Below are 144,179 nucleotides of genomic sequence, written 5' to 3' on the forward strand. Positions count from 1 at the left end.
ACCAAGCTCCTCCACTTTTACTATATAAATCCATGGTATGCTCACATCTTGAATACTGCGTGCAGTCCTGATCGCCCCATTTAAAAAAAGATATATTGGAGTTGGAAAAGGTACAGAGAAGGGTTACTAAAATGATTAGGGGTATGGAACAGCTTCCATATGAGGAGAGATTAAAAAGGCTGGGGGACTTTTTGGCTTGGACAAGAGACTACTAAGGGGGGGATATGATAGAGGTCTATAAAATCTTGACTGGTGTGGAGAAAGTGAAAAGCTCCCTCACATAACACAAGAACTAGGGGTCACCCAATGACATTAATAGGCAGCAGATTTAAAACAAACAAAAGGAAGTATTTCTTCACACAACATACAGACAACCTGGGGAACTTTTTTCCAGGGGCTGTTGTGAAGGCCAAAACTAGAACAGGATTAAAAAAATAACTGATAAGTTCATGGAGGATATGTCCATCAATGGCTATTAGCCAGGATGGGCAGGGATGCAATGCCATGCTCTGAGAACCTCTGTTTGCCCGAAGCTGGGAGTGGATAATGGGATGGATCACTCAATAATTGCCCTGTTCTGTTAATTTCCTTTGAAGCACCTAGCATTGGCCACTGTCGGAAGACAGAGTACTGGGTTAGATGGACCATTGGTCTGACCCAATATGGCCATTCTTATGTAAAAATTAATTATAATATAATATAAAAATGTTTAGTATAGAAACTCCCAACACCAGCCGAAACTGATCACTTGGGCAACACAGCTCTGTCTGCTGGATACCTAGGCAGAGTAGGTGAGTTCATGTAAATACAATCTGGTCCTGAAGCCTTCCCCCTTTCCCTGCCTCATCACTAGCTGTCAGGGGAGAGCTCATTCAGACCTTGCTTACAAATCATAATGCGCCAACATTGTTAGAAAAAACAACAGCTGTGTGAGGAAGCTAGTCTTTGTTCATACTTTTCAAACCTATTATACTTTTCCAGGTACAAGTATTTTATCATACATTGTCTATGCTTTTAAAGTGTGTATTAATGTTTCAATTTCAATTCAAATTTCTAACCAATGACAAAATTGGCAACACCGTTGTAACTAGTTGACCACTGGCGGGTGTTGAGGAAATTCAGGGGGGGGTTGTAGCGCCCCCTGGGGGGGTGTAGGGAAGGCCCGGTTTCACTGAATTAAGTCTCCTGTTGCAACACCTCAGTAGGTTACATCAAAGAGGAGCTGCAGTGACTAGGCATTCAGATGCCTAGGCCTTTAAGAACTCAGCCATGGGAAGCCCATACTGAGAGGTACTGTCTGTGGGAGGGGAAATAAAAAAGCCCCTCTGCTCCTCCCACCCTGTTATTTTTGCCAAACACTGGTGTCTCAGTCCACGGGGGTAACTGTTACCACCTCTGCCCTGCTTGTGCTGAGGTTTTGCCCTCTGTCACCCTCTGGCAGCGCCTCACCCCTGGGCTTAACTCCATCTCCTTCCCCCCTCCCATCCCTGATTTTGCCTTCAGCCCCTATCCTAACCCTGCTTCCAGCTGCTTGACCCCCCTGACGAGTCAATTTTCGTCCCCTGCTCAGACCCTGGCCACCCCCCTCCTCCGATTTGCCCTCTTTGCCCCTTTTTAACCCCTGTAAAAAGCAGTTAGCAGAATCTTATGGCTAATAAGGGCAGAGTGAAGGGCAGTGGCTGCAGCAGATGTTCTGAGCATGCTCAGTTTGTGTGAATATGCTCAGTACATCATAAGTAGCACATTCCTACAGGGAGCAATTTCCTGTACTACACTGTGATTGCCAGCTTCAGGAGACCAACTGGGCTAGCTGTGAGCCCTTGAGGGTACATCCACATGGAATAAAAGACCTGCAGTGTGTCTGAGGCTAGGCCAGGTTGGCTGACCTGGGTTCGTGGGGCTCGGACTGTGGGGCTGTAGAATTGCTGTGTAGATGCCTAGCCTGGGCTCTGGGACCCCACTTTGAAGGGAAGGTTCCAGAGGCCAGGCGCTAGCCCAAAACTGACCAGCCACACTGCAGTTTTTATAGCTCCATGAGCCTGTGTCAGCTGACCTGGACCAGCTGTGGCCAGGCCTCAGCTCTTTTTATCACAGTGCTAAAAAAACGAGCATAGGCAGGGCCGGCAGAGGGACTAGAAGCCTGCAGTATAGCCTGTCAGAGTATGTTTATAGTGCAAGGTAAGCTTGGTGTTAGTGGGACTGAATCAGAGGACGTGTTAGAAGATCCTGGGCTTCACCATCTACACTGATTCTTAACCCTATGTTAAGAATTTTCGAACCTAGGCTTGAGCCTGGGGTTCTGGCATCCACACCATAGCAAGCAGACCTGAGTTGAATCAATCATATTTTAGACTTTGTAGCCCCCTTACTCCTGAGGGAATTCTGTGCCAAAAAAATTAAAAATTCTTCATACGATATTTTAAAATTCTGCAAATTTTATTTGTCAATAAATAAATGTGGAGGCTCTAAAATGGCAGTGGGGAGTACAGGCCACTGGGTGCATGGAGGTGGGAGATGGTGCTGCAGCCTCCCCACCCCACCTGGGGACATGAATTCGGCCGTGAGGCTGCACCCAACCCTGACATAGTGCAAGGGCTGGGCCTGCCCCAGAAACACCTCAGGGCCCTGCCCCTCTATGCCAGGTGCACCAGGCATGGGCAGGCAGGCTCAGGCCAGCAGGATTCAAGTGTGTGGGGGATCCGTGTGAGGCAATCTGGGTGCAAGCAGCTCAGCGGGGGGGGGGGGGGGAGATCTGGATGCACATTGGGGGGTTCTGAGAGCAGGGGAAATGGGACTCTGCAGGTGGGTCCAGGTGAAAGTGGTTGGGGCTCGACGGGGGTTCTGGGTGTGGGGTCTGGTGCTGAGGGAGTGGGGCTCATTGGGGTGGGAGGTTTGAGTGTGGGGGGCTCAGTAGGCAGTGTTATAGGTGCAGGGGTCAGAATCCGGATGTAGGGGGGGTGGGGCCCAGCAGGAGGGGTCTGAGTGCTGGGGAGGTTGAGGCTCGGTGCGGGGGTCTGGGTGCAGGGTGGGTCTGGGTGCAGGGGTGTGTGTGTGAGGCTCGGGAGGGTGGACATTCAGGTGGGGGGGGCTTGGTGGGGGAGGGGGTTTGGCTTGGCAGGTAGGTCTGGGTCTGGGGTGTGGGGGTGCAGATGCATGGGGACTAGGTGGACAGGGTAGCAGCTCCCCATATAGTGACCCCTTCCCCCATGGCTGATGAGCAATGGGAGCAGGAAGCAGGGGTGTGTGCAGAGCTTTTTGCAGCCGGGGGAGGTTTTTGGGGGTAGGTCTGACCCAGACCCGGCTGCTCCTTGAAGGGTAAGAGGAAGTTCCATCATCCCCCACCCTGTTGGGACAAGCAGCTGAGCCTAGTACAGGGTAGGAGCCACTGGCCAGGGCATTACCAGCTCCCCCACCTCTGCAGTGATTTACCTCTCTGCTGGCTGCTCCAGGTGCCCGAAATGACATTCCCGTGCTGCTGGGGAGGACTGCATGACTGCTCTTGCGACTTCCCTTTGCGTCCCTGTCAGAAAGTCATTTTTCTGTGGGGAAACAAAGAAATCTGCAAGGGACATTGTCATAACTAAAGGGAAGGGTAACAGCTCTCCTGTGTACAGTACTATAAAATCCCTCCTGGCCAGAGACTCCAAAATCCTTTTACCTGTAAAGGGTTAAGAAGCTCGGGTAACCTGGCTGACACCTGACCCAAAGGACCAATAAGGGGACAAGATACTTTCAAATCTTGGGGGGGAAAGGCTTTTGTTTGTGCTCTTTGTTTTGGTTGTTGTTCGCTCTTGGGACTGAGAGGGACCAGACATCAATCCAGGTTCTCCACATCTTTCTAAACAAGTCTCTCATATTTCAAACTTGTAAGTAAACAGCCAGGCAAGGCGAGTTAGTTTTACTTTGTTTTCTCAACTTGTAAATGTACCTTTTACTAGAGTGTTTATCTCTGTTTGCTGTACTTTGAACCTGAGGCTAGAGGGGGGTCCTCTGAGCTCTTTAAGTTTGATTACCCTGTAAAGTTATTTTCCATCCTGATTTTACAGAGATGATTTTTACCTTTTTCTTTAATTAAAAGCCTTCTTTTTAAGAACCTGATTGATTTTTCCTTGTTTTTAGATCCAAGGGGGTTGGATCTGTATTCACCAGGAGTTGGTGGGAGGAAGAAGGGGGGATGGTTAATTTCTCCTTGTTTTAAGTTCCAAGGGGTTTGGATCTGTATTCACCAGGGAATTGGTGAATGTCTCTCAAGGCTACCCAGGGAAGGGAATCAGCTTTGGGATGGTGGCAGCGGACCAGATCTAAGCTGGTAGTTAAGCTTAGAAGTTTTCATGCAGGCCCTCACATTTGTACCCTAAAGTTCAAAGTGGGGAAGTAGCCTTGACAGACATGAATTCTGCATGGGCGCAGTGGTGCAGAATTCCCCCAGGAGTACTCCCTCCTGAAATGTGGCCACTCTAGTCCTTTGTCCGGGGTGCACTGTGACTAAGCTTTACTGCCCACCCTGCATGTTACAGGAAGTTTGAACAGCCTGCTGAGCAATATGGAGAAGCCCCCTTTCCAAGAAGTTCTTGCTTGCGCTTTCACTCCTGTCTCAGGAAATGGGTAGAGCTTCCATGAGGTGCTGGCGGACATTTTGACGGCATTTTCTGACCCAGCAAAGGCAACCGACAGAGCTCATAATGGAGCAGAAGGAGGAGGAGGCAGTGGCAGAGGAGGAAGAGTAACTTGGCATGGCAAACTTGTACTTGCACGATGCTGCTCTGTATACTCGGTATAGCTGCTGATGTCCCCTACATAGACTGATGTTTCTGGCAGAGAGCCACAAGCTACTGCTCCATGTCTGTTGCCACCCAATTTGGTGTTGGAAAGTTGACTATGGGTAGAATGGTGGCGAGGATTTCTCAGGCAATCCAACATGTTGTTTACCCCAAGGTATAAGGCATGAAAGATACTACTGAAGTAATTGCTTGCTTTGAGAGAATGGGGTTTCCAAACTGCATTGTGGCTGTTGATGAGACTTATGTGGCCATAGTTTGCCCTCAACAAGGAGCACATGAGTACATAAATAACAACCACATTGTTATGCGGGCCCTCGTGGACCACAGAGATCAATTTGTGAATGTCATTGTGGGCTACACTGGAAAAATTCATGATGCCAGGGTCTTTTGCTGATTGGGAGTCTACATTCATAGACAGGCTGGGATGCTATTCCCACCAAATGATGACATAAAATATGGAGTTACTGTCCTCACTGTTATTCTGGGGGACCCCGTGTACCCTCTTTTGCCTTGGTTTATGAAACTGTACTCTGATTTCAGAAGCCTGACAAAAGAAGGTTTAATTATGCTCTCAGCTGGTGTAAAATCGTTGTTGAATGTACTTTTGGCAGTTTGAAATCCTGTTGGAGATGTCTGCAGACCCATTTGGATAACAGTATAATTAATTCTGTTGCATCAGTGTGGCTTGCTGTGCTCTTCACAATCTTTGTGAAGCCAGAGGTGAACCATTTCCCCCCTGAATGGACCTATGACAGAGAGGGGCTGCTGAATCAGTACACTCAGCCAGAAAGTGTACCTACCACAGTTGGGACTGGATTCACCCAGGTGACAGAAGTCAGGGATGCTTTGTGTTCTCACATTATGAACTTGCATGGCCCAATGGAAGAGGAGGAATAGTACTCTAAGAATGTGCTTTTGGAGTGGGGTAGGATCAGTTAAATTGGGGGGTTCAGTGCTTGGGTGGGGTGGGGGCTTGAGTGCCATCCATGCAATGTGCTTATGAAAGACATGATAAATTATGAAATGGCGGGGAGAGGAGTCAGAGTATGGGTTCATATAAGGAAGTGATTGAAGTGTGATTTGCTATACATAACTTTATAGAGCAATAGTGTTTGCTTAGTAATGTCTAATTGCTCCTGATCATGTGTTTAACTTTATTATTTCAAATCAAGATTGTATGATTGTCACACTGTCTGGAGTGACTCACAACCGTCAGTGCCTACCTCAGGGCAGACTGTCAGAAAACAGGGCAGATACCTCAAACTGGTGGTATGTTCTATAATTAGATTTCACTAAGCTAGTGACAAATGTGAATTTCTGGATCACTGTACCAGTCTTACCATGGAGTCACAGACAGTCCCCTTAGACTCTCCAGTCTACCTTATCACCCAGACGAACTGCACTTTGTGATAAAAAGTCACTTAAATCAAAAATCACACCACATCAGGTTGTGCCCTGTCCCAAGAGACTAGTCACCCCAGATGAAATTGGTGCTCTAGATCAGCGGTTCTCAAACTGGTGGTCGGGACCCCAAAGTGGACCACAACCCTGTTTTAATGGGGTCGCCAAGGCTGGCGTTAACTTGCTGGGGCTCAGGCTTCGACCCTGGGCAGCGGGGCTCAGGCTTTGGCTTCAGCCTTGGGTGGTGAGGCTGAAGCCCTTTGGCTTCAGGTCTGGCCTCCGCCCGGAACGGGCTCAGGCTTCACCCGCCCCCTTGGGGTCACGTAGTAATTTTTGTTGTCAGAATGGGGTCACGATGCAATGAAGTTTGAGAACCCCTGCTCTAGATCTTACGCCAAAGACAATGCTGGGAGCCAATTCTATAGTAAACTAACTAAAGTTTTATTAGCTAAGAAAAGGAAATGAGAGTTATTGAGAGGTTAAAGAAGGTAAAATAGACGCACAGGTGAGTCACAGTTTGTAATTCCAAATGGTGGCAGTGATGTAATAAACTTCCAGTTTCCCAAAAGTCAGGGTACCTAGATTGTCTCTGGGATTTCTGGTTTGCATCTGGTACACTTCTCTGTAGGAGTCCAAGCAGTCCAGAGATGAAGGATCTTTCCCTGAATCCATACTTGTAGCTTCTTTTCACAGAAAACAAGCTCATGGTTTCACTACCCACATGGACTTTTCCTTTGATGATGGAGAGTGAGGAATGCATTTTGAGTCTTTGACCTCCAGTCATCATACACAATGACCACTTCCTTTGAAATTAGCATTTTTCTGTTAAAGTTCTTCATTTGCATTTCACAAATCTTGCTTGATGGCTTGTTTGATGACCATGAAGCAGCTTACTTTTCAAAAGGCCTGTTCTGGTTGGTCTCCATTGCAAACACAGAAGGCTTTCTCATGGAGTGTTTGCAGCGCAGTGGTCAGAAGACAATGGAAGGATTAATGTTGATTCACTGAATTATTGCTATGCGCCAAGGGGGCAGGAGGTAGCTTCCATTTTCAGTTGAGTCAGCTGGAAATTTTTGGGCTAGAGAGGACAAAGGAAGTTGGCTGATAGGATTGTGGGATATCTTTGGCAGACTCCTGGGACACATGCCAAGCGGGGCTGTGTCTATACTGCAAAGCAATAGGGCTCAAATCCTGGGTAATGGCTTGACATGGGCTTGGACCCTCCACCCATAGGCTCCTGGGACCCTAGGTTCTGACCCGAGTCTGAGAGATTTGTGTATAGACAGAAGGGAGGTTTGGGCACATGCCTGAGTCTGAGCCTGGGTTTACATTGCAGTGTAGGCAAACTCAAAGGCTTGGTATATCCCCAGCTCCAACTGTGGACATAGCCTTAAGTAAATAAATTGAAGATAGTGAAGGGTTAAAATCCATGTGCATTTTATGTAACAACCTGGTACACCTCTACCTCGATATAACGCTGTCCTCGGGAGCCAAAAAATCTTACCGTGTTATAGGTGAAACCGCGTTATATCGAACTTGCTTTGATCTGCTAGAGTGTGCAGCCCTGCCCCCCCGGAGCACTGCTTTACCGCGTTATATCCGAATTCATGTTATATCGGGCCGCGTTATATCGGGGTAGAGGTGTATATGGATTGTGCCAGCTCTTTTCCAGGCCCAAGGTCCAGAGTATGGTCAAGAGACCAGAGGCCTAGCAAATAGTGATTAGCTAAGAGAAAGCTGGGGTAAACAGATAACATTGCCTTTGCTAAGATAGGCCTGGTCAGCAAAATGCCAGATATTGGAGCAATAACTGAATAATTATGTTTCAAATTGAACAAAGGATCCCTGTTCCTATTGTGTTAGTGTAGGCAAACGTTCTTCCCACAGATCCAACCTTGAGTTTATGAAAAGTTGGCACATGCCAGTATAAAATATGGCATCCTTCCACCTCCCTTCCAAGGGACCAATGCTTGCCTTAAGACATAAAGGAGACAATCTTTATTGCCATATACTTTCACAGTTTTTGTTTTAACCCCTAGGAATGTACCTGTTGAACAATCAAAGGAGTTGCTCCATTCTTATAGACCCCAAATCAGAATTCAACATATATATTTTATACTAATAACTTTTTATCAAAGTATTAATTAAATGTTAACTTGCTAACTTGAGAGTATAGGCGGAGACATTATGTAATCTGTTAACCACTGGCTAATGTGCTATCTTGCCTTGCTTCAAAACCTGTGGAACTGCCTACCCCGTTACTTTCCCCCGCCCATGGAAAATCTATATATTCTATTGTAATCAATTGATTGACAGCGTCTCTGAGCCTAATAAGCAAGGTGACACTCCGCCAGCGCTGTGTGTAATAAACTCCTATGCTTGACCTCTACACGGTGTGGATTTATGTCCTTCAATAGTAAAATCTGAAATCAGTTTGATGCTTTCAGTGAGGTAAATGATTTTTTTGTTAAAGTTGAATTTGTTGGTAGCTTAACAGAAAATGTTTAGGGGGGCATTTCAGATTAGACAGTTTAAAGTAAACAACTTTAGGTAGAAAGTTCAAATTAGTTTTGGGATTAAGGTAACTTTTTTGGAGGGGAATTTAGGTTGTTTGAGTGATTTAACTGATGTGACAAAAAGAGGTGTCAAATTCCAAAAACATACCACTGAAAATAAGATGAATGTAGGCAGAAAAATGGCCAACAAGTTCAGTGGTTTAACTGAAGTGAACAAGTTTAATAAAGAAAAATTTAAATTGACTGGCATTTTAAGGAAAACAAGCATGGAAGAAGACAAGGCTGTTGTGGAGAAGTTAAATGAATTTTTTACATCAGTCTTCACTGCAGAGGATGTGAGGGAGATTGCCACACCTGAGCCATTCTTTTTAGATGACAAATCTGAGGAACTGTCCAAGATTGAGATGTGAATAGAAGAGGTTTAGGAACAAATTGGTAAATTAAACAGTAATAAGTCACCGGGACCAGAGAGTATTCACCCAAGAGTTCTGAAGGAACTCAAATATGAAATTGCAGAACTACTAACTGTGGTATGGAACCTATCGCTTAAATCAGCTTCTATATCAGATGTCTAGAGAATATTTAATATTATGCCAATTTTTAAAAAAGGTTCCAGAGGTGATCCTGATAATTACAGGTTGGTAAGCCTAACTTCAGTATCAAGCAAACTGGTTGAAACTATAGTGAGCAACAGAATTATCAGACATGTAGATGAACATGATTTTGTGACGGGTTGGATCACAGAAACCCCCTTGGGAGCTGCCACCCAATGTGCAAAGACTACCCCTGCTTCTGTTTTCCCTGCCAGCTCAGGATTCCAGCACCCTGTCTTGCTGAGCCAGACACTCCAGTCTGCTCTAACAAAGACTCAGGGTCTGAATTACTAGTCCCAAAGCTGCAAGTTTACCCGAAACCAGCTCACAGGAGTGTGCTTGTCTTTAGCACTCAGATGCCCAACTCCCAATGGGGTCTAAACCCAGATAAATCCGTTTTACCCTGCATAAAGCTTATGCAGAGTAAACTCATAAATTGTTCGCCCTCTATAACACTGATAGAGAGATATGCACAGTTGTTTGCTCCCCCAGGTATTAATACATACTCTGAGTAAATTACTAAATAAAAAGTGATTTTATTAAATACAGACAGTAGGATTTAAGTGGTTCAAAGTAGTAACAGACAGAACAAAGTAAGTCACAAGCAAAATAAAATAAAATGCGCAAATCTATGCCTAATCAAACTAAATACAGATAATCTCACCCTCAGAGATGCTTCAGTAAGTTTTTCTCAGACTGGACACCTTCCAGGCCTGGGCACAATTCTTTCCCCTGGTACAGCTTTTGTTCCAGCTTAGGTGTTATCTAGGGGATTCTCCATGATGGCTCCTCTCCCTCTCTCAGTTCTCTTCCACCCCTTTATATATCTTTTGCATAAGGCGGGAACCCTTTGTTCCTCTGGGTTTCCACCCCCCCCCTCACTGGAAAAGCACCAGGTTAAAGATGGATTTCAGTTCAGGTGACATGATCACATGTCACTGCAAGACTTCATTACTCACTTGCCAGCACACACATATACAGGGAGACTCACAGGTAAACAGCCATCTGCAGACAATGGGAGTCATCAAGATTCCAAACCATCATTAATGGCCCACACTTTACATAATTACAATAGGCCCTCAGAGTTACATTTTATATTTCTAGTTTTAGATACAAGAGTGGTACATTTCTACAAATAGGATGATCACACTCAGTAGCTTATGAGCTTTGTAATGATACCTTACAAGAGACCTTTTGCACAAAGCATATCCCATTTGCATTATAGTCACTTATTATCAATTTTTTTATAAAACTATCCCAGTTACATTATATTCACTTATTATCATGTTTTTATAAAACCATGTAGACTGCACAACGTCACAGATTTGTTGGGGGAAGAGTCGAGGTTGCTTTTGTAAAGGGAAATCATGCCTCAGCAATCTATTCGAATTCTTAGAGGGGGTCAACAAATGCAAACAAGGGTGATCCAGTGGATATAGTGTACTTGGACTTTCAGAAAGCCTTTGACAAAGTCCTACACCAAAGGCTCTTAAGCAAAGTAAATAGTCATGGGATAAGAGGGAAGGTCCTCTCATGGTTTAGTAACAGAAAGACAAGAAAAGACAAGACAGAAAACAAATGGTAGGAATAAATGGTCAATTTTCAGAATGGAGCGAGGTACATAGTGGTGTCTCCCAAGGATCTGTACTGGGGCCAGTTGTGTTCAACATATTCACAAATGATCTGGAAAAAAGGGTGAATCTGAAAATTTTGCCAAAATTACTAAAGCTAGTTAAGTCCCAACCAGACTGCAAAGAGTTATAAAGGCATCTCACAAACCTGGGTGACTGGGCAACAAAATGGCAGATGAAATTCAATGTTAATAAATGCAAAGTAATGCACATTGGAAAACATAATCTCAACGATACATACAAAATGATGGCATCTAAATTAGTTGTTACCACTGAAGAAAAAGTTCTTGGAGTCATTGTGAATAGTTCTCTGAAAGCATCTGCTCAATGTGCAATGACAGTCAAAAAAGTGAACAGAATGTTAGGAACCATTAGGAAAGGGATAGATAATAAGACAGAAAATATGCCACTATATAAATGCCAAGATGTAAATCCATGGTGCACCCACACCTTGAATACTACATGCAGTTCTGGTCACCCCATCTAAAAAAAAATGTTACAATTGGAAAAGGTACAAAGAAGGGTAACAAAAATGATTAAGTTTCAGAGTAGCAGCCGTGTTAGTCTGTATCCGCAAAAATAACAGGAGTACTTGTGGCACCTTAGAGACTAACAAATTTATTAGAGCATAAGCTTTCGTGGGCTACAACCCACTTCTTCGGATGGGTTGTAGCCCACGAAAGCTTATGCTCTAATAAATTTGTTAGTCTCTAAGATATGCATCCGAAGAAGTGGGTTGTAGCCCACGAAAGCTTATGCTCTAATAAATTTGTTAGTCTCTAAGGTGCCACAAGTACTCCTGTTATTTTTGCAAAAATGATTAAGGGTATGGAACAGCTTTTGTATGAGGAAAGATTAAAAAGACTGGGATGTTTTAGCTTGGAAAATAGATAACTAAGAGGGGATATGATAGAGGTCTATAAAGTTGTGACTGGTGTGGAGAAAATGAATAGGAAAGTGTTATTTACACCTTCACATAATGCAAGAACCAGGGATCATCCAATGAAATTAATAGGCAGCAAGTTTAAAATAAACAAAGGAACTAATTCTTCACATAATGCAAGTCAGCCTGTGGAACTCATTGCCAGGGTATGTTGTGAAGGCCAAAACTATAGCAGGATTAAAAAAAAAAAACTAGATAAGTTTATGGAGGATAGGTCCATCAATGGCTATTAGCTAAAATGGTCAGGGGTGCAACGCCATGTTCTGGGTATCTCTAGCCTCTGATTGCCAGAAGCTGTGAGTGAATGACATGGGATGGGTGACTCGATAATAGCCTATTCTGTTAATTCCCTCTGAAGCCACTGTCGGAAGACAGGATACTGGGCTAGGTGGACCATTGGTCTGACCCAGTGTGGCCATTCTTATGTTCTTTACTCTCATCTGGCCCTAAATTCCCTAGTCGAACTGCAGTGAATGATAGAACCCAGCAGGGGAGGTTTTAAGTCCATGTCTAAGGACAAAGACTCCAAAAGGATGGATTTAATGAGCAGAAAGATTTACACTTCTTCCTCCTTGCAAATGCAGATTGTAAACCAGCAGGCATTGCTGTCCATGTATGACTTTGTAAATTGGACAGCTATCAACTATCCTCCTTGCATTGACTCAGAACAACTGGTTTCCTGCTCTGGGCCTTCAGGATGCTTACTTCCATTTGGTGATTCTCCCAAGTCACAGAAGATTTCTCTGGTTTGTAGTGGCAAACTGTCACTTTCAGTACACAGTCCTTCCCTTTGGTCTGTCTCTTGACCCCTGAGTTTTTACTAAATGTATAGTTGGGGTGACAGCATACCTCAGGAAGAAGGGAATCCACATCTTCCCATATCTGTACGACTGGCTACTCAGGGGCACATCCAGGGAAAGAGTCCTTTCTCACGTACTCATTACACTGTGCTTACTCGACTGTCTGGGTCTCATCCTAAACACCAGAAAGTCAGCGCTGGTCCCCACACAGAAAATTGAGTTCACTGGGTTCCTAATAGATTGTATGACTTCATGAGCGTTTCTGCCAACTGACCATTTCCAGACAATTCGCTGCCTTTGTCTCAATCTGCAGTCTCAGCTTTCCATGACCGTTTGTATGTGCCTGAGGCTCTTAGGCCACGTGTCCACATGCACGCAGGTGGTTCAGTTCACAAGGTTGCGCCTTCACCCTCTTCAAATGTGGTTTGGGACTGTTTACTGTCCAATCCTTCATCACCGGGACAGGTTGGTCTGTCTCCTTCCATTGATCCTGGACTTCTTGTAGTGGTGGATGGTTCAGGGAAATGTAGGTCACGACATTTCCTTTGCATGACCCTTACCAACCAGGACTGTTGTCACTCCCTGGTAGGTTGGGGAGTGCATTTGGGGTCACCGAAGGTTCAGGATCTGTGGTTGGAGCAGGAAGCGCCACTGCATATCAATGTCTTGGAGCTTCGGGCCATCTACAATGCCTGTCTCACTTTCCTAGACTTCATCAAGGGTTTGGTAATTCACATGCTATTATGTGAAGAGGCAAGGCTGAGCACACTCCAGGGTGCTTTGCCAAGAGGTGATCAGATTGTGGCAGTCCAGACTCATCTTGTGAACCATCTCAGCAGGAATTTTTCCTTGAACCACAAGTGGTCTCTGAAGTCCAGTCTTTGGAGAGTCATCTTTGCATTGTGGTATGTTCCAGTGGTCAACCTGTTTGCTACAAGGGACAAAAGAAAATGCTATCTGTTCTGCTCTTGAACGACACTTTCCACCTCAGCTGGCAATTGGCTATCCTGTGTGCTTTTCCTCTGATCCTGATTGTTCCACAAATCGTTCTCAAACTGAAAGCAGATTGGGCCAAGCTCACCCTCACCCCAGCATAGCTGAGGTGGTGCTGGTTTTCCGACCTTCTTATCCCTTATGTTCCAGCCTGACTTGCTCATGCAGAATCACGGTCACACGTTGCATCCCATGCTCAGCTCCCTGCATCTCATGGTATGGCTGCTCCAGGGTTGAATGAGGAGGAAGAGCGATGTTTGGAGACAGTTTGATAGGTCCTACTCAGTAATAGAAAGCTCTCTACCAAGATGGACTGTTCAGCAAAGTGAAAGCTTTTTTTCAATGTGGTCCTTGCCCTTCGGAGTTCAGCTTGATACTGGCTAGTATCCAAGACATCATAGAGTATTTGCTGCATCTTCAGTTATCAGCCTTAAGCTTAGCTCATTGAGGATGCATCCAGTGGTGATCTCAGCCTTTCATCCACCCATTCATGGAGGATTGGTGTTTTTCAATGCTGTGATGGTGAGATTCTCCATTCACCCCGGCATGGGAACTGGTGGGACCTTAATATGATGTTAGGAACTCTCATGGGACCTCTGTTTGAGCCTCTAGCATCTTGCCCCTTTCCTCTGTTATGTAAAAAAATCCTGCATTCCTCGTGGCAATAATACCTACGAGGAGAGTGCATGAGTTGCAGGCTTTGATGGCAGAGCCGTGTTACACACCATTCTCCAAAGACAAAGTGATGGTGCAGCTGCACCCAAAATTTGTGTCTAAAGTGGTCTCAATTTCATTCGGTATATTTGCCTGTGTTTTTTCCTAAGCCACATTCATCTCCTGAGGAGCAAGTGTCTTCACCCTTTGGACAGCAGATGATGTTTGGTCTTTTATCTGGACAGCACTAAGTCCTTCCAGTCTTCACCTCATCTGTTTGTGTCATATCCAGACTGTATGAAGGGACAGGCAGTCTCCTCAAAGATGATCTCTAAGTGGATAACTTCCTGAATCAAGACTGCATACGAAACCGCTTCGGCTACACCCCCTTCTATGGGTACAAGCTCATTCTATGAGGGCAAGTCTTCACTACCCGCCGGATCGGCGGGTAGCAATCGATCTATTGGGGATCGACTTATCGCGTCTAGTGAAGACATGATAAAATCGATCCCCGATGGCTCTGCCGTCGACTCCGGAAATCCACTGCGGCAAGAGGCGGAAGCGGAGTCGACGGCGGCGCGGCAGTGGTCGACTCGCTGCCGTCCTCACAGCCAGGTAAGTCGACCTAAAATACGCAACTTCAGCTACGCTATTCACGTAGCTGAAGTTGCGTATCTTAGGTCGATTTCCCCCTCCCCCCCGTAGCGTAGATCTAGCCTGAGAATGCAGACTACGTCAATAACATTCTTAAGTGACGTCACAATATTGGATATTTTCAGGGCTGCCACATGGTCATTGATACATAGGTTTATGAACCATTATGCCATTACTGTGGCATCAAGAGCAGATGCAAACTTTAGGAAGGCAGTCCTGCAGTCCTTGTTTAAATAGACTCCAAGCCCCACCCCCTGTGGGTACTGCTTGTGAGTCACCTAAGAGGAATAAACAGCTGCATCTACTCAAAGAAGAAACGGTAACTTTCTGTAACTGTGTTTTTTCTAGATGTGATACAGATGTGTATTCCATGACCACCCCCTGTCCCTCCATTGGAGTCTAGTCTCTGAGTGTTCAGTGTGAAGGGACTGAGGGGGCTTGGGGTGGCGCCGCCTAATATAGCCAGGGGAGGGGCTATGGCCATGAGGTACAAGCCCCATCCCTCTACGGGTATTACTAGGCAAAATTGTCTGGCTCTGGTGCACTGGGTGTGCACACACCCAAGTAGAATATACATCTGAATCATAGAAGACTAGGCTTGGAAGAGACCTCAGGAGGTCATCTATTCCAACCCCCTGCTCAAAGCAGGACTAACCCGAATTAAATCATCCCAGCCAGGACTTTGTCAAGCTTTGTCACATCTCAAAGAACCACAGTTACAGTAAGTAACCATTTCTTTCTGACTGTATGACACCTTTATGCCTGTGGCTTATAGGGAATGCTGGGGCAAAATTGGTCACTAGTCCTTTCTTGCACCAGAAAATAATGCCCCATGCCTGCTCAAGATTCCACCATGACAGGGGAATACTTGTCTACTGCCCAGTCCTCTTTGTGCTGCTGACTTACCAGGGGTTAAGGATCTGGTCTTATGTCTAATTAGTAGGGCTGCAGGTTTGTCAAAGTGGAGAAAATGTCACGGATACCATGATTTTTCTGTTTGTGTTGGAAGGCTCTAGGTGGGCCACCAGCCCCGTGTGGAGGGCAGATCCCGGGGGGCTGTTTGGAGAGTGAGCCTGCTGTGCACTCATCCTGCAGCGGTGGCTCCTGTGTCCTGCAGGACTTGGGCTTTGCAACTTGGTACACGGGGTTGCGGTGCCTCTCAGGTTTGGCCTGACAAAGGGGTAGGAGGGTGTGACACAGAAGCTCCTAGGAGAAAGGTCCCTTGTTCTTTGCAAATAACTCTTACTTAGACTTGACAAACTCACTACACCAAACATGTCTTACAGGATATTTATCCATAAAGAGTAACATGTAAAATATCTATGAGAAAGCTTGTAACTTGTTAAGATTCATAATCATTATGAGGTGTATATATGGGGTAATATATAAGGAATAATGTATTTATATTAAAAAAAAACAAGGAGGAGTCCGGTGGCACCTTCAAGACTAACAGATTTATTTGGGCATAAGCTTTCGTGGGTAAAAACCCATGCATCTGAAGAAGTGGGTTTTTTACCCGCGAAAGCTTGTGCCCAAATAAATCTGTTACTCTTTAAGGTGCCACCAGACTCCTCGTTGATTTTGTGGATACAGACTAACACGGCTACCCCTCTGATACTTTGTATTTATATTGAAAGTATGCTTTATGGATTTGGAGTAACTCCTGGTCACTAGGGGATAATATGTCTCAGTAATGGTTCATTCAGGCAGGAAGAAATTGTCATCCTGCCCTGTTTTGTTGGTGGTGCAATGCATGGCTCAATTGTTTAGCCTTTTACCCAGTCCTAAGAAGTTCATTGGAAAACCATCAGAGACAACTGCAAACAATCAAAATCTCCTGAAGGTATATATATAAAAAAGGAACATTACAACAAGACAGGGGTTTGCCCTGTCTATGAACAGCAACAAAAGACTATTTAATGAAAACATAAGCTGAGGAGACATCCTGAGGAGCAGGGGTGTTCTAATGAAAAATTGGATCCTGTTTCCTGTGAAGCCAGCCAGCTCTGCAGCATACTGAACTTTTTGGGGAAAACCTACTTTATTAGATAGGAAAGGTACTTATTAATAAGTATAGAGACAGGTTTTCATTTGATAGTTTTGTTGTGTATTTTAGCCATTTGTTTCTACCACACCTTCCTGTTTTTGTAGAATCTCTGTTTTTTCTTTTGTTTTATTGCAAGTGCTGTGTGTTACACAAGAAAGGGGGTTTACGGTAAAACTAGTAAGCTGGGGCACAGTGTTCCTCTGGGGACAGAGGATCTGGGATTTCTGAGAGTATCCAGTGTTAGAGGCTGGATATCCCAGAGGAATGATTCAAAGGGACTCGGTGACAGGGTTGCATCTCTTGTTTAATCTACAAGACAAAGATAGGGCTGGTATAACCCAGAGGAGAGTGCTGAGTATCTGAAAGGCTGGTGTTAGGGCACAGACACCCAGTCAGGCACAGGCAAGATTTCCTCATGCTTCAAGCATGAGGAAAACAAAGTGACCCAAGAACCATCATAGTGGGCCAAACCTGAGTGGCACTGCAACCCTGTGTGCCAGATCACAATGCCTGGGGTGAGTGTTTGTGTGGGGAGCTGGCTCTCAATCTCTGGACCCAGCCTCCTGGGACACAGGAGCCACCACAGTGGGGTGAATGGAGGGTGGGCTCGCTTTCCAGCCCCCTGGCCACATGGGGGGCCTCCTCATTTCCCTGGCCAGGGATTAGGGTTGTGGTGCTGGGGCAGAGGGTGTTACTGCAACTGGTCGCTGCCCCTTTGGCTGTGGTGAGAAGGACACTGACCTACGACTTTAAGAGCTATAGTTGAATTTCATATGTCATGGCATTTTTTATAAAAAATTATGGAGTGTTAACCTGTTACTTTTACTAGATTTACTGTGACTGCTTTGTGATTTGTGATTTCTTAAAAAAAAAAAAAATACTGTGACAAATTTGCAGCACTACTAATTAACCATGTATTTAACTCATGGAAGTGCGTGTTTATTGATGGATGTTTTGAGTTTCTTCCAATTCTTATGTGATGCTGGCAAACTAGGTGGTGCCAACTCATGCCAAGGGCCCATGCCTCACTTGGATATTATCAAATATATAGCTGGAATCAGTCTTGTGCACCTGTATGTTAGTATTGTTAAAATAGATATTAGAGTTATAAAAATGTGCTGAACGTTTACTTTATTGAATGCTTTTAAATTGCTGCGTGCTCTAATCTCTTAGAACATCTGTATCCCATATTTTAAGGTAATATTTGAGTATTTGCATTGTAAGGCTGTATAACTGTGTAAGGTCTGGTCTACACTACAGAGTTAGGTCGATGCAAGGTAGCTTACATCAACCTAATTATGGAAGTGTCTACACTTAAATTTCACTCCTGCCAATGTAAGTGCCCCCCTATGCTGACTTAATAACTCCACCTCCACGAGTGGCGTAGAGCCAAGGTCAGTGTTGTTATGTCAACACAGTATCAGTGTAGACACTGCATTGCTTATGTTGACTGTTACTGGCTTTCTGGAGCTGTCCCACAATGCCCCACACTGGCAGTACAATTGATACAAGTGATCGTGGTGAGGACGCGCACCACTGACATAAGCAGCAAAGTGTAGACACGCACAAGCGATGTAATTTCTGCCATGGGCGTATGCCGATGTAAGTTAGGTTGATTTTATTTTATAATGCAGACATGGCTTAAATCACCAGACAGAAGAGAGACATTAATTAGTGTGAAATGTTGGCCTCCAACAGAAGGTGTTATGTCCTGCCTCACAAGGAAGATCAAGCAACACCAGACAAACTATTGTGGAACATCAAAATGGACTTTCTCCCCTCTCCCCCCCATGAAGAGGAGATGTGCAAGTGAATTCTTCCCATCAGCTGAATTTGCAATTTGAAGCAGAAGGGGGGAAGGGATAAAAACCTCTAACAAGGAGGAACTATATCTTTATGCTGCTTGGACTATGAGGGGCAAGGATTATGAAGCATAAGCAAAAGATCCCCAGTGCTTAGCCTGGGTTAGCCCTAAAGGACACATAGAGGTTGCTTATTTCAAAAACTTTTTTTGAAACTTCAAATTGGAACTCATTTGTGTGTGTATATATGTTTACTTGATTTAATCTTGTAAATAATTCTATTTCTTTTTCCTATATAATAAATCTTTAGATAGTTTATTATAGGATTGGCTACAAGTGTTGTTTTTGGCGTGAAATCTAAGGTGCACTTGACCTAGGGTAAGCGGCCCTTTGGGACTGGGACTAATCTGAATGTTGCTGTGTTCTTCGGCGTAAGGGACCATCTATCACAAAGGCAAGCCTACCTGGGTGGCAAGACAGATTGGAGTATCCAAGGGGACTATCTGTGACTCCATGTTAAGGCTGTTTTAGTGTCCGAGGAGTTTACAGTTGATAATTGGTTGGTAAAATCGAAGTATAGAACTCTCAGCCAATTTGGGTTTTTTTGCTGTTTCCTAACAGTCTGCCCTGAGGTTGGTACCCACACTCTTGAGCCACTGCAGGACAGACTGACATCTTAATTTTGTGGGGAGAACTTATCTTGGTGGGGCTATGTTGCAGAGGCTGCAATATTTGTGAAGCTCATATGGAGCACAGACCATACGGATGCTGTGAAACTGACAGTAAGTGTTGATGGGCAAAGCAAATGAAACTTCTTGTCCAATGGGAGGAGCGGAGCCCACTTGAGATACTCACAGTGGGCTGCATAGATGGATGGTAGATGCAGTGTTGAAGAGAGGGAGTGGGGTATGTCAGTCCAGAATTAGGATCCTAAAGATTAAAAATGATGGGATTTGCTGGCAGATCTTGCAAAGTATCTCAGTGCAAAACCCACAGATTCCTATCTACAGGCACAGTGATTGAAGGTACCATTTGGAATAGGTATACTGAGTGAGTCACCTGTGGTTCCTTTAGAAACTTTTTATATTTTCAGAATTGTTCTTTGAAAATTGGCAGTGCTCAAGACAGCATATGAAACCTTAATGTTAAGGACAACCTTTTCAGACATGATCATTAGACATTCAGACATTAGGTGCCTCCTTTTGTGGGTTCTCAACTTGAGATGCATTGGGCCTAATATTTTAGAGGTGACGAGCATCTTCAACTCCCATTGATTTCATTTGGATTTGTGGTTGCTCAGTGCCTCTGATAATCAGATCCAAGCTATCCCAGGTTTTAAAACTGCCTGAAGGAAATTAAATCCAGCATGTCAGTTCCACTCCAGAACAAGGAGCAATGGTCTCAAGTTGCAGTGGGGGAGGTCTAGGTTGGATATTAGGAAACACTATTTCACTAGGAGGGTGGTGAAGCACTGGAATGCGTTACCTAGGGAGGTGGTGGAGTCTCCTTCCTTGGAGGTTTTTAAGGCCCGGCTTGACAAAGCCCTGGCTGGGATGATTTAGTTGGGAATTGGTCCTGCTTTGAGCAGGGGGTTGGACTAGATGACCTCCTGAGGTCCCTTCCAACCCTGATATTCTATGATTCTATGATTCACTCACTTAATAACTAAGCAGTAAAAGTTGGCTACAGATTTATGCTGGGGAAAAAGCCTCCACATTTTTTGAATAGCCATGAAAGTACTTTAATGTGGCTACCTAAGTTTAGTATTTTTAAATACAGTAGTTCATTTTGTGTGTGCAGTCAGTAATGATAGAAGAACAAGCCTAAACTCTAAGAGGAAGTTTTTTTTTTCTTTCAACAGTCAGCTGTGGTAGCACTAAATTGTTTTCATCTTACACATACACCAAATGTCCCTTTTACTACCACTTTTACTACTCTCAGCAATTAAATTTCCAGTTAGTAGCAAAATGTGCAGAATTATGGGGTTAGGTTCAAGGGAGATCCAGGGTACAGGTCTGATAGGCAAACTTGCTCTAGAATAAAAGTTGTGTGTATAATACTCTTGTCTTCTACTATGAAAGATACAGACATGGATTGGGATGGATTTAATCTTTTTAACATCTGATTTCTCTTGCTTACCTAGGTTGGTATTCTGAAAAAGATGTTTTTAAAACCTTTTACATATCCACTACCCGAAACAAGGTTTCTTCATGCAGGCAGAAGTGTATATAAACTTAAAATCAGATATGGCAACTTCCTCAGGTAAGCAAGTTTCTTATTCCTAGGTATGAACCAAACCCATACTTTCACCCCACAACAGCATGAGGCTACAGTAAAAATGTATTGTACTGCTATCTCAAAATGAGGATTTTGGGAGATTCTTCATTTACTAAGCACTAGCACCACTTCTGAAGGTTCCAAACTGCAACAGTTCTATTTTTGGTCATGTAGGACTGGATATTTCAGCTTCAAAGTTCATTAACACCAGACTGAGCATTGGCCAGAGGGAGTCACCTGAGACTATGAAATGGTCTTCATGCTCTCTCTTCCAGACGAGTTGAGGACACTGCCCTTTTATTATTATTGGTGGAACTCGTACCTATTACTGTAGTTAAAATTGCCTAACACTTTCCATTATAAGGCCTTGTTTTCAGTTGCTTATAATTTTGCTAAACTTTAAATGTTTTGTCTGAAACTTTCCTGTTGAGTATCTGCCTCAGACTTTTTTTGCAATTTTCATCTAAAATAGTTCAGCTATTTACAAGAATGAAGTTAAGGAAAAATATGTTCTTCTTCGAGTGATTGTTCATGTCCATTGCAAGCAGGTGTGTGCGCACTGCGTGCGCGCTGCGTGCACGCCAGCTGGAAGATTTTACTATAGCAGCGTCCGTAGGGTTGGCTTCGGCGCCCCCTGGAGTGGCGCCTTCATGGCGCTGTATATAGGGGCCAGCCGACCCTCCACCCCCTCAGTTCCTTCTTACCGCCGGTGATGGCTAGCTGGAACTTTGCTTGCTCATCAGCAATCGTAGCAGTGTTCCGTCGTTGTTGTAAATAGTTAGTTTGTTGTTAAGAGTTAGCTTAGTTAGTTATTACTTGGGGGGTTTTCCCCAAGTTTTCGTCGCCCCGCTGGGGCATGCCCGGGTCCCCAGGGTTCAAACTCTGCCGGGACTGTAGGAAATTCATGCCGAAGAGTGACCCGCACTCTTCGTGCTTGAGGTGCCTAGGCGAGAGCTACCAAAAAGACAGGTGCAGTATCTGCAGGGCTTTTCGCCCCAGGACTCTCAAAGATAGAGAGCAGAGACTTAAAGTCCTCCTAATGGAGGCGGCCCTGCGGCCACAATCAGATCCTGGGCCTACTGAGAAGGAACCGAGCACTTCATCCTCAGTGCGCAGTGCTCCGGCACCGGAGATGAATCGTGAGGCCAAGGCCACCAAACCCCGGCACCGGAGAGAGTCGGCGCACAAGAAACCATCCTCTATGAGACACCGTTCCCCATCGCCAGTGCCGGTTAAAAAGAACAGGCCGGTGAGGGATCGTTCTCCACACCGGGACTCTAAAGGGCCGGCGCCGTCCACGTCTACTACAGGACAATTCGCGCCACAGACCCATCCGGCCATCCCGTTGACTCCCGCCCCGGAGAGGGTATGGTCGAGTCCGGAAAAGCCTAGATCCCCGGACACGATGGAGGAAGTGCGCCTCCCATCGACGCCGGAGGCGTTCGAGGCCGCCTCAGACCTCTTGAACCTCCCGGTGCCGGCGTCGCTGCACCGGTGCAGAGAACCTCCGGCTACCGCTCGGCCCCATTATCAATCTAGGGGTAAACCGGCATTGCTCTCGCCGCGCTTCCCGCGCCGCGCCACTCTAGCGGCACCGGTGCAGACAGCACCCTCTACGGCGACAGTGGGTACCGTGCCTCCTATGTCCTCCTACTCGGAAACTTCGGACTCGGAGGCGGACTCGTACCGCTCTAACAGATCGAGAAGTAGGCAATCGTCCTCGCGTACGAGTGCCCAGCCATACCCACCACAGTGGCAGCAGCAGCAGTGGCAACCGCCCCCCCAGTGGCCGTTCTGGACGCCGTGGGCCTACCACCAGTCAGTGGGTCAGGCGTACAGACCCCGCTCATGAGCTGTATCTGTCTCTTCGACGTCCGCGGTACCGCCGCTAATGCCACCACCACCGGCACCGCTGTCTGACAGGAGTGTGCCACAAAGGGACACGGCACTGCCTAGCCAGACAACGGCACCAACGGGGACCTTGCTCCCAACACCGCAGGCACCGCCCAGCACGCCTTGTCGCTCGGTGTCGACCCCGGTACCGGCCGCGGTGCCGCATCCCAAGTCTGCACCGGCCGCGCAGCCTGAGTACCGTGTGCCGCAGGCCCTCGTAGAGGGAGAGGGGGTAGATGAAGGCCCTCTTCAAGGGATCTCTTCCTCCTCATCTCCGGACGAGGCAGTAGGGGAACTTCAGCGGCACCGGCCCTGGAGGACAATAGGATCCTCCAACAACTGCTTACTCGAGCAGCCCAAAGCCTCTCGATCCAGACTGAGGAGATCGAGGTGGACACAGATCCGGTGTTTGATATCCTGACCCCGTCAGGCCCATCCAGGGTAGCCCTACCTCTCATAAAGACCATTACGGACACAACCCGCACCTTGTGGCAAACCCCTGCCTCATTGGCCCCTACGGCCAAAAGGACTGAGAGGCGATATTTCGTTCCAACCAAGGGCTATGAACATCTTTATACACACCCTCCCCCGGACTCCCTAGTGGTGGATGCCGCCAACCAGAGGGAACGCCAGGGTTTTCAGGGGGCTACGCCTAAAAATAGAGAGGCCAAAAAGTTGGACCTGTTCGGGCGCAAGGTTTATTCAACGGGGGGCCTGCAGTTGCGCATTGCCAATCAGCAAGCCATAGTGAGCCGGTATGGACACAACACATGCTCGGCTTTGTCTAGGTTCACGGACCTCCTTCCGCAGGAGTCGCGAACTGAGTTTTCAGCCCTGGTTGAGGAGGGAAGGTTGATTACCCGGGCTTCCCTACAGGCGGCCCTGGACGTGGCCGATTCAGCTTCACGCACGTTGGTGACTGGTCTGGTCATGAGGCGTGGAGCCTGGCTTCAAGTGTCCGGCCTCCCTCACGAGGTCCAACAAACGATCCAGGACCTCCCTTTCGAAGGGCCCACGCTCTTCTCAGAGAAAACCGATAAGAGGCTTCATAGCCTAAAGGACTCACGGACCACTCTCCGTTCACTAGGCCTCCACACCCCTGTCACTCAGCGTAGACAGTTTAGGCCACCGCAGGCCCCTCGGCCGTACCAACCTCAAAATCGAGGGGATGCCTTGCACAGAAGGCCAAGGACGGGCAGGAGGAGGCAACAACAGCAGCCCTTCGGCCAGTCTTCTACCCAACCAAGGCCTACACAGGGGCCTAGACCACCATTTTGATGGCCCGGTCGAGGACGACCTACCGGTCAGAACTCTGGATCCTACCAACCTTACCTTTTCGTCACGTCTGTCCCCCTTCTATCGTGCCTGGGCCCGGATCACGTCTGACGCTTGGGTGCTTCGCACGGTAAAGGAGGGATATTCTATCCAGTTTTCCTCCCTCCCGCCCCACCAGCCCCCCTCCCCGTCCCTCTTCAGGGACCCTTCTCACAAGCAACTTCTACTTCATGAAGTTCAGTCCCTCCTCGCATCAGGGGCAGTAGAGGAGGTTCCTCAGGAGCTACGGGGCAAGGGCTTCTATTCTCGATATTTCCTAATACCGAAAGCGAAAGGGGGCCTCAGACCCATTCTAGACTTGCGCGGTCTCAACAAGTTTGTGAAGAAGCTCAAGTTCCGCATGCTCTCCCTGTCCTTCATCATTCCTTCCATGGATCCAGGAGACTGGTATGCCGCCCTCGACTTAAAGGTCGCATACTTTCATATTGCGATAATCCCTCGGCACAGGCGTTACCTCAGGTTTCTCGTGGGCAACGCTCATCTACAATTTACGGTTCTGCCCTTTGGTCTGTCAGCAGCCCCAAGGGTCTTCACGAAGTGCATGGCAGTTGTGGCTGCCTTCCTACGCAGGCACGGGATCCAGGTGTTTCCCTACCTGGACGATTGGCTCATCAAGGGCAGGTCCAGTGCGCAAGTGGAGGCTCAGGTGGTCTTTGCCAGGCAAACCTTCCTCGAGCTCGGCCTCTTACTCAACGAGGCCAAGTCCACACTATCTCCAACCCAAAAAATCGAATTCATAGGAGCGGTTCTGGACTCGACACACGCCAGAGCATATCTCCCAGAGGCCAGATTCCGGACTATATCCAACATTATTCTTGGCCTCCAACGTTACCCCACCACCACAGCAAGAAGCTGCCTCAAATTACTAGGGCACATGGCAGCATGTACCTACGTGGTGAGACACACCAGACTCAGACTGCGCCCACTCCAGTCTTGGTTGGCATGGGTTTATCGGCCAGTCAGGGACTCCCTAGAATCGGTGGTGACGTTACCTCGGCCAGTGCTGGACTCCCTTCAATGGTGGCTCGACCCGCGGGTGGTCTGCACAGGAGTTCCTTTCCTCGACCCCGAGCCCTCCCTCTCCCTGGTAATGGACGCATTGGATCGGGGATGGGGTGCACATCTGGGCGACCTCAGAACCCAAGGCCTTTGGTCACGAGAGGATCTTTCGCTCCACATCAATGTCAGGGAATTACGAGCTGTGCACCTCGCATGCATAGCCTTCAAATCCCAGCTGGCAGGCAGGTGCGTTTCTGTCCTCACGGACAATGCTCCAACGATGTTCTATATCAACAAACAGGGTGGTGCTCGCTCCTCTCCCCTTTGCCGGGAAGCCCTCGCATTATGGGACTTTTGCGTACAGAACGTAATTCACCTGACAGCATCCTACCTCCCGGGGGCACAAAACAGGCTCGTGGACGCACTCAGCCGCTCATTCCAGGGTCACGAGTGGTCTATCCGCTGGGATATAGTTCTCTCAATTTTCCGGCTCTGGGGTCATCCCCATGTGGATCTGTTTGCCTCCACCGAGAACAGGAAGTGTCACCAATTCTGCTCCCTCAGGGGACGCAGTCCGGGGTCCCTAACAGACGCCTTTCTCCTCTCTTGGACAGATGGGCTATTTTACGCCTTTCCCCCGATTCCCATGATTCACAGAGTAATCCTCAAGGCCCGCAGAGATCACGCTCGGCTCATCCTGATAGCGCCGGCGTGGCCGCGCCAGCACTGGTACACGTCTCTCCTGCACATGTCTATGCGGGTGCCACTCAGGTTGCCCCTACTGCTGGACTTGATCACACAGGATCGCGGTCGCCTGCTTCACCCGAACCTGGAGTCGCTCCACCTTACAGCCTGGATGCTCCATGGCTAAACCCGGTGGAGTTGCAATGCTCTCATCAGGTCAGGCAGGTCCTTCTGGGTAGCAGGAAGCCCTCTACAAGGACCACGTACTTGGCCAAGTGGAAGCGCTTCTTCCTCTGGGCCACACAACGGGGCCAGGCTCCCTCGCTCACCCCGGTCCCCCTCATATTGGACTATTTGCTGCATCTGAGGCACCTGGGACTGACTCTGTCGTCAGTTCGAGTATACCTTGCTGCAATCTTGGCGTTCCACCCGGGAGAGGGGGGTACCTCAGTGTTTGCGAACCCACTCGTTACGCGGTTCCTTAAGGGCCTTGACAGACTGTTCCCACACATCCTGTCCCCGCTTGGGACCTCAATTTGGTCCTGTCCGTCCTCACAGGGCCCCCCTTCGAGCCGCTGGCTTCGTGCTCGCTGTTATATCTTTCATATAAGGTCGCGTTCTTGGTGGCTATCACATCAGCCCGGAGGGTGTCAGAACTCAGAGCTCTAACATCTGAACCCCCGTACACCGTCTTCCACAAGGACAAGGTCCAACTCAGGCCGCACCCAGCGTTCCTGCCTAAGGTGGTTTCCCCATTTCACATGGGTCAAGACATTTTTCTCCCGGTCTTTTATCCGAAACCACACTCCTCTGCGAGGGAGCGTAGGCTGCATTCCCTCGACGTTCGCAGGGCTCTCGCTTTCTATATCGAAAGGACAAGGTCCTTCAGGAAGTCAACCCAACTTTTCGTTGCGGTGGCCGACAGGATAAAAGGGCTCCCGATCACGTCACAGCAAATTTCGGCCCGGATCAGAACCTGCATCCGGGAGTGCTACTGTCGGGCCAATATACTAGCCCCGCCTATCACGGCCCACTCCACAAGAGCGCAGGCCTCTTCCGCTGCATTCCTGGCCCAGGTCCCGACATAGGAAATTTGTAGAGCGGCCACCTGGTCCTCAATCCACACCTTTACGGCGCACTACGCCATCACACACCAGGCCAGAGATGATGCTGCCTTTGGCCGCGCAGTCCTCCAGTCTGCAGTAACCTCCGACCCCACCGCCTAGATTCGGGCTTGTGAGTCACCTGCTTGGAATGGACATGAACAATCACTCGAAAAAACGGTTACTCACCTTCTCGTAACTGTTGTTCTTTGAGATGTGTTGTTCATGTCCATTCCAATACCCACCCTCCTACCCCTCTGTCGGAGTATCGGCAAGAAGGAACTGAGGGGGTGGAGGGTCGGCTGGCCCCTATATACAGCGCCATGAAGGCGCCACTCCAGGGGGCGCCGAAGCCGACCCTACGGACGCTGCTATAGTAAAATCTTCCGGCTGGCGTGCACACGGCGCGCACACACCTGCTTGGAATGGACATGAACAACACATCTCGAAGAACAACAGTTACGAGAAGGTGAGTAACCGTTTTTTAATTCATGTTAAAATATTCTTACAAATGTTTAACTGAAAAGCTCTAGTGCCTCCATGGTTTGGAGCAGGGATTTGATAGGTTGCCCTAGTGTTAAGGATGTGCCTTTTGCTATCTCTAGATAAGTTACAAGCCTCTGAAAATCTATTGGTACATGCTTAGTAGAGGTTTGCTTGCTATATTGTGAGCCTTATTCCACAGGAGGTTCCATTTGCACTGCATGTGCTCCATCTCCTCACAGCACTATAGAGCTCCCCATAGAGCAACAGCATGCCTCATTCTGGGGCTGCAGGGGCCAAGAAGGACTTTTTCTGTAATTGCTCCTCTCCACTGACAGATGTTGTTGTGGTGTCAGGCACTGGAACTGAGAACAATGAGACTGGCTCTTGGACTCTCAGTGCTTCCTCTGCTGTCACCTAAGCAGCAAGGAGGAGAAATCAGTATATTTTCTTTTAGGGCCTGATCCACAGTACACTCAGGTTAATATGTCTTTCCATTTATGTCAAAGGGCTTGGGATCCGACCCTTTCTAAATTGGGATTTTAAAAATGTATTATACTTGTTATGTATTATTTATTTATTTATATCTACATTCACTTCCCTTCTAAACCAGGTTGTTTTTTTAGCCAGCAGGGCATTCTTCCTCAGTTGTGAGTATATAGCTTTTTGGGCATCCAGTAAGGTGTTCTTAAATGATTTGCAATTATCATTCAAATTTTTATGATTAAATTCTTCCTCCCACCTGATTTGGCTCATAATTGTTTTCAGCTTTGTGAAATTGGTCTTATTAAAGCACTAAGTATATGTATTACTGGTATGGACTTTATTCTGATTGCACATGATAAATGTGATCAAGTCATGATCACTTGTACCTAAGCTACTATTAATTTTTAGTTCTCTGATCAGTTCCTCTTTGTCTGTTAGGATGAGGTCTAATAAAGAATTCACTTGTGTTGGCTGCAACATGTTTTGAGTTAGGAAATTATCTATAATGTTTAGAAATTCCAAGGATGTTTTTAGTACTGGCAACATGAGACCTCCAGCATATGTCACTCAAGCTGAAGTTCCCCCATTATCACACTGCTTCCCCCACCTAAAACTACATATAGGTGCATAATGAGGTAGTTATCCTATTCCCTAGTGTGATTTGGTGGTTTATAGCAGACACCAACTAATGGCCTATCTTGTGCTTTATCTGTTAGGATATTAATCTATAAGCATTTTAAGATAATTTTCATCTGAGTTATCAATCAACTTCATGATCACCTAAGAACATTAGTGAAAATATGACTCAGACTTTTCGGACCTATGATCTCATGCACCTATGTGATGCTGTTTGGCTTTTTTCTCCTGTGTTCTATGGAAAGGTGGTTGAAATCAGTGTATCTACCCAGCAAGCAGCACATGGACATGTTGGTCACGGTCCCACAAAAAGTCCTGACCTCATTAAACTGATGGAAAGACCCTCTTAAAGTGCGCACCTCTTCCTACCAACATTCTGGTGACGGATACCTCCAGTCAGGGATCAGGGCTTATCTAGATTACCTTCAAATTCAGGGCCTATGGTTCTCTGAAGAGGCTTGCCTCCCCATAAAGGTCATAGTGCTCAGAGCCATCTGCCTGACATGCAAAAGATTCCTGCCTCTTCTCCAGCAATCCGCAGCACATGTGCTGACAGACAACACCACAGCTAGCAAGGTCATCTCCATTCTCTCAGGAAGCCATGTGACTATTGAATTGGTGCATTCCAAAGCAAATCATACCAGTTGCTTTGCACCTTCTCTTCCTTATAAACACCTAAGCTGATCAACTCACCAGGCACTTCTTAGTCAACCAGGAGTGGTCTATCAAACAATCAAACCTTCAGAACATCTTTTGCAAGTGAGGATGCCCAGAAATAGACTTGTACCACAGACCAGAACAAGAAGTGTCAACATTCTGTTCCTGAGAGAGTGCAAGCCCAGGCTTCCTGATAAATGCCTTTTTCATTCCTTGGATATCAGGGTTGGTGTATGCCTTTCCACTGATCTCCATGATGCCGAGGGTTCTGAGGAAATAGAGATAAGATGCAGGATAGGCGATTATGATAACCACAATATAGGCCAACCAGTTCTGGTATTGGGATCTGAAAAACCTTTCAGCACAGCCCTCCATCACCCTACTAGTTCTGCCTGACAGTCTCCCAGAACAACAGTTGGATCTTGCATCAGGACCCAGCTTCCTTACAACTGAAAGACTGGATACTGTCTGGATGACATAAACTAAAAGAAGCTGTTCAGATTAAGTTTGGAACATTCTGCTCCAAAACAAGAAACCCTGAACCAGACTGACTTATAAAGCTAAGCTGGAAGAGGTATTCTATTTAAGCATTTCAATACTTTCCCTTGACATCAAACAATCTCCCTTTGAGACCTTAGCAACATGTTCCCTAATCATCTGTCTATACCACCTATCAATGAATAATGCTTTTTAGTAGCCATTGCATCAGCTAGAATGATAGGGCAGATGCAGGCCCTCATAGCCCTTTATACAGCGTTTTGTAAAGACAGGGTTACTCTCAGGACACATTCCAAAGTTGTTTTAACATTTCAAATGAACTAATCCATCAATCTCCCAGTTTTCTCCCCAAAACTCACTCAACAGCAAGGGAAACTAAACTTCGTACACTTGATTTAGTAAGGGCATTGTCAGACAACTTTATCAGGCCAAAATCATTCAGGAACACACCTAGATTTTTCATGGCCTTTGCTGATAGAGCGAAGGGTCAAGCAGTATTATCTCAGAGGTTATCAAAGAGGGTCTCTACCTGTATAAGAACATGCTACAAGCTAGTCAGAATAGATCCGGTTAGCCACATTAGAGCTCATTCCACTAGAGCACAGGTAGCCTCTGTTGCCTGTTTGAAAAATGCCCATGTCTGAAATCTGCTGGGTAGCTACATGTATTTCAGTCCATACCTTTACAAGACAATGTTCCTTGGCAGAAGCTTCCAGATTGGATGCCTCCTTTGGTATGACTGTCCTGCAGGCATTGTTTAAGTAGGACTCCTAGAACCCACCTGCAAGCAAACAGATAACTGTTAGACAACAAGAGTGGAATCCACGTGGATGGACATTCACTTGAAGAAGAACAAACAGTTACTTATCCTTCAGTAACTGTGGTTCTTTGATATATGTTGATATATGATATATGGGTTCCACGACACCCCTCTCCTTCTCTGCTACTTCGGAGTCCTACTTCTCTCAGATTCTGTGTTGGCAAAGGAACTGAGGGATGGTTGGACCCACCCTGAATTTTTTCCCCTCAGTTGGGGAGGGGTTGCGGTCCCAGTTGACATTAGTGGCCAAAAAAAAGCCGACCTTGTGTGCATTGGGTGCAGTCACGCCAAGAGTGAAATCCTTGAGAACAACGCATTTTGAAGAACCAGAGTTACTGTGAGGTAAATAACTGTTCTTTCACCTTTTAAGAATTCATTTGTATCTGCTTAGTATTTTCCATGTGAAATCAGATTCCTCTGAGACATTTTATCAGTATGGAAATAATTAGTGCTTGAAGCTCCATCTTGTCTTTCATTTTGTGAGGCTAAATATATTTTTTGTTTGTTTCACGGCAGTGATGATATAGACAATAATGAAAGTACTGCCAAGGAACTAGAGGTAGGTTATCTAAATTTTACACTGGGTGCTCCTCTCAATAAATATTTTGTTCATTACGGGGTAATAGTATTCTGACAAATGAAATATTCCCAGAGAAAAACACTTTTTTGATCTGCAGATTGAGGTTGACAACAAATATATTACCAGTTAAGAAACTTAAGATACTGTAGTTTTCATCCAAACCACAAATGTGAGCCTGTAAATGCAAAGTTTTAAGGTTCCACCTTAAATATAGAAATACACCTAAAAAATACATCTAAAAAATAGAAATTGTCATGTTCATGGAGCTAGCTGCACCTCTCTTCCCTTTCTGGTCTTTCTCAGTGAACCCACCTCAGATTCTGGGCCTCTTTTGGGGTGGAATCTCAGTTGTTTTACTCTTTGATCAGGAACTGGTTGCGCTATTCTGTGTATATCAGCTGCTTATCATCCTGCAGGTCTGATGGGCTTTTGGGCATCTTCAGGAACCTGTGACCAGTAATATTTACCAACAGACTCGTAAAACAAAAATGTCCCCACACTGTTAAAATTACGTCAACAGTAGAAAGTTGCATATACTGTTAATATTTAATATTTCTCCCTAATTTTTTTAATCTTTCAGGAAGCCATTCGAGTAATCATTGGAAATCTTGATAATTTACATCCATTTGCTACAGAACGCTTGACTATATTTCCATGTATCCTTTGCTCAGTGTCAAAAATAAATAAATTCAGTGAGCCAATCTGTGGGAAATTGTTTATATTATCGCTATGTGGAATTTATGGGCCAGATCCTAAGCTGGCATAAATGAATGTTGAAGTCAATGGATCTATGCAGTTTACATCAGCTGAAGATCTGTCCCTATGTTTGTCTTCAGTTGCAGAATTATTATTTGAGTGCACACAGTGCTTTTCAATCTTTTTCTAGGGTGGTGGCCCCTTATTTGAAATCAATAATTTTTATAACTCTTTACATTTTAAAGTAAAAACATACCATGTAACAGTAAGCTTGTATAATGCAACCTTTACTAATACATTTGACCTCACAAACTTTTAAGGTTTTGGCCACCTAAAGTTATTCTCAAAATTTTATTTTCTTTGTTTTAGAATTATAATGAAAACTTCCATTACCTTTTGTGATCTCACTGGGGGGAGAGGATGTCAGGCCATGACCCCAATGATTGAGAAACACTGGAATGCACAAAAGTAAATATTAGCAACACCTGAAATTGCAGTGTTCTTTGAGTATTTATCCATATGGTTTCTGCTTCTGTTGTGCCTCTGCTCCATGCATGTGAGGTTGAATTTTCTTGACCAGCAGCTTTGGTTGAGGCCTCACCTGTGCTTTGCACTACCTTGTACCTTTCTTTGGAGGGCGTAAAAGGCAGAGCAACCCTCAGTTTCTTCTTACCACCCATGGCAGGGAGATGGAATTTCTATAGTTTCATAGAGTTTAGGGCCAGAAGGGATCATCAAATCATCTAATCTGACCTGCATATCATTGGGTGGAATTTAATGCCCTAACACTCTTATGCGGAGCCCAATGTCTTTAGTTTAACTAAAGCATTTCGGTCCTCAGGTAGTGCCATATGCCAGATGTTCTGCCTTGGCCTGGTTTGAGGACTCAAATCTGGGCCCCACCTACCTCCAGCTGCAAAAACAAAACAAAACAAAAACTTATACTCACATAGAAATTTGCATATACTGTTAATATTTTAATATCCCTCCCTATTTTTTTAAATCTTTTAGAAAGCCATTCGAATAATTATTGGAAATCTTGATAATTTACATCTGTTTGCTACAGAACACTTTACTATATTTCCTTTGCTTGGTGTCAAAATAAATTCAGTGAGCCCATGTATGGGAGCTTGTTTAATTTATATTATTGGTATGTGGAATTTATGGGCCAGATTCTCAGCTGGCATAAATCAATATTGAAGTCAAGAGAGCTATGCAGCTTACATCAGCTGAGGATCTCTCCCTATGTTTGGCTTCTGTTGCAGAATTTTTATTTGAGAATTTAATCTTATAAAGAGACTTTCCTAGCGGGGAGTGGTTCCTCTGCGCCCCCTGTTACTTGCTGCGGCCCTCCCCGGGGCCACCCCACCTCACCTCCGTTCCGCCTCCTCCCACGAGTGCGCCGCAGCTCCGCTTCTCCCCCCTCCCTCCCAGGCTTGCCGCGGACTGGCGCGGCAAGCCTGGGAGGGAGGAGAAGCGGAGCTGAGCGGCGTGCTTGTGGGAGGAGGAGGAGGCGGCGGAGCGGAGGTGAGCTGGGGTGGGGAGCGGTTCCTCTGTGCGCCCCCCCTTACTTGCCAAACAGCTGATTGGCGCAGCAAGCCTGGGAGGGAGAAGCGGAGCTGCGGCATGCTTGTGGGAGGAGACGGAGCGGAGGTGAGCTGGGGCAGGGGGGCCCCGGGGAGGGCCACAGCAAGTAATGGGCGGGCGCAGAGGAACCGCTTGCGGTAACACGAATTCGGATATAACGAGGTAAAGCAGCCCCGTCCCCCGGAGCGCTGCTTTACCGCGTTATATCTGAATTCGCGTTATATCGGACCGCATTATATCGGGGTAGAGGTGTACCAATACAAGATTCTACTGTTTGGACTTTTCATGGACCAAGAATGTTTACCAAATATCTAGCATAATGTGGCAGCTCATCTAAGAAGAAAAGGACAGTACATTTATCCATATCACAATGATTGGCTGACCCCAGGCAAATCTCTTCGACAAATAACTGACTGAATAAACAAAATTCTTGACCTACTTACCACCCAGGGACGCAAAGTAAACTGTGAAAAATCCTGTTTTACCCCGGCTCATACAGTGGAGTTAATAGGGGCTGTTGTGTGTTCAGATTTAATAAGTCATGATGTCAAACAACTAACTCAGTTAAAGTTTTGTTTAAGTAAAACAGTTAAGCAAAACTTAATAGAGAAAATAAACATACATACCAACTCTGTAACTGGAGAAATAATGGAAGTTTTACTTTAGTTCACTTCTGACTAACTTCCTTTATCTCACCTCTTATATGTTAGTTTAGAAAAAAGAAAAAATCCTTTCTCATGCTTGATCTTATTTTGAATCAATAAACCAATAATATTTATAACTAATTTATCCCTACTGGGACAGTGCATGAGCACAATTAGATCTTAATGCTTAGACATTAATCTATATATTAATGTTTTGCTGTTACATTGATTACAGAACACACCTCCTAAACCACATGTTCCTTGTCCATAAATATTTGTAATTGATAAAATTAGTAATTGACAAAATGAACAACCTTTATGAATTTTATCCATGACAACATGCATCTATAATAACAGGCATCCCTTTATATGCTATATGTGTTTACAGATAAGAGTTAAAAATGATCTATTGACCATGAAACTCTTTTCATGATATCTGGTTTACATAATAAGCTAAAAGCATTTTTTGATAGCTTATCTTATTAATCACAGAAAAAACCTGCCCCATATCAGTTACAAGTGGTCCCTATTTGGGCTAGGTCAGCTAAGACAGAGTAAAAGCAAAATGGTTAATTAAGTACAGTCTTACTGATTGATTACAGACATTATTTTCCTGATCATTAGTTTAACACAAAACACTATGATCAGCTAACATTCATCTTATATACAAAGAATTATAAACACAGGACATTTGGGACTTTGGCTTACCTACAAAGGATTATGATAGTTTGGTTCATAGAATCATAGAATATCAGGGTTGGAAGGGACCTCAGGAGGTCATCTAGTCCAACCCCCTGCTCAAAGCAGGACCAATCCCCAGACAGATTTTTGCCCCAGATCCCTAAATGGCCCCATCAAGGATTGAACTCACAACCCTGGGTTTAGCAGGCCAATGCTCAAACCACTGGGCATTCTTGAACTGAAAATCAGTGAAAGCATAACATCCATAGGATTGATTCTGAAATATGGTGGACCTCATCATAAAATTACAGTCACCTGAGGACTTCAGCAAGAGAGTGTCTCAGGTTTCTAGAGCATGTTACCTCCCATATTTCTGTGACTATACATCCCAGACTTTACATTCACCCTTTTTAGGGATGATTCAAGTCAGTTTATTAACCCAGCAAGCACGATCTGGACTTGTAGGTGTCAGTTCCTCAGGAAATTCTATCCTTGCTACACTGGTGGATGGACCCAGAGCAAGTTTGCAAAGGGATAGCTTTCTTCACTCTTTCCTACCAAAATCTTGGTGAGGGTTGTGTCCAAGCAAGGTTGTGGGGCTCACTTAGAGCACGTTCAGACACAAGACATTTGGTGCTCATGAGACTATTCCTTTCAAGTAAATGTTCTGGAGATCAAAGGCCATCTGCTGAGCATGCAAAGTATTCCTGTTTCTTCAAGGATCAACTGTTCAAATCATGACAGACGATACTACTGCCATGTGTTATATCAATAGGCAAGGAGGAGTAAGATCATCCCCGCTCTGTCAGGAGGTGATTAATCTGTGGAATTGGTGCATACAGTATTCATTTACTCCCATAGCTCTACATCTGCCAGGAACTCAGAATAGCTTAGTATACCATCTCAGCAGGAAGTACTTGAACAATCATGAATAGTCTCGCAAAGATTCAGTCTTCTAAAGAATTGTCCTCAAGTATAGTATCCCTGACATAGGCTTCTTTGTCACCAACTTGAATAAAAAGTAGCAATTGTTTTGTTTAGAGGATGTCTCACCAGGGTTCTCTACTGGATACATTTCTGATGTGAGGGCTGATGTAAGCATTTCCACCAGTTCCATTAATTCCCAAAGTTCTCAGGAAACTAAAATAGGATAAGGCCGCATTAATAATATAGAACTACCATGGGCCAGGCAGTTTTGGTATTCAGACCTAGTATCCTTGTTGATGCAATCTCCAATTGCCCTACCAAACCTGATGGACATCATCTCTCAGAATTGAGGCCAGATCCTGCACCCTGAATCTCCATTTCTGTATCTGACACCCAGAATGTTGGCTGGTTGAATGTTACTGACAGAAGCTGCTCATCTCAAGTGCAGGACACTTTGATACAAAGCAGAAAAGTGTCTATGAGTCAACTTTTATAAATCTAAGAGGCAAAGGTCCTCTATTTGGGCCATTCACTATCACCTCCTATCTCTCAAATTTTAAATTACTTATTCTTCTGGAAGCAATCTATTCTCTCCATTAGCTCGATTAGAGTCCACTTAGCTGTAATATCAGCCCGCCACCTTTCCTTTCAGGGTTACATTATATTTTCACACCCCCTAGTTTTGGAGGTCTAATTCACATTTTTCATCTAGCTCAAGAACCACCTTTTCCTCCTCCTTAGGATCTTAATGGAGCATCCTTTTGAATCACTACTCCATTAAGATGGCATTCCTGATGGCCATTACCTTTGCTTGGAGGGTGGGTGAAATTCAAGCCACTTACACTGAATTCCACATTGCCCCCCTACAAATCTCTGAGATTGGAACATTCCTCAAGCATGCAAATGTAGCTGCTTGGACTCCAGGTGAGTGGGCTTTAATACAGAGGGTGAAACTGCTTAGCCAACTTATGCAGTCCTTATGCAATTAGGTACTCTCTTAGGTACTGTGACAAAGTTCCTCCCCTATCTTGGTGGGTCCTGCGCTTATTGGCGGATTTTTCTTGTCTCAGAGATTCACCATGTGGGTTGGGGAACAGCCCAGAGACCTTCCCCTTTGGAAGAACCCACAGTCCAGGTCAATTGGGAGGTTTGGGGGGAACCCGGGCCCGCCCTCTACTCCGGGTTCCAGCCCAGGGCCCTGTGGACTACAGCTGTCTATAGTGCCTCCTGTAACAGCTGCATGACAGCTACAACTCCCTGGGCTACTTCCCCATGGCCTCCTCCAAACACCTTCCTTATTCTCACCACAGGACCTTCCTCCTGGTGTCTGATAACGCTTGTGCTCCTCAGTCCTCCAGCAGCACACCCTCTCACTCTCAGCTCCTTGCACCTCTTGCTCCCAGCTCCTCACACTCGCACCACAAACTGAAGTGAGCTCCTTTTAAAACCCAGGTGCCCTGATTAGCCTGCCTTAATTGATTCTAGCAGCTTCTTCTTAATTGGCTCCAGGTGTCCTAATTAGCCTGCCTGCCTTAACTGGTTCTAGCAGGTTCCTGATTACTCTAGTGCAGCCCCTGCTCTGGTCACTCAGGGAACAGAAAACTACTCATCCAGTGACCAGTATATTTGTCCTCTACCAGACTCCTGTACCCCACTGGTCTGGGTCTGTCACAGTACTCACTGCTCCATGGTTCGGGTTGCTAGATCTGACTTCTAGCTAATCACCAGGTGTGTGATCCACATGAACAAATACTTGAAGACCAGTTCCTCAACTTAAAGTAAAGTGGTTCTTTTAGATGTTTTGTCCATCTGGATCCCATGACCCTACCTCCTTCGTCACTACTACAGAGTCCTATATAGCATGGAGAGTCTGTGCTGGTGAAGTAACTAAGTGATGTTTAGGCCCGGTGCCTTTTTCGCCTTGGGCTGGGGAGGTATGTGGACACTTCTGGCTAAAATCCCATCTCGCATGACTGGGGCACATGCACAACCAGAGCAGGATCCACATGGACAAACATCTTGAAGAACCAGTTGTTATAAGATAAATAACTATTTTTAATCACATTTTGAACAAGTCAATTCTGTACATTTGATAGTGTACTTATGAAAGGTACTTTAATTAAAAATGTAAATGTGTTACTTTCAATGAAGAACATTCAAGGGTTTATTCCGATTGTCTTCATGGAGGTGCCGGGTATATTACTTTGAGTGAGGATTTTAGGACTAGGGCCTAGTAAAGAAGCTGCTTGAATCTGGGGTGAAAACACAAACCACTGATAAAAAAATGTTGATCGTATAGAATTTTTCTTATAAATAAACAGATAAGTTAACGTACAAGAGTATGGTACATATGTTTATATAGGTTTATAAAGGTACACTTTTGAAGCAGTGAATGGAAATTTAGCCACATGATTTTTATTCATCTTATATCATTTTAATGTTACATTTTAAAGCCTTAACTCCACTATCCAGATTTAAGTAAATGGGAGAGAGTATCAAAATTGAGATTCAAACATGGGGATACATTTCTTGCTCCATATCCTCATGTTTGCACTATGTATGTTGAACTCAATTCATTTCAGCAAAGTATATTTGTTGGTAAGTTTGTAAGGTTATGGTTAAAGAAATACTGAAAAGAAATGTATACTATTATAGCATGACACAATTGTCACATGTGAAACCAACTGACTTTTCCTATTCTAAGGTGGCTTTCCCATGAAATACTAGTTGAGACAGTTGCTGCTTTTTCCTGACCTTGCCTTCCACCTAGCCACTGTGTAGGAGTTGGGTGTCTAGGTGTATAACAGTTTACTCCTGAGGGTGTTCTGCACCAAAAAATTAAAATTCTGTGCACAATATTTTAAAATTCTGCAAATTTTATTTGTCAAAGAAATATGGAGGCTCCAGCATGGCATTGGGGAGCACAAGCCACTGGCTGCACAGAGGTGGGAGATCACTGTGTAGCTACCCCTCCCCCCCAACATGGACTCAGTGAGGAGGCTGCACCCAACCCTGACACAGTGCAAGGATGGGGCCTACCCCAGAAGCACTCCAGGGTCCTGCCCCTCCGTGCCAGGTGCACCAGGTAGGCTCAGCAAGGCAGGATCCAAATGTGGAGGGGCTTAGTGTGGGGGGATCCAGGTGTGGGTTGCGAGGGTTCTTTGTGGGGCAATCTGGGTGCAGGCACCTTAGTGGGGGATCTGGGTGCAGAGGGAATCTGGATGCACAGGGGGTTGGAGGGTTCTGGGTGCAATGGTAATGGGACTCTGGGGGTGGGGATCCAGGTGCAACTGGTTGGGGCTTGGTGGGGTGGGGATCTGGGTGCAGATGGCTGGTCCAGGTGCAGGGGGAGTGGGGCTCATCGGGGGGGCGGGGTTCTGAGTGTGGGGGGATGAGGCTCAGCAGGAGCCCTCACACCCCTCCCCCGTACTCTAACTCCTGCCCCAGCCCTGATCCCCCTCCCACCCTCCGAACCCCTCGGTCCCAGCCTGGAGCCCCAGCCTGCACCCCAAACCCTTCATCCCCAGCCCCACTCCAGGGCCCTCACCCCCCCCGTATCCCAACCTGGAGCCCCCTCCCATAGCGTGAACTCCTCATTTCTAGCCCCATCCCAGAGTCCGTACCACCAGCCGGAGCCCTCACCCCCTCCCACACTTCTACCTCCAATTTCGTGAGCATTCATGGTCCGCCATACAATTTCCATACCCCGATGTGGCCCTCAGACCAAAAAGTTTGCCCACCCCTGCTTTATCGGCTAGAGTTCTAATTCCAAAAGACTGCTTTCACCCAAACAGACTATATGCCAATTTCTCAGTTTCAGCATGTAGTACGTAAATCCCACATTTACTCTAAATTGCTTGTTTAATTCCATGAAATTAAGCTGTGCTGCAGTAAATATATTTTAAAATTAAGTAATGCAGTTCTTTCCTAAATATTTACTGTATTATATATTACAGGAAAAGAAATAAATATGGATGCTTGTAACTTTGTAAGTAATGTTTTCTTTGAGTTTTATGGTACATGGGCTAGAGAAGGGAATGTAGAAAAACATACTGCTTGGAATTATTACATTGCAACCCTCCGACCCCAACAACTCCATATCTCTCCCCTTTTAGGTCCCAGTCCAACAAGACACTTCAGCATGTGTTTACCTTTAAGCAAATGAGGCCTGATCCAAAACCCATTGTCTTCAATGGTCTGATATTCCAGGTTGTAATCCAGACCAGTGCGGGGCTGGGTTGCCCCTGCTCTGCAACCTCGGGCGCCTCACAATGCTTTGCTCTTGTAGCTTCCAGCTTGGGTTGCTCACAGTCAGCCTGCCAGCAAGTCACACCCTGAGTGTCTGTGTATAGCCACTGCCCTGGTCCAGCAACTCTGACTCCAGCAGCTTGTCAGCAGCACACCATCCACACTCTGGCTTCCAGCAGCTTTGGTTGCTACTTGCAAGTTGACTGCAACATACTCCTAGAACCAATTTCCCCTCCCCTCCAAAATGTATGTTTTGCACTGTCCAGCCCTATCTTGGACAGTTCAGGTATTTGAGGTCTGTTGCCCCTCTGTATCTAACAGTTTGCTACTTTAAATGTAGTTACCCATGCAATTCAGTGTAGACACACCATGGGATTATTTTTGATTAAAGAATAAAACAAGTTTATTTAACTACAAAGATATGGGTTTTTAATGAGTACAAGTATAAGGCACTAAAGCCAGAAATATTTGCAAGAGAAATAAAGATAAAATGCTTTTTAGTACTAATACTTAAACTAGATTTGATTCAAGGTGCAGTCCCTTACCATATGCTCCCAGTAACTTTGCTGACTAAATTCTCAGGCCAGGATCTGCTCCCAAAGTCCAACGGCTGTTTCTTTTGTTGTTTTAGGTGAAAAAGAGAGAGGTGGATAGGGAGAGTTACATTGGGGTGTTTTTGCTCTTCCCTGTTATAGTCCAGTCCCCTTTTGACATGCATTTTCCTGAGGGTTACCCCCTAGATACACTTCATTCCTGCTGTGAGGACAGAGACAAGGAGACTAGTGGTGAAAGAGGTTCCATGCTGTTGTTTGCTAAAATGCAGATCCGTTTGTTCCTGCCCCCCTTTTCTTGCCAAAGAATAGCCTCTTGACAGGTGATTGCTCATCAACTTTGACATCTGGCTAGAGGTATAAGCTTGTCCTTTGACTTTGAGAAACTGGTTTACTCAGACTTGTCTGGTAAACACGTCAGACCTAATTTCAGTTTATGTTTATACCTTTACATATAATGTTGCCACATACATTTCACGATGACATTATTGACCAGTGAGTTATTAATTTTAAATGATATCTCACAAGGCAAATTTTGTACAAAGATTACTACACAAGTCCAATATTGACTCTAAATTGATCTGTTAAATGGTTTTCCTCCATGAGTTGAATCTGCCTTTCATTAATATTTTAAAAATAAAGTAATGAAGTTCTTTCCTAAATACTAAGTATGTTGTACATTAGAGGAAAAAATTAAGCTAATTCTGAAGTGCTTTGTAGGAGTAGGGCCTTAGGGACAGATTTTTAAAGGTACGTAGGTGCCTAAAGATGCAGAAACATGCCTAGTGGGATTTTCAGAAGTATTTAGGCACCTAACTCACGTTGAAATCAATGCACATGTGCTTTTGAAAATCCCACTAGGTGCCTATCTGCATCTTTAGGCACCTGAAAGACTTTAAAAGTCAGGCCCTTACTCTTTGTCCCCACCATCTCTAAAATCCCATATCCTAGCAACTCTCTGTGTTAAGCAGATTTGAACATGGTTGTCTGGAGTGTCTTGTCTTTTGTTTGGCTAGAGAGCTTAGTATTTTGTACATTAATGGTTTCTGGGTTTTCATCATGTATTATATTTTGAAAGTTCTGTGAAGTAATATTGACGTTCGATGTTTAAATTTAAATTAATATTTCTATTTAAAAATAAAGAGCCAGACATTTATAAAAAATACAAAGCTGAATCAGTAAAAGTAAAATGATTAGCTTATATTTATATTTTTCTTGAAAAATGAGGTTTTATATTAAAAATAAAAGGAACAGAAACATTTAAAGTTTGATATATTTTAAAGGTCAAGGATAGAATTGAAATGATAGAAAATGTTGAAACAGAAGCAACAGTGAAGTGGAGAAGAGTGGAAGATCCAGCAGAAATTTCACATGCAAAGCCATGTATGGATAGGTTAGTTGACTAAAAAAGCTTGTTAGTATTCCTCAAGTGTTAACATTTACAGTTTTAATATATCATTAGACTTCCCATGATTCCATTGTTGTGCAATATGTTGTTCCAGTTGATTTTTAACCTTCCACCTGCATTTCATTGGATTTGTCTGTATTTAGGGCAAGATTGTTACTTCCTTTATGTTTCCCTGCAGGTGAGTAAGGGGACATAAGGCTCCTCTTTTATTCCTCTGCGCTAGCTATCCATGTTGTAAGTAGCACTTCAGAGGGGAGAAGGAGCCACTACTGCCCTTCTGTGCAGATGGTGCGTAGAGCTAACCAGCCAGCACAGCTGAGTCAGTGCAGAAGGAGAAGCATTCGTCACAATGTAAAGGACTGGTAAAGATTACCCCTCTGCCAGAGCAAGGGAGAAATTAGGGACATGTTGTGGCTCTGAGTTCCAGTCTGCTTCATGGTCTGCTTCTGGGGCAGCACAACTAAACGCTGCCACTTACTGAAGGATTATGGCAAATCTCCAATTTGAATGTATAGTTTTCAAACTACTTTGGGATCTTTCAAGGTGTGTGTGTGTGTGTGTGTGTGTGTGTGTGTGTGAAATATTACCACAGCTCCATATGTCTAAGTCAGGAAGATTCACACTCTATTCAGGATGAAAAAAAATAACCTGTAACCTTTGTTCTTCATCAAGTGATTACACATGTCAATTCCACTTCAGGGGTGTGTACTCCCAGTGCACTGAAGCTGGAGAGATTTTTCCTGTAGCAGTACTTATAGGATGGCATACATGCCCACTGCACTTTCATGCTGCCAGCTCATGGTATAAAGGGGCAGAGCTGCCAGACCCTCTGTCAGTTCTTCAAGTGATTGTGCATGTCCATTCCACTTCAGGCATGTGCATGTCCAGTGCTCCAGAGTCAGAATTTTTTCACTTAGCAGTACCTGTCAGGGTGGAACATTCACTCTCCACTGCCTTGTGCTGCTCCATGATGGTATAAAGGGTGGAGTTACCCCAGATCCTCCTCAGTTCCTTTTTACCAACTATGATTGGTGCTTGGAGCATGGTAGCTTGCTTCTGCAAGTGTTCTCCCTTTCCAGGGAATTTGTTTCTCTCTTGTATATTGTTAGAGGTATTCATTTTCATATTTAGTACTTTGGTGTAAGTTTCATTTGTTATGTTTTCTTAGAGTGTCGGTTCCTGCTTGTTCTGGGTGCTGACACCTGGTACCTGGCGTATGATGTGTAACGGTTGCAAGAAGTCTGTGCCAGTAAGCGACCCTCATTCCATGTGCCTCAAGTATCTTAGTGAGGGTCTTGTCAGATCTGCGGAGACCACAAGCCCCAGAAGAAAAATGATACGGAGGTGAGACTGCAACAACTTCTTATGAAGGCCGCCCTGCATCCACGTTCTGAATTGTCCTGCTCAGGCACCAAGTACTTCTGTCTTGGTTAGAAGTGCATTGCAAAACTTGGCACTAATCCCCTTCTTCAGTGCCAAGGCAGAAGCACAGACAATATTCCTCAAAGGAGCCTCCAAAGATTGAGATCCCAATACCATGCATGAGCAAACAAGCTGGAGGACAGGCAGAGTGTCCTGGGAAGAGACTCTCCTCAGTACTGCCTGCGTTATTGATGCTGGCCCACTGTGGTACTGGACCCTTTGATGCAACAACAATAGCAGCATCAGGGAAAACTCTCAGTACCAATGATACCAGAAGCATATGCTGCAGCACAGGACCTGCTCTGTCTGTTCCAGATTCTTCAGCAGTGCAGGAGACAAACTATCTAGTACTGCTTGATCCTCAGGCTTCATCTTTGGACTTACCTGCAAGATGGGTCCAACCCTCAGTACTGTGGCTGACTTCTTCAGACCATCCAGCACTTCCTCACAGGCTGGTGTCCCTGGAGACATAGTACCAGATCTTGGCACTGCACCTCAATGGTCTGGCAACTCAGGGTCCTCCCTGGAGTTGGAGGTGTAGGCATAAGAGCCGCTCGCTCTTGGGATAGAAGACTACCTTCACCTTCATCACAAAGATTTCACTCCTGGTATCCAGCAGATGTCCCACGGTGGTCCAGGAACCCAGATCCGTGGACTGGTAGAGGGTGGGGTCCAATGGCCGTACTGGAACCCATGGGGTTTCATCACCACCATCAGATCTTCCTGGTTCCTTCTCTGACTAGATCCTCAAGCAGACACCAGGCTAGCTCTCATGAAGAGGTTCAGGTGGCCCTGGGGACTGCCACACCGGCTGCTGCTGGAGCAGTCCTGCAGCCAGCCACAGGGATGGCTGCATGAGCTGCTGCTTAGCGGCCTCCAGCTGCTGGCTCCGGGGCAGCGGCGCCCCAGAAGCCCCCCCCCAGAGCAGCCACAGCCCCGGGCCCCCCAGCTAAGATTTAGTCAGGAGTATTTATAGAAAAGGTCACGGGCTGTGAAATTTTTGTTTATTGCCTGTGACCTGTCCATGACTTTTACTAAAAATGACTAAATTGTAGCCTTAACAATGAGCAGGTGTTGATGACTTCAGTTGTTGGGTCTCCTACATGAAGTCCAGCAGATTATCTTCCCTTTGAGAATCCTACCCTCTTCTCACATCAGGCTGACGAGAAGCTTCACAGTCTCAAAGACTCAAGGGCCATGCTGAAATCACTGGGAATTTACACTCCTTTCCCTAAGAAGAAAGGAAACAATTCTGCCTTCAGTTTTACCAACGTTACCTGCTTTTCCAGCTTAGAAAGCCTGACCATTCCACAAAAAAGGGGGAAAAATAACAGGAGACCTCCACTTCTTCAGTTTTCTTCTGCAACAGGTTCTTCCAGACACCTGGGAAATTCCAAGCAGTCTGTTTTGATTGTGTTGTCGAGGACAGAGTACCAGTTAGTTTTGTGCCAGTTTCTCCTGACCGTTTTTTCCAACAGTTTATCCCAATTCCTATGAGCTCAGGCCCATATTACCATGGATCGACGTGTTCTAAGTATTGTGGAACAGGAAACACCTTACAGTTAATTTCGATCACTCCATCCCACTCCCCTTTGTCAGGGACCACTCTTGCAAGGCTGATCTCTTCCAGGAGGCCAATCTCTCCTCCATTTGAGAGTTATAGAGGAGGTTCCCCCTCTCCAGTGAGGGAAGAAGTTTTATTCACTTTCAGATTCCTTAGGCAAAAGAAGGTCTCAGGCCCATTTTAGACCTGAGATATCTGAACAAATATATAAAGACAATAAGATTTCACATGGTCACCCTGGCCTCGGTTATCTCCATCCTGGAGATTAGTATGCTGCCCTTGACTTGAAGATGCATATTTCCATGTGCCTATGCTTCAAAATCATAGGAGATTCCTAAAATTTCTGGTTAACAATAGTCATTATCAGTTTATAGTCCTGCCCTTTGGCTTCTCTGCAGCCTCAAGAGTATTTACAACATGCATGGCAATGGTGTCTGCTTTCCTAAGAAAAGCAGTTGTGCAAATATTTCCATACCTGGACAATCAGTCTTCTCTCTAGTTCAGAGGATAAAGCTTATAGGGGCAGTCTTGGATTCTACAGTAGCCAGCACGTTCCTACCTTAAGACAGATTTCAATGTTAACCATTTCCACAGATCTAAAAACCCATCTAACCACAACAATAAGAAACTGCCTCAGACTTCTGGGACACATGGCCTCCTGCATGCCAGACTTCATCTTAGAAAGTTATAGAGCTGGTTAAAGTCAGTATACCCCTTAGCTCGTCACCCATTGGATATGCTGATTCGAGTACCTGCAGGAGTATTAGCCTCCTTCGACTGGTGGGTGGATCCAGCTAATGTATTTATGGAAATTTCCTTTGCCCCTTTTTTACCCATATTGACTCTGGTTATGGACACTTCATTTGTAGTTTGAGAAGCTCGCTTAGGGAACCTATGTACTCAAGTTCTGTGGTCATGTCAAATTTTAACTCTCTGCATAAATGTGCGGTAGTTGTGAGTCATTCATCTGGCCTATTGGGCTTTTTTCCCTCACATCAAGGGAGAGGCCCTACATGTCCTCATGGAGAATGCTGCAGCAATGTTGTATGTGAATAGATAGGAAGGGGCCAACTAGGACTCTCTTGGTCAAGAGGCGATACAGCTTTGGGAGTTTTGGATCACCAATGCAATTAATCTCAAAGCATCCAATCTGCCTGGTGTTCAGAACAGCTTGGTGGATCACCTGAGCAGATCATTCAGCAGAGCTCATGAGTGGTCTTTCAGGCAGATATTGTGAGATTTGTTTTTCAAAACTGGGGGCCCTTACATAGACTTATTTGCTACTCACCACAATAGGAAATGCCCACTCTTTTGTTCAAGGGCAAGTCATTCAGGGATCTCTGATGTACACCTTCCTGCTGTCTTGGAAAGACAATCTGCTGTATGCTTACCTTCCATTCCACTCATTCCCTTGGTGTTGCTCAAACTCAAGCAGGATCAGATTCACATTATCCTCATAGTACTGGCGTGGCCTCTCCAGCATTGGTTCTCCAGTCTGCAGAGCCTCTGCACCAGGCTCCTATGACACTACCTCCAGAACCTGACTTGAATTCCCAGGACCATGGTCACCTACTACATTCCAATCTGACTACTCTCCATTTTATGGTCTGGATGCTCCATAATTAATGCCTCAGGAAGGTCCAGTGTTTGGGGAAATGTACAAAACAGACTCCTGAATATCAGAAAGCTTTCTACTAGATGCACATAATTGTTAAAGTAGAAATGATTCTCCTTATGGTCACAGCAAAAGTGTTTAGACAGTCTAAGCATGTTTTGGACTACTTGTTCCACCTGAAACAACAAGGCCTGTCTATTAGTTCCCTCTGAGTTCACCTGTTAGTTATCTCCACTTTCCATCCTACAATTGCTGGCTGCTCAGTATTTTCAATTCTGATATCAATCAGGTTCTTAAAATGTCTGGAGAGTTTTTATCCTCAATTTGTGGATCCCATCCCTGCCTGGGTCTTGAATCTGGTGCTAGCAAGATTGATGAACCCTTTGAACCCGCTCTTCACTATCTATGAAAGCAGCATTTTGGTAGCTATTATCTCTGTGGGAAGGGTGGTGGAGTTACTAGCATTGGTAGCTGACCCTCCTTACAGCCTTTTATAAGGACAAAAGTCTACTTATTTTCACATCTAAAACTTTTGACTAAAGTAGTATCGGAATTCCACCTCAGTCAAGTGATATACTTACCAACTTTCTTTCCTAAGCTCCGTTCTCATAAAGATGAAGAGACTCCATGTCTTGTATGTTAGTGTGGAGATTAATGGAAGGAGGAGGCACACATCAGAGCCCTAGGGGGGCTCATGTCAGCGCCCTAGTGGGGCTCTGGGTGATCGCTACTTCCCACCACCCTACACAGATGTAATGAGGTTGAGTAGTGTCCGCAAAAGAGAAACTAAACAACTAATTATTCCTCAATAAAGGTTTTTAATGACTTACGACTATAAAGGCAACATAGGCAGAATAAGAAAAACAGAATTAAAGACCAGCACTGAGTGAGGATTAATACAAATGGCAAGTTATACTGGAGACAAGAACAAGTACAAGTAATATTATGCATTAACTATCTATTTCTATGAGTACACATATAAAAGGTAAATAATATTGAAAATAGTCACAAGCACATGCGACGCTGCTATTACTGATTGCCTAGCAACTTCACATGTACCGTAACCACCCCCAACAAATACAATTCCATATGCGATATTAATAAATTGATTAACTATATTTTACTAACCTTAACCTTATATAACAACTTACAAACTTTTATTGACTTTTATGATAAATTTGATGGTAACTTATACTGAAGACAGGCACAGCGACTTGCAAAGCTATTATGATTTATAAACTACTAGCTTCACCAGCGCTGCACCTGTTTCCAGCAAGGCACAAAACATATACAGTTACTATATATTGATTAACTATTGACTACTACTATTTTTAAACAACTTAAATATTTACTAATATACTTAAACTATAGTATTAATACGGACTTAAGATTAACTAGCTCAAGCACAACCGGAGCTCTTTAGTCCAAAACCTTACCCTGTGTTTTTCCAAAGATACATTACCTTTCAGTCGACCGTTTCCTGCACTGGCCAGGCACAGATAGTTGGTGAAGCGCAAGTCCCTTTGGTTCAGGGGGTGCATGTGAGCCTGACAAAGAGTGATCTCCTTTAGGTCAACACACACACACACACACACACACACTTGCGTCTTTACACCTCTTTTATACGGTATTTGCTGGCCATGTTTCAAAACAGGGCAACCAATCAAGGTGGCCAAATGTTCTAAGGTGGTATTTGCGGTTGTCTTGATTTTATGAACTGTGCACCTGTGCTCAGCTCATCTCTTCTCTATGCGGCTAATTGTGGTCAATTTGCTAGACTCAAAAAATGCTCGAGTCAGCTTAAAGAGGTATTTGGTTGCAGAGCATAGTAACCACAAGTCTGTATCTATCTTTACAAAGTTTCCTTTTCAGTCTATGAAGCTTCCTAGATAGATTATGCTTATGCTTGCAGGATTCAACTGTACCCGCTTCTTACAACTTCCGGAAGGTTGAGGCCTAACAGTATTTGACAAGACTTATGCACATTAATCACATCCCCCCCGAGGCCTAAACTTCCGGCTTAGCAACAACAATATTTGAATATATCCTGCAATAACAGGGGGCAAATAGTGAATGCAGGCAAACATTAAGGCCCCAGCAATAACTATGAATTAATATATATGCATAGATATTTGTATGGAGTGTTAGTAACCCAAATTATGACTGGTACTAACAGGGAATTTGTTTACCCAATTTGTAGTTGCTGTGTAACTTAATTTTTTTTACTAATTTGTTTTTTTCCTTGCCTTTATGTTGTTTGCTGCCATTCATGTGTTATAAACAGTTTAGCAAGGTTATGCACATGGTAAATGTTGTACAGCAATAATACAGTTGTTTTTACAAAATAACCAAGTTGACATTAAATGACAGTTTATACTGGTTCAGCTAGTAGTTTTTAGCTGATTGTTAACTTAATTGTCCATATATGCTAGATAGGTGTATTTGACCAGTTTCTTATTTATAAAGCACTTCACTTTTCTTTTCTTGATGCTTGGAGGTTTCTTCACTGTATACTGATATCATCTGGTATTTCTGTGGTGTGATATCTTCTGATGAGATGCAACTTAAACATCCAGTTAGTTAACATAATAAAGGTTTTTTGGTTTTTACATTTTTTTTGGTTTTCATATCCCAAATTTAATACATAGAGTAGGGACCAAGGTTTTTATAACCCAAGCTATACTTTTTGCAATTGTTGTATAGACATTCATTTTTATTTGAGGTGCATTACTAATATTTTATATTAAATGTAATGCTTAACAGCTAAAATAAATGCTCACAATTTTTCATAAGAAGGTGTATTGCTTTCCCTTGCTGAACACTTTGTTTCAGCAAAAGAGTCAGTGACATAATTTTAACAAGCCTTTTAGAGTTAATTTTCTTTTTGATACCAACTTTACTCGTGTTAACTGTTTAGAAGCATAAACTTTAACAACCATTGCTTCCCATTAACATAACAATAGAAAAACGTACAAAATTTAACCAATTATAAAATTAAACCAAAATAAATTTTAAATACAGATCCATGCAAATACTTTGAGGGTATTAAACTTTCATGGTGCTTTGTTATGTTTGGGAGCCAAAGGTGGAAACCTGTTGAAAATGTGAAAACCTGTTGAAATTATTTGGTTAGCTCTATGCATAAATTGTTATTTTAAAACATTTTTGCTATTATATTCTTATAACTATATTTAAAAGTGCAAACAAGTTTATAAAAAGCCCACACAAGAAATTGACATTTTGTTAATATTATCTTTACCTTAATGTGGAGGTTTTCCCTTACATTTTTTCTTTGAATAACAAATAAAAAAAAACTTAAAAAACAAAACAAAACTGTGGTTGATAAAAGAGAATTCTTTGCAATTGCATTATTTGTTGAGGCAGAAATATATGTACATATATTTGTAACGGAAACCTTTTTGAACTTTGCACAAAAAAATGGTGCTAATAATGTTATGATTTATACCCCAACCATGATTTTAAAATAGTGTGGTACCACATATACATATATTTTTAAAAGGGTGTAAAATTTATTTTTGTTGCAACAATAATAAAAAATAGTCACATGACACACACAACATACAACACACATGACATACAGGACAAACTTACAATTAAAAACAAATGGCACCAGAATTTTATTTATAACTATACAAAATAAGGCAAACTAAAATATAAAATAAACAAAAGGTTTAAACATCTAAATAAGCAAGTTATTACCTTTGTTATTTAAAACTTTTAATAAAAAATGATAAAATTTATATAATTACTTACAAAATTTGTTGTATTAATTTAGTTACTTAAGGCATTTTTTATTACTTTATATTTAACATTATTTTAAAACTTTGCTATATGGAAAAGAGAAAAGCTCATGCTTCAAATATTAGTTAGTGGTTAGGATTAAAAACAGAGTGTGCCTTTTTGTTGCTTGGCAACCATATCTTCAAGAAAGTTAGGAATAATTCCAGCTGTTGCATCCCTGAAGGGTTAAAATAATTAATTTACTGGATTTATGTAAAGTAACATTTTTACCTTGTTTTCTCTTTGTTTGTTGTTTTGTTCTGTTTTCAATGCTTTATCCTTTGGAGGTTTCTGTAAAAACTATAACTTTTAAAACAAGGTGAGAGAGCTAAAGTGAAGAAAGGCAGGGGAAATGGGGGGTGAAGCAGCATTACAGACACCTGAAGGACACCACTGTTTACCTCTCTCCATTCTGAAAACTGACCATTTATTCCTACCCTTTGTTTCCCATCTTTTAACCAGTTACTGATCCATGAGAGGACCTTCTCTGTTATCCCATGACAGCTTACTTCGCTTAAGAGCCTTTAGTGAAGGATCTTGTCAAAGGCTTTCTGAAAATCTAAGTACACTATATCCACTGGATCACCCTTTCCACATGCGTGTTGACCCCCTCAAAGAATTCTAGTAGATTGGCGAGGCATGATTTCCCTTTACAGAAACCATGTTGACTCTTCCCCAAGAAATTATGTTCATCTATGTGTCTGACAATTTTCTTCTTTACTATAGTTTCAGCCAATTTGCCTGGTACTGGCTTACTGGCCTGCAATTGCCGGGATCATCGCTGGAGCCTTTTAAAAAAATTGGCATCACATTAGTTATCCTCCAGTCATCTGGTACAGAAGCTGATTGAAATGTTAGGTTGCATACTAGGTTAGTAGTTCTGCAATTTAACATTTGAGTTCCTTCAGAACTCTTGGGTGAATATCATCTGGTCCTGGTGACTCATTACTATTTAATTTATCAATTTGTTCCAAAACCACCTCCTTTGACATCTGAATCTGGGACAGTTCCTCAGATTTGTCACCTAAAAAGAATGGCTCAGGTTTGGGAATCTCCCTCACCTCCTCAGCCATGAAGCCTGATGCAAAGAATTCATTTAGTTTATCCGCAATGGCCTTATCTTCCTTGAGTGCATCTTTAGCATCTCAGTTGTCCAGTGGCCCACTGGTTGTTAAGCAGGCTTCCTGCTTCTGATGTACTTAAAAATTTTTTTGCTGTTACTTTTTGTGTCTTTGGCTAGCTGTTCTCCACATTCTTTTTTGGCTTTCATAATTATATTTCTTCTTCGAGTGCTTGCTCATATCAATTCCAATTAGGTGTACGCGCGCCGCGTGCACAATCGTCGGAAGATTTTTACCCTAGCAACACTCGGTGGGTCGGCTGAGGCGCCCCCTGGAGTGGCGCCCTTATGGCGCCGGATATATGCCCCTGCCGACCCAGCGCCCCCTCAGTTCCTTCTTACCGCCCGTGACGGTCGTTGGAACTGTGGAGAGCGGCATAGCTGACCTCCACATCCCTAGCTTTCTCGTTCATAGTTAGTTTGTTAGTATAGTTTGTTCGTTGTTAGTACTTTAGAGTAGTTTAGTAAGTTTATAGGATAGTTTATATTTGCTGTATCTAGTTGTAGATAAGTTGAGGATTCGGGGTTATCCCCGTTCCTCTGCCCGGTACCGGGGCTCATGCCCAAGTCTCCGGGTTTCAAACCTTGCTCGGCCTGCCTCAAGCCAATGCCCATTGGAGATCCCCACGACTCCTGTTTGAAGTGCCTGGGGGAATCTCATCAGCCTGACTAGTGCCGTATTTGCAAGGCTTTTAAGCCTAGGACAAAAAAGGAGCGGGACTTTTGTCTAAAATAGCTCCTCATGGAAGCGGCACTTAGCCCAGTGCCCCCGACACCGCGCGTAGACCAGGCACCGTCGGTCCGCAGCGCACCTCCGGCACCGGAGCGACCCGGTACTAGCAAGGTACCTCGGCACCGGACGTCTCTTGCACCGACACAGACGCGGCACCGCTTGCTCTCTCCCCGGCCTAAGAAGCAGCATAAGCCACCTGCTGCTCCTTCGCAAGCTCAAGCTCCGCCTGCAGTTTCAGCGGAGCAGCACACCGTGCCAGACCTCACCACGAAGGCCCCGACTCCGGCACCATCGATTCTGGCGCCCCAAGCGCTGTTGAGTCCGGTGCACATAAGCTCCTTGGTGCACACCGTGGTTGAGCTAGGCTTGCCTTCGACTCCGGAGACCTTCTCTACTGCCCACGACCAGATCGCGCTCACTGACCCCAGACCGCCACCCCCTGCGGCACCACCGGTACGGACTGTCCCATCTATAGGGAAGCCCGCCTTCATGCGGCCCCCTTTGCAGAGTGAAACTGCTTGACACCGCTCACGATCCCGGTCCCGGTCGAGGTCCCGGTCCCGCAGATGGTCCCGGTCTTGGCGCCGCTCGCGGTCCCGGCACCGATCTCCATCTCGGCACCGGTCGTACTCGCGGCACTGCTCCATCTCGCGTAGGTCTCCCTCCCGGTATGATCGGTACCGGTCCACCTCCCGATACCGGTCCCGGCACCGTTCATCGCGCAGCCGGTCGTGGCACCGCCTCCACCGTCGGTTGTCGTCCAGATCCAGATCGACTTCCCGGCACCGCTATGACCGTTGGTCCCACTCCCGATCACGGTACCGCTCGGGACACCGGCACCGGTCTCCGACCCTCAGGCGCGGACCGGTAGAGGGTGACGAGATGACTCAACAAATGCGTTCGGCACCGCCTTGGCCTTCTCATCCCAACTGGGTGTCTCATCTTGGCCTTCTCATCCAGGGCCATGACGCTGACGGTGCTAGCCAGGGACCGGACGTGGGTCAGGAACCCGACCAAGGTCCTCCGCAGTGGTCCTTCTGGACCCCCTGGGCATACCACCAAGTCCAAGGTGGTCCCTCAGGCGCTTCCCGCTCGGCTCATTCGGAGCCTAGGGTACCTGAGGCAACTATTAGCCGCCCTCCTCCGGTGCCGTCAGAGACGACTGCCCTACCGCCTGAGCAGGAGGTTGCCCCTCCGGTTGAGGACCTACCACAACCGGACCCGCCTCAGCCTGACCTCCCCAGGACCCGCTGGTCCAGGGATTGTCCTCTTCATCCTCGCCCGATGAAGCTGTGGCAGGCACATCCGCCTCTGGCCCCCCACCTATAGATCTTCGTGCTCACCTGGACCTGCTTCTTAGGGTGGCACGGAACATGAATACGCAGGTGGAGGAGGTGGCGGAAGTTGAAGACCCAGTGGCAGACATTTTGTCAGCCGATGCCCCCACCCGGGTAGCTTTGCCCTTCATTAGGACCATTCAGGCCAATGCCAATACTGTCTGGCAGTCCCCGGCGTCCATCCCTCCCACAGCGAGAGGGGTTGAAAGAAAGTACATGGTACCATCTAAAGATTACGAATACCTGTATGTGCACCCCCAACCTTGCTCCCTCATGGTACAATCCGTAAACGAGAGGGAGAGACATGGCCAGCAAGCGCCCGCCCCTAAATCCAAGGACGCTAGGCGCCTGGATTTATTCGGGCGTAAGATCTATTCAACCGGTGGCCTACAGCTCAGGGTAGCTAACCAGCAGGCCCTCCTGAGCTGATATAATTATAACACCTGGAACTCTATGGGGAAATTTAAAGAGCTAGTTCCCCAAGAGTCCAGGGAAGAGTTTGGGGCCTTGCTCGAAGAGGGCAAGAAGGTGGCAAGGACATCTTTGCAGGCGTCTCTAGATGCAGCAGACTCGGCAGCTAGAACTCTAGCCTCAGGAGTGGCCATGCGCCGTATTTCATGGCTGCAAGTGTCCAGCCTCCCGCTGGAACTGCAGCAGCCCATACAGGACCTGCCCTTTGAAGGCCAAGGCCTCTTCTCGGAAAAGACTGATCCCAGTCTGCAAAGTCTGAAGGATAACCGGTCCACTATGCGCTCACTGGGCATGCATACCCCGGTGACACAATGCAGACCCTTCCGGCCCCAGCCGCAGCGCCCTTACCCCAACCCCCGACCGCGGCAAGACTTTGCTAGAAGGAATGGTCGTGGCACTAGGAGGCGCCAACCTGGTCCACAAACAGGCCAAAATCAAGGCCCCCGAGACCATCATCAGGGCCCAGACAAAACTTTTGAAGCTGCGCTCGAGGACGGAGCACCAGTCTCCTCCCAGGATCCTTCCCTGCCTTTCTCCAACCGCCTCTCTTGTTTCCTCCCTGCGTGGTCCCACATAACGTCAGCTCGCTGGGTCCTACGCACGGTGGAAATGGGATACCATCTTCAGTTTATTTTGCCCCCCCCCTTCCCACCCTCCCTCCCCGTCCCTCTTCAGGGACCCTTCTCACAAGCAACTCCTCTTACAGGAGGTGCAAACGCTTCTGTCTATCAGAGCGGTGGAAGAGGTACCAAGGGACTTGAGGGGCAGGGGTTTTTACTCCCGCTACTTCCTAATCCCCAAGGCAAAGGGGGGGGCTTCGGCCCATCCTAGACCTACGCGGACTCAACAAATTCATGGTAAAGTTGAAGTTCCGCACGGTTACCCTAGGAACCATTATCCTGGAGTCTGGTACGCTGCCCTCGACATGAAGGACGCGTACTTCCACATAGCGATCTACCCACCGCACAGGCGATTCCTTCGCTTTGTGGTCAGACACCAACATTTCCAATTTGCTGTCCTCCCCTTTGGCCTGTCCAGAGCACCAAGGGTTTTCACAAAATGTATGGCTGTCGTAGCGGCCTGGCTCCACAGACATCAGGTCCAAGTCTTTCCGTACCTCGACGACTGGCTCATACGGGGTCGGTCCGAGCTACAGGTGCAGTCTCACGTTCGGTTCGTCGTCACCTGCTTCAGGAAGCTGGGCTTGCTGATCAACGCCGAAAAATCCACTTTGGAGCTAACCCAAAGAATAGACTCATTGGGGCAGTCCTGGACTCGAATCTCGCCAAGGCTTGCCTACCACAGGCCCACTTCCAGTCCATGATGACCATTATCCACGGCCTCCAAAGTTTTCCGACCTCGACAGCACGCACGTGCCTCGGTCTTCTGGGCCACATGGCCTCGTGCACCTTCGTGACCAGACATGCCAGACTGCACCTCCGCCCGCTTCAGATGTGGCTCTCGTCACTGTACCGTCCAGGCCGGGACAGTTTGGACACAGTACTCACGGTGCCGACGAAGGTATTGTCCTCTCTGGGTTGGTGGCTAAGTCCCAACCTTGTTTGCGGAGGGATGCCATTCCATGCCCCACAGCCCTCTCTAGTCCTCACCACGGACGCGTCCTCTCTGGGCTGGGGCGCTCACCTCGCGAACCTTCACACTCAAGGCCTCTGGTCCGCACAAGAAATATCCCTCCACATCAACGTCCGGGAACTGAGGGCAATGCGCCTAGCGTGTCAGGTATTCCGCGAACACCTCCAAGGCCGTTGCGTGGCTGTCTTAACAGACAACCTGACGGCCATGTTTTACATCAACAGGCAAGGCGGAGCGCGATCGTCCCTACTATGCCAGGAAGCCATATGTCTCTGGGAGTTTTGCATAGCCCAATCAATCGACCTGGTGGCGTCGTTTCTCCCAGGTGTCCAGAACACCTTGGCAGATCGCCTCAGCAGGTCCTTTATGACTCACGGGTGGTCGATACGTCCAGACGTTATTCATTCCATTTTCCAAAGGTGGGGGTTTCCCCACATAGACCTCTTCGCCTCCCGCGAGAATCGGAAGTGCCAAGTGTTCTGCTCTCTCCAGGGACTCTCTCCGGGCTCCCTGTCAGATGCCTTCCTGATACCGTGGAAAGACCAGCTGCTCTACGCCTTCCCCCCGTTGCCGTTGGTCCACAAGGTCCTTCTGAAGTTACGCAGAGACGAGGCCCGCTTAATCTTGATCGCTCCAGCGTGGCCCAGACAACACTGGTACACCACACTCCTCGATCTGTCGGTGACCAAGCCAATTCCTCTCCCATTGTTGCCAGACCTGATCACTCAGGATCACGGCAGGTTATGCCATCCGGACCTGCAGTCCCTTCATCTAACAGCGTGGATGCTGCATGGCTGACACAAGCTGAGCTGCGCTGCTCCAGTTCGGTGCAGCAAGTCCTACTAGGAAGTAGAAAGCCCTCCACTAGATGCACACATCTAGCCAAGTGGAAACGTTTCTCCTGCTGGTGTGCCCTAAAGAATGCTGTCCCCCTACAGGTTCCAGTACCTATCATCCTAGATTACCTCTTGTCACTCAAACAACAAGGTCTAGCGATTTCATCCATCAAGGTACACCTGGCAGCGATTTCAGCCTTTCACCCAGGTGAAAATGGCCGCTCGATTTTCTCCAATCCCATGGTCAGCAGGTTCCTCAAGGGTTTGGAATGTCTGTATCCGCAAATCCGTCATCCAACCCCTACGTGGGATCTCAACCTCATCCTTTCTAGACTCATGGGTGCCCCCTTCGAGCTGATGGCCACCTGCTCGCTTCTGTACCTTTCCTGGAAAACAGCTTTCCTCATCGCTATCACATCGGCGGGACGAGTATCGGAGCTTCAAGCTCTCATAGAATCATAGAATATCAAGGTTGGAAGGGACCTCAGGAGGTCATCTAGTCCAACCCCCTGCTCAAAGCAGGACCAATTCCCAACTAAATCATCCCAGCCAGGGCTTTGTCAAGCCGGGCCTTAAAAACCTCCAAGGAAGGAGATTCCACCACCTCCCTAGGTAACGCATTCCAGTGCTTCACCACCCTCCTAGTGAAATAGTGTTTCCTAATATCCAACCTAGACCTCCCCCACTGCAACTTGAGACCATTGCTCCTTGTTCTGTCATCTGCCACCACTGAGAACAGCCGAGCTCCATCCTCTTTGGAACCCCCCCTCAGGTAGTTGAAAGCAGCTATCAAATCCCCCCCCCATTCTTCTATTCTGGAGACTAAACAATCCCAGTTCCCTCAGCCTCTCCTCATACGTCATGTGCTCCAGCCCCCTAATCATTTTTGTTGCCCTCCGCTGGACTCTTTCCAATATTTCCACATCCTTCTTGTAGTGTGGGGCCCAAAACTGGACACAGTACTCCAGATGAGGCCTCACCAATGTCGCATAAAGGGGAACGATCACGTCCCTCGATCTGCTGGCAATGCCCCTACTTATACAGCCCAAAATGCCATTAGCCTTCTTGGCAACAAGAGCACACTGTTGACTCATATCCAGCTTCTCGTCCATTGTGACCCCTAGGTCCTTTTCTGTAGAACTGCTACCTAGCCATTCGGTCCCTAGTCTGTAGCAGTGCATAGGATTCTTCCGTCCTAAGTGCAGGACTCTGCACTTGTCCTTGTTGAACCTCATCAGGTTTCTTTTGGCCCAATCCTCCAATTTGTCTAGGTCCCTCTGTATCTGATCCCTACCCTCCAGCGTATCTACCACGCCTCCCAGTTTAGTGTCATCTGCAAACTTGCTGAGAGTGCAGTCCACACCATCCTCCAGATCATTAATAAAGATATTAAACAAAACCGGCCCCAGGACCGACCCTTGGGGCACTCCGCTTGAAACCGGCTGCCAACTAGACATGGAGCCATTGATCACTACCCGTTGAGCCCGACGATCTAGCCAGCTTTCTATCCACCTTACAGTCCATTCATCCAGCCCATACTTCTTTAACTTGGTGGCAAGAATACTGTGGGAGACCGTATCAAAAGCTTTGCTAAAGTCAAGGAATAACACATCCACTGCTTTCCCCTCATCCATAGAGCCAGTTATCTCCTCATAGAAGGCAATTAGGTTAGTCAGGCATGACTTGCCCTTGTTGAATCCATGCTGACTGTTCCTGATCACTTTCCTCTACTCTAAGTGTTTCATAATTGATTCCTTGAGGACCTGCTCCATGATTTTTCCAGGGACTGAGGTGAGGCTGACTGGCCTGTAGTTCCCCGGATCCTCCTTCTTCCCTTTTTTAAAGATGGGCACTACATCAGCCTTTTCCCAGTTATCCGGGACCTCCCCTGATTGCCATGAGTTTTCAAAGATGATGGCCAATGGCTCCGCAATCACATCCGCCAACTCCTTTAGCACCCTCGGATGCAGCGCATCCGGCCCCATGGATTTGTGCTCATCCAGTTTTTCTAAATAGTCCTGAACCACTTCTTTCTCCAAGGAGGGCTGGTCACCTCCTCCCCATACTGTGCTGCCCAGTCCAGCAGTCTGAGAGCTGACCTTGTTTGTGAAGACAGAGGCAAAAAAAGCATTGAGTACATTAGCTTTTTCCACATCCTCTGTCACTAGGTTGCCTCCCTCATTCAGTAAGGGGCCCACACTTTCCTTGACTTTCTTCTTGTTGCTAACATACCTGAAGAAACCCTTCTTGTTACTCTTAACATCTCTTGCTAGCTGCAACTCCAAGTGCGATTTGGCCTTCCTGATTTCACTCTTGCATGCCTGAGTGATATTTTTATACTCCTCCCTGGTCATTTGTCCAATCTTCCACTTCTTGTAAGCTTCTTTTTTGCGTTTAAGGTCAGCAAGGATTTCACTGTTAAGCCAAGCTGGTCGCCTGCCATATTTACTGTTCTTTCTACACGTCGGGATGGTTTGTTCCTGCAACCACAATAAGGATTCTTTAAAATACAGCCAGCTCTCCTGGACCCCTTTGACCTTCATGTTATTCTCCCAGGGGATCCTGCCCATCTGTTCCCTGAGGGAGTCAAAGTCTGCTTTTCTGAAGTCCAGGGTCCGTATTCTGCTGCTCTCCTTTCTTCCTTGTGTCAGGATCCTGAACTCAACCATCTCATGGACACTGCCTCCCAGGTTCCCATCCACTTTTGCTTCCCCTACTAATTCTTCCCTGTTTGTGAGCAGCAGGTCAAGAAAAGCTCTGCCCCTAGTTGGTTCCTCCAGCACTTGCACCAGGAAATTGTCCCCTACACTTTCCAAAAACTTCCTGGATTGTCTGTGCACCGCGGTATTGCTCTCCCAGCAGATATCAGGGTGATTAAAGTTTCCCATGAGAACCAGGGCCTGCAATCTAGCAACTTCTGTTAGTTGCTGGAAGAATGCCTCGTCCACCTCATCCCCCTGGTCTGGTGGTCTATAGCAGACTCCGACCACGACATCACCCTTGTTGCTCACACTTCTCAACTTTATCCAGAGACTCTCAGGTTTTTCTGCAGTTTCATACCGGAGCTCTGAGCAGTCATACTCCTCTCTTACATACAATGCAACTCCCCCACCTTTTCTGCCCTGCCTGTCCTTCCTGAACAGTTTATATCCATCCATGACAGTACTCTAGTCATGTGAGTTATCCCACCAAGTCTCTGTTATTCCAATCGCATCATAGTTCCCTGACTGTGCCAGGACTTCCAGTTCTCCCTGCTTGTTTCCCAGGCTTCTTGCATTTGTGTATAGGCACTTAAGATAACTCATCGATCGTCCCTCTTTCTCAGTATGAGACAGGAGTCCTCCCCCTTGCGTTCTCCTGCTCTTGCTTCCTCCCAGGATCCCATTTCCCCACTTACCTCAGGGCTTTGGTCTCCTTCCCCCGGTGAACCTAGTTTAAAGCCCTCCTCACTAGGTTAGCCAGCCTGCTTGCGAAGATGCTCTTCCCTCTCTTCGTTAGGTGGAGCCCGTCTCTGCTTAGCACTCCTCCTTCTTGGAACACCATCCCATGGTCGAAGAATCCAAAGCCTTCTCTCCGACACCACCTGCGTAGCCATTTGTTGACTTCCACGATTCGACGGTCTCTACCCAGGCCTTTTCCTTGCACAGGGAGGATGGACGAGAACACCACTTGCGCCTCAAACTCCTTTATCCTTCTTCCCAGAGCCACGTAGTCTGCAGTGATCCGCTCAAGGTCATTCTTGGCAGTATCATTGGTTCCCATGTGGAGAAGCAGGAAGGGGTAGCGATCCGAGGGCTTGATGAGTCTCGGCAGTCTCTCCGTCACATCGTGTATCCTAGCTCCTGGCAAGCAGCAGACCTCTCGGTTTTCCCGGTCGGGGCGGCAGATAGATGACTCAGTCCCCCTGAGGAGGGAGTCCCCGACCACCACCACCCTCATCCTCCTCTTGGGAGTGGTGGTTGTGGAACCCCCATCCCTAGGACAGTGCATCTTTTGCCTTCCAATCGGTGGAGTCTCCTTCTGCTCCCTTCCCTCAGATGGGTCATCTAGTCCACTCTCTGCATGAGTACCTGTGGAGAGAACATGGAAACGATTGCTCACCTGTATCTCCATTGCTGGTACATGGAGATACTTCTCCTTCTGGAAGTCACATGCTGCCAAACTTCTTCACCATCCTTCTGTCCCTGCTGCGCCTGCTCTGAATCTTCAGAACATTGTGGCCGTAGAAGCATCTCCTGACGTCTGTCCAGGAAATCTTCATTTTCCCTTATGCAACGCAGAGTCGATACTCGTTTCTCCAGACCTCGAACCTTCTCTTCCAATATGGAGACCAGCTTGCACTTTGTACAGACAAAGTCGCTTCTGTCCTGTGGAAGAAAGACAAACATGGCACAACCTGTGCAGGTTACAACAGCTGATCGCTCACCTTCCATATCACCTTCCTCTTAAGAGCTTCCTCAGCTGTTGCAGTAACTAGTCAGAGAAACCCACAGATGAAAGCCTCGGTGCACTCTCCCCAGGCAAACTCCCTCTGTTAGCCTCTGCTGTTCGCCGCTCAGCTGGTTCGCTGCTGACTGCCCTTATATACACCAGTCAGGCCCATTCGAGGCCCACCTGGAACAAAGCACTCCCAATTCACACTTTTCAAACAAACAAGCAAGCAATCAAGCACACGGTCAAACTGACAAACTGTCCCAGCAACAGACACTCAGATACTCACCAACACAGCCCCCCTAATGCAGCACTTAGCGTACCTCCTCTCGGACAGCTCCCAGGCAAACTCCCTCTGTTAGCCTCTGCTGTTCGCCGCTCCACACATCGGATCCACCATACACGGTGTTCCATAAGGACAAGGTACAGCTGCGACCACACCCCGCCTTCCTCCCTAAGGTGGTGTCTGCCTTCCATGTCAACCAAGACATCTTCCTTCCGGTCTTCTTTCCGAAGCCTCACGCTTCGCGACGCGAACAACAGCTACATTCCCTAGACGTTCGCAGGGCTCTCGCCTTTTACATCGAACGAACTAAGCCCTTTAGAAAGACATCCCAGCTGTTTGTAGCAGTGGCAGACCGGATGAAAGGTCTCCCGGTCTCCTCGCAGTGAATTTTGTCTTGGATTACATCGTGCATCCGTACATGTTATGACTTGGCGGGTGTTCCAACTACCCGGCTCACTGCCCATTCTACTCGGGCTCAAGCGTCGTCCTCTGCCTTTCTGGCTCATGTGCCCATACAGGAGATCTGCAGGGCAGCGACTTGGTCATCCGTACATACCTTCGCTTCTCACTATGCTATAGTGCAGCAGTCCAGGAACGATGCAGTGTTTGGTTCAGCGGTTCTTCACTCCGCAACATCTAACTCTGACCCCACCGCCTAGGTAAGGCTTGGGAATCACCTAATTGGAATCGATATGAGCAAGCACTCGAAGAAGAAAAGACGGTTACTCACCTTTGTAACTGTTGTTCTTCGAGATGTGTTGCTCATATCCATTCCAAACCCGCCCTCCTTTCCCCACTGTCGGAGTAGCCGGCAAGAAGGAACTGAGGGGGCGCTGGGTCGGCAGGGGCATATATCCGGCGCCATAAGGGGGCCACTCCAGGGGGCGCCTCAGCCGACCCACCGAGTGTTGCTAGGGTAAAAATCTTCTGACGATTGTGCATGCAGCGCGCGCACACCTAATTGGAATGGATATGAGCAACACATCTCGAAGAACAACAGTTACAAAGGTGAGTAACTGTCTTTTTTTACACTTCACTTGCCAGAGTTTATGCTCCTTTCTATTTTCCTCAATAGGATTTAACTTCCAATTTTTGAAGGATTCCTTTTTGCTTCTAACTGCTTTTTTTACTTTATGGTTTAGCCACGATAGCACTTTTTGGGTCCTCTTACTATGTTTTTTAATTTGAGGTATACATTTAAATTGAGCTTCTATTATGGTGTCTTTAAAAAGTTTACATGCTGCTTGCAGGGATTTCACTTTTCACACAGTACCTTTTAATTTCTGTTTAACTAACTTCCTCATTTTTGTGTAGCTCCCCTTTCTGAAATTAAATGGTACTGTGATGGGCTGCTTTGGTGTCGTCTTCCCCCCCCCCCCCCCCGAGATGTTACATCTTATTATGTTATGATTACTATTGCCAAGTGTTTCATTTATATTCACCTCTTGGACTGGATCCTGTGCTCCACTTAGGACTAAATCGAGAATTGCTGCTCACCTTGTGGGTTCCAGGACTAGCTGCTCCAAGAAGCAGTCATTTAAGGTGTCAAGAAACTTTATCTCTGCATCCTGTCCTGAGCTGACATGTACCCAGTCAATATAGGGATAGTTGAAATCCCCCATTATTGAGTTTTTTATTTTTATAGCCTCTCTAATCTCTCTGAGCATTTCACAGTCACTATCACCATCCTGGTCAGGTGGTCAGTAATATATCTCTACTGCCATATTCTTATTATTCAAGCATGGAATTACTATCCATGGAGATTCTATGGTACAGCTTGGTTCATTTAAGGTTTTTACTTCATTTGACTCTATGCTTTCTTTCACTCATAGTGTCACTCCCCCTGCCTCATGACCTTCCAATATATTTTATACACTGATATTACTGTGTCCCATAGATTATCCTCATTCCACCAAGTTTCTGTGATGCCTATTATATCAATATCTTAATTTAATATGAGGCATTCAAGTTCACCCATCTTAGTATTTAGACTTCTAGCATTTGTATATAAGCACTTAAAAATTGTCACTTTTTACCTGTCTGCCATTATGTGATGTAATTGAAAAGGACTCTTTTTCATTTAGAGTCATAGAGTCATAGACTTTAAGGTCAGAAGGGACCATTATGATCGTCTAGTCTGACCTGCACAACGCAGGCCATAGAATCTCACCCACCCACTCCTGTAATAAACCCCTAACCTATGTCTGAGCTATTGAAGTCCTCAAATCATGGTTTAAAGACTTCAAGGTGCAGAGAATCCTCCAGCAAGTGACCCGTGCCCCACGCTGCAGAGGAAGGTGAAAACCCCCCAGGACCTCTGCCAATCTGCCCTGGAGGAGAATTCCTTTCCGACCCCAAATATCGCGATCAGCTAAACCCTGAGCATGTGGTCAAGATTCACCAGCCAGACACCCAGGAAAGAATTCTTTGTAGTAACTCAGATCCCACCCCATCTAACATCCCATCACAGGCCATTGGGCATATTTACCGCTAATATTCAAAGATCAATTAATTGCCCAAATTAGGCTATCCCATCATACCATCCCCTCCATAAACGTATCAAGCTTAGTCTTGAAGCCAGATATGTCTTTTGCCCCCACTGCTCCCCTTGGAAGACTGTTCCAGAACTTCACTCCTCTGATGGTTAGAAACCTTTGTCTAATTTCAAGTCTAAACTTCCTGATGGCCAGTTTATATCCATTTGTTCTTGTGTCCACATTGGTACTGAGCTTAAATAATTCCTCTCCCTCCCTGGTATTTATCCCTCTGATATATTTATAGAGAGCAATCATATCTCCCCTCAGCCTTCTTTTGGTTAGGCTAAACAAGCCAAGCTCTTTGAGTCTCCTTTCATAAGACCGGTTTTCCATTCCTCGGATCATCCGAGTAGCCCTTCTCTGTACCTGTTCCAGTTTGAATTCATCCTTCTTAAACGGGGAGACCAGAACTGCAACAGTATTCCAGATAAGGTCTCACCAGTGCCTTGTATAATGGTACTAACACCTCCTTATCTCTACTGGAAATACCTCGCCTGATGCATCCCAAGACCGCATTAGCTTTTTTCACGGCCATATCACATTGCCGGCTCATAGTCATCCTGTGATCAACCAATACTCCGAGGTCCTTCTCCTCCTCTGTTACTTCCAACTGATGAGTCCCCATCTTATAACAAAAATTCTTGTTATTAATCCCTAAATGCATGACCCTGCACTTTTCACTATTAAATTTCATCCTGTTACTATTACTCCAGTTTACAAGGTCATCCAGATCTTCCTGTATGATATCCCGGTCCTTCTCTGTATTGGCAATACCTCCCAGCTTTGTGTCATCCAGAAACTTTATTAGCACACTTCCACTTTTTGTGCGAAGGTCAGTAATAAAAAGATTAAATAAGATTGGTCCTAAAACCGATCCCTGAGGAACTCCACTAGTAACCTCTCTTCAGCCTGACAGTTCACCTTTCAGTATGACCCATTGTAGTCTCCCCTTTAACCAGTTCCTTATCCACCTTTCAATTTTCATATTGATCCCCATCTTTTCCAATTTAACTAATTCCCTATGTGGAACCGTATCAAATGCCTTACTGAAATCGAGGTAAATTAGATCCACTGCGTTTCCTTTGTCTAAAAAGTCTGTTACCTTCTCAAAGAAGATCAGGTTGGTTTGGCATGATCTACCTTTTGTAAAACCATGTTGTATTTTGTCCCAATTACCATTGACCTCAATATCCTTAACTACTTTTGCTTTCAAAATTTTTTCCAAGACCTTGCATACTACAGATGTCAAACTAATATGCCTGTAGTTACCCGGATCACTTTTTTCCTTTCTTAAAAATAGGAACTATGTTAGCAATTCTCCAGTCATATGGTACAACCCCTGAGTTTACAGATTAATTAAAAATTCTTGCTAATGGGCTTGCAATTTCATGTGCCAGTTCCTTTAATATTCTTGGATGAAGATTATCTGGGCCCCCCGATTTAGTCCCATTAAGCTGTTCGAGTTTGGCTTCTACCTCAAATATGGTAATATCTACCTCCATATCCTCATTCCCATTTGTCATCCTGCCATTATCCCTAAGCTCCTCATTAGCCTCATTAAAGACTGAGGCAAAGTATTTGTGTAGATATTGGGCCATGCCTAGATTATCCTTAACCTCCACTCTATCCTCAGTGTTTAGCAGTCCCACTTCTTCTTTCTTTGTTTTCTTCTTATTTATATGGCTATAGAACCTTTTACTATTGGTTTTAATTCCCTTTGCAAGATCCAACTCTACATGACTTTTGGCCTTTCTCACTTTATCCCTACATGTTTTGACTTCAATAAGGTAGCTTTCCTTGCTGATCCCTCCCATCTTCCACTCCTTATAGGCTTTCTGCTTTTTCTTAATCACCTCTCTGAGATGCTTGGTCTACACCTCCTGCCTATGACTTTTTCCCCCTTTCTTGGGATGCAGGCTTCTGATAGTTTCTGCAACTTCGACTTGAAGTAATTCCAGGCCTCCTCCACGTTTAGATCCACAAGTTCTTCAGTCCAATCCACTTCCCTAACTAATTTCCTTAATTTTTTAAAGTTATCCCTTTTGAAATCAAAAACCCTAGTCACAGATCTATTTTTGTTTATCCTTCCATTTAGTATGAACTGAATTAGCTCATGGTTGCTCAAACCAAGGTTGTCCCCTACAACTATTTCTTCTATGAGTTCCTCACTACTCACCAAAACCAAATCTAAAATGGCATCCCCTCTTGTTGGTTCAGCAACTACTTGGTGAAGGAATCCATCAGCTATCACATCCAAGAAAATCTGAGCCCTATTATTATTACTAGCACTTGTCCTCCAGTCTATATCTGGGAAGTTAAAGTCTCCCATGATCACACAATTCCCGTTAGTATTTACTTCATTAAAACATTAAAGAGGTCTCTATACATATCCAAATCAGATCCCGGTGGTCTATAGCACAGCCCAAGCACTATCCCAGGGGAGGCTCTAGTAGCTTTCTTCCCCAATGTGATTTTTGCCCAGACAGACTCTGTCTTATCCATTCCATCACTTCTTATTTCTTTACAGTCTACCTCATCATTGATATACAATGCTACTCCACCACCTTTGCCTTTATTTCTGTCTTTCCTAAACAGCACATACCCTTCAATACCTGTACTCCAGTCATGATTACTATTCCACCATATTTCTGTTATTTGACTGTTTCTTATCAGATCCTACCCGTATTTTATCTTCCATCCTCTCGTTCTTACAAGGATATAGAGACTCCATTAATAGATCCAACCCTAAGGGATGTTGCTGTCCAAACCATGTGCTCCTCTGCACCTGTCAGCTTTTCCCCACCCCTTAGTTTGAAAACTGCTCTATGACCTTTTTAATTTTATGTGCCAGCAATCTGGTTCCATTTTGATTTAGGTGGAGACCATCCTTCCTTTATAGGCTCCTCCTTTCCCAAAAGTTTCCCCAGTTCCTAATAAATCTAAACCCTTCCTCCCTACACCATCATCTCATTCATGCAGTGAGACCCTGTCTAACTGGCCATGCACATGGAACTGCAAGGATTTCAGAGAATCCTACCACGGAGGTCCTGGACTTCAATCTCTTACCTAGCGGTTTAAATTTGGCCTCCAGGACCTCTCTCCTGTCCTTCCCTATGTCATCGGTACCTACATGTACCAGGACCACTGGCTTCTCCCCAGCAGTACACATAAGTCTCTCTAAATGTCTCGAGAGATCCTCAACCTTTGTACCCGGTAGGCAAATCACCATGCAATTCTCCTGGTGATCGCAAACCCAGCTTTCTATGTTTCTAATGATTGAATCCCCCGTTATTATTCAGGAAGGATTCAGAAAGGAGTTATCATTCTCTGTCCCCAGTACCATTCAGGAGAGAAAAAATATCAGAGAACCCACATTCTTCTAAATCTAAAAGATCTTCCTCATCAAGGAAATCTCAGTCCCCTTCTGTACTTGACTTACTCCTGAAAGATCCTGCCTAAAATGCTGGGGGGAGTCCCACATTAGTGACAAATGTCACATCTGTAAGGTATTCAAGCCTTGCTTTAAGAAGGCTAGAGCAGCCATGCTGAAGTATCTTCTTAGGGAGGCAGCTCACTATCAGAGTTATCACATTTGGAACAGATGCCGAGTACTGAAGCTTCAATATGGAGCACCCCATCAGAGATGTTTATGGCACCACATTCTCTATCACTGGTGCCAAAGAAAAGACAGAGGCCTTTCAAAGACTCGGTACTCCATTTGGCAAGGATAAAGTTTACCTCCACCCTCACCCTAAGTTCCTAACGAATTTTCATGTTAACCAGGCAATTTGTTTGCCAATTTTCTTACTGAAGCCTCATTCTTATAGAGATGAGGAGAAACTTCATTCATTAGACATGAGAAGAACTTTAGCTTTCTGCCTTGACTGTACTAATTTCTTTAGGTCCTCAACACAGTTGTTTGTCATGGTCATGGATAGAATGAAAGACCAGCCAGTTTCTATTCAGAGGATTTCATCCTGGATTTCTTCATGTATTTGTGTGTGTTATCAGTTAGCTAATGTGACTTCACCATCTAGAGTGTTGGCCCATTTGACTAGGGTCCATGCAGCATCAGCAGCCTTCCTGGCACAAGTGCCTATTCTGGACATTTGCAAAGCGGCAATGTGGTTGTCAGTGCACACATTTGCTTCTCATTATGCTATAGCAGTCAGTCCAGAAGTGATGCCACTTTTGGATGTGTTGTTCTACAATCTCTGTTCAAATAGACTCCAAGCCCACCTCCAGGTTAATCTGCTTGTGAGTCACCTACAGTGGAGTAGACATGTGCAATCACTCATAAAAATGAAACTTATCTACCTTTCCGTAACTACTGTTCTTCTAGATGTGTTGTACATATCCATTCCACAACCTGCCCTTTGTCCCCTCTCTGTTGGAGTCTATCTGGTAGAAAGGAACTGAGGTTTCAGGGGTGGCTCCAGCCTTTTATACCTGCAGTGGCATGTGATGGCAGAGGGCACTCATGTTGCTCCTATGATTATTGCTTGAGGGAAAAAGATCTCCAAGAATTGTGCATGGGGCACTCACACACCTATAGTGGAATGGACATGTGCAATACAATTCGAAGAACAAGTCACACAAAAATAAGTAACCGTTTTTTATACAGGAGGTAGACTTATCAGTACCCATCTACTTCACAAGTTCTGGTACTGTCTACATCCTTGGCACTGTATAACTCAATACAGGTTTTGATGCAGCAAATGTTAGTACCTACGATGAGAGAGGCTCCATGCAGCTATGACATATATGTTCGGTACTGTCACTGGGAAACCTCAGGTGCTTCATCAGTACCTACTACATCTCATAGTAGAGCTTGATTGCTGGTCCCTCCTACACTCTCTGTTACCACACCTTCATGGTTCTCTGACTATTCCTTTTCTTCTTTGGAGTTGGAGGTGGGATCTTATACATCCTAGTTCTATTATATGAGGTCACAAAATTCACCATCCTTTCCACAGAAATCCAGCTCTCAGCACTGATGATTACAGGAGCAGTTCTAGGAACAAAGAGCCATGGGATATTTTTAGAACCCATGGGGCATGTCACTAGCTTCCTGTGCTTCTCTGGTACCTTGCCCAGCTAAATCACCTCCAAGGCAATGTCAATCCTGGTATCAATTTCAAAGCTGGATCTAGACCCAACTGACCAGTTCAGAATCTTCCTATGCAGCCACCCCGGATACATCTTCATCCTCTCTTGATGAGGCAATAGTCTCAAAATCATTGTACCTGACTCAGGATGATTATATACCAAGAATTATTTGAAAGATTGTCTAATTTCTTTGGTTATAAGGGGAGATAGTGCAGGAGAAGCCACATAAATTGGTGGATATCCTGCATACCTCAGGATCTTGAAGAGTAGCACTACCAATTAATTAAAAAACCCAATTATTAGAGATTGTGCAAACAGTATAAAATCCAGACCAGTGATATATATGTGGTGCTTTAAAAGGGCCAATTTCACAAAGCTGAAGACAATTATGAACCGAATGAGCTGGGAAGAAGAATTAGAAAAATGTGAATGATAATTGTGAATTGTTTAAGAACACTTTAGTAGATGCCCAAAAGGCCACAATTGAGCAAGAAGGAGTATTGATTAAAAAAAAAAGTCTGGTTTAGAGGGGAAGCAAAAACAGCTATACAAATAAAATATTACAAATCAAAGAAAGGGGAAGTTGATAGCCATAAATATAAATCTGAAGTTAAGAATTGTAAAAAATTGATAATGGAAGTGAAGGCCCACAAGGAGAAATCTATGGCTAGTTGAGTTAAGGACAATTAGAAGGCATTTTAAAGTACATTAGGAACAAAAAGAATCCTGAAAATGGTATTGGTCCATTACTAGATGGAAATGGTAAAATTATCAATAATAATGCAGAAAAGGCAGAAGTGTTCAATAAATATTTATGTTCTGGTTTTGAGGGGAAAAACAGATGATATAGTCAGATCATATGATGACACTCTTTCCATTCCCCTAGTATCCTTGGAGGATGTTAAACACCTACTGAAGTTAGACATTTTTAAAATCACAGGTCTACATAACTTGCATACAAGAGTTTTAAAAGAGCTGGCTGACCAGCTTGCTGGACCCTTAATGATGATTTTCAATAAGTCTTGGAACGCTGAGGAAGTTCCAGAAGACTGGAAGAAAGCTAATGTTATGTTAATATTTAATAACGGTAAACAGGATGTCCTGGATAATTATAGGCCTGTCAATCTGACATTGACCCCGGCTAAGATAATGGAATGTCTGATATGGGACTCGATTAATAAAGAATCAATGTGGGCTTATGGAAAATAGATCCTATCAAACTTACTGGATATCTTTTATTGATGAGATTACAAGTGTGGTTGATAAAGGTAATAGTGTTGATATAATCTACTTAGACAACATTTGATTTGGTACCACATGATTAAAAAACTAGAAAGATATAAAATTAACATGGCACACATTAAATGGATTAAGAGATGGCTAACTGATAGCTCTCAAAATGTAACTAAACAGAGAATCATCAAGTGTGTTTCCAGTGGGTTCCCACAGGGATTGGGTTTTGGTTCAGCATTTTTATCAATGACCTGGCAGAAAACATAAAATCATAATTAATACAATTTACAGATTACCCAAAAATTGGGAGAATGGTAAACAAATAAGAGGACAGGTCATTGATTCAGAGTGATCTGGATTTCTTAGTGTGCAAGCAAACAATATATGGCTAAATATAAATGTATATATCTTGGAACTAAGAACATTGGCCATACTTACAGGATGGGGACTCTATCCTGGGAAGCAGAGACTCTGAAAAAGATTTGAGGGTCATGTTGTATAATCAGCAGAACATGAGTTCCCCATGGAACGCTGTAGCCAAAAGGGCTAAAGCAATCTTTGAATGCATAAACTGGGGAATCTCAAGTAGAAGCAGAGAGGTTATTTTTCCCTCTGTATTTGGCACTGGTACAACTGTTGCTGGAATACTGTGTCCAGTTCTGGTGCCCACAGTTCAAGAAGGATGTTAATTAATAGGAAGCGGTCCAGAGAAGAGCCACGAGAATGACTGAAGGATTAGAAAACATGCCTTATAGTAATTGAGCTCTCTGAATCTATTTTACTTAAAAAAGAGAAGGATAAAGAGTGAATTGTATCCTTTTCTAAAAGATATGCTCTAAGAATTATTTTGAGGAAGTTCTGTGGCCCATGAAATACAGGAGGTCAGACTAGATGATCACAATGGTCCCTTGTGGCCTTGGAATCTATGAATTTATATCAGACAATTTATTGCTGTCATGGAAAGACAAACTACTATATACTTTTTTCCTCCTATTCCTCTGAGTAATATGCAAATTCAGGCACAATCATGACATTATAATCCCGATAGCATCAGCCTGGTCTCATCAGCATTGGGTCTTAGATCTCATGAGTCTCTGTCTGGGATCCCATAACTCAACCTCAGACCTCAAACATAGTTTCACAAAACCACAATCAGTGGTCCAGAGAATCAGTGGTCACATCCCAAACCATCCAGCCTGCACCTGATAGCATTGAATGCTCAGTGGTTAAAATCCCAGGAAACCATAGAGGTTCACAAAAACAACAAGGAGTCCGGTGGCACCTTAAAGACTAACAGATTTATTTGGGCATAAGCTTTTGTGGGTAAAAAGCCCACTTCAGAATGTTCTCTTAAACAGGAGAAAATCATCCACTAGATACACTTACCTGATGGAATGGAGGAGTTTCTCTATGTGGTGTCAGAAGAGGGGCATTCTTCCTCGAGTGATTGCTCCTGTATATTCCACAGTAGGTGTGCATGCTCGCCACATGCACCGGTGCTGGAAGTTTTTCCCTTAGCAGTACCCGTAGTGGGGGAGCACCGCTGCGACCCCTGGAGTAGCACCTCTATATCGCGCTATAAAGGGAGCTGCGCACTCCCCCCACCCTCAGTTCCTTCTTGCCACCAGTGAAGGTAGTCGGAACTTAGTGCTCCAGCTCTGCTGCAGCACTGCAAACCTTAGTAGTACAACTCTTCTTAGTAATCCGAATTTCTAGTTAGTGGCCGGGCTTGGGGCATGCCACATGCCCCAGGCTTCAAGTCGTGCGACTCCTGTCGCAGTTCTATGCCCAGAAGCGATCCACACACTCAGTGTCTTCGCTGTCTGGGCGAGACTCACGTAAGTGAGCGTTGTAAAATCTGCCGGTCGTTCAAACCAAGAACGAAACGCGAATGAGATATCCGTCTCCGGGCCTTACTATTGGAGTCGGCATTGGCCCTGGCACCGGCACGCAGTCCCAATCCAGCGCCAGGCGCGTCGTCGGTGCGCAGCGATGCCCCCATCAACTAGTTGGCACCGCTCCCCCGCTAAGAAGCAAGGGAAGACAGCGGCGCCGAGAAAAGGACAGGGGTGAGGCCGCACCTGAGTTGGGCAGCCCACGATCCCCCTCGGGACCCAGACCTCCGACTTGCGCTGAGCGGAGTAATCCGGTCCTGTCAGCGCGTGCCTCCCCTGCGGAGAGGGTGCCGTCGACGCCGGAGGCAGCACAGGCGGCGCGTGATATCATCGGCTGAGTGCGCCGACTGAGATGGGCCCTCGCTCCAGAGGGAAGTCGCTGCTGGGAGCTCATTGACCCTCCCCGGTTAGGCATAGCCCCCGCTCTGAGGATGAGGTGCCTACCCATCTCGTAGCCTGTGCCAGACGCCCACGCCGTTGGCTGACTCACCTGAGAGGGAGTCCCGAGGGTCCTCCGCTACCAGGAGGGGTCGCAGGCACCGAGACAGGAGGCATCGATGCTCCTCTTCCTACAGGAGTTATAGGAGCAGGTCTCGACACCATCGGCACCGACGCTCAGACTCGAGTGATCGCTCTGACAGGCGTTGTTTGTGAAGCACCCCTCGGCCATCACTGGCACCTAGCCGTCGTAGCCACAGTCGCCATGGTGACTCTCGAAGCAGTACCTCTGATGGGTACAGGTCTTCCTTGTCGAGATCTAAATCTCGAGGCGGGCACCGACGCAGCCGTGGATGCTCCTGTCGCTCATTTGGCACTGTGCGGTCGTCAGCAACGTCGGCCTCGGCACCCAGCCACCCATCCCTGGGCCGCGCCATCCCGCACGACCAAGCGGCTCTGCTAGGTCCCCAAGTGGGGCACTGGCAAGGGCAATGGTGTCAGTGGGCACCTTGGCTCTAACCGCCGGCACCGGCGAGACCCCGTTCGGTGGCCGGGGCATCGCAGGTGCATTCAACGTCCCCACCTTGACACCGGGAGAAGTCAGCCGCACCGAGGCAGTGGCACCGCACCCGGGCTCGGACTCGGGGGTTGAACCACCGGTACCGCCCAACGCCCTGGGAGCAGATCCGGTCCCTTCACCGGCACCGGAGGAATCCATTGCGGTGCCACCACCCGCCTTACAGGAAGATTTTAAGGCTCACCAGGAGCTCCTTAGGCGGGTTGCCTCCAATCTCCAGTTCCAGGCTGAAGAGATGGAGGAGCCGTCGGACACGTTGTTCAACATCTTGTCCTCCTAGGCACCGGGCCGTGTGGCCCTACCTCTCCACCAAGGGGTGGCCAATATCTCCATGTCGCTTTGGCAAACCCCGGCGTCCTTGGCGCCTATTTCAAAAAAGGTGGAGAGGAAGTACTTTGTGCCAGCAAAGGGGCACGAATATTTGTACTCTCACCCAACTCTCTGGTGGTGGAGTCGGTAAACCACTGAGAGAGGCATGGCCAACCCGCGCCCACCCCCAAAGATAAAGACGCCAGAAGACTGGATACCTTCGGCAGGAAGGTTTATTCATCGGCGAGCTTCCAACTCAGTGTGGCAAATCATCAAGCCCTCCTGAGCCGATATGATTTTAACCTGTGGGGGTCCTTGCCAAAGTTTGAACCTCTTCTTCAGCAAAGGGATAAGGAGTTCAGAGCTTTGGTCGACAAAGGCGCGGCGGCAAAAGCGGCCCTCCAAGCGGCTTCAGACGTGGCAGATACAGCATCCCGTTCGATGGCCTCTGCTGTTGCCATGTGCAGGGCGTCGTGGCTCTCACTGTCAGGGCTGTCCGCGGAGTCCCAGTCCCTCATGCAGGACTTGCCTTTCAACGGGAAGGCCCTGTTTGCGGATCAGACAGAAACCGGTCTACACGGGATGGAGGACTCCCACACCACCCTGCAAACTCTGGGCCTATATGTCCCACCAGCTAAGGACAAACCCAGGCCACAGACCTCGGCTCCTCCAAGTAGGGGCAGATATGAGCCTCCACTTAAGAGGGCGAGGGAGCAGAGATGTAGGTCCCAGCGTCAGTCCCGCTTGGCCCCGCGACCTGGGCCCTCCAAGGGCAAAAGGCAGGGGAAGAGGCGCTTTTGACTCTTTGCGGGGGGCCACCGGGCCTGTTGCCAGGGGAGCCCCCCAGTTAATAAAGTTTGTGTTCTGCAACTGTTTATCTGCCTTCCGAGTGCAATGGTCCCAGATCACGTCAGACCAGTGGGTCCTCAGCACCATTTCCAGGGGCTACATGTTGCAGTTCACTTCGCCCCCCCTCCACCACCCACCGCCCCCGGAGATCCCCAGGGACCCGGAGGGAGGTGACGCGCCTTCTCACCCTGGGGGCGGTGGAGAAGGTGCCTCGGGAATTCCACGGCAGGGGTTTCTACTCCCGGTATTTCCTGATTCCAAGGGCGGGCTCAGGCCCATCCTCGACCTGCGGAGCCTCAACCAGTTTATGGTTCGTTACAAGTTCTGCATGGTTTCCCTGGCCTCTATTATTCCATCCCTAGACCCGGGGGATTGGTTCGCAGCCCTGGACCTCCAGGATGCCTATTTCCACATCCATATTTTCGAGGGTCACAGGCGCTTCCTCCGCTTCCTGGTAGGGCGGGACCACTACCAGTTTACGGTCCTTCCCTTTAGCTTCTCCATGGCCCCCAGGGTTTTTACCAAATGCATGGCGGTAGTGGCAGCCTACCTCAGGAGGAACGGGCTGCAAATTTCCCCCTACCTGGATGACTGGCTGCTCAAAGGCAAGTCTCGGTCACAGGCAGGCCCAGATGAAATTCCTGCTGGCCACTTGCGAGAGTCTAGGCCTAGTGGTAAACGAGGACAAGTCCACGTTAGTGCCGGTTCAGCGCATACACTTCCTAGGAGCGCAGCTGGACTCGGGGGTGGCCACGGCCTCTCTTCCCAGGGACAGGTTTGAGACGCTCAAAAGTCTCATAGCCTCGGTCACATCCTTCCCCGTGACAACAGCAAGGGTGTGCCTTCAACTCTTGGGCCACATGGCAGCCTGCACCTCCGTGGTGTGACATGCCAGGCTCAGAATGAGGCCCCTCCAACTGTGGCTGGCCTCCCAATATTCCCAGGCAAGGGACGGCCTTGACAAGGTTGTCATGGTACCTCCCAACGTAGTGGCCGACCTGCAATGGTGGTCCCTCCCGGACAACATGTTACAAGGGATCCCCTTCCGAGAGACCCCTCCCTCACTAGATCTAGTTTCGGATGCCTCGGACCTGGGGTGGGGAGCCCATGTGGGGAGCTTCCAAACCCAGGGCAGATGGTTGACCTCAAAATTGTCCCTGCACATAAACATCAGGGAACTCAGGGCGGTGCGCCTGGCATGCATAGCGTTCAGCCTGCACCTTTGGGGAAAGATGTTCAGAATCCTCATGGACAATACGTCCGCGATGTATTACATCAACAGGCAAGGGGGCATGTGCTCCTCGGCCTTGTGCCAGGAAGCCCTGGACCTATGGGAATTTTGTATAGCCCATGACATCTCTCTGAGGGCTTTTCACCTACCCGGCACGCGCAATATGCGAGCTGATCACCTCAGCAGGGTTTTCTCCCACCAGTACAAGTGGTCTCTCCACTGGGAGGTCGCCCGGCAGCTCTTCCGAGAGTGGGGAGCTCCCCAGGTAGATCTCTTTGCTACCGCCCAGAATCGTCTCTGCCCCCAGTTCTGCTCCAGGGCAGGGGCAGAAAGGGGGGCGATCTCGGACTCATTCCTCCTACGGTGGTCAGACCAACTGTTCTGTGCCTTTCCACCGTTTCCACTGATAGGCAAGGTCCTGCAGAAAGTAAAGGCGGACAGGTCGAGGGTCATCCTCATAGCCCCCGATCGGGCCCGCCAGCACTGGTACGGGACCCTCCTACAACTGTTAGCGGCCCACCCATGGAGGCTGCCGCTCCACCCGGATCTCCTCTCCCAGGAGAGGGGATGCCTTCTCCATCCCAACCTAGCTGCGCTTCGCTTGACGGCGTGGTTGCTCCATGGTTAAACAAGGAGGAGAGAAGGTGTTTGGAGCATGTCAGACAAATTCTGCTGGAGAGCAGAAAGCCGTCTACACGACGGACCTACCTTGCCAAATGGTTTAGGTTTTCTAGGTGGGCGAGGGAGCGGGGCGAGGGAGCGGGGCGCCTCCCCATCATCCGCATCCCTCCAACTTATTTTAGATTACCTCCTGTCCCTTAGAACCCAAGGTCTAGCTCTGGCCTCCGTAAGGGTACATTTAGCGGCCATTTCAGCCTTTCACTGACCCTTCATACGGACAATTTTAAAATCAAAATAAGATGTTTTTCTTAAAGCTACACTTCAGGTATTATTTTTGGGAAGTTCCATGGCCTGTGATATATAGGTCAGACTAGATGATCATAGTGGTCCTTTCTGGCCTTAGAATCTATGAATATGATTTTGTATAATCCTTTTGTTTGCATCCTTATCCTACATTTCTGACTGAAGTAGTGTCACACTTCCATCTTAATCAGGCTATCTACTTGCCAACCTTTCTTCTGAGCTTCACTGTCATAAGGATGAGGCGAGGCTACATATTTTGGATGTTGGCAGCTCACTGGCTTTTTACATATACAGGACTAAACAAATGGTCTCCTTAGCTATTCATTTTCTTCACTGACAAAATGAAGGGTCATCCAGTCTCTTCACAAAGAATATTTCCCAGGATTTCATCTTGTATTCTGTTATACAATGGCATGCATCGCTAAGGTTTCTCCACTTGAGAGAGTGTCAGCACATTCTACAAGAGCACAAGCAGCATCAGCTTCATTCTTGGTTTAGACACCCATCCAGTGACATTTGTAGAACTGCAACCTGGTCATCAGTACACATTTTCACTGGGCATTTGCTGTCTCCCAAGCCTCAGGAGATGATGCTAGATGGGAGAGCTGTGTTGCAGTCCTTGTTCAGGCAGATGCTAAAACCCTCCACCTTGTCAAACTGTAAGTCACCTGAAGTGAATGGATATGTAAATCATGCAAGGAAGAAAAAACTTACCTATTCTGTAACTGTTGTTCTTTGAGATGTTTTGCACATGTCCATTCCATGACCCACCCTCCTTCTCATTTACATTGGAATCTAACTTACTGGATTCTGGTGAGAAGGAACTGAGTGGGAGGGTTAGGACAACACCATCTCTTTATACCATAGGCTAGCAGCATGAGTATGTGGAGGGTGCATGTGTTGCCCCAACAGGTACTGCAATGGGGAAAAGCTCCAGCTTCAGTGCACTGGGGGCGCACACCCTGAAGTGGAAAGGATATGTGCAACACATCTCTAAGAACCACAGTTATAGAACAAATAACTATTTTTTCAAACCTCAAACTGAATTTTTTGTTTTGCCATGACCTGTACACTTTCTTGTTTCAGCTGGATCTTGAATCAGAAGTGCCAAAATAGCAAGAACTTGTAGTTCTTTCCTGTAGTATATATTTGGTCCAGTTGGAAGCTAAAAGAATTACAGTTCTTTTGAAAGCCCGTTTCCATGAGAGCCTCAATTCAGCAAAGCACTTAAGTATGTGCATAACTTTAAGCTTGCTTAAATCCTTCCCTGTTCAGTGTAAGTCCCATTTACTTCAATGGAACTTAAGTCCATACTGAATTGCTTTGCTGAACTGGGGCCCAGATATCCTGCCCTTGCATATTCATGAATTTTTAATATTATTTAGAATAGCATCTGAACCATTTGAGTTTCATCAGTTACTAATAACTAATGCATATTTGCATTCCTTCAGAAGACACCAACACTAACCATCACCACAGATGCTTCGCTCTTGGGATGGGGGGCACACCTGCATCCACATTCTGTCCAGGGCCACTGGTCCCCTGCAGAATCCCTTATCCATATAAATCTGTTAGAACTGCGAGCCATCCACAATGTCCTCCCACTTCCTGCCAATCATCAAAGGCAAGGCCATTCAGATCCTTACGGACAATGTAGCTTGTATGTTTTACATAGACAAGGGGGAGCACGATCACACTCCCTATGCATGGAGGCCATGAGACTCTGGCAGTGGTGCATCAGACACAATATCCACATCTCGGCTTCATACCTACCTGGATGCCAGAACACCACAGTGGATACCCTAAGCAGGCACTTTTTTCAGGACCATGAGTGGGAGCTTGACAACCACGTACTCCAACACATATTTCCACAGTGGGGGTTCCCAGCGATAGACCTCTTTGAGCCTAATTTCCGACACACCAGTTTTGGTTAGTTGATTTCTGGTCCCACATTTCTCTTATCATGTATAATCTTAGTACAGTCCTTGAATTATATCAGTAGCCCTGTCCATTGGCACTCGGGGCATAACACACAAAAGTCTCACACCTCTGAATGGGCGCCAGCCAGTAGAACTGCATAGCCATTCTGTCAAGTGTCATTTCTCTCCCCAGGTGGCCCCTATGTGGTATTACCTGGGCCAGCTGGACCACTGGCTTTTGGAACTTTCTTGGTTCTTAGCAGCAGCATTCTATCCTCCTCCATCTTGGAATCCCTCATGACCTGATATGCCCTTTTCTCAACCAGCTCAAAATGGGACCACTGTTTCAATAGCTGAAGGTCTAGTACTGTGTTATCTGCACAGACGAGCTGTTCAAAAACCTGGTCCCCAGTTTGGTTACTGAGGGGTGGAGTCAGACCCTTACTGTTCTGATTAGGCCCTGTTGTGTGGTCATTCATTTGTAAGGAGGGTCCTTCACCCAGGACTTCGTCCTCCTCTCAAGCACTGTCCTCATGGTGTCCTTTCCTAGCCACCATGGTTATCTCCTGCCTTCCAGGGTCTTTTGGCCTTTGCCACCGTGTCTCTGAACAACCTCCAGTGTCTTTCCAGGATGACCGGATAGGCCAAATCTTTGGCCACTCTGGCCTGCACCATCTTGGTGTGGTTTTGCACGATCAACCTCACCCCTCTCATTAAGTAGGGTCATCTGTCTCTGTGGATACAATGGAGATATATTGTACCTCTGTGCTTCCCCTGCCCACCCCACCAGTTGTTCCCTGACCAGGGTCTGGTTTCAGTCAGAGTCTATCAGACTTTGTACAGTTACTCCATCCACTTGTATGGGGATGAACATTTTCCCTGGGCCTCTCTTCTGAGCCTGGCTGTCTGCTGTCCATGCTTGCCTGTAATTACAATCCATGAACTGGTAGTCCTGCTGGAAATGGCCTTGTTGCCCACAGCTGAAGCAAGCCCATGTAGTTGAATGTTAATTCATTAATTCTCCTGAGGGGATAAGGTTTCCCCACTAGGCTTGGATCTCTCCTTATCAGGCTGAGGGTGGGCTTCTGGACCACTCTCAATGTGAATGTACTCCCCTTACTGGGGTTTGATGCCCCAGTTCCCCAGGATCCCTCCAGTTGGATTCAGGGATTGGTAGTGCATGGGCCCCAGGGGTACACTGGACCAACCTTTGCTGTTTTTGCTTCAGGACATCAGATAGTTTTCCATCAGGGCAACAGCCTCTGTGAGAGTTTTGGGATGGTGCCTCACCACTCATTCATGCCCCCCCTCACCCATGGGGAGGATCTGCATGAACTGCTCCCATGATGACCTTCTCTGGCACCTGAACACCTGTGCAGCCCTCTGGCCGGAGCCACCGCTAGCAATGTTCTTTCAGACTCTAGGCGACAGCCCAGGGCCAAGCCCCAAGCGAGAATTTCTTATGGCAGAACCACTGCTGGTAGGTTTCAGGAGAGAATGTTCTAGGCATCTAGGATGGCTGCCTTGACTTGGATGTAGTCCTGGCTGGCCATCCTGTCAAGGTCTCAATACATGACCTGAGCCAGACCTATCAATTAGGGGGCCAATAGGGCCCAGCTTTCCATGGACCATTGAACTTCCATGCTGACCCTTTTGAATGTGATGAGGGTCATCCATGGGCCCCTTCTTAGCTTCACCAGGATGGATGGCTTTGGGATGGAGCCTCCCCCTCACGTGATGAGATTTGCTGTCATGGGTGGTTGTAGGAGCATTGTCACCTGCTAGATGAGCCGCTACTCCTGCTTCAACTGCTGCAACACTATTTCTTTAATCAGCTACTGTTGCTGCAGCAATACTGTCCAAGGACAAGGAAAGGATTTGTGCCTTGGGGAAGTTTTAACCTAAACTGGTAGAAATAAGCTTAGGGGGTCTTTCACACGGGTCCCCACAACTGTACCCCAGAGTTCAGAGTGGGGAGGGAACCCTGACAGTAGGTGTCAGCTTGCAAAGTGCACTTGTCAAAAATGCTTGGAGATTAACAACAAGAGCCGCTGACACACTTGATATGACAAGTCAAAAGCAAAGAAGAAGAGGTAATCCAGAATAAACTGTGTGGAAGTCTGCGAAGGAGGTGTACTTTTCTTCTAGAACCATACAGAATAATCTTCTCCATTTCATTAAAGTAAATATATCTGGTGGATGGCTATCTGCTATTTAAAAGAATGCTTTGAACCATTAGGGAACACTCCGTTTCCTGAGAAGATAGCCACTGAGCATCCATAACAGATGGAGGATGAGGGTCAGGATGTGTCATCTGGTCATAGGTCTGTGATGCTAAGTTCGAAACCTGAAGCAGAAATATGGGATCCCAAATGAAAAGATTTAAAAGGTCCAAGAACTAACACTGATGAAGTCAGGCTGGTGTTATCATAATTAGCATGGTGTGAGCCTGTCTGAGTTTGCATGAAATTCTTCAAACTGGAGGAATGGTAGGGAAAGCATATAGAAGTTTGCTCTTCCAATACAGTAGAAAGGTGTCTGATATGCATCCTGGGCTGTGATCTGCTTTGGAACATGCTTCCTTTTGTCATGTAGCCAAGAGGTCTATTTCTTCCATTCCCTGGGTCTGAAAAATGCACCTTACTATGTACGTTCTGAGGAACCATTCTGCTGAATGTCCTGTTGAGATGGTCTGACACAGTTCTGAACTCCTGGGAAGTGAGAGGCCTTGAGTATGATCATATTCTTTGTGAAGAAACTACAGTGGTCCTTTGCCTGTTGACAGAGCGTTGTTGTGATCATTGAACCTACAAATTCTGGACCTTCTCACTGAGATGAGAGAAGAACAGGATTCCAGGGCAACTAGCATGGTGTGATGCATTATCCAGCTCAGAAAGAAGTTGAAGATCCTGGGGAGATTTGCAAGGGAAAACCTGCACAACCAAGAGCAGGCTTATTGTAAGGAGGCCCATCTACGTGAGTTCCAGCGAGGAGACTGATCATTGTTTCTGCTGCCAATGTCGGAATCCAACCTATTGGCCTGATGACAGTGTCATTTTGAGGTATTGAGACCTGTTGGGGAGTATGATTATGAGATCTGGCAACCTGCGAGGTAGAATCAGAATATTAGGGACGATGGGTCTCAAACCCAGGACCACAGGTCTTATAAGATCTGGTAAGCGCCAACCTGCCACCCACTAACAGTTGCTAGGGCAGAAGCTGACCCCCAGAGAGGACTCCAGTCCTGGAACCTGATTGACAGAAGGCTGGGGCAATCCTGATTGGTCCACAGCTTCTATATAACCCTAGCACAGGAACAGGAATTTGTCCATGCAACCTTGCTCTGGACTGTGTGTCTTGGGGCTCTGTTCCTGCTCCCCTGGCTTGACTTTCTGGTGGCCTGTCTCTGCTCTCAAGGTTGTCTCCTGCTTCTGGTCTCCTGGTAACCTGACCCTGCCTGCCTTCCAACACTTGACTCTCAGTTTGCCCTCTGACCTCCTGGTATCAGACTTGGCTTGACTCCTAGTTTGACCACTAGGTCAGACAGCCCACATCCCAATCCTGACACAGACCGAGGTATATCACATCAACTTATTGAAGGCGTGGAAGGGCCAGGAGGGTCTCCTCATCACTCCACTACCCCCCCCCCGCAACTCCAAACTCAGCCCTCAGACTTCTGTGCTGCAAAATCATAACCTTGCACTGGTAGGGAAACATCTGTGGCCTGAGCGAGATCAGCAAATTTGTCAGCTGGATGCTTCATTCCCAGAGGTATTCTTGGCAATGCCTGGGCAAATATATGTGGTGTTCTAGCATACTGACACTGTACCCAGATGGAGGTGTGCAAGGGTCTGCAGCCTCTTCCAAATAAGATGTGGGAGACAGTGAACCAGGAGCTCTAGACCATGTTAGATGTAGGGAAGGCGGAAGAGTTGCACGACATGTGGAGAAGCCCAGTTGTGCTCATTCCCAAACAGGATGGATCAAGCTGGTTCTGCATCAGTTTTCACAAGGTGAATGCAATTTTGAAATGTAGTGCATTGCAAGGCCAATGAAGTACTAGAAAGACTGGGGGTGGCCACTCTCAACAAAGGGATCTCCTTGATGCCCAAGTCTAAACAGAAGACTGTCTTCTCCACTCCATTCAGGTTATACCAGTCTGAAAACCATGTCCTTTGGGCTCCAGGGAGCTTCTGCCAACTGTCAGCAGTTGATTAATAGAGTGTTGGGGCCATATACAACTGTCTACATTGATGATATCATCATATATAATGATGGGTGGGCTGGCCATATAAGGCACATTATTGCAATCCTACAGGCTTCTACGGAGACAGGGTTGATGGCCAGTCCAACCAAGTGCTGCCTGGCCACCCAGGAAGTCACCTACCTAAATTATACCATGGGAGGGGGACAGTTACGACCCCTAGTGGACAAAGTCCAAGCTCTAGTGGACTGCCCTGTCCCCTTCATCAAACAACAAGTTTGCCATTTCTTGGGATTAGTGGGGTACTATGGGGGATTCATCCCAAACTTCACTACCATTGGTGCCCCTTTAAAGGATTCTACAACCCAAAAATCCATTGGATGAAAAACTGTAACGAGTCATTCAGAACACTGAAAGACTAGTTGAGCCAGGAACTGGTGCTATTCCACCCAGACTTCACAAAGACATTTATCGTACAAACCAGCGTATCCAACGTTGCGCTTGGAGCAGTGTTGTCTCAAGAATTTGGAGGAAGAGAACATCCCATCTTCTTTCTCAATAAAAAGTTTTTTTCCCATGGGAGGTGCCATACTAGTCATTGAGAAGGAAGCCCTGGCAGTGAAATGGGCTGTTGATGCACTGCAATATTATTTATCGGGATAGTCCTTCCACCTAGTGACTGACCATGCGCCACTCTAGTGGCTGAACTCCATGAAACATCACAACCTGTGCATGGTATAATGGGGCAGAGCTACCCTAACTCTCCCTCAGTTCCTTCTCACTGGAATCCAATAAATTAGACTCCTATGTAGAGGGGAAGGAGGATGAGTTGTGGAATGGACATGAGCAACACATCTTAAAGAGCAATAGTTACAGAACAGGTAAATAACAGTTTTTCCTTCTTTGAGTGATTGCACATGTCAATTCTTCTTCAGATGACTGACAAGCAGTTCAAGTTGGAGGAGGCTTTCACAGCCTATCTGTACAGAGACTGTGTAATGGGGTGGCACCCACCTCTCACGAGCGCCCCCTGGTCAAGTGTGTGTGTGCCTGCAGTTTTCTCAGTTTCTCAACTCACAGTGTCTCCTGTCAGCTGCTGCCCTTGTCAGGTGGGTCTTTGTTGACTCATCCCTCTGGCCAAGTCACACTCTGTCCATGTGCGAAAAATAAACAACCCCCTTCCAGGGTATACAATTCAACCGGGCTTAGCTCAATGCCCTCGGTAATGTCCTTTAACAGTCCAATTGGGCTCATCATGGTACCCCTCTGTTGGCAATGTCTCTGTAGCCCTCCCCAGGCTCAATCCTCAGTCTGACCAACAGGGCCTATCTCAGTACCCTAATTGGCCAGTTTACATGTGAAGGTTCCAGCTTTGGGGTGGAGTAGCACCCCCCAGGGTCTTTGCCTGCCCTTTAGTCCTTTGACCCCAGATCTTCAGCTGGGTCAGTCTCAATTCAGTCCCCTTCCAGGGGTAACAGTTCCATGTACAGTACCTTCCCTGGGCCTGTCTAAATTCCCTTCTCTCAGGGCACAGCAACTTCCCCAATGGCTTTGGGGGGACCCAGGCCCACCCACTACTCCGAGTCCCAACCCAGGGACCCTCTAAGTAGCAGCCATGTGCCATATCCCTTTAACTAACTGCTTTTCTGTGGGCCACTTCTGCATAGCCCCTCTTAATTGTTTCCTGGCAGCCAGCCAGAAGCTATTCCCTCGCTTCCTCAATCCCTGCCAGCAACTACCTGCCTTAGCCTTGCAGCCAGCAGGAGAATCTCTTGCTCCCCCAGTCCCTGCTAGCAGACTGAGTTATCCAGCCCTTTCAGCTCCTGCAGCCAGCCAGGAGCACCTCTTGCTCCCAGGTTCCCTACAAGCAGACTGAACTCACTCTGGCCCTGCAGTTCCTTTTACATGAACCTGCTGGGCCCTCATTGGCTACTCCCTGCAGCCTCTCTGATTGACTGCTTCCCCTGCAGCCACTCTAGTCTGCTTGGAAGACCTCTCCGCTGCTCCTTTTCTGGGATGGGTGTGGGAGGACCCTGAGGCCTCCAGCGGGGGGCCTTTGGGCCTAGTCCACCCCATCACAGACCTTGACACTTGGGAGACAGCATAATGAGCAGAGAACTTTTGATAAGGTGCTCAGAAGGATGGGCATCCTAGCAGTTGGTGCTCCAGACCTCTGGCCCATTCCCTGTCTGTCAGGGTGGGAGAGGTGCCTGTTTCCTGACCCCAAGCCAGCAATCTTCAGGCTTCCACCTGCATCTGGGCGACAGCCCTTAAGGGAGTGTGGTGGGGGACCTAGGCCTTCCCTTTCCTCCAGAACCCAACCCAGGGTTATATGGGAAGCAACCCTATTAGGGTGCTCCCTGCAGAGTCTAAGGCCTTGTCTACACTACAGGGGAAATTTGATCTAATTTTGCAATTTGAGTTATGTGAATAGTGTAACTCAAATTGACATAGCTTAGATCTACTTACCGTGGGGTCCACACTACGTGCATCTCCCGTTGACTCCCCCTACTCTTCTCGATCCAGCGCTGTACAGGAATCGACAGGAGAGTGATCTGCGGTTGAAGCCCTAAATTAAGGAATGTCTGGGCTTTATAAAAGTTTATGAAGGCTCAGGTTGGAGCCCAGAACACAGAGAGGAAGCTGCTGGGGAGAGAGCTCCTCAGAGGAGCTGGCTAGGAAGCTACTCCCAGTGATGTCTCCCCAGAGAGCAGAAGCTCCTGGACAGAGAACCAACCCCAAAACACAAAGAGAGAAAGCTCCAGAGGAGAGAGACTACAAAGCTCTCTAGACAGGGCGTGCCTGAGAGTTACCCTGAGTCAGCAGGGAAGAGACTGCAGAGCTCTAAGCCAGTGGTTCTCAACCAGGGGTACGTATACCCCTAAGGGTGCATGGAGGTCTTCCAGGGGGTACATCAACTCATCTAGATATTTGCCTAGTTTTACAACAGGCTACATAAAAAGCACAAGCAAGGTCAGTACAAACTAAAATTTCATTCAGACTATGACTTTTTTATACTGCTCAATATACTATACACTGAAATGTAAGTACAATATTTATATTCCAATTGACTTATTTTATAAGTATACGGTAAAATGAGAAAGTCAGCAATTTTTCAGTAATAGTGTGCTGTGACACTTTTGCATTTTTATGTCTGATTTTGTAAGCAAGTAGTTTTTATGTTAGGTGAAACTTGGGGGTACGCAAGACAAATCAGACTTCTTAAAGGGGTGCAGTAGTCTGGAAAGGTTGAGAGCAACTGCTCTAAGCAATGGAGAATCCTTTTTTTGTAGTTGATTAAATAAATTAGACCCCTGAGGACAATGTTCCCTGTATACAAGCTTTACTGAACTTATTAAAAGCTGACTAAGGGAAACTGAGGCACGGATGTAACCGTGATTCCGCACGAGGCCACCAGGGTCACTCCAAAGGTGAGTGCCATCCATTATACCGTAATATAAAGGAGGACCAACTAAATGATCTATAATGGTTCCTTCTGGCTTTCGACTGTAGAACTGGTTGGTAAATGTTTTTTGTTCCCATGAACAATTTCAGTAAAAGCACAAATTTTTGTTTTCCTTAACATTTTTCTTTAAAAAAAGTAAGGTTTTGGTCAAAAACTGGTTTTCAAGCTTTCACTTTTTGATGAAAACCTGTAAGTTTAAATCAAAATCAGACCTAAGAGTTAAACCATAAGCTATGGTATATATTTTGCAAGTCACAAGTAATATAAAAATTGAATGAAACATTTAAGGTAGTTGCTGGTTATATAATTGCTGCTAGTGACTTCATAGACTTCACTCCCTATATATTTGGTTTGTTTTTAGAACTGAAACTGAAAATATTCACACTGGAAGCAAGTCAAAAGGTGACTTCGGAATGGTAAGCCACAGAAAATACATAATGAATAAATACCTTCTTTTACAGCCAGGTTTTCAGAATTGCAAGTATAAAAGCACATATTAGGGCTGTCAAGCAGTTAAAAAATTAATTGTGATTAATCACAAGATTAAAAAAAAAATAATGGCAGTTTTAATCGCACTGTTAAACAATAATAGAATACCATTTATTTAAATATTTTTGGATGTTTACTACATTTTCAAATATATTAATTACAATTACAACACAGAATACAAAGTGTACAGTGCTCACATTATATTATTATTTTTATTACAAATATTTGCTATGTAAAAAAGATAAAAGAAGTAGTAGTTAAGTTCACCTCATACAAGTATTGTAGTGCAATCTCTTTATTATGAAAGTTGAACTTATAAATGTAGAATTATTATTGTTATTTTTGTACATAACTGCACTCAAAAATAAAACAATGTAAAATTTTAGAGCCTACAAGTCAACTCAGAAAGTCAGTATTCTGGAGATGGGAGGGCTGTGAGTTGTGCAGGAGAAGGGTCAATTGTGCAGGAGAAAGGTGAATTCTTGATGCTGCTCCTGTTGGGCTGGGTTTCTGAGCTCACCAGGCTTGCCTCCTGTCCAAAGAGGAAGAGTTTCATCATAGAAATCTGCATTCAATGTTCAGGGAGGATGTGTGGGGAGGAGGGGGGGACAAGCAATGACTTGTGCAGGAGGAGGGTGAGGGAGGTGTCTTGCTGCTGCTTCTGGAAGGGTGGTGTCTGGTACTGGGTTTGCCAGGCTTGCCTCCTTTTACTGAGCTAGGTGGGCTCCCTTCAGCTGAGTGAGCTCTTGTTTGCAATGGAGGGTGGGGAGGAGAGGTTGGTGCAGGGAGGCTGAGCTCACCAGGCCCCAGTTCTCTCTGGGGTATCCCCCACAGCAAGGAGCCAGCCAGGGACAATGAGGCCCGGCACGGGGGAAGGGTCGGTCCCCGGAGTGAGGTGCTGGCCAGAGGAAATAGGGCATGGCAGGGTCAGGATCGCTACCTCTCCACTGGAGCTGGGATGGGAACCACTTCCTCTTCTCTTCCTGCCCTCCAGAGGTGTATTGGGTTACTATGCCTCACTGGACACTGTCAGGTCCCTTCGCAACTGATGCTTCCCTCCCCACCCAGTGTTTTCAGTTAATCACAGGCAGTAACTGTGATTAATTGACAGCCTTAGTACATATACATAATTTTAATATTCCTTTCCACCAGAAACTCACTTAGCACATTTGCTATTAATGTCTGGTCAGAATTTTTCAAATCAAAATATTTAATTGAAAACTGCTCTTTTTATTGAAATGTGTAATGAAAGTACATTATTTGACATTTTCAAATTTTCTATGCATGCACAGACTTCTCTAGCTTAGTTTCAGAGTAGCAGCCGTGTTAGTCTGTATCCTCAAAAATAACAGGAGTACTTGTGGCACCTTAGAGACTAACAAATTTCATAAAGTTGATGGATCTCTAGCTTAGTCATTCTGAAAGGCACAGTATATATTGAATCTAACTGAAGTTTAGGTTTGTCATGTTGGAGAGCTGGGTTCTCTGCCTGTTAATGTCTTTTTAAAAAATGGGAGGAATTGTTCAGTGGCTGTTCCCAAACTGTCTTCTAGGTTGGGGATCATGCCTGTCCTCAGTAAGTATAGTGAATTTGAATTCCTGGTCTCCTCTTTTCCAACTCAGGGAACTCTTTCCTAGGCTACAGAGTGTTTGATAAATCAGTCTTTCTCTCTCTTATGTTAAGACTCTCTAGAAGTGAGTGATTGTGATCTCACTGCTGTGAGATCATGTATTTTGTTATCAAATTATAATTTGGCACTTTCAGGTGGGCACACAAACTTGCCTTTAACAACTTAAAATACTTTTAAAAATATGCCACACATGTACCTAAAAATAGTATTTTAGGAATCCTTGTCACAGAAATTATATCTATGCAAATTTGAACCATAATCATACCATTATGTTAGAGGAGTACAAAAAAAAGTGAGACTTTCCTCTGAACAAAATAAAATGGAAGTTCTTAAAGGAAGCTTAATTATGATGCAGTTGCCACAGCACCATAATATGTAAATAGTTAATAATTAATAATTAAGTATAATTAAGTTGCCAGTACACCTCTACCCCGATATAACACTGTCCTTGGGAGCCAAAAAATCTTACCACGTTATAGGTGAAATCGCGTTATATCGAACTTGCTTTGATCCACCGGAGCACGCAGCCCCGCCCCCCGGAGCGCTGCTTTACCGTGTTATATCCGAATTCGTGTTATATCGGGTCGCGTTATATCAGGGTAGAGGTGTATATGTAGATCAAGGATATGTAGCATAGATCTTGGGTTTTGTCAGAGCAATACAACTAGTTCACTATAAATGGCTTTCTTGGTGTAGCCCTCTACATCAGCTCGTAACATGGTGTCAGAAATAAAGGAGTTTTTACTCCTTTCTTTGTTGTGGCTGATGAGCACTGAATCATTTTTGGCAATAGCTGTGAACAACTTTCCACTCTATGCTATATTGCAAATGTATGGAGAGATCTGTGAAAACTGTAGTTTATTCTGGGGCTCATAGATAAAATGCAAAGTGGCTGCAAAACTGGATTATGAAACCATAGTAATCTGAGTGGCTACACTGAATACAGCAATGGGTAAGGCCTGCTTCCTAATTAGTTAGCACAGATAGCCAGCAAAAACACAAAAACCCAAAAACTCAATGTGACAGTGCACCCCATAAGGCTTTATGGAAATATGGAAATTATGGAAATATGCTTAGGAATGTATATATATGACATAACTGGAATATGTTTTATACTACATATTCCATGTGACATGTGACATATATCTGTAAAGGTTATGATCTACTGAATCTATTCATCCTATTTGTATGCATGCATTGTTTTTGTATTCGAAGACAGGAACACTTCTTAAGTTTCTTTCAGTTAAGTCTGCAGCTTTGGGGCACGTGGTTCAGACCCTGGTTCTGTGTTGGAGCAGATTGGCATGTCTGGCTTAACAAGACAGGGTGCTGGAGTCCCAAGCTGGCAGGGCAGAAAAGCAGGGGCAGAATTAGTCTTGGCACATCAGTTGGCAGTTCTCAAGGGGGTTTCCCATAGAATCCTTATGAAAGGGGCTCAGCCTCCACCTTCCAGGCCAATGGGCTGGTGGAAAGGTTCAATGGGACCCTAAAATCCATGCTGGGGATGTATGCCAAGAAAAGGGGCCAGAGTTGGGACGAGCTATTGCCATTCCTGCTGTATGCCTACAGGGAGGTACCCCAAGAGTCCACGGGCTTTTCTCCGTTTGATCTTCTGTATGGGAGAAAAGTGAGGGGACCTCTCGATCTCATCAGGGATACTTGGGAAGGGTGCAACACGGTAAGGGAGGAACCCATGGTTCAGGAGGGAGTTGAAAGACATGATGGAAATTGTCCAAAACAACCTCCAGAGCAGTCAGGCCAAGCAAAAGACGTGGTATGATAAAAATATTTGTAAACGCACTTTTGACGTAGGAGATTTGATCATGGTACTCAGCCCTGCAAAAAAGTTCAAGATGCAAAACTCCTGGGAGGGGCCCTTTGAAGTGGTGGAAGTGGCAAGTGAGGACACTTATAAAGTTAAAAAGCCCGTGGACGATGCTGTGCCCCAACTGGTACATGTAAACAGACTCAAGGCCTATCACAGTAGTGTGGCCGCGGTAAACATGATCTGTTGTGTCGAAGGGGAAACTGAGGCACACCCACTCACTGATCTGATGGCTGAATGCCAAGATGGGTCAACCCTGGAAAGTATGGAAATCTGTAGTGAGCTGACACCAGTCGAAAGGGAGGAAGCGTTGTCAACGCTGCAGAAGTACAGCGAGGTATTTTCCAACAAACCAGGGAGGACACACTTGCTATCCTATAGAATCCTCATGAAAGGGGCTCAGCCTCCACCTTCCAGGCCTTACAGGGCCACCAGCAAGGTGAAGGAGCAAATTCAGGCTGAGATACAAAGCATGTTGGCCCTGGGGGTGATTAAGGAATCTGACAGTGCATGGGCTTCCCCTGTGGTCTTAGTCCCCAAAAGTGATGGCACCGTTAGATTTTGTGTAGACCATAGAAAACTCAATGCTGTCACTGTAACAGATGCATATCCCATGCCAAGAATTGATGACATGCTGGATGTGCTGAGCCAAGCCAAGTACCTTAGTACCTTTGATCTAACCAAAGGTTACTGGCAGATCCCTTTGGAGAGGGAGGCACAATAAAAATCAGCTTTTATCACTGACATAGGGCTCTATGAATTTACAGTGTTACCTTTTGGTCTGGTAAATGCTGGTGCAACCTTCCAGAGACTGGTCAACAGAGTGTTAAATAGTTTGCAAAATTATGCTAGGGCATACATAGATGACATTGTTGTATTCAGCAACACCTGGGGTGACCACAAGGAGCACCTGGAAGTTGTGCTATCAAAGCTCAAAGAAGGTGGGCTAACTATGAAGCCCTCCAAGTGCAAGATAGGGGCAGCCAAAGTCCCTTATCTGGGACACTGGGTGGGGGAGGTAAAATATCCCCTGACCCTCTTAAGGTGGAAGCCATCATGAAATGGCCTGTACCCCAGACTAAAAGGCAAGTCCAATCCTTCATAGGCTTGGCAAACTATTACAGGAGGTTTGTAGAGGGGTTCAGTGACATTGTATCCCCAATCACAGACTTACGTAAAAAGCATCAACCTAATTTGGTAATTTGGTCAGAGGCGTGCCAGAAAGGCTTCAACAAGGTAAAAGCACTACGGAGTCTGTGCTGGCCAGCCCTGACTTCGATAAGCCTTTTGAATTGTGTACTGATGCATCAGACACAGAGTTGGGTGCTGTGCTGATGCAGATGGGAAGACAGCAAGAAGCATTCCATTGCCTTCCTAAGCAAAAAGCTGTCCGCTGCCGAACATAATTACTCTGTCATAGAGAAGGAGTGCTATGCCATTGTGTGGGCCGTCAAACAATTAAGGCCGTACCTCTTTAATAGGAGGTTCAGAATTCTAACTGATCATTCACCTTTGGTATGCCTTCACCGGACTAAGGGCACAAACCCCAAACTGCTACCCGGGAGCCTGGTCCTACAGGAATTTGACATGGAGATTATGCATATTAAAGGAAAGGGGAACTGGGTAGCAGATGCCCTGTCCAGAAAAGAGGAATTTTAGGTATACTGCCTCCGCTGTGGACAGTGTCCAAGCCTCTGGCAGTAAGTTCAGGAGGAGGGTGTGACAGTGCACACCATAAGGATAGCAAGCATGTAGCCATGGGTTCAAGTGGTTCAAGCCATGGGTTCAAGTGGCCTCTGCTATTTCCACTCATCGGATGTGCCAGCGAAATGCAGTTCAGACAGTGGAACTTTAGTTATCAGTGCCCGCTGGAGTGCTCAGGCACCCCTCCACATGTCTCCTCAGGATTCGTGAAGGTTCTGAGACGAGGCTATAAAAGGGGGCGTGGCCCTCAAGACGCCTCAGTTCCTTCCAACCACATCCAGCCGATGGATTCAGGAACAAGTCAGGAAGATTGTTTTCTTCAGTGCCCTAGATAGTTAAATAGAATGATAGTGCTTGAGTAATCTTTTCTATAGTTTTAATAATTAATTGGTTTTGTGAAGTTTTTGAATAGTACAGTTAGTTAGAGAGTCTTATTGTCTTTTGATTCCATTATGGGAGTTCCAAAAGTGAAGAGGCCAGGCTTCAAGAGGTTTGCTTCTTGTTCCTCTGTTTTCTCAACTTTGAATGCACACAATATACTTGGCTTCCCTTGGAGAGGAACTTGGCTTGCCTTGGAGATGGACATTAACCTTCAAGATGCTCTATTTGCTTGACACTCATGCCTGGAAGGAGAGGCAGAACAGACTGCAAGCTCTATTACTGCAGCAAGGGTTGGCAGTCAAGCCATCCAGATCCAGAATGGTAAAGGTATCCTCCACTGCCCCTAGGGTTAAGAGACAATAAAAGCCAGTACAGGCTGTGGCAGCTGGTGAGTTGGGATCTAAAAAGGTACCCACCCAGAGGAAGGATCCAAAACCAGTGGATCCAAAGCCTGCTATGGATCCATAGCCTAAACACTAGGAATCATCAGTGGTATTGGCCTCTGTATCTAAATAGAGGTTCTTCAGTACCAGGCGCATCAACTCCCAAGGACTGATCAGAGAGAAGAGAGTTGGTGCCAAGAGCCTTGAATCCAATGGATGTTATTTCCTATGGATCCAAAGGTTTGACTCCAGATGGAAGTACAACGGGGACGAAGGCTCCTCAACCATAGGGACTGTGTATTAGTTCTGACCCATCCAACAATATTATTACAGTCATGGCCGAAGTTCATTACAGAAAGATGGTGACTTTTGGGTACCACCAGTTTGGAGTCAGTGCAGAGACCTCTCTCCATCTGGCATAAGAAAACATGTGTCTGACCTTAGGATCTCAACTGTCACCCACAGAATTTAGGCTCCTACCCCCTACCCTCCCTGAGCCTGGGGTCCACTGGCCCTCTACAGGTTGGTGGGGCCTTTTCCCAATGACAGAGCTTCACACAATGGTACCTAAGCTACTATTTATTAACTATACACAATGGAATACACATACCAACCTTGCAATGCTCACCACTCCCAATATACAAATGAATTTCACCCAAGGCCAGTCGAGGTCTGCTCGTTTGGGGCTCTGGTGCCTCTGCACGTCACGGTTGTGCGAGGGCTAAGAGTTCTGCCAGCTCAATCTTAAACTGAAGTCCAGAGTTGGTTCCAAAGAGCTTTACATTTCACACACATTATATAGGTAAAACCAATACTACTTTGTCTATACCTCAATCTATCACCTTTCTAAAAACCTTTAAAATAACATATTTTAACCAATCATACAAATTCCCCTATGTTCTATGTTTATTTATTGCTTTACGCATTACAGCTTAACTTTACAACTTTGTTTTGCCAGATGGTCAGCACAAGAGGTTTTCTTTCAAGGTTTATCTAATCTATGACCAGTGGTTCTTGGGTTTCTCTGGTCCCTCCCAAAAATTCCTCAGCATCAGTTTATCTTTTGGTATGACTGTTGGTGAGTGCATTCCTGAGGTGAGAGTGCTTTATCAGTAGTGGAACGTTCTGTTTTAGTGATTTAGTGTGCTACCATCCGGTTTTACGTGGTCACAGATGGGCTGAGGGGTGGGTAAGTCGTCATCATGCCAACACAATGATCTATTGAGCTCCCTTAGTAAGGCTCTATCCCCAATTTTGATTGTATCTCTGTTACCTGGGATTCTTTCAACCCAAAGCTCTTCGTAACTTTTACTCTGTGCAATGTGGTGTCAGGAAATAAATCAATGGAGACATGGGCGTCCGACTGATAGATGGTTGGCACAAACAGTACAAGAGTGCTCTCACTTAAAGCTATACTTTATTTAATCTCAAGCACTTATACACATCTGCCACAGATTAGTAAAACGCCCCAAAAATCCAACATTCAGATTTACCCATGGTCTTGGGGAGGTCTCAAGTGGATAACTGCAAGTTCAGTGGTTGGCCTTCCATATGCAGGGGAACCTTAGAGGTGTGCAAGCATTCAAGTGTCCATCGAGCTCATATTTCTTCCTCTTTTTATAGCTAACTTGTTAGTATTACATAGCTTGTTCATCAAAAAACACTGCTGAGGAGATGCTAAGTTAAGTGTGGAGATTTCCAGCCTGTCAGGTAGGGAATTTTCCATCAGTTAACCAGCTATATAGCAATAGTTAACTATTGCCAGAATTTCCATCTTGCAAAAATCGCATGCTTCAGAAAAAACAACTCAAGTCAGGAGGGCAGAAGGTCATATTTACTCCTCGAGGTCACTCACTTCATCCTCTCCTCCTGGTCTATTAGTTGTGCTGAGGTTTCAGAAAGGCCTCCTTTTAGCTGCTTTCAGAAATAAACATAACAGTTGGTATTACAGCTGCTGGCAGTGTTTTAAACATGTTACTGGGCTCTGGGCTATCAAAAATCTCATCTCCTGGAACACTCTTATTTCCAGCACCATCAATTGCAGATCCAAGGTCCATCTGCAGTCCAACTCCTATCAGGAACTGCATTGCATAGTAAGACCTTCTTTTAGAGGATAGTATGAAGATGATTCATATCACTAAAGGTCATATTATCTGGATCTGGGTATAGATTTCTGGCAAGATTGGAAATCCTACTGTGGACCAGGTGAATCCCTACCATTATCACATGTGGGCCGGGTGCCTGCTTAAGATCATCTGGACTGCCTCCTGGTATCAGGTCAAAATTAGAGGATTCCCCCTTTGAAGATGAAGTTTTATTTAGCTCCAAAACTGATGAAATCCTGGAGAGGATGATGGGGTGTTCAGATCTTCTTAATGAATGAATGTACTGAACTCTGGGAATGGAAATGGGCTGTTAGTTGTGGGTATAAGCAAAGTGGATCCATGCTGTTTGAGAAGGCTTTAATGAATGTGCATGATCTTTTCAGAGAAGTAGGATACTGAGCACTTGGTGCTCAGCTCTGATGCAGGTTATAGGCATTCAGGATTGATGAAACGGTTTACCACTGAGATAGCTTCTGGGGCACAATTTGGCAGCCTCAATGGAAGGCGATAGGAAGGTCCTATTGGCCTAAAATATGGCCTCAGCATAGGCTTTTAGAAATTTATTACATCCAGTCTGAATCAGCCTTTTCTGCCTGCCATTGGTGCTCGAGTTTCCACCCCTCTCTCCCCATCTGTTGCAGGGTGTCAGAAAACCAAGGAGATCTGTGTGGGCAATGGGGAAGAAGAGTCCGTTTGGAGGCTAGCATGCTAGTTTATAATGGCAATGATTCACCAGGTCCTTGACTCCTCATCCTTTGGATGGGGTGCTGTTGTCCTGTAGCAGGCTTTGGAATTTGTTGAAGTCCAAGAGTCTTCCTGGTGAATCAGGATCACTGGTCTTTCTTGTTGCCTGGACACAGAAAGGTCTCTGACCACTGCCTTAATGAACTGGAGGTCTGTCCAAGACAGTGTCTGGGTTGGGATGTCCTCTATTTTGATATCTAGGCTGTAGATCAGGGCCAGGCTGTGACCAGCTGTGTGGTTTGGACCAGAGATGATCTCTGAAAGTGCTAAGGAGGCAAGTGAGGAGATGAGTTTTGGGGCTTGTGCATCTGCAAGCCTTGTCAATATGCATTTTAAAATCTCCAGGATGATAAGACTGGGGCATTTCACCACTACGGTTGACAAGGTATTAGCAAGCTCCTGTATGAATCCTTTTGTCTGTATTGGTCTGTAAATGAGCATAAAGTCTGTTAGCTTTGGCTGTGGTTTCTGCTGTCAGATGAATGAATTTGAATGAAATTGCCTTACCTGCATTTGATGTCTGCAGAGAATTTGAACGCTGTGCTGCCTTTCTTCTTGTCTTATATGTCTGTGATTTTCTGAGTATCTTGGAGGGGACGAGATGGGCTAGCATGGGACCTGCAGTGTCATCTAGGCAGGGCTCAGTGATACAGACTATATTGGATGCTTCATCACTGATGAGCTCATATATTGTTGTTTGTTAACAGCAGATGTTGCATTGATAAGCATCAGTTTTAGTTTAGGATGCTTTGTACTGTCTACTTCCAGCCCCTTTTTAGGTAGTGGTCCTTTGCAGTACATAGGTGTTAGACGTCTGGAACCTGGCTTCTTATTTCTGCTTTTCTGTTTCCTGGGACAGTTCCTCCCAATTTGAACTGTGATAGGAGATGAAATGGATGTTGCCATGGGATGGTCCAAATGGAGATTGGTTGTCTCATTCACCAGATGCCATGGGCAGGGCAGGTCTATTGGATATCCGTGGAGTTGTAACCTGGTTGAGTCCTGGGAATGGGCAGAGCTGGAGTAGTGTGTTCCTGGAGTAGTGGAGGGTGTGCTGGAAGCATGGTGGCATAACAGCAATGGAAACAGTAATAAATTACAATAATAACAGGTAAGGCTGAGCTGAGCAAGAGGAAGAGTCAATTGCATCAGACATCTATTTCCTTGAAGTAAGCTATCTGTGTTATCATGACATCCCTGTTGCTCTTCCCTGCTTAGGGAAGGAGGTGGAAAGGAGAGGGGAAGAGAGAGAGCATGTACCATTTGTCTTGTCTGAGGGCTTGTTTACATTAACCATTAGTTCATGGCAAGTTGGGATGTAAATCTGCCCCTCACTAGCCTGATTCACATTAAGTGTCTGTGTGGACCCTGATGCTGCACACTAAAAGTGCTATGTGTGCTTTGATCTGTTCCTGTTTCAAAGCAGGCTAGATCAAAATGCAGTACAGAACTTTTAGTGTGTGGCAGCAGGGTCCACATGGGCACTAGTGTGTGGCAGGGTCGATTTACACCTCAGTCTGCTGCAAACTAAGTGTACAGACAAGCTCGGAGTTAGAGCTGTAAAATGGCCTCCTGACCTTCAGGTGGGGACAGGGATTCGTACTTGTAAAGAGAGTTGAGTCCTTTTGGCAGCCTTCTGCCTAGTGATCGTTCCTGTGTTGAGGGAGGAGCTAGAGAGGAGTCACAGCCTCATTTTCACCTTTTAGAAAATAACTTTCAATTTTCAAAAAGTTAAGATGTGACCAAAGGTACTCCCCTGCTATTTCCACTGGTGCTGGCCAGCTGCAGAGCCAGCTGGAGCCCACTGCTACTGTGTTCCTGCTGGAGTGAGGAAGGAGAAAGTGGTCAGAGGAACAGAGACCTGACCTTTTAAGGGCTCTCAGGCTTCTCAAGAGGCAAGTAGCTGGAGTAGCTGGTCCCAGTTATGAGGGTGCAGACATATAGAGATACAAATAAAGCAGAAGTCTCTGCCTTAGGTAGAGACATCAGTCTCTCCAGTTTGGGAGGATTTCAGACTTCGTTTTAATTATGTTTATGATTTGTTTTCTGTAGCATCAGCTGTGTCTTTTTTTTTTAAAGTAAGCATAGATTCAAATATTTTAAGGCCAGAAGTGACAATTGTGATCATGTGGTCTGACCTCCTGTATAACACAGACCATAGAACTTCCCAAAAACATTTCCTAGAGTGTATCCTGATTTAAAAATTGTCAGTGAAGGAGAATCCACCACGCCACTTGGTAAATTGTTCCATGAGTTAATTACTTTCACTGTTAAAAATATATGCCTTATTTCTAGCAGCCCAAAGAGCTGAGGCCCTTTGCATGAAGAGAGCTTTTACTGGGTATTGGCTCAGCAGAGAAGAGATCCCTTTTTCCCAGGAAAGGGTTTATTTCCCTCCAACAGACTGTCTCCTAGTTTTTGTGTTAGGAATATTGGAATTGGGATCACTGTAGAACTCCCAGAGTGATATTGTAGCTAAAGGGGCTAATATGATCCTTGGATGTATAAATAGGGTAATATTCAGAGATAGTGATATAAAATTATCTCTGAATGTGGCATTACTGAGACCATTACTAAAATACTAGTTATACTTTGGGTTCAACTCAGATGAGTAAGGGGTTATATCACCACCTGCCCTGCAATTCTGGGTGCCTTAAACATTATGCTTCTGTGGCTCACAGCACTGACACCAGCAGCCAGCCTACAAGCATGCAGGTCACACCCTGGCTTCCACTGCCAAGTTACATTTTGAAGAGTGACCCCAACACCCTCCCATTATCAAATTTCCCCAAAACCATCTGCCAATGTGACAATCTGCTGTGGTTCCCAGAATCGTGAGTTACTGTGGTACCCCTCTCAGCCTCAGCAAGTGATCGTTTTGCTATTGCTAAGCTGCATGACAAATCACTGACACACCAGCTTGTCTGCCTTAGGACAAAAACTTTTGTCCTATGACTTCAAATTCTGTGACAACAGGGATGTTAACGGGCCACTTCATCTTGAATGGTCCCTTAAAATATGCGCTATCTGCCTATGCTAAACTATCTGTTCAACCTTGTTTTTAACTGTGACACTCTTAGTATTTTCCCCAGACCCGAGGAAGAGTCAACGGAAGTTGGTCCATTAAAAAATACTACCTCACCCACCTTTGTGTCTCTTGCATCAGAGACATGTTCAAGCAGGTGGAACCACATTCCTTTTTCTCAGGTGGCGTATTATGTCCTGTTTGCACACATTTTAAGAACATAATTTCAGCATATGTTTGTAATTTTGCATATGTTACTCCTACATACACCACACAATAATATTAATTATCAATGAGTTATGAGTTTTCCAAATATATATTACATAGCACTTTTGGGTTCTATAACATGAAAACAGTGTTTTAAGTGTAGTGAAGATGTCTGGCTTGATAAGAGTTGCTGTTTTATAGAGTAGTGAACCACCTATGGGCCTCTGTCTCACAATACTTTGCCCTAGTTCTGGTGTCTACACTTCTAAAAGGAAGTTGAAAAAATTGGAGAGGAATCAGAGCTACAAGAATGATTCAAGGTGTGGAAACCTGCCTTACGGTGAGAGAGACTTAAGGAGTTCAATCTATGTAGTTTATCAAAGAGAAGATTAAGATGTGACTTAATCATGGTCTAGAAGTCCCTGCATGGGAAGAAGATGTTTGATTCTAGAGATGTCTTTTATCTACCAGACAAAGGCATAATAAGATCCAGTGGAAAGAACCATCAAATTTTTTAATAGTGATGGTAATTAACCATTGGAACATCTTACCAAGGTATGAGGTGGATTCTTCATCACATTAACTCTTTAAATCCAGATTGGATGTATTTCTAAAATATATACTCTTGCTCAACCAGCAGCTATGGGCTGGATGCAAGAATCAGGAGGTCAGACTAGATGATCGTAATGGTTGTTTCTGGACTTAAAATCTTTGATTTTCTATCTTATAACTCTGATTATTATTGACTGTCTCATCTCCCATCCCCTTTTCACATTTGTGGTTATGCTGAGGGTATGTCTACATTGCAATCATAAATTGGGATTAATGTAGCTATCTGAGGTACCAGTAGCAATGAAGCTGCAGCAGCATGGGCTTCAGCACAGCCTAGCTGCCCAAGTAATTACCATGAGTTCCAGGTGATCTTGTACAGCCTCCATTGAAGCCCATGCTACTGTGACTTCACTCCTGTTAGTGCCCAATCTAGCTAGATTAAAGCTAGCTTGGGTATGTTTACACAAGATGCATTTGGGGAGGAGGGATAGCTCAGTGGTTTGAGCATTGGCCTGTTAAACCCAGGGTTATGAGTTCAATCCTTGACTGGAGCAAAGTCCCAGCAGAGGTGTGCTGTCATGACTGCACTGGTATAGCATACTCTAGTTTGAAATTGGTGTAAGGGGGATTAGTGTTAGTCACAGTTTACATTGGTATTGTGCAACTAGTTTAAGAGTGTGAACCAAGTCTTCCATGATTTCTTGCTACTCATCCATTCAGGAACTGACTGGAAGTTTCTAGTGAGGGATTGAAGCACTAATGGATAGAGTGGGTGGGGGTTTGTTTTCAATTATCAGCACCAGAGGACCACAACTTTAAAAGCCAGGTTGAGTTCTCATTCTGTCTTGTGCTGGAAGCTCAAGAACTAGGAATGGGAATCTCCTGTGAAGATCAATCCTGTCTATGTTGGTGCAGTGAAAAACCTGAGTGGAAAAATGCATATAATTTATATTTGCATAACATCTTTCCTCTCAACTCTCTCAATTATCCTACCACACAAATACCTCGATTCCTCCCTGCACATGCTGTTCACCAATGTTCCCTTTTGGCTCTTCCACACTGCACCAGTATTCTTTCTGTCTCCCCTAATCCACCAATACATCAACATACTATGCAATGAAAATTTAGCTTATATGAGCATTTTAATCATTCAAATTTATGTGTTTTAAGGATTGAAATGATAGCTAAAACTATAATGCACAACAGAAATTCCAAAAACATCTATTGTAAAAATGCAGGCTGGTAGTAACAATAAAAAAATCATAAATGAGAGAATAGATTTTTTTCACTGTTTATTTTTTTTTTTAAAGTGTAAAACACAATTTAGCAAATTTAACAATGTAGATTTCTCCCCTTACCTCCTCCCCTCCCCCCCAAAATCAGTCAGAAGATATTCAGCAGAAATATCAGGATCCTGCAGCCCTTAGGAAGGACTATGGCCATATGAGTGTATGTAAGTATGAAATTATCAGTATGCTTACTGTGTTTGAACTGGTCACATTGATTATTTGAAGGCTGCACTGATTAAATTGGTTCAGCTTTTCTTTTAAAAACAATTTTGGTGTGACCGTAGCATGAAAGGTCTAGAATCTCAGCTGGTGTAAATCAGCATGCACCGATTTACACCAGCTAAGTATCTGGGCCAAAGTAACTTCTCTGCTCCTCTAATCAAACTGTCTCTTCTTGCTCTTATTTGTTGTAGGGGAACCTGTGGAATATAAAATTGAACAAAGCACAGAAACCACCCAGAAAGAAGGTAAAATGCAACTGCAACAGCAAATCAGCCCCATTAGAAATGAAGGAAATGTGGAGTCAAAAGGAAGAGGTTTCCTTGAGTTAGTGAAAAGGTACTATAGTAGCTTTAAACCATCTAGAGACAGATTTATCCATGGCAGGGAGCAGGGGCAATGCCCATTCATGAATTCATTATAGCTGAATGGTAGTTGAGGTTGGGACTTGCTTACTGTTTAACAGCTGTTTTTTTCAGTGCTCTACAATCCACATGCTTAATGGATGGTCTTGAAAATTGCTGTTTGCCGAGGGGGTTTTGGGGCAGGGCTAGTGGTCCAAATTTGCGTTTAGTTCGGTTCCCAAGCTACAGTTTCCACTAAAAGTCCAATGATATGAAAACATTACATTTATTTTTATGTTTTTGTGCACAATGGGGATTAAACTATATAACTCTAATACTTCCAAAACTTGGAATTAACCTCAGCTAGTGCTGGGCAACCACTGGCTCTTTGGAGACACAATATTTCAAAAGTTCTTCAGGATAAAGTTTGAAACTACAATATAGGTTGAATGAAAGTGATACCCCAAAGAGAGTGAAGTGTGCATAAGCAACAGGACTAGGGTTCTGCTGTAAGCCAGAACCCAAGCACAACCCATGTATTTTGAGGTTTAATCCTGTCCTTGGCAGCTTTCTGATAATAGGTGTTATGCATATCAGTTGCATTCTTCATGTGCTCTTTCTAGAATTTTTGCTCTGACAGTAAAGCTTGTTCAAGAGCTGAGATTTCAAAGTGCTCTAAAATGCATATGCTTACTCAAATTTTACTTTAGAAGTATTGTCATAGAAAATAATATTAACTAAATAAAGGGAAGATGAAAGATTCTAGTAAGCAGCTGCATTACGGTAATGTAATCATAAGTCATGCTGTTCCCTAGTTTTCAGAAGTATTCAGTGTGAGTGTGATCAGAGAAAAGCAAATAGCTATGACTCATCAATGTCAACATGATCAAAGCTGCTGTTCTGCATCAGGAAACACATCAATTATAGAGAGTCCTGTTCTAAGGACTGATGTAAAGTCCACAGTGACTAATGTTGTACCAAAATACTGTCATCAGTCAAAGCAGTAACTTACGTTTATCATGAAAAATGAACATATAAAACAAACTTAAACTTTCTTCAGTAATTCACCCAATCTACACAAAGCAAGGATCACACCCATCAATTTCACCCCTCAACATGCTGGAATTCCTTGGAAAGGGGGCTCTGAAGGAAATGTCAGACACTAGAAAAATCTTAGTCATGTAGGGCTAGATCCACAGAGGGATTTAGGCATGGCAGGGCTGAGTATTATAGTGCCTACCCTTTAGGCATCCTGTCACCTAGTAAAAATAACAGGAGTACTTGTGGCACCTTAGAGACTAACAAATTAAATCTAAGGTGCCACAAGTACTCCTGTTATTTTTGCGGATACAGACTAACACGGCTGCTACTCTGAAACCTGTCACCTAGTAGAATTCACAGCCCCAGGTTAGGCACCCAGGCTCCCTATACAATGTCTGGGGAGAGTTAGGTGCTTAAGAATGGGATCCTTTGGCAATGTCTACACTACAGAGTTTTGTCGACAAAAGTTACGTCGACAACCAAAAAACGCTATAGTAACATCGCTATTGCATGTTCACACTACGCTCCCTCTGTTGGCAGAGCACATCCACACCTAGTGCTCTAGCATTGACAGTGAGAGTGGTGCACTGTGGGTTCCTATCCCACAGTCCCACTCACCACCTTATGCTGCTATGACTTGTGGATTGGCGGAATGGATCGCAGCGCATCATGGGTGTGGGCTCAACGTCCCATGATGCATTGTTTTCTGTCCCAACATTCCATGGTCTTCCAGCCATCTGTGTGTGAAAGGAGGGATCCTAAACTGCTCTCCAGTGCTCTGCTAGTTGTCATTAACACATCGCGGTTGGCAGTTTAGTTAATTATAAAGTTTCTAACTGAACAGTATTCAGAGTTGCCTGACCTGCTGGGTGACATGGATAGGAGTGACATATGATTACTTTTGGCATTCACGGAACAGCTGCACGCAGTGGACTGGCGCTTTTGGGCTCGGGAAACAAGCACTGAGTGGTGGGATTGCATCATTATGCAGATCTGGGATGATGAGCAGAGGCTGCAGAACTTTCAAATGCGGAAAGCCACCTTCCTGGAACTGTGTGCAGAGCTTGCCCCAGCACTGCGGTGCAAGGACACCAAAATGAGAGCTGCCCTCTCAGTGGAGAAGCATGTGGCGATTGCAGTATGGAAGCTGGTGACTCCAGACTGCTACTGGTTGGTTGCTAATCACTTTGGAGTGATGAAGTCGACTGTTGGGGCCGCTTTAAGGCTAGTGTGCAAGGCCATTAATCACACCCTACTGCGAAGAACCATGACTCTTGGCAATGTGTGTGAAATAATGAATGGCTTTGCGGAAATGGGTTTCCCTAACTGCAGAGGGGCGATAGATGGCACACACATCCCAATTTTGGCACTGGATTACCTTGCAACGAAATACATCAATAGAAAGGGGTACTTTTCCGCAGGCATTTCACTGACTGTCAGGATGGTTGTGAACCCATTGGACTTGGATAGTTCTACTACAAAGGCTAAGACTGTCCAGGGGCCAGGTGGAATCTCAAGGAGTTGTGGGAGTCCCAGGGATTTATTGTGCAGTGCCTTGGAGCAGGCACATATATTGCAAGAGGCTGCATAGGCCTGCACTGTGTCCTGTAAGCAAAGTCACTAGAAGAAATGAATTTTAAAGTGGCCAAAATGTTCTGCCACAGGGGAATCATGGCATACCTGTAGGGCGGTAGCCTCAGAGGTCCAAGGGGACATATATATGCCCTTTTACATAGGTTACCCCATCTAGGCCCTTGTGGGGTTCCTTACTTATGGTTTCCTGGTCAGCAGGAGGGATCCCATGCACAGAGGCTGATCTTATGAGGGTGAACAGATCTTGGGGAGGAGCTACACCCAGAAAGTTCTGAAGCTTGAGGATGCAGGAGGTTTTCAGTTTCAGGTCAGTGTAATACTCACTCTTCTGGGACAAAGCATCAGCTTTGCTGATTTTGGTTACTGGGCAACAAGAGATTACAAAATTAAAGTGCAAAAAGAATAAGGCCCACTGAAGTTGTCATTGGTTGAGGACCTTAGCCCTATGCAGATATTCAAGGTCCTTGTGGTCAGTGTACAGCTGGACAGGAAACTGGACCCCTTCTAGATAGTGGCACCACTTCTGAAAAGCGGTCTTAATTACCAGTAGTTCTTTGTCTAAAATGTTGTAGTTCTTCTGTGGGGGTTTGAGTTTTCTGGAATGGAAGGTGCAAAGATGTAGCAGTTGTTGAGGACCATGCGTTTGGGATAGCACAGCTCCGATCGCTAAGTTGTAAGCATCTGCCTTGAGGATGAAGGCTTGCATGGTGTCGGGATGGACCAATATGGGAGCAGTCATACAGGCGAGCTTCAATTGTTTGAAGGTCTACTGGACCTCAGGAGAGAATTGGAACCTGATGTTTTTGAGGAGCAGGACAGTGAGAGAGTTGATCCACTCTGAGAACTTCAGAATGAACTGCTGATAGGAGTTTGTGAACACCAAAGAGCATTGTAGTTCATGAACATTCTATAGTGCTGCACACTGTATGGATTCATTTTGATACCAGCAGGAGAGAGGATGAAACCTAGGAATTCTATGGAGGACTGATCAAAAGCACATTTTTCTAGTTTGGCATAGAGGCCATGTTGGCATAACCTGTCCACAATGGAACAGACTTGCATGGTGTGCTCTTCAGCATTGTCTGAGAAAATAAGCATGTCATCCAGCTATTGGTCCAAATGTCCTAGAGTACATCATTTATAAATTGATGGTTGGTGCATTTATCAACCCAAATGGCATCACAAGATACGCAAAGTGTCCATAACGTGTTCAAAAGACGGTGTTCCATTTGTTCCCAACTCTAATGCATACTAGGTTGTAGACCAGTGGTTCTCAACCCGCGGCCCATGGGCCGCATGTGGCCCAATTAGCACACAGCTGCGGCCCAGCTCAGGAGTCGGGGTTGGGGCTCCGGCTGCCCCCGGCCCCGTGCAGCGGCAGGGTCAGGGTCCCGGTTGCTCCCCCCGTGCAGCGGCAAGGTCAGGGGCAGGGCTGTCAGCTGCCCCCCGGCACCATGCAGTGGCATGGTCAGGGTCTGGGGTCCCAGCTGCCCCCCGGCCTTGTGCAGCGACAGGGTCAGGGTCTGGGGTCCCGGCTGCACCCTGGCCCCACACAGTGGGGTCCAGGATCCCTGCACAGTTGGGGTCTGGGTCCCTGCCACCTGCCCCGCGTTCTGCTTCTGGCCTCATTCTGTGGAGGGGTCTCTGGGCAGAGGGGTCCGTGATAGCAGCCAGCCAGGAATTCCTCTAGTTCAGTAGTTCTCAAACTTATTTGATTGTGTCCCCCTTCTTTGTGTCTGTAATCGTCTGTAATCCCTGTCCCCACCCCCCCAGTACATATACTGCCATCCAGCTCTGAAGGCAGCAGTAGCAAAGAAGTAAGGGTGGCAATGTGAAAAGTGATATTCTTCAATTCACTTTTCACAGCAGACTTAGCGCTGCATTGCCATCCTTACTTTATTGTGGCTGCTGCCACCGCGAGGCTGACAGCTGAGCCCCGCTGCGTCCAGGTGAGGGATCAGGGGTGCGGGGAGAAGCAGAGCCTGAGTTCAGGCTGCCTCCTGGTGAGGGAATGGGAGGGAAGGAGAGCCTGAGCCTGGGTGGTGGGCTGTCCCCTTTTATCCCCGCCTCCTGGCTGTGCATGGCCCTTCTGCGTGTGCCCCAACCACCCGGGGCCGAGAGCCTCTTTAAAAAAAATAAAAGCGCACAGCTCATGCCTCCCTTGACACATTCCCATGCCTCCCTTGAGAGGCCCACCCCATAGTTTGAGAACCACTGCCCTAATTGCTCAGACAACTTCCTGATGTTACTTCCTCATTTATATAGAACCCCTCAGCCAATCAGGGGGCTGAATGTTTCACCCAATCGTGAGCTTTAGGGGCAGGGTCTTCTGCAAGCTAACCTTTCACTGGACCCTTCCCTGGTTTCTCACGTGAGCTGCTGTGTGGCAGTCACGGCCTGGGCACTTTCCGGGGACCCATGGGCCTCGGTTCAAGGTCTATGATCCCTCACATTATTCAGCTGCAAAAGATCTACTGAGCCTCTTGGTACTGTCCTCACCAGTCATCCAGACCAACAGTGCCCTGCTGGCTCCATCACATGTGGTGCACACATTGGCACCCATGTTGGTGCTGGTGACCTCATGTCTGGTACTTCTTTTCTCAATCTCCTCAATGTTGGCTCCAGGGCCACTGGTAACTGCTCCACCTCAGTGTACAGTACTGGTAGCTGGGAAGCCCCTGATGTTGCTACTAGTACTGGAGTCCTATTGTTGATCACAGTCCTGATCTCCAGTGACACCACCTGGTACCACACCACCACGACTTTCTTAATACTCCGACTCCTCAGAGTGCAAAGTGGGTTCTTGTGTACTCCCACTTCAGGGAATCTATAGTGTCCTCCAGGAATTGTTCCCCATCCTGTAGACATTATGCTGACAAGAGCAGGTTGAAGGACTGGAGTGCCTGATCTAGGTGCAACTGGCCTCTGGTTCGGTATCAGCCCCATCATTGGCCTTACTGGGTACCTTGGGGGATGCTGCCAACATTCAGGTCCTCGTTTCCTCTGTGATACAGAAATATATCCCCGAGAGGGAGGGGAAGTTTGCCCATGCTATATTGATAGGCAGATCGAGGTCAGGGTCAGTACTGAGCTCTTCATTAGCAGGGAAGACCAGGACTGCCTGTTACCTGCATTAGACACCTGCCATCTGCATCTGCGGTTCAAGACCAGCCTCAAGAAGGTAATCCCCTGCCTCCTCGGAACATCTCATCCTTGTTACCAGATGAGGAAATGTCTTCTTTAGTATTAGATGATTTTAAGTTCTACCAAGATCTCCTGGATGGTTATGTCCTTTGATGTACAAATGGAGCTTGTGGAGGAGAATCCTCGTAAGCTCAGACATTTTACATCCTGCCATGGTAGGGAAAGTTGCCCTCCCTATAAATGAGGCAGTAATGCAGCCTATTAAGACCTATGGCAAACCCCATCGTCCATCACGTCTGTGGAGATTGTGCATGGAATGCAAATACCAAGTTCCATCCCAAGGGTTTGAACAGTTCTATGAGCATCCCACTCTGGGCTCTCTGGTAGTAAATGAAAGACACTTAAGGTAGAGCAAAAGCTACCCCTAAACAAAAGGATGCAAAGAAATTAGAACTTTTCAGTGGAAGGTTTATTTTTCTGCAGATTTACAGCTCCCTGTTGACTGTTATAATTATTCAAACTTGGACATAGGAGGCTATGTCCAAGTTCCTCAGTAAGCTGCCTGAAGATTCTAGAGGCAAGTTCCTGTCACTTCTGGTGGAAGGTTGGCAGGTCTTCAGGTCGGCTCTGCAGATTTCAGACTCAGCTTCCAGCATTGCAGTGACAACAGTAACCATGCACTTCTCATTCTGGCTCAAGTTGTTGGGGATCCCTGCAGAAGTAGGCAGACTATTGAAGACCTCCCCTTTGAGGTCCGTGCTTTGTTCTCCTCTAGACTGAAGAAGCACTGCATATATTAAAAAATTCTAGGGCAGTGTTAAAATTTCCTTCCCCAAAGATAACAATGTTTTGGCCTCAATTTCAGTATTATATGCCTAGACGGGTTCAATAGATTCCACGGCCAGAGGGACCATTGTGATCATCTAGTCTGAGCTGCTGTATAACAGGCCATAGAACTTTCCCAAAATAATTCCAAAATCATATCTCTTGGAAAAGCATCCAAACTGGATCTAAAAATTGTCAGTGTTGGAGAATCCACCACAATCATTGGTAAATTGTTCCAATGGTTAATTACTCTCATAATTAAGAATTGACACCTTATTTCCTGTCTGAATTTGTCTAACTTCAATTTCCAGCCATTGGATCAAGTTATACCTTTCTCTGCTAGATTGAAGAGCCCTTTATTAAATATTTGTTCTCCATGTAGATACTTACAGAATGTAATCAAGTCACCCTGTAGCGAGGTTGAGACTCACCACCACGGCACCTCCAGCTGGTCGTCCTGGGAATTAGCTCTTCCAGCCCGGAGCGCCCTCTGCAGGCCGGTGTCTTGCCTGCCACTGGCCCCTGTGTCCCTCCCGGACCCCGATGCCCCTCTATGTCAGGGTTCTGCCCCCAGTTGTAACCCATGATATGGGTCTCCCCACCCCCCCGCTAACCTTCTCTAGCCCGAGAGCTAAAGAAAAAAAAACAACTTGTAAATTCCCTTGCGGTAGTTTAACTATTCTGCCTTCAGGCACAAATTCCTTTCCTTGTCCTTGGTTGGTATTGCTGCCACCACCAAGTGATTTACACAAAAATTCAGGGGAGGGTACTTGGAATCCCTATCCCCCCAAAATATTCCCCAAAGCCCCTTCACCCCCTTTCCTGGGGAGGCTTGAGAATAATATACCAACTAATTGCCTTAGCAACGTGAGTATGGACCAGACCCTTTATCTTTAGGATACTAAAATCAATCAGGTTCTTAAAATAAGAACTTTATAATAAAGTATCAGAGGGGTAGCTGTGTTAGTCTGGATCTGTAAAAAGCGACAAAGAGTCCTGTGGCACCTTATAGACTAACAGACATATTGGAGCATAAGCTTTCATGGGTGAATACCCACTTATCAGATGCGTCTGACGAAGTGGGTATTCACCCACGAAAGCTTATGCTCCAATACGTCTGTTAGTCTATAAGGTGCCACAGGACTCTTTGTCGCTTTTATTATAAAGAAAAAAGTAAAAGACTCACACCTGCAAAATCAAGATGGAAGGTAACTTTACAGAGTAATAAAAAGATTTAAAACACAGAAGAATCCCCTCTGGACTCAGCTTCACAGTTACAAAAACAGGAATAAAACTACCTTTGTAGCATAGGAAAATGTACAAGCTAAAACAAAAGATAGGCTAGGAAATGCATTAGTTTTACTTACAATTTCTGTAATTTTAGATGGATCATTCCAGGTATGTTTTCAGGAGATGTTGTACCTGCTTGGTCTCTCCCTCTGTCCGGAGAGGGAACAAAACAAAGAGAGATGCAACAAATTCTCCTCCCCTCCCCCAGATTTGAAAGTATCTTCTTTCCTCATTGGTTCTTCTGGTCAGGTGCCAACTAGGTGATTTGAGCTACTTAACTCCTTACATGTAAAGTGATTCAGTATTGCTGCCAAGGATGGATTTTATGCTACCCTTTTCTTTATATTTATGACAGGCCATCTTCCTCATTTGTGGTATTTTGTGGCTTTTTGGGCATCTAGTAAGGTGTTCTTAAATGATTGCCAATTATCATTCACATTTTCTGATTAAATTCTTCCTCCCAGCTGATTTGTCTCATAATTGTTTTCAGCTTCCTGGACCAAGGCAAAAAACACAAGTAGTAAAGGAGATCCCCATCATCTGCCTCAGTTGTTGCTTCATCCAAACAGCCCTAGGCCTGTTTGACTCCTGAATCAAGGATAGCATACCGACCATACTGGATCTCACCAACAATCTCCTCCCTCCCCCCACAGGAGCAAGTTGTCACAGTTCCTGAGCATGTCCATCACCTCAAACAAGTGTGTTCTGAGCATGGTGGAATTGGAATATACCCTGCAGTTCCTGGCTATGTCTACATGGCAGCTGGGAGTGCGATTCCCAGCACAGGTCATGCTAGTTGTGTTCAAGCCAGCATGCTAAGTATAGGAGGGTAGCTGTGGTTATACAGACAGTAGCTCGGTCTAGCTGCCTGAGTACGTACCCACCCAGACCCTCTTGATACGCATCTGTGCTACCCTGGCTACACTACTATTTTTAGCGCACTAGCATGAGCTGCAGTGTAGATGTACCGCTTTACTTCCCCATTCCTAACTTCCCTCCTTATTCCTTTTCAGAGACCCATCACATGAATCTGCACTAAGACAATAAATGCAGTCTCTTCATTTTTGGGGAGCTACCGAAGAAGTGCCACCTCAGTATCAGAGCAGGGTGTTCTATTCCCACTACTTCCTAATACCCAAAGCAAAAGAAGGTCTCAGGCCCATTCTAGACCAGAACTTGAACAAATTAATGAAGAAACTATGGTTCCGTATGGATTCCCTTGCAACTATTATCCCTTCATTAGATCTGGAAGATTGGTATGCGGACTTCGAGTTGAGGGATGCTTATATCTACATGGTGATCCACCCTAGCCACAGAAGGGTTGTAATTTTTAAGGGTTGTAATAGGAGGAGACCACTTCCAGTTCACACTCCTTCCCTTCAGCCTATCATCTGTGCCAAGGGTTTTCACCAAGTGTGTGGTTATGGTAGAAGCCTACCTCCACCATTAGGATGTCCAGATGTACTCTTACTTGGATGATTGGTTGGTGCAGGTTCACTCCTGTAAGCAACTGGAAAGAAGTATCCATGGGATGCTCCATCTGCTTTGTTGAGGTTAGGCCTGGAAGTGAGCAAAGACAAATTGATCTTCACACCCCTACAGGGAATAGAATTAGTTGGGACAGTCCTGGTCTCAACCCTAGCCACGGGATTTCAAGGTATATGAGACCTCTGCAAAGGTCATTCCCAAACCTCAGTGAGAAACTGCCTCATGCTCCTGGGGCATATGGCTGCACACACTTATGTGATTTCCCCCATACGAGACTGTATTGTTGAGGTTTACAGGCATGGCTTAGGTCAATGTACCATCCTAAGGACAGACGTGTGTATATTTCAGACAAGATCCAGTTGTTGTTGGGTTGGTGGATGAATCAAGACAACATTGGCACACAGCTCCATTGCACCTGGCTGCAATCTTAGTATTTCTCCCCCATGCTATGGCTAGGACTGTATTTGCTAACCCTATGACTACCAGGCTCCTAAAAGGCTTAGAAAGATTGTTTCCACCTGTCAGAGACCCTACTGCACAATGGGATTTGAACTTGGCATGATCAGTCCTTATGGGTCTCTGTTTCAAGCTGTTAGCCATTGTTATATCTCTTGACAAGGTGGCCTTTTTAATAGCCATCACCTCCACAAAGAGAGTTGGGGGAGGTACATACTCTGGTACACAGTGTTTTACAAGGCAGCTTAGGCCACACCCTAGGTTACTCTCCAAAATGGTATCTGATTTCCACCTCAATCAGTCAATATATTTACTGATCCTCTTTCCAAAGCCACATGCTCACAAAGATGAACAAAAGCTCCATATTTTGGATGTTCATTGAGCCTTGGCCTTTTTCCTAGATAGAACGAAGTCCTTTTAGGGCTCTTCTCAACTGTTTGTCTCTGTGACAGGGTTGGGACTCACCACCGCAGCGCCTCCTACTGGTCGTCTCGAGAATTAGCTCAGTCCAGTGGAGCGCCCTCTCCTGGTGGTGTCCCGCCTGTTGTCTCACCCTTGGTTGGCGTCTGAGCCCGCATTGCTCTCCAGTTCGCGGTGTCCTCTTCAGGACCACTGCCCTCCGGCAGTGCCCTTAGTCCATCCTCGCCCCATTCCAGGGGGGGGGGGGGAAGAATCAATCAGCTGTCTCTCTGCACCCCAGCCACCATGTCCAACCACACACCCCAAAGTCTAATCCCTCTTGTCAGGGATCTGGCGTAGTCTATAATGGCTGCTCCCTATGGCCGAAGGCTGGGTGTACTGCAAGGGGGGAATGGGGGGGAGACGCAGGTCCACCCTCTACTCTGGGTCCTGGCCCAGGGACCCTCTGGCGGCAGCCTCGCTGTCCTCCTTCTCTCCCCTCGTCTGTCCACTTCCCTGGGCCGCTTCCCCTACGGCCCCTTGCACCCGCTAGGCCCTTCCCTTCAGGGCCTGCAGTCTGGCAGACACCGGGCTAGAGCTCCCTTCTGCTCCCCGAGCCTGGCCAGCACTGCGCTGTCCATGGTGCCAGTCTCCCAGCTGGAGACACACCTTCCCCTCTTGAAGGCCTGGGACAGACTGACTGCTCCCTTCCTGAGCAGCCTTTTTATAGGGCTGAGCCAGGCCCTGATTGGCTGTCTCCAATCTGGGCCCCGATTGGCTCCCACTAAGCCCTTCTCTGATTGGCTGCCTGTCTGCGCAGGTGCACTGGCCTGCCGCAGCCCACACTCTCAGGGAGTGGGGCAGTCCGCCCACTACAGTCTCCTATGCAGAACAAATAAGAGGGCTTTCTGTAACAGCGCAACAGCTTTCCAAATGGATCACCAGCTGCATTGCCATGTGCTACAGAGACAAAAATCATCAGCCTCCACAGCATTAATGGGAAACATCCCTATTGTGTACAGCTGTAGAGTGGCGTTATGGTCTTCAATCCGCATATTTGCCAGGTATTATGCAATTACTACTCCATCAGGGAAAGACATGAATATGGGGAAAGTGGTCCTGAAGTTCCTCTTCCAATGAGACTTCTAACCCCACCTCCATCAATAACACCTTGGGAGTCACCTAGTGAGGAAAAGAGCTTCAACTTCTCCCCTCAAGGAGCCGCCAAAAAAGAAGCGGTCTCCGGCCCGCTCCTCATCCTCAGTACTGACCACATCGCAGCTGAGTATTTACGAGGCCCCAGGATCTTCAGGTACCATGTGTATCATTAAAGCTAGTGACTCTAAGTGGGCAGGCACAGAAACCTATCTCCTCCACTACGGCACTGACAGACCCGCCTAAAGATGCGGCACCGAAACGCTCCACTCAGATTGTTGCACCACCTCCTGTCCCAATAGTGCAGAGCACTCCGATGTTGGCACCGACAACTACGATTACATCAGCACTGCCAGCACCAACCACCTTGGTACCAAAACCATCGGCACCACACCCTTTTCTATATCATGTGGACCTGCAGGTCTCATCGATGCTGGAATCACTTCTCTTCAGCACCGATGTTTCTCTGGCATGCACGGCACTGTGTCAGCCCACTTCACCTCTGGCTTGTCCAATCTGTAGTGAGGAAGAAGATACTGAAGAGGAGGGTGCTTTCTCATCTCACCACTCCTCTCCCATTGAATCCACTGCAGCGTTGGGTCCAACTGTACAGCCTACGGCTCACCACAGAGCTGACATCCATGGATGCCACTGCCTATGCCATTCCCCACTCAGTGGCCCTACTGGGACCTCTTGGGGCATATAGGAGGCAGTACACCAGACCCCAAGCTGATACAGGGAGAGGCTTAGATCTCCCCCACCACCCACAGTTGCTGCACCTTCACAGCCCCCTGAAGAAAGCTTTGAAGAACAGGAGGAGGCCCAGGAACAAGACACAACATCAACATCCAACAATTCTTCCTCATCCTCAGACAAGGCCATAATGCCACTGCCATCCATAGCAGCGGACAATTTTAAACATTTTCAAGAACTCTTTAAAGAATTGCAGATACCCTAGAGATCTCTCTGGAGGAGGTCTTGGAGTCTCAGCACAAATTACTGGACAGTCTCCATATATCCTCCTCATAAAAAATTGCACTTCCCATAAACGATGCACTCATGGAGCTGGCCAAAAACATATGGCAGACCCTGGCTACAATACTGCCCACCTGCAAGAGAGCAGATAAAAAGTACTATGTTCCCTCTAAAGGACTAGACTTCTTATTTTTTCACCCCACAGTGTACTCGCTAGTGGTCAATGCTGTCAACCACTGAGGCAGACAACAACCTTGATCCCCTTCATACGACAAAGAGTATATTTCTTACATCTCTTTGGCCACAAGGCCTATTCATCCACCACTCTTCAATTCTGGATTGCTAATTACGCTGCCCTAATAACAAAATACAACCACACAAATTATTCTAAACTCACTGAATTTACTGACGACATACCAGAGGACAAAAGAGACCAATTTAAGTCCATCATTTTGGAGGGCCATCTCCTAGCTAGAATTGCCTTAGAGGCATCTCTACATGCAGCTTATACCCGCTCCACGGCCACTGCCACAGTTATGTGCCAGGGTTCGTGGGTTCCACCTGTTCTCCTTCTAAAGGGAAATACAATCTACTGGGCAGGACCTCCCATTAGATGTATGGAACCTGTTCGCAGCAAAAACCGATGAGTCCCTTCATACCCTGAAAGACTCAAGGGCTACACTTCACTCCCTGAGGGTAAATACTATCCCACTCAGCGTACAAGGTCTATCCCGTATGCCTCACAACAGAGGGACTACGACACACAAAGGCAAAGACAAAGGCCTCCAAAGCGTCACCAACTTCCAACTCAATCATCATCATCGCATCAGCCCTCAGCAAAACAACAATTTTGAGAGTTTGGTCAAGGGCCAGAAAGATCTCCCTCATTCTTCAGTGCTGACACAATCACTAACCATCCCCCTTTTGGATACTGGTTGGCCCCTTTCTACCGAGCATGGCAATCCATCACTATGGACAAATGAGTTCTGGAAATAATTCATTCAGGCTATATGATACAATTCATCTCTATCCCCCCTATCCAACCTCCCTCTCCATCCCTTTTCAAGGACCCCTCTCATGAACAACTTCTACGGCAAGAAGTAAACCACCTTCTACATGTGGGCACTGTGGAACACATACCATCACAAGGCAGAGGGAAGGATTTTTACTCCCACTATTTCTTAACCCCCCCTGCTCCCTGCCTGCCCCAACCCCTCTCCAAACCCCTGCCTCCTGACAGCCCCCCCCGAACTCCCGACTCATCCAACCCCCCCAGCTCCTTGTCCCCTGACCACCCCCTCCAGAGACCCCCCCACCCTAACTGCCCCCCCCCAGAACCCTCCTTGCTCCCTGTCCCCTGACTGCCCTGACCCCTATCCACCCCCGCCCCCTGACAGACTCCGGGACTCCCATGCCCCATCCAACCCCCCTGCTCCCTGACTGCCCCCTTCAGAGACCCCCAAACCCTAACCACCCCCCCGGGATGCCACCCCCTATCCAACCCACCCTGCTCCCTGTCCCCTGACTGCCCCCACCCCGTATCCAACCCCCCCAGACCCAGACCCCTTATCAGAGGCTCCTAGCAGCATGTTTTGCTCCGCGCAGAGCCAGACACGCTGCCCCGCGCATGGGTGGCAGGGCTCTGGCTGGGGCTGAGGGGTTTGGGGCATTGGAGAGGCTCAGGGCTAGGGCAGAATGGCAGGGTAAGGGCAGCCTGCCCTGCCATTAGGGGATGGCAGGCACTAGGACCCTGGGGCAGCAGACAGCAGTTGAACATAGGAATGTGCTACACCGGCAGCACAAGCAGGCACAGGAGAGGCGCGCGCCGCTTTCTTCCAGACAGGGACGCGGCGGGGCAGGGGGGGAGACCCGCGGGGGGTGGCAGGCGGGGGCCGGGGCCTGCTCCAGGCAGGGCCGGGGGAGAGACTCAGCTCAAAATATTGGTGGAGCAGGGCCCCCAGCCCTGAATATTCCTGGAGCATGGCTCCGGGGGAGGGGCCGGCGGCTTGCTGCGCCGGGAGAGTGGAGTCATTTGCCCACCCCTGCATTAGGGTGTGCCTGGGCACACCCGGCACACCCCGTGCGCACGCCTATGAATACCACCAGCACTGGAACAGGGGGACTGGTTTTTGGCCGTCAACCACCAAGACACCTATTTTCACCTAACCATACCTCCCGCACACAGGAGGTTCCTCAGGTTTACTCTGAGAACAGAACACTATCAATACAAGGTTCTGCCATTTGGCCTTTCAATAGCATCTAGGGTGTTTTCCAAAGTGCTTGCAGTAGTGGCGGCACACCTCCGCAAACAGAGAGTGACAATTTCCCCTATTTGGACGATTGGCTCTTAAAAGCACCCACCTGGGAAGATGCCATAGAGACAACGCACATGATGATTACCCTCTTCTCGCAGCCGAGATGACAACTCAACGTACAAAAGTCAACACGGACACCCGTGCAGAAACTGGACTTCATCGGGGTGCGTCTCAATGCTCTAGAGGCCAAAGCGTCACTACTACCAACAAGATTCCCTCACTATAGTCAATCTGATCTCCATGGTATTGAACAGCTCACAATTATCGGCACGGATCTGCCTCCAACTATTAGGCCTTATGGTGGCAACCACATTCATGATACAACACGCGCTGCCTTCAGGGCTGGCTAAGAACTATCTACATACTGCACAAACACAGCCTAAACAGATGCCTCGTAATGCCACTCAGAGTCAAAGACTTGCTACTCTGGTGGACGCAACCCAACAATGTGTGCATGGGTGTGCCTTTCACTCAAACCACACCTTCAATGATTCTCACAACCAATGTCTCCTTGATAGGCTGGGGAGCCCATATACAGCACCACACAATTCAGGGCAGCTGGTCTCCCGCCAAGACACTGCTACACATAAATCATAGAAGATTAGGGTTGGAAGAGACCTCAGGAGATCATCTAGTCCAACCCCCTGCTCAAAGCAGGACCAACCCCAACTAAATCATCCCAGCCAGGGCTTTGTTGTCAAGCCAGGCCTTAAAAACCTCCCTAGGTAACCCATTCCAGTGCTTCACCACCCTCCTAGTGAAATACTTTTCCCTAATATCCAACCTAGACCTCCCCCACTGCAACTTGAGACCATTACTCCATGTTCTATCATCTGCCACCACTGAGAACAGCCGAGCTCCATCCTCTTTGGAACCCCCCTTCAGGTAGTTGAAGGCTGCTATCAAATCCCCCCTCACTCTTCTCTTCTGCAAACTAAATATGCCCAGTTCCCTCGGCCTCTCCTCATAAGTCATTTGTCCCAGCCCCCTAATCATTTTTGTTGCCCTCCGCTGGACTTTCCCCAATTTGTCCACATCCTTTCTGTAGTGGGGGGCCCAAAACTGGACGCAATACTCCAGATGTGGCCTCACCAATGCCTAATAGAGGGGAATAATCACTTCCCTCGATCTGCTGGCAATGCTGCTACTAATGCAGCCCAATATGCCATTAGCCTTCTTAGCAACAAGGGCACACTCTTGACTCATATCCAGCTTCTCCTCCACTGTAATCCCCAGGTCCTTTTCTGCAGAACTGCCACTTATAGCCTGTCAGTCCCCAGCCTGTAGCAGTGCGTGGGATTGTTCCATCCTAAGTGCAGGAGTCTGCACTTGTCCTTGTTGAACCTCATCAGATTTCCTTTGGCCCAATCCTCCAATTTGTCTCGGTCACTCTGGACCCACCAGCATATCTACCTCTCCCCCAAGCTTAGTGTCATCCGCGAACTTGCTGAGGGTGCAATCCATCCCATCATCCAGATCATTAATGCCCCCTTTTAGAGTCGGATGTGTCTTCTGTACCCCCCACTACCATCCTGGTTCTCCTATAATGGGAGATTATGCCAAGGATCCCTGCTGTATCAACTACCATAAATCCTTCCCAGTTATAGACTACCCCAACACTGTCTGCATTGCCTGTGGGAAACCCACATCTTTTCCAGGTGCAGCATCTGCAGGTTGTTCCAGAGTAAGACTAAGCAGTTGAGGAAGTTCCAACTCCGAAAATTCCTCATGGAGCACTCCATGAAAGCAGGAACAACCTCTGAACAGGAAGAACTCCCTGTATGTCATTCTGAAGAAGATAGGAGTAGCCCCTCCTCTTCAGTTCCAACTGGTTTCAAGTCCTCCACCTCCCCTCCACCTCAGAGAGATTTGGGCGAGCAAAGGCAGGGCAGACGGGGAAAGGGAGACATAAGCATTCCCCTAAGCACGAGGGGGATGGTTTCCCCATCCAAGTCCTCTAAGAAGAGGCAAAAGTCCCTGTCCCATACTAAGACAGGAGTGACTTCGTGCTCCAGGGTGGGACTGGCTGGTCCAGAAAGGATTGGACTGGAACTTCATTGAAGGTCAAGACCGCACCACCTTTCGGTACCTGGAGTGGTACCTCAGCATTGAAAACAACTTCATTGGTACTGCCAGATTTGATATCCTCTACTTTGATGCTTCAAGTTATGGAAATGACTCTCTCCACTCTGGCTCACTTCTTGGCACCAGGTGATCTTATGTGCTTCTGGACCCAGAGTCCTAGCTACTCTTTGGATTCCCACACCTGGTACCAGGACATCAGTCAGTACTGATCTTTTGGGGGCACCCCTCACCATTCCCATCTTTGAGCTTGAGTCATTGATGGTACCATTGACGAGTAGGGTCAGGTCATCGCCACCTCTGGTACCGAGAGTTCCTCTGTTGAATCCAGGTTCAGAATCCTTGGAGTTGGAAGAGATCTGTGGGGAACAGCCATCCTCAGTCTGTGCCCCAGGGGCTCCTTGCAGGGGTTAAGCCTAGACAAGAGTGTCAGGAGTCTCCAGGGGATCTCAGTACTCCCACATGAGAAAATACCCTCCCTATACTTATTGGACAGCAACCTGGGGCCTGTATTGAGGGGATATGAGGTCCTAGAATTGTCTAATGTACCCACCCCATGGGATCGGGGACTCACAAAGACCTAGGAAGAGCACATTCAGCTTCCTCAGGAGTCACAACAGCAGCATCACAGGAGACAGGAGCAACAGGAACTAGAGGTCATCAGACCAGATGACCTTGTCCTCTTCTCCAGAGGAGGTGGTGATTCCAGTTTCCCCACCTCACCTTGACAAACCTAAGGGCTTCCAGGACTTGCTTAAAGGGTGGGATAGGTATTACAAATCCCCCTAGAAAAGTCCAGGAAGCCCCCCACAAGCCCACATGGAGGAGCAGGTATTGCAAGGGACATGGCCCCTCAAAAGTCTATACTCAGCATCATCGTGTTGTAACTAAGAGTTGTCAGGCTGGTGTACAAGCAGTTTCCCCCTTACATCCATGACTAGTCAGATCAGGTAGTATTGGACAACATGATGGCGGTCTATTACATCAACAAATAGGGAGGAGATTGCTCCTTGCAGCTTTGTGCAGAGGCTATCATCCTCACCAGTTGCAACTGTTGCATACCTATGCAGATTACCCCGACTACTGCCAGTTTACCAGGAATCCAGAACACCCTGGTGGACTCTTGACCAGACATTTTTCATGCTCTGTGGAGTGGGAGTTGCATGACCTGATTCTAATGGAGATGTTTAAGGTGTGGGGTCTCCCAGCCATGGATATTGTTGCATAACATTTGAACAAAAAATGCAAAGAATTCTGCTGTAGAAGGGGTTGTAGCCCAGGCTCCATGGGCAGTGCTTTCCTCATACAATGGTAAGGGGACCTTGAGATACGTGTTCCCCCCCCTCCCCACCAATTCCCTTATTACTGAGGGTACTGAGGAAAATCAGACCGGACAAGGCACTGGTCAGTTTCATAGCACTGGATTGGGTACCCCATGTTACTGCAACTATCATCCCAGCCTCTTATCTGCCTCCCCCTGATATGATATCTCTTAACTCAGTCCAAGGGGAGAACTTGCCATCCCAACCCAGCCACACTTCACCTGAGCACATGATATTTGGATGGATGTGAGACCTACAAAAGGCATGTTTGGCTGATGTCCATATCATAATAAGCGGTAGTATAAAAGACCCTGCCAGGAAATGTTACATGGCAAAGTGGAAAAGGTTTATGTTTTGGCATGACCAATGAGGAACTTCCTCATTACAGGCAAAGATTCTGAATATTCTGGACTACCCATTATCCTTAAAGTTCATAGGAGTGTCTCTTGGCTGCCCGGTGTATCCTGAAGGAACTATCAGCATGTTTCATCTGCTGGTAGATACCTACTCTTTATTTTCTTACCCAGTCATATCCCATTTCTTGAAGGGTATGATTAGTCATCCTTCCAGTGTCAAAACCTGTACCAGCCTGGGACTTGAAACTGGGTTTTATCAATCTTGACAAGGTCACCGTTTGAGCCTCTGGCATCCTGATCTCACCTACATCTTGCAGTGAAGTTAGCATTCTTGGTTGCTACTTTGTCAGTCGGAAGGGATGGGGAATTAGAGATGCTCATGGCTAACCCCCCTCCTCCCCATACAATTTTCCACAAAGAAGAAGTATCCATGAGACTGCATCCGAAGTTCATCCCAAAGTGGTGACAGACTTTCATATCAGTTAAAGTATTCACTTACATGTGTTTTACCCTAAACCTCATTCTAGTAGGGAAGAGGTAGTAGGGCACTTCTTAGATGTGCGTCAGGCTCTTGCCTTTTACCTGCAGAGGTCAAAGTCATTTGTATAAATCTTCTAGACTGTTTGTATAATTTGCTAAATGAATGAAAGGGCAGGCTATATCCTCCCACAGGCTGTCAAAGTGGATCTCAAGATGCATCATACTATGCTATGAGATGAACAATATCCCCCTTGAAGGCAGTGAGAGAGCACACTCCATGAGAGTTCAAGCAGCATCCTTCAGTGAGGTCCCTAAAATTGACAGCTGCAGAGCAGCAACTTGGAGCTCTGTACACACCTTTGTGAGACACTAAACTCTGATGCAAGCAGCTGTCTCAGATGTTTCTCTAGCTAGTGCAGTGTTACATTCCAGGGCCCATGTCCTCAAAAGAGTCACTGCTTGTAAATCACCTGAAGTGACAAATAGGGCCAAGCACTCAAAGAAGAAGTGGTTACTAACCTTGTAGTAATTTGAGTTCTTTGAGATGTGTAGTGCACTACCCACTTGCCTTCCCTGTTGCTTAGGTTCCACTAGTGTGGCCAGATAGTAAAGCAGGAACCAAAATGGCAGTGGTCCGGCAGTCCCTTTGGTGCAGAGCATGTGGAAAGCAGGGGTACATGTGTGGACCAGCCAGAGACTGCTAGGGAAAAATCTCTGGTCCTGGGACTATGGAGTGCATGCACCACCTGAAGTGTACTAGACATAGGGACAACACATCTCAAATAACTCAAGTTACTACAAGGTGAGTAACCCCTCCTTTTTTTACAATCCCGTGATGATTGTTGTCAAAGAGACTTTGACAGAGCAGAACCAGAAGGGGGGAAAGTTGGGAACCTTCCCTTCAGTGGCATGCAGGGGGCATGGGAAATGGAGCCATCTGAACCTTCCCTACAAACACCCCACCGTCCCCTAAAAATTCCTCCCCATGGCTGCTCCACCAGGCTGATGGAGGTGGCTCCATGTCTTCCTTTCCCTCCTCTGCTCCCCAGTCAGGGGAAGGATACCAGAAATCCCCTCCTTCTTCTTCCAGTAGTGACTCTGTGGGTGCTCCACTTTAGGTATGCATGTGCCCCTGTGCCTTTGATCAGAAATTTTTAGTAGCACTTCATATTCCCTACACATCCTCATGCCCCATACTGAGGCTAGATAGGGCCGGATGAGTGAGCTGCCCTCAGTTCCTTCTCAACTGCCATTGGCCTGAAACAGAGTCTAGCATGTGCCTGTTTGCTGTGTGTTTTGCCTCTTTTATTAGTGTTAGCTGTATAGTTAATTAGAGTAGATTTCATACCTTATATTTGGAACGTTTGTTCCCTTTTTTCTTTCTTTAAAAATGTTTTTTCTTTTCCTTTATTGAGGGGTTTGAGTAACTTTTTTCTTCTGTCAGGGATGCTGGGCTCTCTGGGCTTTACTAGGTGCCTCTTGTGCCGAGAAACAATACCGTTAGTGACAGGCACCCCCACTGCATTCAGTGTTTGGGAGACTCTCCTAAGCAAGTGTAAAACCTGCTTGTCCTTTAAGGAAGATCCTGTAAAAACAGGGAAATTAAGTAGAGACTTTTAATGATGGAGTAAGCCTTAAGACTGACTTTGGACCCAGGTTCAGAGAACCCCCTTGTACAGGGACCTTCCTCATCAGTCAGTGCACCATTGACATCAAGACCACAGTCACCTAGAGCTTCCAAGGAACAACAACACTGAAACCTGAGTCTCCAACACTCTCCTTGACTGAGGTACCAATACTCATGCCACCGGTACCAAGAGCTTCCCACTTCAAATACAAGGATGGGGATAAGAGGAGCAAAATGTCAGGGAGTTCCTCTTCAAAGAAGATCTGGTCACCAGGAGTGCTAGTCTGGGTACTTTGGGTACCATGAAGCATTTTAAGATTTAATCTAAGTCTCATACATCAGTGGTAAAGGGCTCAGTACTGAAGACGATTACTACCAGAAGATGGGTTTCAGTCGACCCCTCAACACTCTCGGTATTGACATCAGTGCCTCACATGGCATCTGCAACATCATGGGCACTGGTACCAAGTTTGGTTGTTGTTAGAATTATTATTATTTATACAGGGTATTACCATGACACTAATTTAACCATAAATTCCTTTATTAAATCCAAAGGGCCGAATGGTATTTTTCCATTGCTCTAAACATGCCTAAAAAGCCAAAATAATAAGCAATTTACTACATCCAAACAGTAAAAAAAACACTTATAAGTATTTGGTCAAGGTGCTTATAAACAGGCTAAACTCAGAGGTGCTTAGATCCGTATTGGTCAGCTCCAACTTGGTCAGGCAGGTATTAACAATGAACCTTGTTCATTATGTCATTACAAGTGATGTCATTACCAGTTATTGGAACTTAGCCAAGGCCAGATGAAGGAGTTTCTTATATAGCCAATTATTTATTGCACCTGGTACCCAATTAACCATGTTTTATTTCTGTTACTTTAGCTCAAACCTCAAATAAGATAATACTGGTATTTCAAAGGGTCACTACAAATTTAACACAACTCTCTTTTTTCCCCTCATGATTTCATTCTTTTTGATTCTATGCTTTGGGCCTGTTCATGCTAATAACCCAACTGAATTTAAAACCATAGTTCACCTAAATCTAATGTGGGCCTGTATTCCTACAGTAGTGTTTCCAGTACCACAGCAATTCTGATACCTGAAAGACCTTATGGTACCTCACAAATCAGTACCTCACAAAGCCTCTGCAACATTATTGGCACCAGTACAAAGTTCTGTTGTGCTTCCAGTACCACAGGAATTCCAGTACCCAAGAGACCTTGCGATACTGGTCTTGAATCTCCACTCCTTGCAACTTCCGGACACCTCTTGTACCGATGATGCGTCTGATGGGTCACTGACTGCTCATGTTTCCGGGAGACCTACCTCTTCAACCATCCATGAGGAGGGGCTGTTACCTTATATACAATATGTGGAAGAGCATTCCAGTTCAGACTTTGAACTTTCAGTTCAAGGATCTCCAATTTATTTTAGGAGACCTTATTCTCTGTTGCAGATGCAGAAAAGGGAGGACACCAGATCCCTGCTTTCCAACATTTTGAAGGACCAACGCTGGATTTCCCCTCCTCCCACCCATGCTTTATGGTCTTCCCCATTGTCCTTTCTGGGATCCCTGGGCAATGTACTGCCAACAGTTTCGAGGGACCTCAACTCAGCCCCACATGGAACACAGAAGACCTTGTTCCCAGTACCGTCCATCCCTCCTTCCCTCTCTGAGGAGACCTTTGAAGAGCAAGAGGTGAGAGAAGACAAGGAGGTTACCCCCTTTACAAACCATCACCACCACTGCCATCACTAGATGATGACTTTAGACAATTCTAGGAGTTGATGAAGTGCATCGCGGACAGCCTGCAAATTCCCCCGGAAGAAGTCCAGGATTCCCATTACAAGCTCCTGGACATATTGCACATATCTACCTCAGCATAGGAAGCACTGCCAATTAATGAAATGCTCCTTGAGCTGGCCAAGTCCATCTGGCAAACTCCAGAAATGGCCCCCACTACATGCAAGAGGGCTGATAAAAATACCACATCCTGGCCAGGTATTCTCAGCCAGCACCAAACTCTTTGGTCATGGATGCAATTAATGAAATGGGTAGGCAGCATACCTAAAAGGCAAGCCCTTATAATAAAGATCAGAAATATCTGGACCTATTTGGTCATAAGATCTATTCATCAGCAACACTTCAGTTCAGGATAGCTAATCACCAGATGCTGATGTCAGAATACGATTATCTTAACTCTGAGACATTTAATGCTTTTGTTGACCATTTGTCTGAGGAACACTGAGTATAGTTCAGCGTGGGCCAAATGGGCACTGCTACCAAAAATCTCCGATCAAAGGTTCAGGGCCACATGCTCTCCTGAAGCGGAGCACCCACAGGGACATAGATCTCAAAGAGCTCCAGTTACTGCACAAGGTGAGTAACCTCTGCTTCTCTATGATGTCTCCAGCAGTAGGGAAGGGACACCATGCTCATGCTTCCCCCTTCAATGTTGCAGCACCTAACACAGTTAGCTCAGCTGGAGTGTTTGCAAATGAATACTGGAATTCAAATTTATGGAACATAATGGCATATTCTTTTAGTGGTTCTTCATGTCTACTTGTTATGGCATCACCATTAATGAACCATTCCCACTGGCTGTTGACAGCTTCAGAGGTGCAGAGTTAAGATAGTGATCTGAGGAGGATGTTTAACTTTGTATTTTCTGGTTTTTAGATGTTTAAGTCTAGCTATTCTCCACATTCTGGAAGGGCATAAGGCAGCATCAGGCAATTTTTATTCTGTGTTTATTAGGTTTTTGGGCAGTTAATAATGTGTAAAGCCAAAAGGGACTATTATGTTCCTCTAGTTTGATGTCCTGCATGACAGATCTTAGAAGATAGAATCAACCAGTAATTTCTGTCTCAAGCCCACAACTTGGTTGTCTAAGGGTATGTCTACACTGGAGCTGGAGGTGAAATTTTCACCTCAGGTAGATATATGCACACTAGCTTTGAGCTAGCACACTAAAATAGAAGTATAGCTGTGGTAGCACTGTTGGTGGGATGGGCTAGCTGTCTAAGTACCTACCTAGGGTCCTGGGTGGAACTGTACTTGAGGCAGGTAGCTTGTCCCACTACCCTCCACCCCTTGCCACTTTCATGTAAAACAGGACATCTTTGTTTCATTTCTTCCTACCACTACTCTCTTTTCTCTCTAGCCTAATTTTTGAGTGGCCCTTTTAAATCCTTTATACCCTCACTCAGTGCCTAAGCCACCCCTCATTATCCTATAGTCAGTTCCTTTCTGTTCTTGGTTCATGAAGGAGTTTCCCTCTACGCTTGTCAGCTCCTTTTGGGGTATTTATCCCAATTCTTTTTGATCTTCTGGTGGTTTTGTGCTACTTTAGCTTGCCTTCAAAATATATCAATTACTAGCATCTGTGGCAAATTGCCAACACTACTATGATGGGTCTCGCACTTTCTCTTCTGGGGGGGGGGGGGGTTCAGGGCGCCGTTTCTTGCCCCTGAACTGGGATATTAACTGCCCCACTAGTGTCCTAGAGGAGGGGAGTGGAGAGGGAGGGACCCGGGCCCGCCCTCTACTCCGGGTCCCAGCCCAGGGGCCCCAGGGATAGCGGTAAACCACTTGAACTAGCAGTTCCTTCCCCTGGGCTACTTCCCTCTCCTGCCCTTCAGCTTGTGGGGGGCTTCCTGCCCTCCCTCTGCACAAGCCAGGTGTCCCTTTACCTAGGGTCTTGGTCTTCTTAGCCCACCGCAGCACTTCTCCAAACTTTCCTCTGCTTCCCTCCAAACTGCTCTCTGCTCCAACACCAATCCTCTCTGCTCCAACACCTTCCCCTGTCTGATTGAAGCAGGGGGGTTATATCAGGTGACTGACTTCAGGTGCTCTAATTGGCTTCAGGTCCTCTAATTAATCTATAGCAAACTTTCTTCCCTTTACAGGGAATAAGGCTCCCTTCTAACCCTCTCCTGCTGCCCTCTGGCCATGCTGTATCACACATCTTATGTGAATCTCATTTTCTCTAGTTAAAAAAAATTATGTTTCATCAACACACTAATTCTAGGTAAATCCCAGTGCTGCTATCATCCTCTTTGATGGCTGTACTACTATTTTTTCCAGAATTGGCAACGGTTAAGTGTGTCACTAGCACACAACCTACTTTGTTTTTCCTGTCTCTGCTTCTCTGTGGAGTTAGTAGGAGTGTATTTAAATTATTGATAAGATATTATACGTCAGGCTGAATCTGGTTTTATTAATTAAATATTATTCATCAGCATAATACAGACAAAGGGAAAAGTTAATATTTCAATTAATTTCAATCTGGAGAAGAGATCCTACAGCTCGATCAATTCTAACATTCAGAAAGCCACTTGCTTATATGGTGAGTAGTAATGAAGAGGTGGTAATGTGGGGTGTGAAATGAATTAAAATGGTGAGTGAGTCAGTGGAGAGGGAGAAAGAAGGAATGAGTGGGAGGGGATATGGCAATAGGAGAAGGAGGAAGCAGCACACTTCTCGAGTCTCCCGGTCTGATTGGCAGATGGATGACTCTGTCCACCTTTGAAGGGAGTCCCCGACCACCATCACCCGTCTCCTCCTCTTGGGAGTGGTTGTCATGGAACCCCCATCCGTAGGACAATGCATCCTTCTGGCCGATGGGGTCTCCTTCTGATCCCTTCCCTCAGAGGGCTCTTCCAAATCCTTCTCTGCAGTAGTACTTGGACAGAGAGCCTGAAAATGGTTTCGCACCTCTATCTGCATTGGGGGTACATAGGTTCTCCTCTTTCTTCTTCTGGAGGCCACAGGCTGCCAATATTCTTCCCCGTTCTGCACTGCACTCTCTGATTTTTCAGCAAGTTGTGCTTCCAGCACCAAACACTGACTTCTATCCAGAAAATCTTCATGTTCTTTGATGCAACTGAGGGTTGATGCTTGGTTCTCTAGTCCTTTAACCTTCTCTTCCAACATGCAGACCAGCTTGCACTTCGTACAGACGAAGTTGCTTCTGTCCTCTGGGAGAAAGACAAATATGGCACATTCCGAGCAGATCACAACAGCTGATGGCTCACTATCTATGTCTAAGAGGCTCCACAGATGTTGTATGTACTGCTCACAGGAGCCTGAAAGGCAAAAACACTCTGTGCGAACTCCCAGGCAAACTCCCTCTGTTTGCCTGTCTTCTGTTTGCTTCAACTATCAGAAGGCGCCATAGATCCTCAGTTGCTCTGCAGTGTTAGATAGAAAAAAACAACCCTCAATTTTGCTTCTTATGAAGAGGAGTGCAGCTGACCTGAAGCATCCAGCTTCACAAAATCTCAGCCACCATAGGCATTGGGCAGAAAGAAAAGCTAGTCCCCAGCCCAAACAATCCCCCGCTACAAGCTGTAACAACCAGATAGGCAGGAGAACCAGCCTGTCCAAGTCTGGACAAAAGAGGGGAGAGAGAGAAACTCTGTAGTTCACTATCCAGGGGGAGAGACCTGACTCCAGTTTCATCCTCCTGGAATGTTAAAATCAATGGTTATAACCTATTTAGGAAGGGTCAAATTGGCAAAATGGGAGGGGGAATGGCACTCTGTCAAAAATGGCATTATCTGAGTCACTGATAATTTTCTTCTGAGTTATCTTGAATGCTTATGGATCAATGTTCTAACCGATAAAGCACAAGATGAGGCATTAGTTGGTATCTGTTACAGACCACCAAATTGCCCGAGGGAACAGGGTGACTGCCTCCTTATGCACCTAGCTATAATGTGTAGGGGGCGGAAAGTTTGTGATCATGGGGATCTTCAGTTTGAGTGACATATGCTGGAGGTCTCATGCTACAAATATTAAAACATTGATAGAATATCTAAACAATAGACGACAATTTCCTAACTCAAACTGTTGCAGCCAACATGGGGCACTTCTTTATCAGAACTTGTCCTAACAGATAAAGAAGAACTGATCATAGAACTAAAAGTAGTTTAGGTACAAGTGATCATGATTTGATCACATTTATCATGTGCAAGCATAATAAAGTCCAGACCAGTAATATATATACTTGGTCCTTTAATAGGGCCAGTTTCACAGACCTGAAAACAATTATGAGCCAAATCAGCTGGGAGGGAGAATTCAAATCAGAAAAATGTGAATAATTGGGAATTGCCTAAAAAGCCACAACCCCACAATTGAGGAAGAAGGCCGTGTTGGTTAAAAAACTAACCTTGTGTAGAGGAGAAGTGAAGGCAGCTTTGAAAAATAAAAATTAATACATAACAAATAGAAGAAAGGGGAAGCTGATAATAATTAATCTAAATTAGAAGTTAGGAAGTGTAGAAAATTGTTAAGGGAAGCCAAGGGACACACAGAAATCTATAGCCGGCAGAGTTAAGGACAATAAGAAGGAGTTTTCTAAATATATTAGGAACAAGAAGAATCCTGACAATAGTATTGGTCTATTACTAGATAGAAACGATAGAATCATCAATAATCATGCAAAAAAGGCAGAAGTGTTCAATAAATATTTCTGTTCTGTATTTGAGGAAAAAACAGATGACATAGTCTCATCATATGGTGATGATAACACTCTTTCCATTCCGCTGCTATCTCAAGAAAATGTGAGAAAGAAGCTACCAAGATTAGACATTTTAAAATCAGCAAGTCCAAATAACTTGCATCCGAGTTTTAAAAGAGCTGGCTGAGGAGTTCACTGAATTGTTAATGTTGGTTTTCAATAAGCCTTGATGCATTCAGGGAGTTCCAGAAGACTGAAAGAAAACAAATCATAGAATCATAGGTCTGGAAGGGACCTTGAGGGGTCATCTTGTCCAATCCCCTGCACTCGTGGCAGGACTAAGTATTATCTAGACCATCCCTGACAGGTGTTTGTCTAACCTGATCTTAAAAATCTCCAGTGATGTAGATTTCATAACTTCCCTGGGCAATTTATTCCAATGCTTAACCACCCTGACAGGAAGTTTTTCCTAATGTATGGCCTAAACTGCCCTTGCTGCAGTTTAAGACCATTGCTTCTTGTCCTATCCTTAGAGGTTAAGGAGAATAATTTTTCTCCCTCCTCCTTATAAAAACCTTTTATGTACTTGAAAACTGTTATCATGTCCCCTCTCAGTCTTCTCTTCTCCAGACTAAACAAACCCATTTTTTTCAATCTTCCCTCATAGGTCATGTTTTCTAGACCTGTAATCATTTTTGTTGCTCTTCTCTGGACTTTCTCCAAATCTTTCCTGAAATGTGGTAGCCCAGAACTGCACACAATACTCCAGTTGAGGCCTAATCAGTGCGGAGTACAGTGGAAGAATAACTGCTCGTGTCTTGCTCACAGCACTCCTGCTAATACATCCCAGAATGATGTTTGCTTTTTTTGCAACAGCATTACCCTGTTCACTCATATTTAGCTTGTGATCCACTATGACCCCCAGATCCCTTTCCGCAGTACTCCTTCCTAGGCAGTCATTTCCCATTTTGTAGGTGTGCAACTGATTATTTCTTCCTAAGTGGAGTACTTTGCATTTGTCCTTATTGAATTTCATCCTAATTTCTTCAGACCATTTCTCCAATTTCTCCAGATCATTTTTAATTTTAATCCTATCCTCCAAAGAACTTGCAACTCCTCCCAGCTTGGTATTGTCCGCAAACTTTGTAAGTGTACTTTCTATGCCATTATCTAAATCATGGATGAAGATATTGAACAGAACCAGGCCCAGAACTGATCCCTGTGGGACCCCATTCGATACGCCCTTCTAGCTTGAATGTTGTGACAATTTTTAAAAAGGGGCATTGGGTTGACCCGAGTAATTATAGGCCTGTCAGTCTGACATCAATCCCGAGCAAGATAATGCATCAGCTGATGTGGGATTTGATTAAAGGAGGGTAATGTAATTAATGCCAATTAACACGGGTTTATGGAAAACAGATCCTGTCAAACTAACTTGATACGTTTTTTTGATGAGATTACAAGTTTGGTTGATAAAGGTAATAGTGGTTGACTTAATATACATCGACTTCTGTAAGGCATTTGACTTGGTACCACACATTTTGATTTAGAAACTAGAGTGATATAAAATTAACATGGCAAACATTAAATGGATTAAAAACTGACTAACTGATAGGTCTAAAAATGTCATTTGTGTCAGGGCACCTCCTCCACCTTGGCAGGCTCACCACCTTCCCTCTGGTGGGGGCCTGGAGTAAGTCAGGCCCATTCTGCACAGTATTTACTATTGCTCTTGTGTGGGCAGGAGGGTATGTCACAATACTTTCCAGGCAGGCCTCGGGGCAGGCCCAAAGGAGTGCCCCTCAGCCAAACAAAAGAAAGAAACCAACTCCAACACAAAACAAAGGGGAATACCTTTCCCTGCCCTCACTCTGAGGACCTTGTTATTGGCCTTGGGGTGCCAGTCTTTCCCCTAAACATGCAGTCTGCTATGTAGCTTCCCCTGTAGGGAGGAGAATAGCCCTCCACCCTGGAGAAACCTTTCTCCCTGCTGCCACTAGCCCTGCTGCAGCTTGTCTCTCCTCCCTGCTCTCACCGGAGGAGGAGTTTTTAAAGGTTTTGGGCAGCCCTTAATTGGACTCAGGTGTGTCTCATTGACCTGAGGTAATCCCTTTTCAGTTTATAGGGAAAAGGGGCCTTTATCCTTCTAGGGTTAATATACCTGCCTTCCACTAGCCTCTTACAGCTGTCCAGCCTGATTTCGTCACAAATTATAAATGGGGACTTGTCATCAAGTGGGTTTGTTTCTAGTGGGGTCCCACAGGGATCAATTCTACACTATTTAACGTTTTTATCAATGAGCTGTAAAAAAAAAATCATCACTGATAAAGTTTACAGATGCACAAAAAATTGGGAGAGTGGTAAATAAGGAAGAGGACAGGTCACTGATTCAGAGTGATATGGATCATTTGGTAAACTGGGCACAAGCTAAAATATGTGTTTTAATATGGCCTCTAGGAAGAAAGAATCTAGGCCATACTTATGGGATGGGGGACTTTATCTTGGGAAGCAGTGACCCTGTGGTGAATAATCAGCTGAACATGAGCTCCCAGTGTGACACTGTGGCTAAAAGTGCTAATGCGATCCTGGGATGCAATGAACAGTGTAATCTCGAGTAGGAGCAGAGAAGTTATTTTACCTCTATACTTGGCATTTGTGCGACTTTTGGTGGAATACTGTGTCCAGTTCCAGTGCCCACAATTCAAGAAGGATGTTGAGAAGTTGGAGAGGGTTGAGAGAAAAGCCATGAGGATGATTAAAGGATTAGAAAACATGCTGTATAGTGAGAGACTCAAAGAGCTCAATCTTTTTAACTTAACAAAGAGACGGTTAAGGGATGAATTTATTTCAATCTCTAAAAAGCAACAGAGAGTCCTGTGGCACCTTTAAGACTAACCGACGTATTGGAGCATAAGCTTTCGTGGGTGGTATTCACCCACAAAAGCTTATGCTCCAATACGTCGGTTAGTCTTAAAGGTGCCACAGGACTCTCTGTTGCTTTTTACAGATCCAGACTAACACAGCTACCCCTCTGATACTTTCAATCGCTAAGTATCTTCACAGGGAACAAATATTTAATAATGGGCTATTCAATCTAGTAGAGAACCAATGGGTAGAAGTTGAAGCTAGACACATTCAGATTGGAAATATGGCATAAATTTTAACAGTGGGGGTAATTACCCATTGGAACAATTTACCAAGGGGTATAGTGTATTCCCCATCACTGATGACTGTTAAATTAAGATTGGATGTTTTTCTGAAAGAGATGCTCTCAGAATTATTTTGGGGACATTCTATGGCCTGTGTTTTACAGGAGATCAGTCTAGATGATCACAGTAGTTCCTTCTGGCCTTGGAAACTGTGTCTATGAAATCTGTCAGGCCTCCTTTGCACTGGAAATCAAGGAACAGTCAGAGTCTGAGCAACCCAGAGACCTGCTACACTTCAGAGTGATCTGACTGTCTTGCAGTGGGACATCACAACTGAGTACTATCTATATTATGCTTCGGTATCTGAGAAAGGGTTCCAGAGTTAATACTGGTTTGTGTATGCACACACTGGTGAAAGGTCACACTGAGAAGAAGAGGATGCGTCATCACCACTGCTCACCAAAGTTAAGATCACACCTGCATCTTTTGTTCACTGTTAACTTACCTCTTTTCAGTCAGCAATAGTCTGACCTTCCTAAGAATTATGAAAAAATTGTTTGCTCTGTCAAGTTATAAATCAATATTTAGATTTACTATATGTGTGAAAGGTGTGTGGGGGGGAGCTCAAGAGCTTTTTCTGTTTAGAGATTTTTGTTTCCTGATGAGTCTAGGGTCAAGGGTCTGGGTAAAAACAGGATCCTGCCAAATCCTGTCAGTTTTTGTCTTCAACCCTGCAAATTCCACAGTCTAAATGGAGAACAAATCTAGCTGTTACAGTTGCACAAAAAAACAGCCCCCTGAATTTCAAAATGGCTGAAAACCCAGAAGCTCCCATTTAGTTCAAAGAGACTAATCATAAGCATGAGTTATAGGTTTGGACTCGACATTAATTTCATGCCTATCACATGATACCTCTAAGTCTTCTAAGCATAATAATTGCACTGGTGTTTGGGAGGGGAAAAGATCTGATATCTGTGTCAGGAAGGGGGGATTGTGTCCAAGGCTGGTAATGCTGCCTAGTGGTGATACTCTGGGCTATGCTGCTCAGTGGCGAGAGTCGGTGGCTGCCTTGCCTACTGGCTAGAGTCAGTGGCAATGTCACACAGCAGCGAGAGTCTATGGCCGACTTGCCTAGCGGCTAGAATCAGTGGCAGTGTCGCCCAATGGCGAGTGTGTGGCCACCTTGTCTAGTGGCTAGAGCGAGTGGCAATGTCTCTCATGGGGGCTGAGGAACCTGGGCCCATGCTGCTCCACCGGGTTCCAACCCAGGTCCCTTCAAAATAATGGTCCCGATACGTGGTCTAGGGGCAGGCACCTTATGCCTGTTCCCTGGGTCACTTCCTACCCCTGCTTCTGTTCCTCCTTCTGCACCACAGGTCTGCCTTGGATCCCCGTTGGAGTCCCCCCACCCATTTTCCCCTGTGTTTGAAAGGCTTGCGGCAGCTTCACTGTAAGGCCTAGTCCTGGCTGCTTGGATCCCTGGTGGCTTCTCTGCAGGAGGCTATAGCACCCAGCTGCTCTCCTACTCAGCCAGTTCAGACTGAGCTGAGTTGTTCCCTTTTGAACCCTCTGTTCACTGGGAGCATGCCCAGCAGCGGCAAGGGGGCATGGCTTCCTGTGTCCAGAATAATTCCTTAACCCTTACCTCACCAGTGTGGGTTGGTACACCCTGTCACAGTCTGGCGTGTACAAAGAATTTTACTTCAATTCAGATGGCACTGTGCCTTCTTAGGTGATCTACCAATTGGTGAAGAAAAAGCAAAAACTCAACAATAATATTTTCAGTTTCATAATTGTGCAATATCTCTTTTGAGATTGGATTCTGGTCACCACATTCCAAAGGCTATTGGATTATTAGAGTGGGTTCAGACAATGCTGGTGAAAATGAGTAGGGACATGGAAAAAATTCTCATATGAAGAGATTGAGAAGGTTGGGATTGTTTAGCAACAGAAGGAGGTGACTAAGAGGAGACATACTAAACGTATATAAAATAATGAATGTCATAGAGAAAGGAGATAGGGAGAATGGATGCGTCCAGTCTTATAACACAAGAACAAGGGACTTTAAATTAAAGGTGGCAAATTCAGAACTTATAAAAGGAAAATACTTTTACATACAACGAATCATTAGAATGTGGAACTCATTGTCACAGGTTGTCATTTAGGCCAAAACTTAGCAAGATTCGAAAAGGGATTGGATATTTATAATGGATAACAAGAATACCCAAGTTCTAAAAATTAATGGAAGCAGTTCTTTTTTAAGTGATTATCCATATATATTCCATTCTTGGTGCACATGTGCCAGAGATTGGAATCTTTTGGGTCAGCAATGTTAATTGAGGCCACACATGCACCCTGAATGTTCTTGTGTACTGTACTGAGAGTTTAAAGGGCAGAATAGGCCGAACCACCACTCAGTTCCTTCTTACTGCCCGGGCAGTGGGACAGAACCCCCAGCACTGTCTGCATTTCATCACACTCACTAGACTTTTTATTGTACATATTTGTAAATAGAGCTAGGATTATTTGTTAGTTTAGTAAATGTAGTGTTTTCCTTGTTGTCAGGTAGGCATAATTGTGATTTTTATTTATTTATTATGAGGGGAAATATTTTTTGCTGATACCAGTAGTTAGTCATGACTGAACCTAAGTCTTCCAGGTTTAAGCACTGCCCCTCCTGTGAAGTGGCCATGCCACTCAATGATTGCCACAAGAGATGGCTTTTTTGTCTTGGTGATGGGCACATCCCCAGTAAATGCTCTATTTGTTGGGTGCTTTTTGAAAAGCACCTAAAGGCAAGAGAGGTTCAGCTCAAATTATTTCTCTTAGCTAGATCTATGAAGCCTTCATCAGACCCAGGCAAGCAAGAGCCCTCTTGTTCTTCGAGGCGTGTCCCTGTGGGTGCTCCACTTTAGGTGTCTTGGTGCCCTGCGCTTCTAATTGGAGATTTGTAGTGGCAGTGCCCCAGTTGGATGCGCATGCACAGCAGCCGTCTCTCAACACTGCAAGTGGCTACCCCAAGCGCGCAGCCAACCATCCCCCAGTTCCTTCTGTACCGCCTTAGGCTTCGGTCAGAATGACAGCAGTGCCCTTAACAACTCTAGAGATTCCTTATTTCAGCCCTTTCTCAATTATTACCCTTCTTTTATTAATTTCTCCTTTCATTTTTCCTTACCATTTAAAAAAACACTTTTTTCTCCCCTTTTTCCTGCCTCAGGCAGGCAGTTGCCTAATGACTAAAGAGGCATTAGAACGGGACTATTCCCATTCTTTACTCAACACAGACTCTCAGACATGCCTGGCTCTTCAGGTTTCAAACGCTGTCTGACCTGCAGACTTTTCATACCAGTCACAGACGGCCATGCACAGTGTGTACTTTGTCTGGGGGAGACACACATTAGCCAAAATTGTCCCCACTGCAAGAAACTGACAGCGAGGACAAGGAAGGCTAGGGATCTCCAGCTAAAACTTTTGATGATGGAGAAATCTCTCAGACCTGCCTCCAATCCCAAGTCCCAAGATCCTGGCCAGCGCTCGCCTGCAGCTGCCTCAGATATGTGATTCTCTTCAAAAATGGCTACTAAGGACCCTGTTCCTAAGAAAGCCACAAAAAAGTGGCCTCACTCTTCACCACAGAGAGATTCATCTCAAAAAAAGCGATCTCCAATTGCAAAGTCTGCCCCAGTTCCGACAGCACTGAGAGAGCCAGACCGTGAGGCACTGGGACTGTCCGATACCGAGATGTCCCGAGGAGCAAAAGACCCAGTGTGGTCTAGCTCTCACGGAGGCACACATAACAAAACCAAGCCTCCTCGCTCGGCACCAAGGGAACCTAAGGAAACTCAGGCACCAAGCAGTGCCACCTGCCACACTGATACAATACAGCCAGCCACAGCTCCACCTTCTTATAAGAGATCTGACAGGAAGTACTATGTACCGGCTAAGGGAGCTGAGTTTTTGTTCACCCACCCTACCCCAAACTCATTGGTGGTAGAAGCGGTTAATCAAAGGGAGAAGCAACATCAGGCCACTCCCGTGCGACATTAAAGACACTGGGAATATACGTCCCTGCAAACAAAAAGAAATGGCAGATTTTATAACCAGCGATTCCGGACTGCCCCATACACCCAGCCTCAAAGACATTATGACCAACACCACAAGCAGCGCCAGACGAGATGCTGACAAACGCAAGAGAAGTTGTCTACGTCTCAACCATCCACGTCCAGGCAAATGTTTTGAAGTGTTGGTTGAGGACATGAGAGCCCCACATTCTCCAATTCCAGAGTCACTTTTAATTTCCAGCCCATTTGGGGACTGCCCTACACCTTTTTACCCAGTCTGGAGATCCATCACTGTTCTGATTCTGGAAATTATACAGAAGGACTATTGTCTATATTCCACCTACCCACCTATCTCACTAGCACCTGTTACAGCAGGAAATAAACCATCTCCTGCAATTAGGAGCTCTGGAACCCGTACCAGCTCAGCACAGGAGCAGGAGATTTTATTCACATTACTTCTTCACTCAGAGGAAAACAGCAGATGGAGGCCCATTCTAGACTTGCGCAAACTAAACAAGTTTGTGAGAACACAGTGCTTCAAGATAGTAACCCTAGCAACTATAATTCCGGCATTGGAGAAAGGAGATTGGCTCTCGGCCCTTGACCTACAGGATGCTTACTTTCATGTCACTATCCACCCGGCGCACAGGAGGTTCCTCCAATTCACTCTTGGGAACCTGCACTACCTGTACGAGGTGCTCCCCTTCGGCCTATCCACAGCCCCAAGGGTATTTTCCAAAGTTCTCGCTGTTGCAGCAGCACATCTTTGCAGGCAGGGTATGATCATCTTTCCCTACCTAGATGTCTGCCTGTTAAAAGCACCAGCATACCAGGAGGCAGTCGACACCACTCATACCCCTATAACCCTGTTTACAAACCTAGGGTTACAAATCAACCTTTAGAAATCCACCTTAACCCCAACCCAACAACTGGACTTTATGGGGCACACCTTGACTGTATCATGGCTACCCCAACAATGGTTTCTTACCTTAACAAACCTAATTACAACAGTAAGACACAGCCCACAAAGATCCACCAGAACATGCCTACAACTTCTAGGGCACATGTCAGCTACGACATTTGTCGTGAAACATGCCAGGCTTCATATGAGATGTTTACAAACCTGGCTATGCACTGTCTATATTCCTCACAGACACTTGATCAACAGACATCTTACAATGCCCAACACAGTGAAAGACTCGCTCACATGGTGGAAGAAACAAACGAACATTTGCTCCCGTGTCCCCTTCCAACGGGAACCCCCATCAGTAACTATCACCACGGACGCCTTCTAGTGGGATGGGGCGCACACTTGCCCAAAAATACCATCCAGGGCCGCGGTCCCTAGCAGAGTGCAATCTCCACATAAATCTACTAGAGCTACGAGCAGTCCGAAATGCCTGCCACCACTTTCTCCCCCTTATCCGCAACAAAACTGTCCAGATTCTTACGGACAACTTGGTGACTATGTTTTATATAAATCGCCAAGGAGGGACCCAATCTTACCTGCTCTGCACAGAAGCAGTTCACCTCTGGCAGTGGTGCATCTCCAACAACATAGATATCATGACATCCTACCTACCTGGAAGCCAGAATACCACAGCAGACGACCTAAGCAGGAACTTCTCACAAATTCACGAGAGGGAGCTGGACCCAGGAATACTTCAAACTATATTCAAACAATGGGGATTTCCCTCAATAGACTTTTTTCACAATGATCCACAATGCCAAATGCCTGCAATACTGCTCCCGAGCTGGACTGGGGCACACTCTCTGGGAGATGCCTTCCTTATCACGTGGGAAGCCCTGCTCCTGTATGCCTTTCCCCCAACCCCCCTATTGAGCTGTGTCCTTCACAAGATCAGGAAAGACAAATCCAGAGTCATCCTAATTGCACCAACATGGCCCAGACAAACATGGTTCCCATACCTGGACCAGATGGCTGTGAGACCACCATGAACCCTTCCCCTCATGCCCCGTCTGCTGACACAGGATGCCTCCGTCATCCCAACATTCCAATACTCCATCTCAAGGCTTGGCTAATCCATGGATGACAGAACTTGAAACATGCTGTTCCAAGGAAGTACAGGACATTCTACTGAACAGCCGACGACTGTCCACATGAAAAACACATGCGCACAAGTGGAAACGATTCTCCATCTGGTGCCGGGACAAGCAAATTACTCCACAGTCGGCCTCACAACCCACTATCCTCGATTACATATGGACACTCAAAAAATCGGGCCTTTCCACTAGTTCACTCAGAGTGCACTTGTCAGCCATCACCACCTTTCACGCTAAGATGAACGTATTCACTGTCTTCAACCACCCACTGACTAAGCGCTTTCTCAAGGGTATGGAGAACATTTATCCCACACTAAAGGACCATGTGGGACCTCAACCTTGTTCTCCGTGCCCTCATGGGCAAACCCTTTGAACCACTAGCGACCTGCTCACTCTTGCACTTATCCATGAAAGTCGCCTTTCTAGTAAAAATCATGTCAGCAAGAAGGGTGGGAGAGTTGGGTGCTCTAATGGCACACCCACCTTATGCCACATTCCTCACGGACAAAGTAATCCTACAACCACATCCTAAATTCATACCCAAGGTCGCCTCCCCCTTCCATCTCAACCAACCCGTTTATTTACCTGTATTCTTCCCCAAGCCACACGCCGACAACAGCCACATGCCCTTCACATGCTGGACGTCCACAGAGCGCTTGCATTCTATGTAGAGAGAACAAAAACATTCAAAAAATCATCCAGACTATTCGTATCCACAATAGAACGGTCACAAGGTCAAACCATTTCCAAACAGAGACTTTCTAAATGGATCTCTAATTGTATCCAAGTATGTTACCAAACATACAATCTGCAAGCTCCTTCTGGACTTCACACACACACTCCACTAGACCTATGTCCACATCGATAGCCTTTCTCAAAGATGTAACCATTACTGATATTTGTAAAGCAGCTACCTGGGCATCACCCCATACTTTCACCAAACACTATGCCCTAGAACAGCAGTTAGCTGCAGATGCTCACTTTTGGACTCTCGGTGCTCTCCACTGTACATAAATCAAGTCCAAAGCACCTCCTCTCCACTGAGGGGCACTGCTCTACAGTCACCTAAAGTGGAGCACCCACAGGGACACTCCTTGAAGAAGAAGAGAAGTTTCCTCACCTTGTGCAGTAACTGAGGTTCTTTGAGATGGTTGTCCCTGTGGGTGCTCCACTACCCCCCCCCCCACATCAGAGTTTCACATGGATCCTCTGGGGTAGAGAAGGAACTGGGGGATGGTTGGCTGCACACAAGGGGTAACTGCTCAGAGCAGTGCGAGATGGCTGCTGCGTGTGCGTGGCCAACCGGGGCACTGCTACTACAAATCTCCGATTAGAAGCGCAGGGCGCCAAGACACCTAAAATGGAGCACCCACAGGGACAACCATCTCAAAGAACCTCAGTTACTGCACAAGGTGAGTAACCTTCTCATCAGCACAGTCCAAGTCCAGAAGTGCCCTGGTGAGCTCTGGATTAACAACCAGCTCATGAGCCCCATCTTCTATGATTTAGTTGGGATGATTTAGGATGATTTAGTTGGGGATTGGTCCTGCTTTGAGCAGAGGGTTGACTAGATGACCTCCTGAAGTCCCTTCCAACCCTGATATTCTATGATTCTAAGATGGCCCTGACACTGAACTCTGGTAGAGCTTTGAAATCTTCAGCTAAATCTTTGGACAGGGAGATAAAGGAGCACTGCTTTTCTCACAAGTGTAAGGACAGATTCTTTCAGACAACCTGAGTAAAAAAGAGGTTGAAAATCACCTCAACACTCGCACTCTAAGGGGACTTCACAGCTTGAACCCAGGTAACACTAGAGCTCTGAGGGAGCACAGTACCAGAATCTCGGCACTGTCTCAGGGGCTGAGACTAACTACCCTTGGTACCAAGTCTGCAGTAGTTTCACAGAGTTTAAGGCCAGAAGAGACCATTAGATCGTCTAGTCTGATTTGTATATCACAGGTAATTAAATTTCACACAGATACCCCTTTATTAAGCCCAAAGATTTTAGTTAGTGTTTTAGTCCTCAGGAGACAGGCAGATGTGCCACAGGCAGAGAACAGGCAAGACCAACGTGCCACTAATGCCCAAGTCCTCTGAAGTAGCAGGGAATTGATTAGGTGAGATATGCTCAGATGATCTCACCTGGCAATTCATGCTGCAGAGGAGGGAGAAAATCCCCCAAAGTCTCTGCCAATCTAACACAGGATAAAATTACTTCCTGACCTCATCAGTTTGACTCTGAAGGTGGGAGCAAGACACACCTGCCAGTCATCTAGAAAGAGGATTCTGTGTACCACCTCTACATCATCTACCTTTCATGCTGTGACAGTTTTGAAACAATTGTTTTGACATGATGGTCAAGAATCATTCTTCAGTCAGTCCACCGGATCTTCCCCCCCTCATCCCCACCATGTTTGGAGACTGCTTTTATTTCTTTTGGGAAATATAGAACCTCATAACACCAGATCACTGGATTCTGGACACTCACTGCAACTCAGCACCATCCCTAACTTCCACCCTCTTCCCCATCTCTATGTAAGGACCCCTCTCATGAGAGACTATTCATGAAAAGGAATCACTTCTCACTTTCAGGGCAACAGAGTAAGTTCCACTACAGTACAGATAAGAGTTTTTATTTCAATTATTTTCTAATCCCAAAGAAAAGAGGGGGATGATGTTATACCAATAGAATAAAAACCAGCAGGATCTTATTAACAGGGATAACATTTTGGTGAAGAATTGCGAAAGGGGGAATATTGGTAAAAAAGCCTCAGGTATTGTAAACATTGGTGTGCACACAGCCGGCTCTACAGAGAGCGGTTCTATTTTTGGTTAACCAAAGCCTACTGACCTCCGGAGGGTAGAGGCTTCATAAAAGAGCTCATAGAAACTTTAAGCTACAATTAATCTTATCCAAAGTGTTCAATGAGAAATCATTGAGGGGTAACAAGAGCCTATAGGGCAAGGTAAAGCTGCTCGCTGAACGAGATCAGGGGTAGCAGGATAAGATAATTTAGGCTGTGTCACTCACTGCAAGGGTTATGGGGTGACAAAGGAAACTATACACGTGTTAAAAATGTTTAAGAAAAGACAAGGGAGAACAGTCTCAGAGGGAGGAATGGAGTTTGAAGGAGCTCCAACCTCACCTTTTGTAAAAGAAATAACACCCTTTAAACAAATCCTTCAGAGATATGGGCACAGTCCTTGGACTGAACAAGCCCTTGCAGATGCTTGCTCTATTTCGGAGCTAGAGGATAGATTGGCCCAATATATCCTCATATGTAAACCCCCAAATGCAGCAAAAAGAAACGCTGCAGGGATCTGGCTGCTGTGGGAGGCTTGTAATGACAGCTACCTCCGCTTAACAGCCTGTAAAGAGGAGAACTTAGTGTTTCTCGCTCTGATCCTGGGAAGGATTTTTATATTTGGTGTATGACCCCTCTGTGGTAGAAGCACGAGCAATACAGAGGGAAGCTTAGCATCTCTCCCTCTGGCCCAGAGGGGGTTAAAATCATAAGATACAAATCTTGTTCTGTTAAACCACACTCTGAAGAATATAGGAATTTGGGCAGTGTAGTGTGGTTTTTGTTTGTTTGTTTTGTTTTGGGTTTTTTTGTGAGTGATATTGTGGTCATTTCACAATTTTGAAAGAAATGTTTAAGGAAAGGGACCAGGAAGGGTGGGGGCTGGTTAAGAAGCCCACCCTCCTTGCTAAATTGGTAGTGGAACAAAGCTTGTGCCCATGGAAAGAAAAGGTTCATTGAAAAAAGCAGGATCAGGCCCAGACAAGCAGGCAAGCAACAGATAAAAAAATTGGAAAATTGGTTGGAAGCCTTAAGGGCATAGTGGCAGGAGTAAGAAAGCAGTAAGTGCAGGCATAAATCCCTGGAACAATACTTAAAATGGTAAAATCTAATTGATAAAGGTGTCATTTTGGGAGATAAACAGTAATTTAAGGAAAGACCCTGAAAAGTTAACTCTACAGAGGCTGGAAAGAATTAAGCAGTTAAACTTTGTGAAAATGTTAAAAAGTACCATGTTAAAGAGAAAAGGAATTCTTGGTTTCTTTGCAGCCATTCTGAAGGAAAAATGGGCCCTTTTCCAAAGGAATGTCTGTAAATAATCCAGGTATTTGAAATCATTTGACTATGAACAATTTAGTCAAATTTGTCAAAAACATGAGGGGGTTCTATTGGAACTTAACTGACCCAAATGTATGAAGGAAATATAATCTATGTACAGCTATGTTAAAACAACAATGTAGAAGAGATGTTAAGGAAAAGAAAATGTGTATGTATCTATTTGTCTGTGGAAATATGTAAGGTTCTAAGAACCTAAACCAACACATCTGGTTTGTAAAACTCCTGTTTTGTAGGTTTAAGTTAAATTCGTTTTGTTTTGTTTTTAATAATGCCACTAAAAATCCATTTAACTATTTAATTCAAAGTTGCAAAACTAACAGACCTTTTTGCCAGACACAGGTAATCAGTGTTGGCTGGCTTTTGGGATTTGTCATTTAACCCTTAAGGGGTAACTCGGTGCTTTACAAAATTTAAAAAACCAAAGTTGTAACTGCAGCAGGGCAATCAAAATCAGGAGAATAGGGAGAAATTCTGGATTCTTTTTGGTTGGTTGGTTGGTTGGTTGGTTTTTGTGTGTGTGTGTAACAAAATAGCAGTTGAGAGCTGTAGTAAAAGAATAAGAAATTAACAGTCCCTCTGAAGCAACAGCAGGGGTGAGGTGCACAAAACAAAAAGAAGCACTGTTAGAAACACTAAGGCTTAAGATGGCTCTGTGTAATCAGACTGTCACTTTAACAAGGATACATGAAAACTCTGTAAAAACAAAAGGAAGCAGCTGCAGTTTGGCTTCTATGGAAAACCTGTAACAAGGTATTCCTTCAATTGGCTAAATGTAAAAATGAAAAACTGCACCAAGATTTACAAGCCTCTGCTGCAAAAGCAGAGAAATAAAATGTATGTCCATTAGTACCCAAATCCAGTTAGCTGTCCTTAAGGTTGGGTACAGAGAGTTAAAACAGCACTCTCAAATCTTACAGCAACAGTAACTCAGAAGAAGGAACATTTGAGACCCCAGAAGGGGCAGATTTTTGGGACCCCTCTGGAGATTGGGAAGAAAGATATTTGGGTAAATTCCTCCTCCCAGGGCCAAAATGCCATTGCAACAGTGCCCACATTCTCCACCAAAATGTTATCCCTCTTAATAAGATCCTGCTGGTTTTTATTCTATTGGTATAACAATGACAGCCTATTCTGGCTTTGAGGGGACTCAATGCCTTCATTTGCTACTTCAGGTTCTGAATAGTAGCCGTCACCTCCATAATTCCATCGCAAGATCCACAGGACTGGTTTGTGGCTTTCAATCTGTTTACTTCCATATCTCCATTCATGCCACTTATAGATTCATAGACTTTAAGGTCGGAAGGGACCAGCATAATAATCTAGTTTGACATCCAGCACATTGCAGGCCACAGAACCTCACCCACCCACTCACAGGAAGAATCTGAGGCTTGTGGTAGAAGAGAGCCACTAATGGTACAGGGCTGTCTATGGCACTACGTTTTCACCAAATGCTTAAGAGTGGTGGCAGCTTGCTTCAAAAGCTAAGGAATCATAGTGTACTCATACCTTAATGACTGGCTGGTCTGAGAGAAGTTGCCTTAGCAAGTGGAGGAGTCCATTGATGAAATTCTCCAGCTCTTCATTGGACTAGGCCCAAATATCAACAGAAAATAATCCTCCTAACCCCTACAGAAAGAGTAGAATCCATTGGGGCAATGTTAAGCTTACAACCAGGGCTTATCTGTCCCCAGACAGATTTGGTGCCACGACTACCCTTATGTACCTGCTCCAGAATCCACCATGCACCTTGGTGAGAACTTGCCTGAGTCTGCTTAGTCACATGGCTTCCCACATATTTGTCATGCAGCACTGTGTGCAGGGCTGGCTGAAATTGGTGTACCTACCAAACCAATACCACTGAGATATGTCATTGCAATTTCTCCTTGAAGTCTTTTACTTGCTGAATTGGTGAAAGTGTGCAAGAGGGTACCATTCTCCCCACCTCTCCCAAATAAGACCCTAATGACAGATGCTTCCCACTTAGAGTGTGGAGCACATCTGGATTAACATCAAGTACAAGGGATAGGAACCCAAGCATAGACTCTATTGCACGTAAACTTATTAGAAATCAGGACGTGTTTCTATCCATGTTTCAGGAACTGACAGTACAAATCATGACAGACAACACAACTGCCATTTATAAATGGACAGGGAAGAGGTCTATCATTCCCCCTGTACCAGGAGGCAGTTTGGTTCTGGAATTTGTGTGTCCACCAGTGAGTTTCTCCCATAGCACTACAACTCACATGACTACAAAATGCCCTGGCAGATTGTCTAAACAGACAATTCTTCATGGATCATGAGAGGACCATCAAGGAGTCTTTTATACAAAACTTCTTTCAAGAATGGGGTTGACCATTAATAATTTTTTTGGCAGCAGACACCAACAAGAAGTGTCCCAAGTTCTGTTCAAGAGGAAGCCTGATCCCAGGATCACTATCAGACACATTCCTCACTGCATGATCATCAGTAGGGCCCTATCAAATTCACAGTAGATTTTTGTCAATTGCAGGGTCATAGGATTTTAAAAATAGTTAATTTCATGGTTTCAGCTACTTAAATCTGAAATTTCACAGTGTCCCAACCCAAAAGGGGATCATGGACGGTCACAAGGCTATTGTAGGGCGGGTTGCAGTATTGCCACCCTTACTTCTGTGTTGTTGCTGGCAGTGGCTCTGCTTTCAGAGTTGGGCAGCCGGAGAGCAGTGGCTACTGGCTGAGCGCCCAGCTCTGAAGGCAGCACCATTGCTAGCTGCAGCGCAGAAATGAGGGTGGTATGGTATAGGGAGGTCCTCACTTTTGGGTGGGACAGGGCCAGCCTTACGGGTGGGCGGTGTGGGCAACTGCCCACAGCACCATGGTTGAGGGGGAGGGGTTTCCATGGTCACCCCCCCCGCCACAACCAGCCCAAGGCCCCTTTAATCTCCGAGTTCTGGGACA

General features: G+C 45.9%; 1 protein-coding gene across 1 annotated transcript; it reads left to right on the forward strand.

The window, feature by feature from the left end:
* The first annotated feature begins 20,976 nt into the window (after window positions 1-20,976).
* MAJIN (membrane anchored junction protein) lies at window positions 20,977-117,702 on the forward strand. The gene is made up of 12 exons (XM_065400048.1): window positions 20,977-21,077; window positions 21,638-21,640; window positions 31,203-31,245; window positions 31,847-31,922; window positions 38,274-38,399; window positions 39,758-39,789; window positions 41,884-41,993; window positions 86,270-86,324; window positions 100,338-100,407; window positions 100,657-100,801; window positions 112,500-112,567; window positions 117,503-117,702. The coding sequence occupies exons 1-12, from the start codon at window positions 20,977-20,979 to the stop codon at window positions 117,700-117,702; spliced, it is 1,029 nt and encodes a 342-aa protein (XP_065256120.1).
* The last annotated feature ends 26,477 nt before the right edge of the window (window positions 117,703-144,179 follow it).

The sequence above is a fragment of the Emys orbicularis genome, chromosome 2 (assembly GCF_028017835.1).
Source record: "Emys orbicularis isolate rEmyOrb1 chromosome 2, rEmyOrb1.hap1, whole genome shotgun sequence".
NCBI lineage: Eukaryota > Metazoa > Chordata > Testudines > Emydidae > Emys > Emys orbicularis.

Coding starts and splice junctions, on each gene's coding strand:
- MAJIN (XM_065400048.1), top strand. CDS start 20,977: ATGTTTTTAAAACCTTTTACATATCCACTACCCGAAACAAGGTTTCTT. Junction 31,246..31,846: donor GTACTGCCAAGGAACTAGAG/GTAGGTTATCTA, acceptor TTAATCTTTCAG/GAAGCCATTCGAGTAATCAT. Junction 39,790..41,883: donor ATATGGATGCTTGTAACTTT/GTAAGTAATGTT, acceptor TATATTTTAAAG/GTCAAGGATAGAATTGAAAT.